General features: G+C 41.9%; 4 protein-coding genes across 6 annotated transcripts; 2 read left to right on the top strand and 2 right to left on the bottom strand.

Moving 5' to 3' along the window:
* The first annotated feature begins 15,385 nt into the window (after window positions 1-15,385).
* On the top strand, window positions 15,386-29,066 carry CSRNP1 (cysteine and serine rich nuclear protein 1). Of its 2 annotated transcripts, none has more exons than XM_067291981.1 (5): window positions 15,386-15,415; window positions 23,388-23,586; window positions 25,907-26,166; window positions 26,628-26,924; window positions 28,030-29,066. In XM_067291981.1, the coding sequence occupies exons 2-5, from the start codon at window positions 23,412-23,414 to the stop codon at window positions 29,044-29,046; spliced, it is 1,749 nt and encodes a 582-aa protein (XP_067148082.1). In that variant the 5' UTR covers window positions 15,386-15,415; window positions 23,388-23,411; the 3' UTR covers window positions 29,047-29,066. The 2 variants fall into 2 exon arrangements, with proteins under 2 accessions (XP_067148082.1, XP_013805120.2); XM_013949666.2 differs by lacking the exon at window positions 15,386-15,415 and adding an exon at window positions 22,460-22,677.
* A 28,520-nt stretch (window positions 29,067-57,586) lies between these two features.
* Window positions 57,587-95,873, bottom strand: TTC21A (tetratricopeptide repeat domain 21A). Its single transcript, XM_013949643.2, is given in 30 exon segments — window positions 57,587-57,664; window positions 57,743-57,810; window positions 58,871-58,991; window positions 59,658-59,882; window positions 61,104-61,299; window positions 65,246-65,407; window positions 67,176-67,326; window positions 67,802-67,883; window positions 68,518-68,628; window positions 69,457-69,645; window positions 71,276-71,379; window positions 71,493-71,495; window positions 71,708-71,846; window positions 74,764-74,874; window positions 75,070-75,142; window positions 76,585-76,823; window positions 78,330-78,542; window positions 79,400-79,557; window positions 80,105-80,234; window positions 80,507-80,707; window positions 81,513-81,610; window positions 83,498-83,693; window positions 84,316-84,414; window positions 84,797-84,881; window positions 86,350-86,507; window positions 87,073-87,195; window positions 90,718-90,884; window positions 91,892-92,005; window positions 94,805-94,970; window positions 95,847-95,873. Coding segments are annotated over 30 exon segments (3,987 nt in total).
* A 353-nt stretch (window positions 95,874-96,226) lies between these two features.
* On the top strand, window positions 96,227-107,057 carry GORASP1 (golgi reassembly stacking protein 1). Its single transcript, XM_067291980.1, has 9 exons — window positions 96,227-96,363; window positions 99,936-100,016; window positions 101,104-101,307; window positions 101,411-101,497; window positions 101,855-101,985; window positions 102,547-102,691; window positions 103,342-103,486; window positions 103,870-104,019; window positions 104,744-107,057. The coding sequence occupies exons 1-9, from the start codon at window positions 96,301-96,303 to the stop codon at window positions 105,019-105,021; spliced, it is 1,284 nt and encodes a 427-aa protein (XP_067148081.1). The 5' UTR covers window positions 96,227-96,300; the 3' UTR covers window positions 105,022-107,057.
* Window positions 107,058-111,241: 4,184 nt separating this feature from the next.
* WDR48 (WD repeat domain 48) lies at window positions 111,242-139,619 on the bottom strand. Of its 2 annotated transcripts, none has more exons than XM_067291978.1 (19): window positions 139,568-139,619; window positions 131,205-131,345; window positions 130,070-130,148; window positions 129,699-129,781; window positions 129,453-129,582; window positions 125,821-125,909; window positions 124,773-124,874; window positions 124,158-124,382; window positions 122,691-122,765; window positions 122,232-122,334; window positions 121,808-121,905; window positions 121,061-121,168; window positions 120,587-120,683; window positions 119,935-120,030; window positions 117,689-117,794; window positions 116,038-116,125; window positions 115,387-115,463; window positions 114,346-114,538; window positions 111,242-113,237 (listed from the first exon to the last, which is right to left on the bottom strand). In XM_067291978.1, the coding sequence occupies exons 1-19, from the start codon at window positions 139,613-139,615 to the stop codon at window positions 113,142-113,144; spliced, it is 2,034 nt and encodes a 677-aa protein (XP_067148079.1). In that variant the 5' UTR covers window positions 139,616-139,619; the 3' UTR covers window positions 111,242-113,141. The 2 variants fall into 2 exon arrangements, with proteins under 2 accessions (XP_067148079.1, XP_067148080.1); XM_067291979.1 differs by lacking the exon at window positions 139,568-139,619 and adding an exon at window positions 133,063-133,242.
* Window positions 139,620-144,179: the final 4,560 nt, after the last annotated feature.

Raw genomic sequence — 144,179 nt, 5'->3', positions numbered from 1 at the left:
AAAACAATACAATGAAAATAAATCTGGAGTAGTTCTGTAGTGTCCTCTAGTCTATTACGAATCATCAATTAATGACATACTTAACCACATTAATGTTTTATTTAGTCCTGATCAGACTTGCTTGTGTGCTTAACTTTACACTTTAGCATATTTTTATACTTATTTATATATATATGTATATATTTAAATATACTTTAGTATATTGTTTTATGTGAACCAGGTATATATGAACTTCCCATAGAGCTCAGATACTTTTATCTCCTAATGCTCTAACAGTTACTTTGTCACAAGCAAGAGAAGAACTTGATCACTGGATTTTTTAATTAATTAGTTTGTCAAGCTTACTTTAAAAAGGAGAAACTTGAGACTAAGTTTGCCTGTCAAGCAAAAATACTATGGCTAGATAGACTTTCCAAAGCATGAAATTCAAGAGGAGTTAGGTTTCCTTTTGTGCCTTTGAAGAGCTCTCCTTCACATCCAAGAGCTTCGTCTTGGCTAACACGCTCTAGGCACTTACCCCCAGTCAGTCCCAGGACATTTTGCTCTGATTCTAGGAAGCACTATGACCAAAGGAAAACAGAGGCCTCACATGCTGCCACAAAGACACACGCCAACCCCATGGTAGTTACAGTGTGTCTAAGGTTCACTACCTTTTTCACATATGTAAAGACTCAGTCGCAAAAATGCTTTTGGCTGCACACTGAAATTCAGATCACAACATGATGGCTCTGATGTATTTCTCCACATGTGTTGCTGAACCTTGACAGACTATGGCTGTACAGGGCAATGTGGATCTGCGGGCCATCCATCTTCAAGATGCCGTGTGCTGTTAGCTGGTGAAAATAGGTGCCGCTCCATTAAAATCACTTCTGTTAAGCTAGCTTACATTAGCTGAGGATCTGGCGTGGCATTGGTCACCTTCAAAATTCAACTGAGGAACCACAAGGAGACTGATAAACACTCAGAAGGGGTATGCTGGAGTGACTGGCATTCATAAGCACGACAGGGATGAACACAGTGTCCTTTCAGGCTGGGCCATGATGGGAGGGTGTTCACAAAACCAGCTTTAGTTCAGCATGTCAGTCTGCCTAAGCTTCCTTTGTGGTCAGCGGAGAAAGAAGTTCTTCCAGAACGCAATTCAGAGCGGATCAGTGCATCTTCTCCTCCAGATCCATTGACTAGCAAGGGACCCTCCGCAGCACTTTCTGAAAAGCCTCACAGTTCTCCAGCCTGCTGGGCTCAGAGGTAGGTAGAGGCATTAAGAGTGGCTTTTCTGGACTCGTCATCAGGCCCCAAGCAAGCTGTGACTATGGCCTGCTGTGTCATCCATTAGGTAAGCAGGATCTGGAGGGGCTGCATGTGACGTCCATGTAAAGCGTCATACTTCCTCATTCTCAGCATTAATTCCAACAGAGCTGCTTTGCTTTGAAACAAAAGGGAAATTCTCCATATGATTAGGCCACTGCAGGCCAAAGAAGGAAAGAGAAACCTCTTGTAATGTAAAGCCAGATTCAAAGGATTTCAGCTGATTGGAAGAAAACTTCAATTCACTAGTAAGAAGAGCTTTATCAAACGAGTGACTGATTGCGGGTAAGGGATGGAAGCACACTCACGTGAAAGCATTATGTCAGAGTTTGGCAAGCACCTTCTAAGGGACCTACAGATATCCTTCTCCTTTCTTTGTTTTAGGTTCTTCATCTTACAGTGGGGAGGACTTCAGTCTGTCTTTGTAGTCTCAACAAGCTTTGCCTTGAGGATGGGTCTGAAACCCTTCTATTGTCCTTCTGAGAGGACGTCCCCACCATGAACCCTCTTTATACAGTGAATACTGAAGTGTTAAAAACAGTCTGCGCCTACATGATGACTCCAGATTCTCATCACGTATCATGTCCTCTCTGACATGTTTCCATTAAGGCTTCTTCTCCCTTGTGCCGTGTCCTTTGCCCTTACAGAAATTCAAGTGCAGAATCAAGCCTTGGAGTGTAGGAGCCAGGTTTCACCATCTTGCTTAAATGAAATCACCTTTCCCTCTTCAAAGAATCCAGCTAGTTTCAGTGAAGCAATGTGAGGTCCAAGATACACCAACAAGCTGGACCTTCCAGGGCGTCCTCAGAATTTTAAGGACTTGGGGGCACGCTTCATGTCCCAAGGACTTTCTAGCCAGGACAGAGAGAAAGGAGGAAGGGAGACAAAGTGCAGCAAAGGCACTTCATTCAGGGAATATTGATGTCTAATGCATATTTTATTATTCCCGCTTTGCAGAACTCTCACAGGATTTCCTGGAAAAAAAATGTGCAGCACACAAATATCCTGGACTTGTCAGACTTCTGCAAATGTGCTATATGGATGGGCTGCTCACACAGAACGGATGTGTCTGGAGAAGGCTGAAATCCCAGGCAAATGTCTGACATCTTAAACTCCGCATGGCCGTGATCTCCACGCAGAGGCACAAGGCCTGTCTGAGGAAACTTGGATAGACATTAACCTTCCTCATTTTGCTTTTTTTTTTCCCCCTTACCTTGAGGTTTTATAGGGAAACAAGACTTTGCAGAAGACATTGGTTTTAAAGAAAGATTTTTAGGTGGGAAAGGGAGTTTGAGATGCTTAAGGCTCTAGGCCTCAGGAGCCATGTCTGAACTGATATTTGGGTAAATATGACACTTATCATTTAGCTCCCCATTTAACCATTTTCCCTTTAACATGCCATTTGTCATTTAAGGGTTATCTTTGGCTCCAGATTTCTTGGCAGTCCACGTTGGCTTAGCAAACTAAGCAAGGCCAGGTTGCCCCAGACTATTTTCTGGTCCTGAGGACGAGCACCACAACACAGCTCCTCTCCGTGTCGTTATCCCTCCTTCCCCCCTTCCAGAAACCCCATCCAGAGTGTCCTTGTCTGCATGGCCACATGCACTGGCCCATAAAATGCCCTGAACCATGCCTGGACACTGTCTGGGAGAGGCCAAAAATCTTGCCAGGGAATGTGTTAACTTCTGGGTGATCACGGGCGAGTGTTTGATCCTGTGCCCTGGTTCTGGTTAGCTAGCACAGATAGGAGTGTTCAGACCACCTACTACAGAGCCTAATTCAAGCGTTGCCATCACCTCCCTCCATGAGCTCGACAAGGAACCAGAAACCAGTCTGCCAGCCTGGGGTATCAGACAGCCTCTTTGATGTCTGCAACTCAGATGCTCCAGTGACTATATCCGTAGGCAGCCTAAATGGGACCTGAGTTCAGCTGAGATGTGGCTGAGCTCTCCTGATAAGCCGTGTCTGGAGTCGGGAAGCATTATGGTCCTGTTTATACATGGCGGAGATCACACAGGCAAAGCCAACCTACGCATTTCTCAGGTGCTCTACCGTCTCCTGCCCCAGCAATCCTTGTGCTGCATGAGATGGGCTCAGTCCTGCTTTGCAGATTAATCTGGGGTTGCATATCAGTGATTTTTTCCCTGCCAAGACAATGGAAATATTCTGCTTTGGGGCTCAGCCTACTATTTCTTCATAATCTAGTGAGGATATTTATTAGCATGCCACCACTGCCTCTATTGTATTTTGGAGGGAGGAGATGGATGTTGTGTTTGAATTTTCAGTTAAACATGAAGAACCAACATGAAAAGCTCCAGACTTTTCATCTTTGATGCCAGAGGAGCATGGAGGGGTGTTTTTCAGAGCCAGGCTGGCTAGGGAGCCTTGTGAATATGTGAAGCTATTTCATTCCTCACCCAAGCAACTTTCAGATATTAAAGAGAACTTCTTTACCAGATCTAAAACTACTTTTTCCATCTGACCTCTACTTCTAAAGAAAATTTCACCCTTTCTTTTTTAGTTTTCAAGTTCCATCTTCTTAAGGACTCCACTCAGTGGGACATTCAATGCAGAAATAGCTTGCACAGTTTCTAACATGGTAATATTATATGTAACGTTTTAGAAGCCTTCTTTTCATCTTTTTTTAATGACAAAATAGAGGATCAATCACAGTTGTGGAGTCTGATTGCCCATCTCTCATGTGGTACTGGCAATTTTGGTTATTCCTGTGCTTTTCTTTTTTTTTTTTTTTACATTTCCCAGGATCTTGGGTACTTTCTTTTTATGTTTTATTGGTGATATTTTTACCCTTCTGGTGGTGGAGGAAAGCTCCCTAACCTAGCAGAGAGTGATCAGCAGACTCAAAAACCAGGAGGCAGAAAAAAGAACCTCTGGTTGATTGTTATCCTTGCAAGTCTTGTGATTCTTAAGCCAATCTTTTGCTTTCAGAAGGACCTAAAAGGCTGGGATTGGACAAAACCATAAGTGGATGCTACCTTCAGCAAAGAAGACATAATATATAAAATAACGCTGTCTGGAAGGAGAGGAAGCTGAGTTCCTGCAGAGGGGTGATCTGCTTCCCAACTCTCCCAGCCACACCACACCGAGAAAAGGCACAGGATAATTTTCAGTTCTGGCTCATTACAGACTTGATGTTATCTCCTTTGTAAGTTACTAAACCCATTTTGTTCATTTTGCAACACATCAGTTTTATGGCTGAGGCTGAAGTATTTACTTGTCCTTGGGGTTTGCAGTTGTTGAGATACAGGATGTAAAAGCTTGCATGTAAAATGTGGCTAAACTCTGCTATCCATTCAACAGAGAGTCAATAGTTCAGGAGTTAATTCATGAGAAGAAGGGAGTAAAAACACACCAAGGTCAGGATCTCATGACCCACAGTCTGCCTATTACACTATCTGAAAGACCTTGTAATAGATAGGTATGTGGCTTGGAAAATACATAATATTGTGGTTAAGCAAGGCATTTCACAAGTTCTGTAACATCACACTACTGGCAAACTTTCTCAAGTGCATATTATATTCAGATCAGCGTTCTTTGTGGGATGGCAAATGTTAGAGCGATGAAGGTTTTAAATCTCCTGACACACAAATTGATATGCCAAAGAATATTTACAAGCTGGTGAATGTCCCATAAACTCCCGCCAAAGATTTTTCTTGTCGGACACCAAAGGAGATGTGCTGATTTACACCAAAGCTCAGGCACTTTACTTACCATCTCCCAACAGTCAGTGAATGCCAAGCTCAGGTAAGTCCCTTTTGGTTACCCACTTGGTATTCCTCCCTGCAGTGCCGTGAGATTCGTGTAGTTTTGGGATTAACAGCCAGTTTCCTAGTTTTCTGTCAGTTCATTGCGTCCTGGACAAGCGGGTGTGATACAGACAGGATTCAGGTGTCCAGCTCCCCAACCTCAGGGTGCAGGAGGCCTGTCCTGAAGGAAAACCTTGTAATTTCTAGGCATTCCCAGCCTCAGAGAAAAGGCTGCAAAAGGTCACCACCTGTATAGCGCAACACAGACCTCATGAGGCACAGGAGCAAACCTGAGCTCACTGGCCCTGCTCCAGGCCATGGGATGGGTGCTGGAAGGGACTGGACAAGGGTCTTCCCCGCAGGAGGGGCTGAAGCACCTCTGAGGACCTGCTGTTCTGCAGTGAGGACAGTGGGATTGGTCTTTGAAGGATCTAGCAATGGTTTCCAAGGGGTTGGTGGTCACGCAGTCAGATGCTCTCTCCAACCTCTGCACCGAAGCCATTCTTCAAACTGGACCAGGGAGGTGACCTAGCTTGAAAATGAGGGAAAGGGAAATGGGGTAAAACCACTTACTTTCCATTCCTCATGGGGAAAACAGGACTGTTTATACTTCCCTGCAGACCTGTCCGCTTTGTTTATAGCATCGGATGGTTTTGAGAGAGCCGGGCTCCTGCCGTGTGCGCGTGCGCAGCTCCGAGCGCTGCAGGCTTCGCTCAGGACCCGGAGGCATTACTGGGGTATTAGCTCAGGGGCATGTTTGCGCCCTGACCCTCAGGGCAGCCTTTGCCCAGGGAGGGTCCCTTCTCCCTTCGCTTCAAGGATTTTCTTGCAATGACTCGAAAAATGAGGGCCAGGAGGAGGGAGGGAGGGAGAAAGCATTAATGGAACAAATGCTCCAAACTCGCTTCCAAAAACATTTCCATCTTCCGTCAGCATAGCAGCTGCAGCATGTCCAATGCTGTGTTCGGAGTAATGGTCACCAGCTGCAAGGAACTGTTTTTTATTGACCGGAGCGTTTCCGCGGGGCTGCAATAGACACCAAACACCTCCGCTTCCAAGTTTCGCAGGTGCCCGGAGCTGGCTGCGTCTCCGGTCAGCAGCTCTGCCGAGGAGCTCCTGCGGCCAAGCGTCCCCCGGCCCCTCTGCTCCCCGCGCTGCCCTCCAGCCTCCTACCGGCAGCACTTTCGTTTGGGGCAGCAGGGGCGGTGCTCAGCTCTGCTTGCGGGCCTGAAGCCCAGTGTGTGCCAATCCTAAAGCCATGCTAATTAAAAGACATTTAAAGAGGTCATATCAAAGATAAGGCGTGCGGCAGGAGTAATTAAAACATAATAAAAACTACAGCTTTTATTTAAGGAAGTTCTTTGGAAGAGGGGGGCTGGATATGATATTTCTGAGTGCTCTATTATAAGCCCTGAGTTATGAATAAATCCATATTTTAACATCTGGGATTCATAACATCTTGCTGACAGTCAAATCTCATAAAAGATGTGGTGAATTCTACAGATGTGGGAAACCTCATTCAATGAGCTGCATAACAAAGGAAATCAAGGGTTTTTTTCATTATTTCTGGTTAACTCGGTCTCTCTCCGGCAACTGGCAAAAGGAGCCGGTGACAGTGGGCATGCAGGGTCGGCCGTGCTGAAATGCCTCGGATGTTCCCCTCGGCGTCATTACCTTAAAGACAGGGGCGAAACAAGCCATCGGCACGCCAGGGGTTGCCCCGGAGTAGAGGGTTTCGGTCCCTCCCTGACGCTCGCGGCGGCAGTACGTTCATGCAGCGAAAAGCAGTTCCCGCCTGGAGAAGCTTAAAAATAGAGGGGGACGAGGAAAGCACTGCCTGGGGGAGCAAGACGAAGTGAGGTTAAGGGATGCGCCTAAGCTTTGCATGAACACCTCTTAAATCCCAGATCGGGGTTTCAGCATGATAAGAGAGAGGGAAGGAGGGGGACGAAGAGCAAGGGCATCAGCCCGTCTCCCTGCTCTCCCAAATTCTCACGGGCCTCCAGCACCCCTCTAGTGGGCACCCACCTAACTGAGTCCCTGCTAACCGGTTCCAATTAGCTGTTTTACTTCCCCAAGGAAGGCAGGGAGAAGGAGACGGCACTGAAGTAGCAAAACCTTACCAACAGCCACCGTATTATCCACAAACTAGACCCGACACTTGTGCTGTCACGGGTGTTGCAGCAGACGGGAATCTACTTTCAATTGGGCAAAACCAAGAAAAGCAAACAGTGTATTATGGTCGCCTTTAATTGGGGCTTATATAAAGTTGGAGCAGTGAAGCCTGTGTTTAATGCGTTTGTGGCGGTTGGGATGTTTTCTCCCCAAATAGCTTACCATTGATTTTCTTCTTAACGGGCGCTGCCATCCTGACAGGCCCTCTCGCTCGCTGTGTTCGGACTAAGAGGTTGTAATCTTCCCATCGGCGACAGCTGAGTCCTTCAGCCGTGGGCACGGTTATGTTTTTGTTAAAAGAGGATTATGACCTATTAATCAATAAAGATGAAGTGGGCGAGAAGAGCTGTAACGAGGCCATGGTTATCACGCTGCAGAAACGGGCAGATGGGACAGGCACGAAATAAGGAAGCATCTCCAGAGCGTCATCCTTAGTGCTAGGTTTCCTGGGACCGAAAGAAAAAGGAGGTGTGAAAAAAGGTAATAAAAAGAGTCACTGTGGATATCTGAAGGCTCGGTGCGCTGTTTTGCTGGGGTCCACGGGGCCCGAGCACTTCGCCGTTTGGCTCAGAACTGGCTTCCATTAGCGCTAATCCCAGCCGTTTCCTCCGGGCTGGCGAGTCTCCGGGGCCAAACCTCCCGCATCACGAAATTACAGCACTTAGGTGCAAATGCAAATGTCAGTGCAGGTAGCCGGGAGCCGGGCTCGGAGGATCAGAGAGCTGGGCCAGTCTCATTCGCCTACGCGGAGGGATGAGAAGGGCCAGAGAAGTCTGAGTTGATCAGGGCACAAATTGCACAAGTGCCCCTAAATCTCTTAAAATGGACTGATTCGGGCGCACACAGAGGAGAGGAGGTGAAACACTGTCCTTCAGGTCCCTCCATCACCAGATCTCAAAGTCCTTTACCGCAGAGGCCAGAATTATCTGTATTTGACAGCGGCGGAAACTGAGGCACACGAGGGTGGTGGGATTTCCTTGTGAGGCTGTGGGAAATCAGAGCCAGGGCTGGATGACAGAAAATGGTTTCCCGAGTTTAGCGAGTCCAGCCCAGCTGGCTGCACGGCATGACTGATGCTCCATGGCTGGCAGGCCTCGAGAGCAGAGCTGAAGCGCTGGAGCTATGAATTTCCCAACTTTCAAATATTTGGATAGTCTATAAATATAATTTTAAGCTCCTAATTCCCCTCTGTCACATGGTGTCAACTTCTTTTTTTTTTCTTTCTTTTTTGGTTTAGAGCTTCCTTCTTTGTAAAGGTTTTGCTAAACCAGCCTCAGCTATGACATCTTCTGAGAATTTCACTTAACAATGTTTTGAAGCATTCGTGCTGGTTTTGGCAACTCTGCCAGTGGAAATATCTCCCGCAGCAAGCACAACTTTAAACCTTGAATGTGCTTTTTCTTTCTTTCTTTTCTTTTTTTGTTTAATTTCTCCTGTAGTTGCACTTGGAGCGGAATCCTCCCCTGAATTCCTGGACAGCTGTCCCAGAGGAAAAGGCAGCTCCATGATGGCTAAAGATGGTTTGAAGGCCCGGGAACAGCCCATCTGGAGAGAGGGTAGGCTTTTGCCGTGGCCATGCCCTAGCAGTCCCCATGGCTGGTGAAGAGGAGGAGAAGGAGGAGGAGGAGGAGGATGGGTTCAGGGTCTCCTGCTGTGTGCCTGGGGCTTTGAACGTGTTGCAGTAGCTGCATCGTGGGCTGGGAAAGCAACAGGCAAGGGAGAAGCAACAATGAAGGTCCCCAGCTGGCGATGGGAGCGGACACTGCTGGGAATGGAAGACCAGACCACACGATATGCCCACAGGCATTTTTTTCTCTGTGTACCAGCGTTGCCTCCTGCTTGCCATCATCTCTCCAGAAATGAATGTCCTTGTCTCCTCCACTCTCTTCTTTATGGTTGCACTGAAGGAGGAACATCATCTCCCGAACCCAAACAAGGCAGAAGTGGGAGAATCCTAGTCCCTGAAGTCACATTTCACGTCCAACAGCCTTTGTGTCCCCAAAACAAGCAAACAAGCAAGGCGGCCCTCAGCTATCCCTGACGGACTGCTGCCAGATGTCTTCCTCCTCATGACCTCCACACGTGTGGATAGCAGCAGCTCAGCACTCAAGGTGGCCTTGATGAAGCTGGGATGTCCTTTGCAAATACTTGTCCCTCAATGACATGTCCCTGACCTAACAACCCCCAAAACATGCATTAAGAGTCTCTTCCTAAGGACAGGGACCAGGGTAATGATGTTAGAGGCTATTTCAAACCAAAATGGTCCCTGGCTTCCTCCGCCTGCCACAAGCCCCCCATGAAACCACATCGAAATGTCCCTACGGCAGAAAGCCTCCAAAAGGGAAGGCGCGTGAGATTTTATGGCTCTATTGATATTATTTGAAGCAAATGCAAACACACTCAGGTTTATAATAAGAGGGTGTAATAGATAGTAAGTGCAAATGACTCATTCACTGAGCTTTTCCAGGATTAGGCAGCAGCAGCAGAAGGGCAACGGCTGTGTAAAACGGACTTTGAAAAAATAATCTTCTAATACGATTTTAATAAACCTGTTAGTAAATTACAACGCTTGACTTCAAGAGCTATTTCTCCCCGGCAGTGTTTTTCTGCGGAGTTAAAGCCGGGATGCTCTCCGGGTGCACGACACCACCTCGACCGTGCCGTGGGCAGCGCAGGGCCGGGAAGGGATCCCTCAGGATGAACTGAAAATCACACCTGCAGGGAGAGGTTCAGCCCCCCAAAAATGTGCTTTAGGCCTCGTGCAACATTTCATTGTGGATTAAGCTCAACCACCTTTTTTTTTCATACAGCTCCCGTTGTCTTTTTCTACCTGTTGTCCTGAGTAGATTGATTTCAAAATGAAAATAAAGGCCCTTTTTTGAAACAAAAGGCCTCTTCTTTTCATTGCCCCTCCGAACGTTACGTAGAAATGTTGGCTTCCCAAAGCCTTGCTCTAATTCCGGTGCCTGGACATGCACGTGCACACGGCCGATACAGGGGAACCGCCACGTTTTAGGTACTTCCCTTGGGAGCCTGTCTCCTAGCGTCAAGTCATTACATGATAATCTTGCCTTTCACTTGATGGAGAAAAATTGATTTTTGCAGGTGAGGAGGAAAGCTTGTGCATGCAAATGTTTAGGAGCTCAAAACCCAGCATGCAAAGCAGGAGGACCTGGGTTTATTGCCCTTTTCGACTCCTCTCTTTCTGGCTCCCCTGACGTCCACGGGTCGCCCAGTCGACGCGGGACCGGTTCTTGCCTTGTTCCCCTCCCGCACAACATGAACCACCTAAGAGGGCTCTGGCTTTTGGCCAGCCGCGGCTCGGTTCGGGATGCAAAGCTGGCTCGGCTTTCTGCCTGCCCATCCGCGCTCGGAGCAGCCGGCCGGCGCCTGGGGTTGCTAGCACTGAGCTCCTGCTGGGGAATTAAGCACGCAATACCGCACCCAAACGTCTCACCCGGCATCCCGAGGTGCGCCGAGAACAGCTCAGAGTTAAAACCCAGCTGCAAATGGGGGCCACCAGCCACCGCTTTAGCTCTCGGTGATGCAGGAGCAGTGCTTTTTGCTGGGAGACTTGCTACGAATTCCTTCAATCAGGTTAAAATATATATATATATGTGCATATATATACATATACATATACATATATATTTTATATATATATATATATATATATATATATATACACCCAGTGGCCGGGAAAAAGCCCCTGCGGGTGATAAAGAGGCTTTTGTGGCACTTCCATTTGCAAACTCTCACTTCTGCCGTCCTCCCGCTTCGCGGTGCCCGAGCCTCGCGCCATTATTTTTACAAGAAACGCTTTCAGACAAATAAGTCCGGGGAGGCTCGTAACTTCTCTGACCTCATGGCGATGCTATTGATAGGCAGCAGCACACCTTGGGAGAATTAAAGCGCATAAAGCAAGAACGGGGGGTGGTGTCCTCCCAGGATAGAGCCAACGGTGCTGCCTGGCTCCCCGCCACCGCCACCAATTCCAAGCCCGGAGCAGGACATGATTTTTAGTGGGGCAAAATTACCATTTTCCAACAACGCCGGGAACAGAGGAGCCGGGCAGTAGCTGCTGTTGGCTCTGCGGCCCCGTTGGGAACTGGGGATGGTGACGTCTTTGCTGCACCCCGGGTGTTTACAGATGGTTTATGGTCCTCCATCAGCACCAGCGATCCGTCGGGTTCACCGAGGACCCCGGTGCCTCACTCGTATCCGGCCGTCTGGATGATGCCGTTTCCCTGTCGTACTTATTTTCCTTGCCGCTAACCATCGCCGGCAAGCGGTTAGGTTACGTGGCACTTTCACGGCTCCCACGTCATGCCTGCGTTTTAAATTAACACTTATCTGCTCAGGCTGACCATTTTTTGCATGTTTTGGGGGGGGAGAGGGGGGAGTCGAACAATCATATCAGCCAACAGGTCACATTTCCATCTCGCTCCAACCGCGGGGCTGCAGTTACAGGTAGGAGCGCACAGTTTTACGTTGTCCCTGTATCTATATATCTATATATCTATATCTATATCTAGCTAGCTAGCTATATGAGAGATTCAGCATAGCATAACGTATTAAGAAAGGGCTGCACTGTCCCAGTACAGAGCCATCGCTCCCAGTTTAGGTGGACAGCCCAGAGCGCGGCTGAAAGCTTTGCTTTGTCACTTTTATGCCCATCTTTTTGGGGAAAAAAATCCAACTGAAAGCCCTTTTTCACCTCGCGCTTCAGCCGCACGGGGTGGGAAGGAGTCCTGGCACCAGGATGGACAGCCCGCAGGCAGCCGCACTTTATTCCGCTTATGCAACACGCTATAAAAGCTAAATATTCGTTTTTATCTGCAAGGGGACACGTCGGGGCCAGCCGGTGGTGGTGCTGGACATGCGATTGCTCAAGCTGGGCTGGTTCAGTTGTGGGTGTTTTTTCTCCCCCTGGTCCCCTATCTCCGTTCGCAGACCAGTTGCGCTGCCATCCAGGAGCACATCCGTGCTCCAGCCCGAGGCAGCTGCAAAGCCCGTTCTCAAACCATGCCCAGGACTGATAAAAAACTGATAAAACTCCATATATCTGAGCCCAGGTTCTTCAGATTCATCGCTCGCGAAGCACCTGGAGGCTTTTCACGCTGGGGGAAGCCACTTTCTCGCTGCGGGGCAGGCAGGAGATGGCAGCGCGCGGCTCTCGCAGAGCCCGGCCAGCAAAGCCAGCTCCGGGCTGCCACTGCCGCTAGGTTAAACAGAAACCGAATTTTGCTTCTTTTTTTTTTTCTTCTCTCTGAAATTCATTGGTTGGAGGAAGGAGGTGCAGAGTCGCAACAGCAGCAAGCTGCACATTGAGTCAAACTGAAAAACTTCACGCGACCTACGCAGGAAAAATGCCTTGTATTGTGCGCGGGTTATTTATCCTCGGGGGTGAAGCTTTTACTTCTTTCGGCGTGCAGTTTTCTAAAGGAAAAGCGCTGCTTCGAAAAGAAAAGCCCGAAAGTTGTGTTTCGAAACCCCCTTCTTGCACACAGACGCGTAGACGCATCTGGGGTCAGAACTGTTCATCCAAAGTGCTGGAATCGCTCAAGGATTTTTGCCTTGCAGGGGGCTCATCTCACTGTCGCTTTGCTTTTGGTAGAGCAAATGAACGCAAGGGCGAAAACATCCTGATTTTCTGGGATATCCCTTTCCCCCGCCCCGCACCTTGGATTTCACGCCAAACTCGGCTCCGTGACGGCGAGAAACGAAACCCATCACGAAGACGTTGGCTTGTTATACAGCTCCGGGAAGCTCCCTGGGTCCCCGCCGGGTTTTGGGGGGCGTTTGGGGCCGCGGAGCCAGCCGGGGCGCAGCCTCAGAGCGGGAGGAAGCGCGGAGCCAGGGCGCAAGCCGAAGGCGGCAGCCCCCGACCCCGGCCCAGGGGAGGAAAACCTCATGCCCGCGACGCCTTCCTGTTCGGAAACATTAATCACGGCCGCGTCCAAACATGGTCAAGGCGACCGCGGGAAAACGGCTCCGTTTGGCAGCTGGAAGCCGCCGCGTCCAGGAAAAGGCCCCCGCGCCTCCGAGCGCGGATGCGCCTGCCGTCGCGGCCCTGCCTGTGACCATGCATATCACCCACACGCGGCTTTTGCATCTTCGACGGAGGCGCGTTCGGCCGTGACGCCGGGGCTGCTCCAGCTGGGCTCTGTCCGGACCTGATGCTAATAGCTCTGATTTAAAGAGCAGCCCCGAGAGCAGCCTTAAATACGGTGAGCTTCGTAACCCAGGCGCCTCCGATCGCACCTAGCACTAAGAAGAGGGGAATTGCCAGCAATTCCCCTTACTCAGGCAATTTTTCGCCAGTCCTAAAGCCAGGATAAAAATCTGCTGCCCTCCAAAAGCCGCCCCCCTCTCCCGGTTTGCAATTTCTTTTTACAAGTGGAGCAATCCCTTGCAGTTGCTTGCACGGAGGAAACTCCCACATAATGCACCTCCAGCACAAAAGATAATAATAAAATAAAATAAAATAAAATAAAATAAATAAAATAAAATAAAATAAAACGGCCTTTTCCTAAAAAAGGGCAACCTCCCCTCCTCTCGCTATTAGCCACTCAACTGCGAAACCCCAACAAGTTACGGAGCCTTGCCGTAATTCGGCATGACCACGGCCCTCATCTGCGGAGGTTCAGCCCAGGGTTGCTTTAGCTCAGGATTGCACAAAGGGAATATGATGGTGCGTGGGGGGGGGGGGGTTGGGGGGGGGGTCTGTGTGCGCCACCGGGACACCGGTGCCCGCGGCGCTCTCGGTCGCTGGCACGTCGTCGCGGCCAGGTGTCCTTCATTAAAACTGTCTTCCTGCCCCTGTCACGGGGCCGCTCGTCCACCCCCACTGCCCTCCCGGGGGGGGGGGGTCATACCGTCCCCCGGCTTCACCGGGCATCGTTCTGACACCTGACGATCCAGTTCGCTTTTTAATTTCGCCCTCAAAGCCTCCAGCCCTTGCCCAGCACGAAATCACGGGGCCGACGGCTCTGGCAGGGGGGGCAAATCGAAACGCTTGCTTATGGAGCTCAAATCCCTTTTGGGCACACAGACCGCTTCTGGGGACCAAAACCCCTTTTGGGGGCCAGACCCCTTTTGAGGACCCAGATTTCTTTTGGGGGCTGACCTTTAATTGTGGAGCCCAACCCCCTTTTGGGGACCCAGACCCCTTTTGGGGAACCCAGGTGCCTTTTGGGGGCCAAGACCTGCTTCTGGGGTCCAATCCCCTTTTGGGGACCCAGATCCCTTTTGGGGAATCCAGATACCTGTTGGGGACCCAACCTCCTTTTGGGGAACCCGGACCCCCTTTTGGGGACCTAGACCCCTTTTGGGGGCCAACACCTGCTTATGAGGGCCAATCCCCTTTTGGGGACCCAAACCCCTTTTGGGGACCCAGACCTCTTATGCAGAACCCAGTCCCTTCTTTCAGAGTCCGAACCTCTTATAGGGACCGAACCCGCTTTTGGGGGACCCAGACCCCTTTCGGTGACCCAAACCCCTTTTGATGACCCAATCCCCTTTGGGGGGCCCAACCCACTTTGGGGAACCCAGACCCTCCTTTTGGGGACCCAAACCTCTTATAGGGACCCAACCCGCTTTGGGGAACCCAGACCCTCCTTTTGGGGACCGCAACCTCTTATAGGGACCCAACGCGCTTTGGGGGGACCCAGACCCCTTCTGGGGCCCCATCCTCCTATGGGGGCCCATCCCCCTTTGAGGTCCCCCCCCTTGTGTCCTTCCCCCCCCCCCGACACCCGGGGGCCCAGGCCCGCCGCCGCCCCCGCGGGGGTGCCGGGCGGGGGGGGGGGGGAGCAGGGGGGCAGCGGTCCGCGCCCCCCGCCGAGGCCGCCGCCGCCGCCGCCCGGGAGGCGCCCGCCGCCCGCCGCCCCCCGCGCCCGCCCCGACTCGCGGCCGCCCGCCGGCCGGGGGGGCAGGAAGCCGGGCGGGCAGGCCGGGCCGCGCCGTCTCCGCGCCCTGTCACCGCCTGCGTCAGAGCCCAGGAGTTTTCCACTGACGAAAAAGGGCAGCGCAGCGCGGCGCGGCGCAGCCCCGGCAGCGGCAGCGGCAGCAGCGGGAGGCGCCGCGCCAGGCTCCGCCGCCGCCGCCGCCGCCGCCGCCACCGCGCCGAGCCGCGCCGAGCCGCGCCGAGCCGCGCCGAGCCGCAGGTAGGGCTGCGCGGGCGGGGGGCTGCGCCGCGGGGCGCGGGCGGCACCGCCGTCGGGGGGTCCGGCGCGGCGCCGGGCTCGGTGCCCCTCGGTCCGGGGTCCCCGGCTCGGTGCCCCGCCGTTGGGGAGGGGGTCCACATCGGTGCCCTTCGGTCGGGGGGTTCGGCTCGGTGCTCCTCGGTTGGGGGGTTCGGCTCGGCCCCGCCATCCGGGGGTCCGGTTCGATGCCTCGGCGTTGTGGGGGTCCGGGTCGGTGCCCGGCGCGGTGCCCCTCGGTCGGGGGTGTCCCCGGCTCGGTGCCGGGTTCGGTGTCCCGCCGTCGGGGTGCCGGCTCGGTGCCCCTCGGTGGGGGGCGCCCGCTCGGTTCCCCTCGGTCGGGAGTACCCGGCTCGGTGCCCCTCGGTCGGAGGGTCCGGCTCGGTGCCCCTCGGTCGGGGATGCCCAGCTCGGTGCCGGGCTCGGTACCCCTCGGTGGGGGGCGCCCGCTCGGTGCCCCTGGGTCGGAGGGTCCGGCTCGGTGCCCCTCGGTCGGGAGTACCCGGCTCGGTGCCCCTCGGTCGGGGATGCCCAGCTCGGTGCCGGGCTCGGTACCCCTCGGTGGGGGGCGCCCCCTCGGTGCCCCTGGGTCGGAGGGTCCGGCTCGGTGCCCCTCGGTCGGGAGTACCCGGCTCGGTGCCCCTCGGTCGGGGATGCCCAGCTCGGTGCCGGGCTCGGTACCCCTCGGTGGGGGGCGCCCCCTCGGTGCCCCTGGGTCGGAGGGTCCGGCTCGGTGCCCCTCGGTCGGGAGTACCCGGCTCGGTGCCCCTGGATGGGGGGCGCCGGGCTCGATGCCCCTCGGTGGGGAGTACCCGGCTCGGTGCCCCTGGGTCGGAGGGTCCGGCTCGGTGCCCCGCGGTGGGGGGCGCCCGCTCGATGCCCCTCGGTGGGGAGTACCCGATTCGGTACCCCTCGGTCGGCGGGTCCGGCTCGGTGCCCCTCGATGGAGGACGCCCGGCTCGGTGCCCCTGGGCCGCCGGGTCCGGCTCGGTGCCGGGCTCGGTGCCGCGCCGTCGGGGCCCGGGCGGGCGCGCCGCAGCGGCGCCGTCTGGCCGGGCCGCTCCTGCGCGCGGCCGCCCGCGGGGAGCGGGGAGCGGGGAGCGGGGAGCGCGGCGGGGCCGGGGGCGGCGGCGGCGGCGCCGGGCGCGGGGCGGGAGCGGAGGAGACGGCAGGGCCCCGACGGGGCCGCGCCGCCCCCGGCGCTGCCGCCCGCGGCGACCCCGCGGCGCTGCCGAGCCGCGGCCGCCGGGTGGCCCCGGGCAGCGGGGAGCTGGAAACGCTGCGCTATATATGTCTATGTGTATATATACATATATAAATATATATATATATGTATGTGTGTGTGTTTATATGTATAATTTTTTTTTTAGGAGTTGCACTCAATTTTCCCCGTGTCAGTTAAGCCAGGAGCCTGCTCCATCTTTAAGGCTGCGGTTCCAATTTTCTGATGTTGAAAGAACCGCGGGGGGAGGAAGGGGGGGGGGCGGGGGAAGGCGGCTTGACGGCGCTCTCTTCCCCAAATTTGCCGGCTGGGGATGTTTTCCCGTCGCTACAGCAACACCTACCGGCGCGGCCCGGCGGCTCCAACAGCCTCCCCGCTCCCGGGCCGGCCCCCGGCTTCTTGTGCTCCCCGAAATAAAGAATTTGGACTTTAGTTTGCACCTGAGAAAATATCCAATAAAGTTTCCTCAATGTGTATTTTTTGCCCCCCCCCAAGTGTCTGTCACCTAGGAGTTACATAATCGTGGTTTAGGAAGAGGCTGACACATGCGACAGCCCTTTTCTGAAGCAGTCCCGGCTTACTAACGCGCCTAATTACAAAGCATCGGTGGGCTGGAGAGAAAACGCTCATAGCCATTTGCAAACCTAAAAGTCTAGTCATCTGTCACAGCAAATTATCAAGTCATCAGCAAGAGGGGTTTTTTTTGTTTTTTTTGTTTTTTTTTTCTTTCCACGAGAGTTTTTTTGCTAAAAGCTTTACAGATGAGGCCTGTCAAGGTGCGGAGGTTTATTTTCGGGACAGCGCGTTTGTTCTCCGCTCGGAGAGACTCTGCAGCTCCTGGCAAGCCTTTAATAATTTAGCGCAGGAAATGTGTGCGTATATATAGCAGGCAAGGTAATGCACAGTGTGTACCTACAGGAGGACAAATATGGAAACCTGGTGTGAATTATTCATAAGGTGTAATCAAATAGAGGATTTTCCTAGACAAAGCACACTTTGCTGTTTTCATATTTATTACAGTACAATCTGGGCTGAGTGTATTTGAACCTCATTTCATTTGGGCCATGCCAGATAACCTTTAATGCATTTGCTAATGTTTCTTATTTACCTTTTGAGTTGCCAGCAAGAAATAATGGCCTGACAGAAAATATAAAAGCCTTTTTTGTTGTTGTTTTTTGTTTTTTTTTTTTCCTCTGGGCTTTTGAAAATCATTAGATCAAGCAAGCACTTCTTACGTTCTTCCCGGGGAAGGTATTTTGCTTGTTCAGGCTCTGGCATAAGAATAAACTTGTGGTACTACGAACTGATTCATGCTGCTATTCTGTGGCACCGAGTAGTTTGGGTTTTACTGTTGCATAGTAGGCAGAGTCTATTTTTAACCAGAGGAAGGTTATGAAACCTTAGACCCAGCTGAGTGACAACGATCTGGTTTGAGCTGGAAAGCACGGCTCCCGCGCCTGGGAAGACCGGCGGGCAGAGGGGCCATCTCCCGCTCCCTGCCTCGGAGGGGCTCGCCGGCCCGCCGAAATCGGCCCCGGCGCTCGCCGCTCCGCAATTGGGAAGTGTCGGAGCGGAGACCGCGACAGCGGCACGAGGGAAACCGCTTAAGTAAATATGCAAAGAATTAAAATGGTTAAATGAATGAGCAATGAATCAGGGCTGATAGCAGGCTGATTACTGAGTAACCCAGAGGCGTCGCTGGAGTCACCGCCGGGGTTTAGACGTCAGGTATGTCAGGGAGCTAAAGGAAAAGCTCAGCTCCACGCCGGCTTTTAGTAACACTCACCCCAAGGTCATCCGACCCGCCGTGAGCGGTGGCGTAGGGACGAACGCCCAGCGCCTCGCCGGGGAAGAGGGCAGAAATTCCCCCCCAGTGACTCCAGCGTGGCTCCGTGAGCAGATCCGGAGTCATACCTGACCGACACACGAGGTGGTGGTTTTCCAACTCATATTGACTCCGGCTAGACCTGCACAGCCACCGCGGCTCTGGGGCAGGGAGCTGGGCGCGCTCTGACTCACGGCTCGGCGGGATGCTTCGCCCACTTCCAGCGCCGGATCGTGACTCGTGCTGGGCCGGGAAGAGTCCGCCTCGACTTCCAGGGCTCCTTGGCCGGATGCCCATAAAGTCAGGAGATGGGCTCAAAAAGTGAAAAATGGACAACTTTAGTCCATTGCACTCTTTCATCCTTTTTTTTTTAACCCTGTTGCTTTGCAGAGGGGAATTGGCTTTAAACTCTTCCTGCCCAGATTCGGGATGCTTTCGTGCTTTGGGATGCTCCACAGGCAGAAAACCACCAGTGTGAAGTGTCCTCACTCATAGAAGTCCTCCTGCAATGCTGGAGGAGCTGGTCTGGGGACCTGGGCTGCTAGCAAATGCTGAAGCTGCAAGCGCCAGCCTGGCTCGGAGATGCTTCATTTGCCTCGCTTGCCTTGTCGCACCCTGCAAAGTGTGTATAAAGCCCCAAAATATAACTCAGAGACTTCTTATCCACATACTCGTGCACAAAACCATAATGTCTCTTTGTGCAGTTTGTTATAAATAGACCGACTGGACGCTGATACTGGTTTTGGTTGCCTTCCTCTCTGCTTGGCTACACAAATGCCAAACCGTCTTAAATCTAAATGACTCGAAATATTTACAGCTGATATGTCGTCCAAGAGCAGGATAGTTAAAACATTAATTCCTTGCATTCCAGTGTATTAGGGCTTTACCCTGCAACTTGCCGAGCGCCAGAAATAGGACTTAGCAGCTTCAGTTCCCTTCCCCCCAACTAGACAGCCACCTCCACCCACTCCCCCCCCAACCTTAATGCTCAAAAAAAAAAAAAAAAAAAGGAGGGAGAGAGAGAAAAAGGAAGGAATGCACATCTGGGCTAAATATTTGTTAGAAAGTATTCCCAGGATAGTGGGAGTTCTGGTGCCAGAGAGGAATTCCTGCGGGTTTGATCCATTGCATTATGTACTTGTTCCAAAAGCTGTTTTCAGTAAAATAGATGAGTAAGAAGTCTTAGCCAAGAACAGAATGTCTTTTTTGGCAACTAAAAGGAAGATAGGATTATTTTATTTCAGGTTATGTAAAAAAAAAAAAAAGGAGGAGAGAAGGTGGTAAAATCCTCCTGCACTCCGTGGTGCTTGGAGAGATTTGCAACTGCAAGCACAGGAGATCTTTTCTTTTTCTTCATGCTGCTGTGCACATTCTTGTGACTTCTATGTAAGTGCATGGCTATAAATGTGGATTTGCGATTAAGACTTGTGGAATTACTGCAATTAAAATATCCTCCCTGCGTCTGAATTGGCCTCTGAGGCTTGTTGGCTGAGCGTCCAGCAGTTTCGGCGACATTGGTTTCAAGGCGGTGCTCGAGTCGCTGGCGTGAATTCTGCTCCCAAGGGCTGGGGTCAGGAGGGGAAAGCATTGGCTTTGCCTTGACAATCCTGTAGGACTTTTTGGGGGGAGATGGATGTAAGCAGACACTGATGGGTGCAGCCCTACCGTATCTATATGGTGCATATTTCATGAGAAGGATCTAAAAACTTGACCTGGAAAATGTTCCAGCCTAAAATCAGGAAACAGGAAGAGGGGGAAGGCATTATGGGAGAACGTGAATGCGTTTTGGTTGGCGGGCCACAGGTTCTCCAGAAGCTTTCCCCCATTAATGGAGAATCGTGTTTGCATGACACCTACCTTGTGTTGACAAAACAACAGGTATTTTGAATACTACAGCGTGCCAAAGGCTTTTTTTCTATGTATTTGGCTTATTCCTAGAGATGGGAGAGATGTGTGCACCTTCCTTCTTTCTTCTGTTAAACACGCCTAATCAAGGATGATCATTTTTTATGGGGAAAAAAAACTTGCACTATCTAAAACGTAGCTTCCTTGGCTCTGGCATTGTGTTTGTGTTAGTCTGGGTAGTTTACTTGAGACAATACTTGTTTTTTCTGCTGTGTGGTTTTGGGGGGAGGCTGTGCAGCTCATGCTAAGTGACGGATGCTATTGTGTTAGCATCTCGTGGTCATGCAGACCAGTTAAACCATGTAAAAACGGGTGCCATCCTTTATGCTGCTGCTCCCTCTGCCCTGGGTGTTTCTAACCCCAGGCTGTGGGTTGGAAAGGTCTTGATGCTCCCCAGCGGGGGCAGCTGCCTCTCCCTCCTCCCAGCCAGATACCTCCCTGGAGGCAGGACTTGGGGCTGTGCTGAGCAAGGAGGGAATCGGGTGTCTGTGCTTGGGGAGAGGCAATCCCTTGAGGGGAGGATCTGGCCCTTGGATGGACGGTGCGTGGGAGGTGGTTGTGGCCCACAGCACCATAGGCGGCCCATGAGCAGAAATTGTAAGGGTAGTAAGTCTTAGGAAGCAGCCATTCGCGCTGGTGTGGAAGGGGGAAGAGAGGGTCCTGCAGCCAGTGAGCTTGGCCAGACCAGCGTTATTTCCCTGGGACTTATCTTCATTTTAGCTGTGCGACCTTGACTGCTCTACCACCCTCCTGCATCTCCTGGCAAGCTTGGATGTGGTCAAAATTATACCCGCGCCCATTTGTGTTTTGGCTTTTGCTACTTTTTGCGAATTCTTCGGCACAAGGGCGCTCGTCTTTGCCGTTCGCCGTCTGTCCTGCTTGCGCGGGGACTTCTCAGAGGGCTTCTTTCTCCCTCTGGTGGCTCTGAGGTGGCATCCGTGGCCGGTGATGGATCTGGAGGCTGGGACTTCACGAGGAGCCACTGCTGGCCAGGAAGGCTGGAGGAGCAGAGAGGCGTTGTTCTGCCACTTGCCATTTCTTGCAAAGTTTTTGGCTGCTCCTCGTCTTCGGCTGTGGAAGTGGGAGAACCAGGCTGAGAAATCCTCCAGCCTCCGCTGGGGCTCGTTCCAAGCCCTTGCCGCAGGTGACACGTTTGGAGGGTTTCTGCGCTCCCCTTCGTTCCTTAGAGCAAGTGGGTGCCTTACACAGAAAGAAAAAAAAGAGATTTGAGGTTTCTCGTCACAGCTTGGTTTGCATTTTGCCTTGCACGGGCCAAGGCAGCGAAGGGGTTAATCCAGGTGTCAGGTAGGACACACGGCAGGCAGCGGAGGGGCTGATGGACGCCGGCCAAATCCACCTTCTCCCCATCTGTTTTGGAGCCAGCCCAAGCAAACCAACTGGCGGCGAAACCACCTGCAGCTCCAGGTCCATGGAGAGGGACAAGGCGGCTCCGCGGTGGCCCGGCCCAGCCCCGGGAGCAGAGCGCCGCCGTGCCGGGCCCTCTCGGCACATGCTGCGGCAAATGATTAACTTCTTGCAACCGCAGAACTGATTCCATCCGGCAATTTTTAACCTTTTAGGGGCTCGCTGTTTCCCGGGAAGCTGCTTGTGAACATGATTAATGGGCGCTTACGGCAGGCTTTGGAGGCACCAAGCGCACTTCTGTAGCACCAGGTATCACTGTGCAAGCTACTGAGATATTTAAAATCCCGTCGCTAGCAGGTTTTGAAGTCGGGGGGGTTCATGTTGTCTGCTGGTAGCTGTCAGCAGGGTGGTTGTTTTGGAGACCTGAATGCACGGGCAAGGCATGCAGAAGAGCGGGCGAGAAAGCGAGACATTTCTGCTTACAACGGACAAATTCGGCCCCCTGGGAGTGTTTGCAGTTGGCCCGGCAGCACTTGTAGTGGCCTGGCCGAAGGGTGTTGAGGCCGGTTGCCGACCGCCTCCGAGGCACCCTCCGACACAGTGCCAGTTTCAGGGATCCCTTTGGCTTTGTGCAATATTTCCGGTTTGCTTTACATCCCGGGCTGGCCGGTGGCATCCGTGCTGCCTTTGCTCCCAAGACGGGTTTTGCTTTGGACCAGATGATCTCCAGCGGTCCCTTCCAACCTCAACCATTCTGTGATGCTGTGCTTTCCCCACCCTCGGCGGTGCTTTCGGGCCGCCGTCGCGGTGCGCCAGCCTTCGGGGCCGCTGCTCATCCGAGCATCAGGTGGCCGAGATCGCTCGCGGAGGAAGAGGAGCGGCGGTGGCCGGTGCGTTAGGAAAGCAAAGGTTAAAACACCCAACAAAGTTTCTCTTTTTTGTTTTTTTTTCTTGCTTGAGCTGATGGAAAAGCAGGAAGGAGATTTAGAAACGGATACCAGCGCCGACCTACTTTGTTTTTAATTAGCTACGTTGTTTTTAATTGCTACTACGCTTGATACATAACCCAGCCTAAACAAGAACAGCTTATTGAATGGGGGACTGGCTATGAAAGGCACCGGGAGGAGAAGGGCCGTTCTTCACAGCTGATATATTTGTATTTCAGTGCTTCATTTAATAAGTCTGTTTCCCCAGGGGGCTATAGCAAGTAAATCTTGCCAACAGATTGTTCTCCGCAAACGGGCTTATTTTTGCAATTAGCAAGACGTTAAAGCTGTAACTGCGCCGAAAGTGAGCTGGGTGAGGAGTTAGCATAAAAGAATTAGTAAGCAAAGTGTGATACTTACAGTTTGATAACATTTGCGTTGATTGAGTTCGTTTCTGGGCGGCGCATCGTACGCGATGGTTTGGTTTTCGGCGAGAAAAATGGGAAATTTGGCAGGCGTCCGCGGAGACCCTTAGTACGGTCCACTTGTGCGGGGGGCACCTGGTGGGAATTGCCCCCAGGGTTGAGCCAGGTTGACTTGGTGCCTTGCCGGGGGTTACCACCATTGTGACTCGTCCCCGGGAATTGTCATCATTTCCCTCGCTTAATTTTGCCTTTCTCCCTTGTTTTTCAGGTATATGAAAGACACGGCGCCACCATGAGCGGGGTATTGAAAAGGAAGTACGAAGAGCTGGGAGATGATGGCACCTACTGCTCCTCCTCCTCCTGCTCCCCGCTGTCCTCCTCCTCGGCTTCCTCCGGCTGGGAATCAGACGAGGAGAGCTCCCGCGGAGACACCAAGCCCAGCTCGGCCTTAACGCCCAATTTCACCCGTGAGTAGCTCATGTCACCAGTGGCAACGAGCCTCCAGGGTCCCCGGGGTCAGACAGCGTGTTTCTGTACCCCTTGGAGCACACCTTCACGGGTGGAAGTGGCCATGACACCCACTTCATGTCATTAAGCCCAACGATTTATGTTGTTTTTTACATCAGCTGGCGTTTTCAGGGTAGTCTTCCTCAGCCTTCCTCCCAATATTTGTTATTCGTTGATAACTTTTTTGCAGAAGTCCGAATTTCCAAAACAGAAACCTGTAGGACCTGAGCCTGCAGAGCTGGACAGGTGTCTTGAAGCCAATACTGTGGGTCCCTCCCCAAATCCCTCAACTCACTGTCAAGCTGTTAAATGGACAACTCTTAAACAGACAGGCCAGGCCCATAATGTTAGTTTTTTAAAATGATTAACCAGTAGCTTAATTGCCATTTCAGAGCCCGTTTCCTGAGTAAGCTGGATGCTCTGCCAGGGACCGTGACACATTTGACATTGCCTCCGCTGCTCGTACAGCTAAACGCTACTTTGTTTTCTCGGCAAAATCAGTTTGGAGAGCTTTTTAGGAAAACACGCCGGAGACAAGGTTGTAAAAAATCCTTATCAGCCAGGCAAAGGACGAAAAAAACAATAGGGGACCATCTTCAGTGAGGAGGAATAGTCCATCCTAGTAAATCATGCTGAACACCCACTGTACGTAGCAGTCAAGGTCCACTTAGCAGACATACACAAACACGCAGTGGTCTGAAAAGGCTTTAGAAGTCTTGTAATAATAAAGAGTCTCATTCTTGCTCGTCTTCTTAGGTTTTGGGACAAAACAATGAACTTTTTGTATTCCCTGGCTCAACTGGAGAAGGGTCAGGAATGGAAAAACAATTTGGAGGGGGGAGGGAGGGAGAAGCGAATGCCGAAGTGTAACAGCTCTGTCGATAAGGGATCGCGGCGGTTAACTCGCCTTTCGACAGAGAGCTAACGTAGCAGATCGAACGGAGGGCACTACGAACACGCGAGGCGCGGCGCGGCGATAGCATCAAAGCGAGCGCAGAGCCCGGTTCAAAACCCTCCGCGAGGCAGCAGAAGCCGCTGACGCAGCTGGCGAGGCGCTTTTCTGCAGGTGAAACCGGAACGCCGCGTTTCGGCGAGCGAGGCCGGCCAAGCGCGGGCGCACCTCGCCGCCCCGGCCACGCTTCCCCCGCCTGCGGGCCCGCCAAGCCCCCGGCGTTCGGGGCAGTCGTTCGGGTTCGGGCTCTGCAGCTCTGGCGCCGGCTCCCGCCTCCGCCGCCCCCCCGGACCGCGCTGGGGCGTCACCGAGCCCTTTCGAGTATTTATTTATTTTTTTCCGTATGCTCCATGGTGGCAACTGAGACGTCCGTGTCTCCTCCCGTGAGGGATTAGCAGCGGACGGGACCCAAAACCCCCCAACGCTGTAAATTTGTGCTTGGCTTTTGTTCCTGCCGTGCTCATATTGCAGAAAAAGCAGTTCTGTAACCCAATATGAGCGCGATCGGCGTTCCCCTTTTTGCGGCCAGGGATGTCCGTGGAAACTCGCTGGCTCTCAGGTTGCCCCTGCTGATTCATCCGCCTCCATCTGTCGCGTTTGCGCTAGCAAATGTGCAGGGCCAGGTAACCCTGGAGAGACCCTGCTTTAAATGGGCTGTAGCGTGTTTCAGCAGTTGCAGATGAACCAGAGTCCTGTTTTGCCTTGTTTACCCCGGGATCACCTGCGCGGAGATTAACGTCTTTGCAGCTGCTCTCAAACGAGCCTCTTGAGAATAAACTATAGATTCCTAGTTCCTCCCAGAGGATGGCGAAAGGAAGTACCAGCAAAACAGCCATTTCGGCTCTTTCGTGCTCGGCTACGCGAGCCCGAACCACGCCGCCGCCACAGTGTCCGCGCTCGGGCATCCTGGGAGTGGACCTCGCTGTCCCAAACGCGGGACGGCGGCAGCTTGCTGGCAGGGCACCCCAGTATGAAGCAAGACCGGCCCGTAGGATGTTGTGTTGCTTGTTTGTTATGCTCTGCTGCACTTGAAGAATAAGCAAATCTGTGTTTCCTGGAGGAGATCATGCGGGAAGGAGAAGCAGCAGCAGCTTCTTAGGGTGAAGCTGCTCAGCAGTTCTGCAGCATCAGGGCTTGGCTTAGTTTCTCTCCATCCATTTTCCCTCTTTGAAGACTTAGATCCTAAAGCACAAGGAGCTGATGCCAGGACCTTACCCTGCCGCGTCGCTCTTGAGAGAGTAATCGCAAGTCTTGTCTTTACGTAATATTTACAGCCCCCCGTTTGCGAGCGTGGCCCTCCTGACTTTGTGTGCTTTTCCCATTTTTAGCCACGTCTATCCTGAAGAAATCCAAGCGACTAAAGAAGAACAATGTGGAGTTTGACCGGGTCACTGTGTTTTACTTCCCGCGCTGCCAGGGGTTCACGAGCGTGCCTAGTCGCGGGGGCTGCACCCTGGGGATGGTGAGCAAGCACAGCTCCTCCAGGCAGTTCACGCTAGCAGAGTTCTCGAAGGAGCAGGAGAACGTCCGTCGGGAGAAACTCGAAGAGAAATTAAAAGAAGAGAAGTTGGAAGCACTGAAATGGAAAGTGAGTAAGAGCGCGTGAATATTCATAGTTAATAGTCACTTTTTATTTGGGGCCTCTCTGGGACCTCAGGGTGTAAGTCCTTGACCTTGCTTTGATCTCCAAAAAACACAGACTCCAGCGTGGGATTTTCAGCTCAGTTCTCCACCCTTGGAAGGTGGCAAAAAGATGCTGAATTCCATGTGTTGGTTATCTGTCAGGTCTTTAGGTGAGACCTTAAGGAGAGGCCTGTGTCCTCTGTGGCCTTTGGGCTCTCTGGGAAAAGTCAGGTTTGTCCTGGGGGCCGTGACCCAGATGTTGATCCCAGAGGCTGCCACCACTGGAGCAGATCTTCCCTTTCTAGTTTCTCCCGAGCCTGGGTGTTGGTGGCTACTGATTTGGTCCCTTTTCCATGATTTTCCCGGCCGCGCGGAGCTCGGTGGTCACAGCGGGTCCCTAACGCTCTGCCCATGCTTTGCTCCCAGCTGACCATGAACGGCACGAAGGAGTCGGAAGAGGCCAACCAGCTCACCATCGAAGACATCTCTGACGACGACATCGACGTGAGCAACGTGGACCTGGAAGATGGCTTCTTCCTCCAGCCCTACCCAGCCAAGAAGAGGCGGGCGCTGCTCAAAGCCATGGGGGTGAAGAAGATCGACAAGGAGGAGAAGCGGGAGCTGCACAACATCCGCCTGTCGCGGGAAGACTGCGGCTGCGACTGCCAGGAGTTCTGCGATCCGGAGACCTGCAGCTGCAGCTTGGCGGGCATCAAGTGTCAGGTGGGGCACATCGCCGCGGCTCCCGGGCAGCGCGCCACCGCGCGTCCCGCCTGGCAAAGAGGGAAAGGGGAGGGCACGGGATGGGAGACCCGAGCGGGAGCGAAACGTGAGACCGCACGCAGCGAGCGGGTGCGTGGGCAGCAGGGCCAGAGGGGAAAGCCGAGGCTCCAGCTGGCTCTGGGGTATTAAAAGCAGTGGTTTGGGGCAAGAACGGAGTTAAGCCACCCTGCAAAACACATTCGTTCTAACCAGCGAGAAAACCTTCCAGAGACACCATCCATGTCACATGGGAGCATCAGCCGAGCGTCAGCCCATAGCTAGCTGTAGAGACCACCTGCAAACGAAGCCGGTGGAGTAATTCCTATATTTTCGTTTAGGGATTTTATTCTTTTTTTCCCCCCCCCTCTCTGATGGATGTGTGCTCGGCTGTGTTTCGGGAGGCATATTTCATATTTTGGGGGCCACTTAAGCACTAGGTGCTGTGGTCAGCCGATTGGTCTTGTGCAGGGAGGGTGTGCGCAAACCGGTGCTCTGTGCGTGTGTCACAGCCCCCCTCTAGTGGCTGGTCATAATTCGGATATGACGGTACCACAGATGCCAGCTAGACAATTTGTCCTCCCTCTCAGAGAGGGACAAAAGCTCACGGTATGCACATATATTAAATAGCGTGATGCATATATATTAAACCTCGTATTTGCCCACTGTTTTCCACATATATTTCCTTTTTAAGGGTTAATGCTTTGCATTTCTTTTTACCTGTTAACTTTCTTTCAAGTACACAGTCTTAAGCTCAGCTGAAATTCATCTTTTTTTAATGACAACCCTCCAAAAGAGCAGAGTGCCTTTTTTCTATTCTTTTTTTTTAATCTTTCTTTTAAATCTCTTAGCTGTTTTTTTGCACTGCGAAGGTGGTTTCTTAGAGGCAGTGAATAAAGGGCGGTTTCAGTTTTACTAAGCCGTGCTTCCCATGATTTCGTGTCGTGGTTTCCTTGCTGCTTGCAGTGGCTCTCGCAGTGTCTTGGCAAAGAGGGGACGGGGGTAGGACACTGTCAGGCGTGAGTTGGTCCCATCAGTCTAACCCCGCGTTTGCTTGTTCCCGCGGCAGATGGATCACACGTCGTTCCCTTGCGGTTGCACCAAGGACGGCTGCGGAAACACCGAAGGGCGAATCGAGTTCAACCAGGCCCGCGTGCAGACCCACTTCATCCACACCATTATGAAACTGGAGCTGGAGAAGAAGCAGCAGAGCAGCGAGAAAACGGCCGAAGGCGCCGAGTCCTCCTTCCGGGAGAGGCTCCACCAGTTCGGGTGTTCGGTAGGGAAGACCGTTTTCGAGGAAAGAGCGGTGCCCCTGACGCCGGCCTTCCAGTTCAACATGGACCTAGAGACCATCGGGGAGAACAGCTGCAGCAGCGACATGACGGACTCCTCCATCTCCTCCAGCCCCAGCGAGGACCTGGAGGAGCCCTACGAGAACGGCCCCTCCGACAAGTCCCAGTCGGACGTCGACGACGACGGCCTGGCGAGGATCCTCCACTTCAACGACTCCGACGTCGAAGAAAACAGCAATAACTGCCAGGACAACTTGAGTTGCTTCCACCCCGCGGATTTCTTCAGCGCCGGCATCGAAGAGCAGTGCGGCCCCGGCACAGAAAAGGCCAGCACGGGGGGGACGGGCTCCGGGCATCTGTCCCACCTCTCCGAGTGCCTGGACGAGAACGCCAACCAGGACGCGAGCTGTTTTCTGGACGAGGCCGCCCACGCGCACTGCGATGGGCTTTCTTGCTGCGCTTCGTCCTCGGCGGAGCAGTGCTCCAAGAGCTACACGGATCTCAGCCTTTCCTCTGACTCCTTGGATTTCTTTCAGTCCTTCTCAGACTATAACTTGGGACCTCTTTATAACTCCTTAAAGGAATACGAAAACCTCGATAACTTCTCAGCGTTACAGTTTCAGTTGCCTAATTTCCCTGGCTTCCCACAAGCTGGAGATCAGGGCTGCTGTTTCTTGGAGTCTCTCATCGGGTTGTCTGAATCTGTCCCAGAAACCCCGGCCCCTTTCACAGACAATCAACTTTTGGAAGATGCCATTAAGTCATCGCTAATGGAAACGGTGAAAGTTTAGGTGCGCCTCTGGGGGGAGGGAGGGAGGGAGGGAGGGAGGGCAGGAAAGCAAGACAGCTTTGGAGCCCCGAAACTAAAACTGAAGAACAGTCGAGCGGACAAACTTTCACCGAGAGGAAAACGTGCTACGAGAAAAGAACTTTCTAAGCAAACGAACTATTTTTGGTCTTTGTAGAACATGGACGTTTTGACATACTGCAGCTACAATCAGTTCTCTTGCTGTTTGTGCAAAATTTATAAACTTTCATGGTGGGGTGGGCGGGGAGAGGGGAAAAGACTTTCAAGTATGAATTTCCTTGTGTTTTGTATGGAAAGACCTGTTGAGAAATGCTCCTTGTTAACATTGCCAGTCGTACACACAGCCCCTTCGAGAAACTTTTCAGTGTTGCAGAAACTTTTTAAGACACCTTTTGAAGCTGTATTTATTGTGAGAAAATCATGATTTGCATAAGAGTTAGCCCAACGTGCTCTTATGTTTAAATCCAACAAGGTTTACAGAAGAGATCCGTACACTATATGCATAATCACTCTTCATCTATTTATTGTGAATTCCAGAATTTTAAATAGCCACCGAAGCTTGAACTAGCATGAAACCTTATTTAAATTGGTAATACCTCAGATGTATTATGTGTACAATCATATCTTTTGCATAATATATCTGTATTTATTTATTTTTTACCTGTAGTACATGAATAGCACTGTGGTTTATCAATGACCTGGAAGGGCAATAAGGTCTTTAGCAGCACACATCCTAAAGACAACACTGTTTTCCGAGCCTGAAAGGTGTTGACTTTATCTGACGCCTGTCGGGTCTTCACTTAACATTTCTGAAAGAGCCTAACACGAGCGGGTGGGAGGGGAGGGAGAGGGGGAAACGTGCATAACAGCATCCTTTGGTAGCTAACAGTCCTTTAATAGACATGGTAACAGGAAGGTGTGCGATATCCGTAATTCTGCTGTGGAAAGCAAACGAGCAAAACCCTAAACTATTCAAGGAATAATATGAACTAACTGTATTTAAACAAACAAACAAAAAAAAAGGAAACCCTTTTCATAAATTATTTTGTATTTTATTTAATTTCCTAAGGATTTGGCCATGAGATCGTTAACGATCGGTTATGGTGCCTGAATGTGCAGAGGAACCGTGAGCAGCGGGAGGTGGAAGGACCTTCCCAGCCCGCGGGACTCCGGGAGAGCAAAGCCAACGGCAGCGACGCTGTGCTCGCGCTCTGGATCTAAGTCAGAAAGGTCCAGGATATAAGAGCTCGCAAACCTAGTGGGCCAGGTTGTTTTGTAGGTAAATCGAGTAGGAAAGATGGAAATGAAGGTTATTGGGTTATTTATTGTTCCAGTACGGTTTTAGAGGGAAGGAAACGGAGCACCTAAAAAGAAAGCTGAAAATTGTGAAGGCTTTTTTTAAAAAGAACAAAAAAGAGAGAAATCATAGCATTTAAGAAAGGTATTAGAGGCCTTCTTGGGCTTGTGTTGTTTAAATGAGTCCGAGAACATGACACTATTTGGCCATTACGTATAATCGGACATAAAATCTGTATGTCGGTGATACACTAAGTGCCTACACCAGCAGCACGAGCGCGTCGGTCCGGTTTGCATCTCCGGATATCGCGCCAGAAATCTGCCAGCTTTCGCTTCAGTTTTCCAAGGTGAAATATTTGGCGGTGCCTGAGCCGAGCGACAGCCGGGGAGGGGCGAGGGGCGCGCGTCGCCCCCGCGGCACCCGAAACGCCCAGGGCACGGGGCGACAAGGGACGGGAGCGTGGGCTCGACGATCTTTCCTGTGGCCGGACGGCAGAGACGATTGCGCTGTTCGGTACCTGCTAGTCGACAGATGATCGTTGCAGGCTAATTGGCGCCAAGACGCCCTTCGCCACCCTGCCAGCAATTTAGGAAATTTTGGCGTACGAATATAGCGAAGACTGTTTCTGTTTGTTTTGTTTTTTTTTTTTTTTTAATTATTATTATTATTTAATTGTACATCTTCTCTTGCATTGAGCCGGTCAACTTTTTAAGACGGATACGTATGGAAACGAAGCGGGGCTGCTGCGGTGGTGCCGGCGAGCGCCGACCCTCGCGGGAACCAGCCCCGCGCTCGCCATCGCCCCGCGGGACCGACCCCGCGCGGCGGGAGGGCAGCTGTAGGAATACTACTGGCAGATGGAGGATTTCCTGGATAAATATATATATATACTAATATATATATATATATATATATAATTTTTTTTTTTTCTCTCGAGACTGAAAATCCCCTTCGGTTATCTTCTAGGTGGTAGTTTCTATCCTTCAGACTGCATCAAAAATACTGACAGTTAAGAGTCTGGTACCGTTCTGTATTTATTGGCACTAATATATTTGATAACATTCCTAAGTTTCTCTGCATACATATATTTATATATATAAAATATATACATATATTTTATATATATATATATACACACACACTTTTTTCTAATGAATGATGGGGATAGACTCCTGCCTTTGTGGACTTTTTTTTTCTATAATTTATTCTTTTTTTTGTGTTGGTGCCAAAAAAAAGATTTTTTTTCTTTTTTTTTTCAAGGCACTGAATTGTAAATATATAATTTTTTTTTTCTTCTCAGTATCTGTGTAAAAAGTTGCCTGTTAAACAGTTTAAAGACTGGGTATTTATTGACACAATCTGTAATTATCTAATGTATTGATTGAAACGCTTTGGTTTCAACATAGCTTTATTTTAGCTTTCTTTGTGTATATATTGTGATTATGTTGCTTAAAGGTACAAGTAAAAAAAAAAATGCTTTATTTTTACCTTATCCATTTTCATTTGTTTAAAGAAAGCATATTTGTCTGCAGCTGCTGTCTCTCATTTCATCAAAGCAATATGAAGAAATTTCCATTACACTTTCAATAAAAGAATTTTGTTTGGATACGGGACTGCCTTTGCCTCCTTCCTGGCTATTTCAGCACAGGCGTTTGCTAATAGTTATTCTTCACTCTAGCTCAAAAACTTGCCGGACCGTTGGCGTGGAAGTTACGATGGGTGTTGTAGGTGTTTTGAGCGAGTCCGGCTCAGGGAGGCCGGCGCTGGGCTCTGCGAGGCTGGCAGAGCCGGTAGGTGGCTCGGTGGCAGGTGTCACCCCCTCAAAGGGCCAAACCTGCATGGTGCCTGGCGGTGGGAGCCCAGGGCGGTCGGTGACCCTCCGTGCTCATCACCTCGCCGACATCGACACCCAAAAAAAGCACAGGGAACGCTATAGGGTCCAAAAGCCCTTGCAAGTGGCAGGGAAGAAGATCTTGGAGATGCCCACAAGTCCTTCTGGCGTCCTTCCAGGGGGGGTGTCTCCTAGCCAAGGGCTGACCACCGCCTCGGTGAGCCCTGGCACCAGGCTGGGAGAGCAGAGGTGCAGGGCGCACGGCTCGGAGACCCTGGCAAGCAGTGTCCTGGCCCCGTGATACGCAGGGAGGGGACCCTGCGCCCACTCGGCTCGTGCCGGGCTGTGGAGTGGTCTGGCCCAGGGGATGGTGAAGATAGGTTTGAGCTGGGAGAACCCTTCCTCTGAGCTGTCGCTCTGCCTGAGCCTTGCCTCCAAAAAACAAGTGCTCAGCAAAGTGTCGGGAGAGCACCTTGGCAAGGAAACATGCTGCAGCCATATCAAAGCCCAGCGAAGTCCTGACCCTGCGGGCTAGGTTGTCTGTCCGTACTCTTCATCGCTGGCCAAAAGGTCACCAAGACCCAGCATGAGCTGGCAAGACCCTGAAGACATTTCCTGTGCCTACAAAGCCTGGCTGGAGCCTTCTTGAAGTCCTAAGAAAAACAGTTTAATTGCCTGTGGAGGCCAGCACCATGAAGCGGTCCTTTTTCTTTTCTTTTTTTTTTTTAAGCAGTCTTGAATGGATTTATGTGTCCCCTTGGCCCGGAGAAATATCAAAGCGGAGCCTTCAGCCTGTCCCGATTCCGGCTTCACCTAACGAGGGAGGCTCTGGGACCTGCTTCCTCCGTATTTCATGCAGACAAGAGGGCAGCTTCTTGAAAGCAGTCCAGTTGCTGTAATTAATTCTGGGTGGCCAGGCCTGGAGAACAAGCGTTCCTGCTAACAAAGCTTTTTATGTAGTAACTTCCTGGCGCCTTCTGACAACTCGCAAAAACGGGGCGTTCAGGCCCCCGCAGACTGATGGTGCAAAGCAACCGCGGGGCGGCCCGTCGATGTCGGGGGGAAGGAAAGCACGTTCGTCCTCTCGCATGCGTCCCGGGACAGATGCTCATCCGGAGGGCAACACGCAACGGCCTCCCCCCACCGCCCTGCCTTGCAAACCCACCACCTGCGGCGTGCGTGAAATCAGCCCGTCGCCCCGGAACGTCTGCAGAAGCCCAGGTCGCGGGATGAAATTTTGCATTGGATGCCCCCCTGGTTTGTAACGCGGTGGCAGGTTAGCCGTGCTGGGGTTGCGGCATCCACAAGGCCGGGGCAGAGGGTGGCAGGAGACGCCGGCGCTCGAGTTTGTCAGTTGTGCTCTGCGACGCGTGGCCGCCCAAGGGAAAAAGAGCGCTGCAGAAAAAAATGAGTGAATGCAAATCAGAGAAGTTCATGCAGAATGCAAGCTATTTTCAGAAATACCGGTCTTTTACAGGCTTGATATTGGTGTTTAAACCCCTCAAAACCTAGTCTGGATGGGAAGGAAAAGAAAAACTCTATTGCAGAGGTGTTTTCCACTGCCATGAAAGTGATGCTAATGCATGAAAATAATACACATGCCCTTGTGTTGAACAGGTAACCTTTTAGTTCAGCAGCAGCTCTGCAGTCTTGATTAATAAAAAAAAAGGATTTTACTGCTTTTTAATCCTGCAAAGAGCCCATTTGTGTAGGGGTGGACCAATCCTTTCCTTTCATGATCAGGAAAACTGTTGGCTAAGTGTTTATGGCTGTACCTTTGCTCCAAGTCAGCCAGTTTCTGTGCTGTGACATGGTGCCACCAGGTCTTGTGCTGGTGAGACACAGGTTACCCACTGGTCCCAGGCCTGGGACCAGGCAGGAAAAGATCTTTGGGGTGATTTGGTTAATAAATTTGGGAGAAGGCTGTTGTGCGCATATTGCTTGGCAGAGCAAGGCCTTCGTCCTGAACGGCATCTCCTGCAGCTGTCTGTTAGGACACCCGTGGCGCTGGCCTTTCAGCTGTGCCACTGCAATTTTCCCAGTGCAGCTACTTGCAGTGGACCATGACAATTGTTCTTTGAAAGTTGCTTCCTGCTCCATCAGTGTCAGTCCGTGCTGAGAAGAAGAAATCAAAAGGGGTATTCAGTCCCTCTTTGGCCTCCTTCTGAAATAGCCTTGGGACTTAGCGGTAGCAGTGACTTTTTTTTTTTCTTTATAGAGGTAGAAATCAGTGCATAGGGACTGTGGTCTGGCTGCACTGTTTCCAGAGCTTGCTTGGCAAGACTGCAATGTCCAGAAGGCTTTTGGGGTGGTGGACGCATTGTGGAGCAGACCTTATTTCCTGGGATGAGTGATCCCTGAAATTGGCTTGGGCTTGCTGCACATTTCTAGCGACCAGGTCTTGTGACCTATCTGCTCAAGGCTGAGCACCCCTGGGAGACACTGCGTACTCATATTTCTCCATGGCTTCCTCAGGAACTGATCACCAGGCTGGGTGGGGGTCCTTAATCCAAGGCTGGTTGTGAATAAAGCAAGCCTAGCTCGCTTTGTGGCCATTTGTGTGGACACATCCGTCCTTGGGAGCGTCTGTAGCAAACATGCTGGCTTACAAACACTCCCTATCGCCCAAAGAACCACTGTCTATGAGCAGTAATGCAAGCAAGCCAGGCATCTCCATCTGGATGGCAACAAAGCGTGTACAACTGGACAGAGCACAGATTTACAGAGAAGATGAACTGCTCCCTTGAGTCCTTTGACTCTAAAGGAAGCCCAGGGTGAACAGCTCAGACATAGTCAATCTCACTAGTGTCAAATGTACTCAAATGCACCACTCAGATGAATCCTACCCCCTCAATATCTTCCCAAGGTCACACGGGATGTTCGTGGTGCAGCTTAGCATCAGCTTTGTCCCGTCACTCAGCCTTAGCCCTCTTCTGCCTCTCTTGGCTACCCACGTGGCATGGAAGTCAGCCCAAACCAACGCACCCTGCCAGGCAGATGGGTTCAGGCTGAGCTGAAACAGTGTTGGAAAATGTTGTTTCAGAATCTGTTAACAATAACTGTCCGCTGCTATCTGAGGGTTCGTCTCCACGGTCGACCGCCTAGAGCACTTCTTGTGTAAGAAGCTGCTCGACAATAGTTATTGCAGAACAGCCCCAGTTAAAGACACTCTGTTCTGGAATAACCATCCCTTCTATTCCAGGATGAATAGCGTGTTTCCAACGCGGAGTTGTTTTTTTCATAGTAAGTGTTACCTTGGGGAGGTATTCTGGCCAGCGGGGTCAGGGAGCCGAGGTGCCAGGTGTTTCTCAGCTCCTCGGACCTGACCTGACCTCCGGGTAGGTGTTCATGGACCAAAAATAATGAGAGCGGTGGTGGTGGTGGCATCCCATGAAGCTCCCCGTCTTAGCCAGAACTGGCGGCCTGAACTGAGAAGCTCCTGAGCCCCGAACAGCACTTTCTGCTCTTAGGGGAACTGGGAGAAAGGAGAGCGCGCGCAAGCCGGAGAGCTGCACGTGTCGCCGAACACGCAGTTTAACCCTTTCCTGGACAAGCTGTGTAAGCATTTCTTTGCTTTCGTAACCATAGGAACGAGCTATATTTGCTGATAGCGTTGCCCTGGCGAAACGCTGGCCGAATCCCAGCAGCGCTCTAAGCACGCCCGACCTTCTGTCGTAAGGATCGTTAAAGATCTTTTATTTCTAAGGACGTCCTGGGAAGCAACCCACTAACCACTAGCAGATGTGCCTTTTACCCAGCTGCTGTTCTCCAGATACGTCCCGAGGAAGAAAAGCCACGTGCTGGAGTTCGCCTCACCCTGCAGCAGGTTACAGGCACATTGCAACTGTGCCGGGATCTGCCGTGAGAAACCAGGAGCTCCTGCTGGCAAAAAGAAATGGGAATGCCACCAGCCAAGAGCAATATCAGCTCATTTCTTTGGCTGCTCCGCATCTGCCATGTGACAAGAGGTTAAAATTGCTGTTACAGTCCCCAGGTGTGTGCTGCTGCCGCCGAGGGAGATCTCCACTCCCGCAGTGGAGGCGATGGCATGATTTTAAAGCGACTTTTGCATTGCCTTGGTCTGCAGCTGCGTGGAGCAAAGGTCCACTCTCCAGCAGCTGGGGATGGGGGCCAGGCAGCAAAAAGATTCATTTGGGGACTGTCGGTGGTTTCAGCTTACTACGCCCGTCCTCCTTTCCCACGCACGCACAGGTCGTGGGCCGTCTCTCTGCTGCTTGGGGCATTTCAGGCAAGAAGGCTGAATAAAAATATCTTCAATATGCAGATGACTGTCGGGTCCAGAAATGAGGGTTTCTAGAGACCACCTGGGTCGAAGCCAGTTCCCCGCGCTGCCGGGCGATCGCAGAGGAGCCGTTAGGAGCGATCATGGGAACCCTTATGCCTCGCATGCCCAGTGAGAGCAAGGGCTACAAGTCACTTCTTGCTACTGCACCCAAGGTCTGGAAGAAGGTAGCACAAAAGAAAAATCACAGCTATCATGTGCCACAGGGACACAGCAGCGTAAATTCACCGGGTCCTGGCAACAGCGGGGAAATTATAGGCGGATGCAAGCCAGCCCCACGTTGCAAAGGAAAGCTAAATAAATCCCAGAATTAGCGCAGCCCTCAGCCTCCAATCTGGAAATGGCTTTCACCAAAGATGCGGGAGCAGGAGACAGCCACCAGGCACCTGGGTCTGACTACAGTGCAGGACTAAGCCCTTGAACACAAAGGAAATTCAGAATTTGCACTCAGCAAGGCAACAACTGCTTTTCAGCTAGACTCTTCCTGCTGAAAAGCACAAACTTCAATCCTGCACCATCCAAATGTGCTCTTTGGAACAGAAACCTAACCTAGGAATTGCACTCCTATCTTCATGGGTTTGCAGTGTGCAGCAGAGGCATAAATCATAACCGCTGGGTATTGAATTGGAAGCAAAGGAAATTCACCCAAGAATCCCATCGTCTCGTTTTCCAGTGGCAATACATTTTTGTAGGCTGTGATCTGCTCCCAGAGCAGAGAAACCCAATTAATTGAATAAACTATTTCTAACAAATTATTTGCTGGGCTGTAAAAGCAGCAATAATTAACAAACAACAGCAAAAAAAAAGCTCTTTAATGCCTATTATGTAATGCGCTGTGAAGACTGCATGCGTTTCCCCCGCACAGAAGGATCTGTTTAGTCATCTTTCTAATTTATTGGCTCTATGCATATAATTTCCTGTTATGTTAATTGTACTCCAATTGAGAGAAGAATAGACCCCATTGTATTGATTCAGCAGCCGCAGGAGCCGCCGGTCGTAGGTTTTTCATCCCAGAGGGGCGTGCGGGAAAGGCACGAAGAAGTAGCATCCCTCCGCTACCGGCTCCCCTCTCCGGGGGCCACGAGGGTCGGCCGGCCGGCCGGCCGCAGGCAGCACGGGCAGCCGCGGTGCTGCCTCCCCTTCGCCTCGGCGTCTTCGCGGGCCGCAGCAGGCAGCGGGAGCTGGCAGCCGCGGAGCAAAGCAGCCTTCATAATAGCCTCTTTGTGCCAAGAGGAGTTTATGTTTGATTTGAATAGTATGCAAGAGAAGCCCTGGAGGAGTTTCCCTCGGTGATTCAGTATCGTGTCTCTGCAAGGCTGTAACTTTAAAGTGACAGACGCTTCGCCTCTGCACGGCAGAATTTCAGCGGGGCCGCAGAGCTATCTAATTTTATTTTTCATGTTATTCTTGCTGCCCCGGAAAGGAAACAACATTTTCGTTGAAGTCCTCCTGCTTTTTTATCCCAGCCGAAGCAGCCTGCAAGCGCTTGCCTCTCGCTGTCAATTAGAAGCTGCTGCAAACCCTGCCAAGCCATTAATGCTGGATCCCATTTTACATATTCATTGGACCAGATCCTGATCTAAGGCAGCCCTGGCAGAGAGGAGCCACTCTGGGAATCAGGCGAAACTCTTTCTGATTTGATTTACTCCTTGCCAAAGCAGGGCTGAGGCCAGATGATTTTTGGCACATCCCAAGACAGACGTGCGCAAACCCAGCGACGCACGCGCATCCAATTTATGCATCATTCGACAGCGGGAGGTGTTGCTCCTTCCCATTGCCTGGGGTCGGCGATGGGGTGTTAAATGGATGCGATTCTACCTGTCACCTGCAGACAGAAGGGGCTGAGCTTTGCTCGTGGTATTTGCTCCTTCGTCGTGCTGCTCCGTTCTCGTTTGTATGCTCCCTGCCTCGCTCTTCCTTGCTCAGGGCTTTTATCACTCTCTTGCTCTTCTTTTTTTTCTGCATGCAGCCATCATGTAGGCCTTGCTTTTAGCATTCAGAGGCACGGAATTACTCATCTCCCTGTTTTGATTCATATTTTGATTGTGCCAGTGTCTAAAACAAGAGTTGAACCGTGCATTTAGCCAACAGACTAGAAAGCATTTCTCTTCTGGGTCGCAGAGCAGCGTTCAAAAAAGGGGTGAGTCATTTTATGACCGACAACAAGCGGAGACGGGCCATGACGCAAAGTTGGAGCATGGGGCATTTGCACCGCCAGGTTTGGCTCAAGAACACGACCCGCCATGGACAAAGTGCCAGCAAGCTGTGAACCACCACATCTCCCACAGCTTGAGGTCGTGCTGGTTCGAAACACAGGATGTGGTTCAGCCCCGATTCAATGTACCTAGATTGGCTGGCAGCGGATGTTTCTCATGTGTCCCCATCCCTAGGTCTCTCTTTGCTGGCTGGAGGAACCCTGCCAGCCCCCAATCCAGGGCTGGTGATTTCTTTTGTACCAGAGCCAAGGCACATTTTAGCTGGTAGGAAAATGCAATTGTGCTTGTACAGCCCTGGAACCACGCAGGGAATGAGACACTTTGAGACTTTTCTCTGCAGGAACAGCTATAAAATACTGGGTGCAGTGGACTTTACCTTCAGCGGGGAAAAGCAACCCCGGCAGCTCCAGAGCAAGGTCCCTGGGTGAGGGCAGGGGGGTTTGCCCAGCACTGGCAGCAGCAAGAGGGCTCTGCCAGCTGGTTGTGCAGCCAGCTGGGGAATTTCTGCCCTTGCAAACACCCAGGGAACAAGCCCGAGCAGAGGCAGGTGTGTGCAGTGCGTGACCCGAAGGGCCAGCTCCCAGCACGTGGCGGACTTGTGTTTGCTCTGAAGGAAGGCGGGTTTAAAAAAAATACCGAGGTGCTTTTCTCACTGATAAAAGAAAGAGGGAGATTAACACCACACGGCTGAGCAACGTGACACTGGGTGGATGCAAGGAGTCTCCAGGCCTGCTACAAAGGCAATAAAAAGCATCTTCTTTGGTGTCTCCACTAGGTTGCTACAGCTCCACCAACTTCAAAACCTCTGTCACTGTAACAGGCACCAGCCCTCTCTCCGTAATTTCTGCACTCCTTCTTCTAGGCACATGCGTTTTCCCTTCAGTGCAGCTTGTGCAGAAAAGTTTGCAGGAACTGAGATTTAACTCAGACCCAGTGATTAGCTTGAATGTCCTATAAAAAGTGCACGGCAGAATTTGCAATTATTGACACATTCTTGTGGAACTTTATTCTGTCAACGCTATGGGATGGGAAGGAAAAAAAAAACATTCAGCAGTTAGTTCTTATCCTTTTGATTACTGATGTTCAGTGTTCCAGCATCACAGAAATCCTGCTCGCACCGGCAGGTTCAGCAATGACAGGATAAGCCCCCATAAACATCCTCGCTGCCCAAATCAAGCAAAATTAGGCATCTAATTAAGAACAGTTTAATTTCTTTAGCATGTGTAGGGCCCTCTATTGTTCTCTGTCTATGGAGAAACTATGAGTACTCAGCATCTTGGGAAATGGGTGTTGCTAAATGTAGATTTAGTGAACAAATGTAAGTATTCTGGCTTCAGTGCTTGCTCTCCAGAAGATTGTGACAACTCTTGTTCTGCCAGAGCACTGGCTAAAGCGAGAATTCAGATAAGCCATTAATACAGAGAACTAAACTTTGTCCTTCACAGCTGTGACTATTAGGAGGTTTTAATTCAGATTAATACATACATTTTCATCAGATTATTTTGTACCTCTGAAACTCCTGCTAAGTGAATAGCAGCATTGCCACCTACTGGGCAGCAGTTAACAAAGTTCAGTTGGACAGCTGCCTCCTTTTGCCATTTTCTCTGCTGTCCAAATTGCTCTTGGGCAACTTTTGTGATTTGTCCACCTCCATGGAACCAAAGAAACCCTGTTTCTTACTGAGTTACTGTATCTAAAAACCTACAATAAGGCTTAAATGGAGGAGAAACATCTGAGCTGGCTCCTGGTGACCCTGCTCAGACTTGGAGGATGTACCATGATATCCCTTGGCACTGGAGCCACACTTGCATGCCTGGCCTGGTATATGTGCCCACAGCTGGGAGGAACCTACACCCACAAGGTAAATGCTCAAAACCCTGCTCTGCTAACCATGGAGGCACCCACATTTTGCCCAGAGAAGCTGGGCAAGGTACCAAAACGCCTGTGGCGGGACATGCCCTGACTCCCTGTGTTTCGACAGTGCTTAGGGGACTAAGTCATCTACAAGGCTTGCTTGCTCTGGGGGTTGTTCACCTCAGCTCAGGCACTCCGAAAGGCTCACTGCAGGCCCCTTCCTCCCTCCGCTGACTATACGTGGAAATGGGAAATGCAGGTGCCTAATTTTAGGTGCTCTGAATCACTCTGAGGTTGGATGTCTCCAGCAGCCACCTTTAAGCCAGTCCAAAAATTGCTCTACAGGCACAGCCTTACCAGCCCCACAAAAGTGATGGGTTAGCAGCTCTGCCACATCCAGCTGGCAATGCGACTGCCAGCAAGGACCCAGTAGGTTCAGCATCAGCCTGGAAGCAGCTTGTGTGTCTTCATATCACATCAGGGCAACATGAAACCTGCCATGTCAGAGCTGAAGGGGAATACCTGGGACCAACAGAGCTGAAATGTTTTAGCATGACTGTGGAGGCCACAGAGACTTTCAAGACAACCCAGATGGTGAGGATCTGACTCATCTGCACTGCAGCCAGCTCTGGTCCCCCAGCTGGCCTGGGGACCTGATTCCCCGGGGACTGAACTGGCCACGTGCCAGGAGCTAAAATGTTACAAGAGAAACCTGCTGCGATGATGAATAATATAGGAAGGCCTCCCTCAAAAGTAAACCTGCTCCACCAAGATGTGCTGCACTGGAAACTATTATCTATTACAATTCCATGGAAATAAATACTTGGATACTACTTTGGAGTAAATAGAGATGAGAACTTAATGGTCCTTAAGTGCTTTTCATATTCAAAGCATCCCAAAGTGCTTTCCGGTAATTAAGGCTGAATAGCTGTCAGGAGACAATGAAGCCCATTGTATTCATACTTCCAAATACCCATCATTTTTGCCTGCAAGTAAGTGAGCAAGGGAACAGTTGGGTGAAATAGTCATACAAATTTGACTAGAGATTTGGGGGCTACATCTGATAAAGGATAACAGCCCCAGAGAAGGATTTGGACAGGAAGGAGATGTTCATAACCAAAACATCTCTGCATTTGTAGCATGATTGAGGGTCCCTGTCCGAGTGTACCTCTGTGTGACCTAACAGCTCCCCAGACCGCTGGAGGAGGGGGAGGGATTCTGTTGCATTTTGAGCTGGTTGAGATGCTCGAGGGTACCTGAGACAGCCCCATGGGGCTAGCAGAGATTACATGGGACCTCAGGAGACTTGCACCCCTTTGAAGCAGCAGTGGGATGGGGTGGGATATCCTCAAGTGTACCAAATGGCACTAGACACCTGTGTTTGATCCCTGCATCTCCAGAGCTATTTCACAACACTCGACAGTGTTACCTCCCCCAAAGAGCTCAATGGGTACATAGCCAGTTCTGCACCTCACAGGAGCACCCTACACCTGGTGGTACCAGGCCCAGGAGATGGTCTTCTGTAGCTATGATTGTCTCCTTTTTCTGCTCCACATAAGGACATGGGGAGCACAGGCTTTCCAAAATCTAGTTGGATCCCTGTTTTAGCTCCATCCTCACCACCCAGCTTTGGAGAAAAGGGTGAGAACACTGTACGTGAACATTATATTACTGTGCCCAGCAGTGTTGTCCCAATACTATTGGATATGATATCGCTGTGACACCTTCACACAGTAAAACTGGAGGGGAACCTGAGTGGCATTTTCCATAGACTTCCTGAGGTGTGCTCATGGGATTACAGCTTTGCCTGTTAATGCTGAGCAACAAGACTCTTTGATACAGAGGTAAGTCAAGCATAGAAGAAGAACATGCACTTTGTATGCATGCTGCCAGGCACATTATCAAAGAGTTCCTCTTATCCTATGCAATAAATCACAGCTGAGCAGCACAAGCTGTTCCTGTCATAGAAACCCGGAAAGAAAAGCTCCTCTTTGTACTGGTGACTTGATAATGACCCTGAATTAGAGCTTTATGTCTCCTAACACCTGATTCTCTGCTACTGATGGTACAACGTGACATTTCTCCTCCTAGCTGTTCCAGGGACAGGTTCAGGTCTTACTCACATGGAGGTAGGGTTTATAGGAGCAACTTCTAGCCCATCTTTCAGAGCAGCTTGTGATAACTGTTTTCCAGCACCCACTGGCCAGGGCTGCTGCTTGGAGAACAGTGGCAGTCGTGCAGCTGTGGGAGGCTTGGCATGGGTAATCGTTCCTTCATGCTCATGACAGCTCTCGTAGGAAGATGGTTTTAGAATTCTAAGTGCTCTGGGTGCACTGGTCAGACCCCCAGCTCTGACCTTCTGCATGCTCATTTGTTTCTCATGTAGGTCTCTCTGCAGGTGACCTAGACAGGCCTGGGAAGCACCCATCTGTCAGGCTTTGGATAATCTCAGCAGGGGCAGGCAGCAGTCCTATCCGCTGTGACAGGATACAAGAGGGAGCCCTGACACAGCGTAGAGGAAGACTACCTGCTTTCTTACTGCCTGGACTGCATAACACAGGCTGCTACTGTCACTCTTTCTGCCCTCCTACTGATGGAGGGTACAAAATGCATTTGCAATAAAGCCTTCCCTTACTGGAAATCCTGGGATTGTAAGAGGTCTTTTCTTGCCAAAGGCAAAAAGAAAGATAGCTATTGTGCTAGGCTTTTTTCTGCAGTTTTGGCCAGCACCTGAACAGCAACGGTGTGGGAGACCAGGTCAGACATCTGCTGATTTGGGTGGACTGACCTCAACTTCTCAATGCACGGTTCAGTCTCCATTGCAGGGAGAGCCCTTCACAGGGGTCATGTCAGGGAGCAGGCAGGCAGGCTGGAACCACGGCACAGCTGTGATATTTTGGGCTGTGTCTTTTTTAGCCACTTAAGTGCTGCCAGGGAACGTCTCTGGGCACTGGAAGTTGGTCATCTGTAGGGCTAAATTGCTAACGTGGTCCCTGGAGCGTTTTTAGCCCAGCCAACAGCACCTTCCAAGGCAGTTCCCGAGCCTGCTTAGCACAGGCCAGAGACCTTTCCAGCAGGCAGTCTGCATGAAGCCAGCCTGTTTTGCAGGCTGAGCAAGTTTGAATGTGTGGATGCAGACTGCTCTGTGCAAGCTGGCCACAGTGCCAGAGAATGAGCCTGGCTTCATCAGTTTATCACAGTACATACATAACATATCTCCAAAACTGCAGTCCAGAAAACCCCTTCTAAGGCCATCTAAGATTGGTGACATCTGAGCTCCATGCTGCAGGTAAGCACATCTCCACAGCACCGTGTGCATGGCCCATTTAAGGTATAGCCCTATCCTCAGTGTTTCCTGTGACTTCCCGAGCGAGGCTGATGAGAGTTTTGGACCCCATGTGAAATCCCCAGATCTCCCCATGGCCCATTCACAGAGCAGTTAGACCTCACTCCAGGCATCAGGCACCTCAAAAAACAGGCACTTTTCAGCATATGAGTAATTTTTGGAATTGATCTCATTCTCAGAAGCCTTTGATCTCTGTCTTTTTAATTTATTTTGAAATTCAAAGCAAAATGTTTAAATATCATCAGTTCAAGGATCTCAGATGTCAGTGTGCTTATATCACTTGCCTCCTAAGTGAGCTTTTAAGAGATATTACTCCATCACTGAGTGATTCAAACAAATCTAGACTCTTTTGGGAGAACTTAAATATGTGAACATGATACTGCAGCAGAATCACACATGCTACCTTAAAAGGAGCAAGAACTATTCAGTAATATTAAAAGTCAGGAAAGTTGAGATGTGTTCCTTCTTCCTTGCCAGAAGAGAAGTTGCTAAACTACTGGGTATATATGACGCATTGTCAAGTGTAGTCCAATATAGTAAAGAGCTAAAAATAAAGCTGGTACTCTAGGCCTCTTACAAGCCTTGTAGAAAGTCTCTGCTGGTTTCATTTTCGTTTGCGCTTGCTGCAGTAAGCAGGATTTATCTGTTTGCGAATCAGACCTCTTGATAATGGTATCTAAAAGCAGCTCCCATTTGCTTATCTGTCTGTCTGAAGGCAAACATAAAGTACAGAGTGCAAGGCTGTATACCTGCCATTTCATCATTTCCAGCCCACAAAACTTTCAGAGTTGGCGAGAGCCGCAGTGCGTATTTCCCTGGTTTGCCGATGCCCTCTAGCGGCTTTTGACACGCAGACAGGTGCACTCGCAGGCACAGAGAGGATTTCGTAAAAATCCTGTCATGCCCTTGGGGTGTGCATTTTAAGACAGATGGAAGCACAGAGACATGAACGGATTGAAGTGAAAAAGAGCTAAATTAAAACCCTTCAATCTTAAATACTTAATCTCCTATACAGCAGAAGGGGGAGAGGGAAGGTTGTGGGATTCCCCGTATACTCCTAGAAGATGGTATCATAGTTCACCAATAGGCAAATATTACATTATTGTGCAAGTACAAAAAGAAAAGCACCCTCCAGAAATGCCATCTCCTATGCATTTATTCTTAGGAAAAAAATAAAAAAAAATCCTACACAGCATGAATTTAAGAATAATTTTAAAAGATTGTGCTTTTGACTGCTTCAGTTACCCGATACAGCTGACGCAACAGAGGCCCTTTGTATGCCTGCACCTGGCCTTATGGCCACACAGGTAGGAATTAGCCCCTGTATGTGCAGCACTATAATAAAGCTTTTGATTAGGAATAAAAAGAAAAACAAGTTCTGCAAGCAGAACATCTGCTGGCTGCCATGTAGACTGATGTTAGCGTCACCACTCATTTCTTCCTATCTACCTGCAAACATACAGCCAACCTTCTTTACCGCTTATGGGTTATCACTAAGGAACCTCTCTGGGAGAAAACCTGTCATGGTCATTTTACGCAGTGTGTGTTTGTAGGTGGTGTCAGAATGACAGCCCTGAAGAGCTGTGCTCACCACCTGCTCAGGCACGTGGGGACTCTGCAGCCCAGCCCCAGGGAAAGGACGTGTTCATCGGCCTCTCTGCAGAAAAATGACCTCCAGCGCTGGATGTGTGAGACCTGCAACGTACCTAGGGCACATCCAAAGCCACACACAGCTACCGTCACAAGAAAGACCCCAGAGAAGCATGGAGGACTCAGTAGTTGGCATCCCTTGGCCTTGTGCCACTGTGAGGCATCATGGGCAGGCAGACCTGAGTCTTGGGACCTGAAGGCTGGGCAGGCTGCTTGTACACACACATCTCGGTACTTCTCAGTTGCTGGTAATGAGGGTGTGAGTGTGGGTGAACTTGGTTTTAAGACAAAATCACTCTCCTCAGTTATAAGGTCTCACATTGAGCTTTGTTGCATTGTTGGCACAATGTTGCAACATTTCCTACAGTGTACAAAAGATACCAAAACATGTTTTCCTGCTGTGGCTGGCATGTTAGGTGCTGGATCTCCTGCTCAGCATAGACATGGCTTCCCCAGCTCACCCAGTACTTAACCTCTCTGCAGGCAGAAGGCTCACAGGGACCACATTTGCTGAAAACTAGACTAAGGCTGAATTCAGTTCAATTTAACTCACAAGGATAACACTGGATTCTCCTTTCCTGTTGACTGGATCTGAACTGGTGCCTAAGGAGTCTCCTGATCCCAGGCCAGGCAGAAACATCCTGTGCTGCATCTACCTTGTACTTGACTCCAACTCAGCAAAGGGAAATACTCCATGCTGCTGGTATTTTGAGTTAATCTCTATTAAAACACAGTAACAGGAGGTTGAAGCCACTGGTTGAAGTCACCAATACTTTATTATAATTTTAGTCAAACCTTGCTATTAATAACCCCAAAAGTTGTAGAAAGGATGAGAGGAGACTTATTTAACAGACATACTTTGTTCTAACTCTTCTTCTTGTGTTTATGCACAAGCTGATCCTTCTCTAGTAGCCGCCGTTACTCGTCATAGTCTAGAAAACAAGAGGTGAATTCAGTACAGAACCAGAATAACTCGTGTCTCCATCTTGCACCAGTGCACTGAAGAAGGGTCTGTTCTCAGCTGGGCCAGGGCACTGTTCCACTTACTGTTCCCACCTGGAAATGTTCATGGACCACAGCACTTCAGCCGCACCTGCCCTGCAGGTCAGGGGAAGCCAGACACCAGTAGCATGCAGCTGACTCCAGTAGCTACAGACTAGCAAGGGGCTCTCCCACATCAGGGATTCTCAACAGAGTTGATCCAGCAGTTGCTGCTGGGCAGACTGACACCCTGCAAGCAAGCAGGGATGACAGTATGACTGCAACTTGCATTTCCCGTTTGCAGCCTGAAAACCACAGGACATTATCTCAGTTACTCAAAGGCAGACCAGGGACCACTTTGAAGTTTTCCTCCTGATGAGTAAATAACTTTGAATTGTGCTATTGAAATGTACTCCCTTCCAACTGTTTCTGTCGGCCACTGAAGCGCGAAGGCTGCTTTTCATGCTTTAAAAGTCAGTCCCACTGTATCCATTTGCGGGAGGTGAAGACACACTGTCAGGGCAGCTATCTTATGGATATCTTATATCTTATATCTTATATCTTATATCTTATATCTTATGCCTCTCTCTTCCTTGCTGTGATTTAGAACGCCTCTCCTCAAATTTCTTTCAACGGCCGCTCAGTAGGCAGCATGTGTTACAGCAGCAGTCACACAAAAGCGCTACCCTGCGCCTAGGAAACAGCTGCTGCTTGTGCCAGGCTCTGCTTCTGGGAGCAAAGACCTCTTTGGTCGTTCCCAAATGTGAGGCCAAGATTGCATAGTGCCACACTGTAGGACTTGCATTTGTAGATACGTTTTATATTTGGCACATCTCCCATTCAGGCCACATCATACGCAGGACAGATAATTCCTTCAGTGTTTTCCTGTAGTATTTTTTGTCTGGTGAATGAAAATGATCATTTTTTGGACACAGAGCCCAACTTCTGCCTGTCTTGAATTTTTATGTGGTCTCCAGCAGAGCATTTCAGTTCTAAGGCAAAAACTCCTTACAATTGTTTGAATGCACCAAAAGTAACATCACATATCCTGATTTTAGGCCTCCCCAGATCTCCTAGTTCAGTTCCTAATGCTTTCATAAGCAAACGGATCCAATTTCTTGCTAGTGGCACGCCTTAGCTCATGGGAAATAACCAGGTTACCTCCAATGCACCAGTGTGTAAGGAACTTACATTGTAGATCCAGTCTGTATAAGCCGACACACGTGTGAAGACTGTAGGCTTCCTATAAGTGTTACAGTAGGGAACTATCCCAAAACTGACAATCCCATGGACTTGCCAGCGACCATCTTTGTAACAGCTCAGAGGGCCTCCAGAATCTCCCTGCATCAGAGGAAGGAGAGCAACATATTAAGCCAAATTATCTGAGCAATTTAGGAATGACTGGATAGATTAGGGAGCACTGATTAGTTAATAGCTGTTCAGAACATGAGCCTAAATTTGTGCTGTGTATTTTGCAAAGGGCTGACTGTTCCCCAGCAACATGGGAGTAGAGACTGAACAGCACCTCACAAAATATTGCAAAGAGCAGATCCACTATGTAGTATCTCAACCTACATGCACATACACGCACATTCGCACACATACATACAAATACTGACCCCAGAAGGGGCTGTAACTGTAATTTTCCCACCACTATCACCACTGGAAATATAGTGACTTCAAGCAACTACTTCAGGGCACATTGCATCACATGACAGTTCTTCCCATGAAGATCTACCTGTACAGCATCTCTCACAAAAATTCAGTGCGCTCTCCAGCTATAAGGAACCAAGTGGGAGGGAAACGCTGATCCCCTTGCACTTAGCAAACAAGTACATTCCAAGGGTCTCAGGAAGTAGAGCCAGCAGAGAGCAAGCAACATGAGTTAAAATACATGTGAAGATAAAGGTTCTTGCTGTGGCTTATAATCCAGTTAGCAACTAGGTTCTGTCATAATACAGTGAAAAATATAGTAAACATTTATGTATTTATAACTATAGATTTATACTATATACCATAATATAATATGTATTATTTCCATATGTTTATATATTGTATTCACATACTTAAAACAAATATGTTATATGTTTGTTGCTTATATTTAAGCATGGCTGCTCAGTTAACTACACAGAAAGAGCAGCTAGTGAGGAGCAAAAAGCTGAAGAGCAGGGCTAAAGTGCAGGGGCGAACGTCTCCTTATGCTGGCTGCCCTGCCTCGTTGGTGGAAAATGGCAGTAACACTGAAAGAGCGGCAGGACTTCCTACAGCCTCATCCTTTGAATGAGGGCAGAGGAGATGATTGCCAAAGTCTCAACCATGAGGTCCCCAGAATCTGATCAATGGAACATGATGCTGGAAGAAAGGGCAAATCTTCCTCCCAAAATCAGTGGGACGAGATACTGAGATCTTGGAGAGTTCTTCTCTGCTGGCTCCTTTGTGGGGGGATGAAGGAATCTGGAGCAGTCTGATTTAGATTATATTTAGACAAAAGCAGTGAAAGGGCCAGAATCTGCACATGAAGGCTACTGTAGGATGAACAAATGGCAAAACCAGTTCCCAGCTGAAGGCACAGCAAGGTCAAATAGGAAAGAAAGAGGGAGAGAGAAAGGCTTAAAAATCCTCTAATAGTAACGGATCTTATGCTGCATCCGGATGTCACACCATTCCCACCTGCACAGATCATAGTAACTTTTGCCTCACTTCCCCACCAGTCTGGCTGAGAACAGATTGCATGGTCGACTACGGGCAGCATCACTTCTTGCAGTGTGGCAGGGGCATGGCCATCGACTAGCAGAGAAAGAATGATATTTTATTTTTTAAAATACCTTACCTGCATGGCTGGTCCCACTAAAATCAGGAGGGCCACTGGCTGGGTAAAGCACTGTTTACTGTGACCACACCAAGACAGGGGCCATTCTTATGTGTACAATGAAATCTTAACAGGAAGAGGTTTCCCTGGCAGAGGTGCCAAGACAATTTGTGGCCAGATTTCTAGCAGTCAGTCTTTGCATTTCATAAAGTGTTTGCTCATATCAACAGACTTCACATGCAAAAGGTTGTATTTTGTCTGGGATCTTGCTCCTTCTTTCTAGAATAAGGAACACTGCTTTCCCCCCACCCTCCACATACTTACCACTATCCAGCCCCCATCCAGTAATATAACAGGGATAGTTATTAGGCAAAATGTCTCCTTCAGATGGAAGCAATCCTATAGCAACAAATCCATTGTCGTAGGCAGAAGAAGAGAGGTGCAGCAAGGCAATGTCATTGCTGAAATAGGATACAGGTAAAAAAGTGTTTACTGAAAATCCTGGATTAAGCATAAATCAAATCTGACATGCTCACTCCCATTTCCTCACTTACATGGGTATTTAGCCAATGGTTCTCCCCACACCTCTTTTTACCAATTACTGCAGCCTTGGGAAGAAGTGGGAGGGTTTAAATGGAAGTTCCTACCCTTTTGGAGGCATCCAAACTCTTGAGTGAGTTTCAGGGGATCCTGGATGGACAGACATGCCTCTGAGGGGGGATTTAAGATAGTCTCTTGGCATTTGCCTGTTAATTTCCCCTCATTAGATGCAAACTGACTGGTGTGACTTCTCGCAAGCCCCTGAATTTGCTCTATGTTCTGGATCCCACTATGAGGCCTTTCCTGATCTCTGTTCTGGGAAAGGCCAAGTGCCCCGAAGTTAGACAAAAGAGCAATGAGGTTATCCATGTAGACACTGTGTAACACCTCTAAGGGAGGAGGACATTCAGGAAATCGCTACTGCGTTATCTTCTACCGCTTCTCACAAATCCATTCCCGACCTCATTGAGAACTGGACTGAATATACACATAACAGTAGAATTGGGTGCTAAGTACCACTCAGCCCTATGACAATAATCAAAACAATTTACCCATTTGCAATATAAGAGGGATTCCAGCCATCGTGAATGAAGACTCTATCCACATCAATATAATACTCAGTGCCATCAACCTCAAAAAGATTGTGTTCACCCAGAGCCACTCGATATGTTGCTCCTAATGGCCTAAAAATGAACAACAAAATAATTAATGTAAAGACCAGTCCCCATTTGTAGTTTTGCACTATAATTCCTGCACCACTGAGGTCTTCCACCAATATAATCATTTCTAAAGCATCTTCCACCAGAGAATTTTCAATGAGCTTCAACTTAATGATCTCATGAATTAGGAAACTACTGTTTGCAGTTTGCTGGCGAAGAAACTGAAGGTGCAATATCAGCTAACTACACTGCTCAGATCATTCTTAAACAAGAATGTTCATCTTGCATCTCTACATATGTCTAAAACAGTGTGAAGGATGAGCTGCTTACACTTCATTGTAAGTACGTTCAGTAAAGGCGTAAGCAATTAAAAATGAGTGTTTGCTTATTGGTGTTACATGTATTGTTTATGAGGTGTGTATTAGACATGCTGCAGAGCAAACTATAGAACACGGCCTATGATCATCAATCAGTTTGATTTTCACTTCCAGAAAATCCACAATTAAACATAAAATCATGGTTGAAGTTAACAGAGTTTTCCAGTTCCCTAGATTAAGTGCGTGGTAAGTTGGGAGATGTCCAGCTGTGCAAGAAATGGGCACACCTGGAGAGCTGTGAGGGTGAGAATGGTCCAGCACCCATCTGCAGAGAGAATGAGGAACAGAACAAGAATTTCAACTTTTTATTCTACTCACATGCTGAGGCAATGGGCTGCAGTCATGACCCAGTTACTGGTGATAAGGGTTCCACCACAGATGTGATTATAATATTCAGGGTAATTTGCATAGGCAATCTGAAGTGATACCTGTATCAAATGACAAAATATTTTACACTCAAGCCACGCTTCTTCAGAAATTGTGTGTGTTACTTTGGTCAGTGGACTAGCTCTCTTAAAAGAAGGAGCTGTTAAATAGCTCCCTTATAAGAAGACTGAAAAAGAGACAATGTAGCTTGAAACAACCGTACACAGTATTCTCTGTCCAGTCATCTACTGGCTTTCTCCAAACTGAGGTGGCAAGGAATATGGTAGCCTTCAAGGACTTACATAAATGAAGAAACAATTTTTTTTTCAGTCCAAGTGCATGGGACATTACAACTTTTCCTGCACTTTTCCGATACCACTGAAGATTATTGGTGGCACCCGAGTATGAAAAAAGTTAGCCATCTCTGTACATATTTTAAATAAAAAAGACACATCTTTTTATGCATAAGCAGTGCATATCCCTATTTTCTTTTGCAAAGGTTTATCCACACTACCTCAGAAGATATTTTTTCAGCAGTGTTCATCATCTTCAATAGTAGCTAGGTTTGCTCTTTGCTGTATTAAGATTCCTGTAGGTAATTTAAGTATGCCCACAAAGGGTTATGAATTGGCTTAACAAAACTGATTTCAAAACAGTGGAACATTTTTGTGTAGTCGAGGCCAGGCATGCCACACTCTTTTACTGCAAGTAAACCTGCTCACCGGTTAATTGGAAAGGAAGGTTATTAACGTAGAGATTTGCTTTGAAAATTACTTTATAAAATTGTCATTAGGAGTATTCACTCCCTTTGCTTTCTGTTAGCTTGCATGTTAAATTGCTTGGTTAATAATTATTTCTTCTGTGATCTCTGGGATTAATTCAAGCCAGAATCAGAAAATGAAGCAGGCATTCTTCTGGTTTACAAATCCCAGTGGATGCACCTGGTTAGAAAAAAGAACCTAACTCTTAACTCATGTTAGTTAATACATGTCTGTGCTAAGTTCTCACAGCAAGCTGAGGTTTTAACACACATTGGCTGGAGAAGGTAAATTAGAGAAGTGAGAGCTTTCCCTCCTCCATCTAGCACATGTAAAACTACAGTTTACCTTGTGTGGACTAGGATTTTCACCTGTACTTGGTGCTGAGAGGTAAAAACACATTTTCCAAGTACAGACAAAGTATAAGAGAAAACAGAAGTGCTGAAACTCAGTCACCCACTCTGCGGACAGGACAGAAATCCAGAATAAAATCTGCTCATGATTCCATGGCAGCAGATTGTTCATAGAGCTAGCAGAATTTAAACCATACATTCTTTTCCCTACCCCACAGCCCCTCCGCCCCCCAAGCAAACAAAAAGAGGAACAAACAAATCAAGAAGTGGCACAAGTGTATTTCTGGAGTTAGCAGGAATGACCTCTGTGACAAATAAGAGCTATTAGGAAGGTACCATTTTAAATGTAACTGTTGCATTGGTAACAATCATTCATTAAGAAAAAAAATCTGTCATCAGAAACTGCACCCAAGTCCAAGCAAAGCTGCATTTTACTGTTTACTGTTAGGTGGCACGGGCCACCTGTTTTTGTAAATTTTCAGCGCTGAAACCACCTCAGGTAAAGTTACTTGAGCTAGAGGATGCTGTTCATTTGTGAATGTTGGCTTCAGTTTCTTATTCATGTCCTGGGCTGACATGAAACTTTAGATGAAGCGGTAACTTCACATTGACTGGACACAGAGCAAATTCAGCTATATCAAACATTCCAACTTTTTAAATTTGCTGTCATTTTCTCACTGCTTTTTTCTAAGTATAAAACTTAAAACCAGCATTACCTGCCATTTCCAGCTGTTTGGCTGAGCCTCGTGGCCTCCAATTACTCGCCCCAGCAGCACATCTTTGAGAAGGGCATAGCCTGGGGGACTTCCAGAAATTGCCCCTAACCACAAAGAAAAACGAATGCAGTTTGTCATGTGGATTCCTAATGAATGTCAGTCATCTGAGGTTTACTGTCAGTGACAGATCTGTGCTGCATGAGACAGCTAGCTAAGCAGGATCAACAATTTTCCTTGTGAGAGAAGAAGTGTTGGTTAAACATGCTGACCCCAAGAGTTCTCATCTGTTTTTCTGATAATTTTTTCCAGGTCAAAATGGAGACTGTAAAAATTGGAGGGATATCACTGCACTGTGTAATCCTCTTTCAACTGCACCTCTCTAAAACACACAAGTAGGTAAACATGAACCAAAGAAAACAGCCATTTTGTAACGTCTCTGTAGCACATTGTGAAACCGTGATTGCTCTCCGTACTGGTGGCTGTCTTTATTCAACTTTATTCAACTATAAACAGATGTCAAGACTTCCTCATATAAAGTTAAATTTACTTCTATTTCCAGTGGTCCCTACAATCCTACTGTGGTTGACAACAGAGGTAGTGCATGTTCCTATTAGCCTAAATCCCCTCTTTCAGAGTGTAGGTTTCCCTTGACTGAGAGAACTACCAGATCTTTCCCATGGAGATCTTGTTCACTGAAGAGAACGCCAAAAAACCTTTTCAGTCATAAAAATTGTTTCACCATTAGGTTTTTTGCTGGCATACTAATGCTGTTCTGAGGCCTGTTTTTTCATACTCCTAACCAACAGAAAGATGCCAGGTTGTTCAGTGTTTAAGCATAGAGCAAGGCAATGACTGAAGCATGGTTTCTTGCAGCACAGCAGCACACTAATACTCTTCCCACCTTCTTAAAAATCCTTTGCCAGACAACATTCATATGAAAGGCAAAACCTAAATTCTGTTTTCCTTCTTTTCCTCTTAGCTCTTGCAGATGATTTATGCTGAAGTACGTATTGTAGATGCATCATCTGATTTTCTCACTGAAAACATGTCTGTGTGCCGAGAAGTATTTCTTGTACAGGACATGTACAGACAGATTTGGAAGAGACCGTCATCCATCCCATCTCAACTAAAAAGATGCTTAGAAGCAAAGTACAATTGACAATTGTGGAGAAAAAACAGATATGCTCTAATCTCCACCACTTATTCAGAGGTTGAGAGGTTCACCCTTTCCCAGCTCAAATACTCTAATTACAACTTACCCAGGCAACTGAGAAGGATGAGGTATTGAAGCATTTTTAACAAAATGGTAGAATTTTTCCACAGAGATCATTTTTATACTAACACATCTGATAAGAAGCTCTAAATTTGTTATTAAAATAATGTATCTATATTTAGAACTCACTAAATTGATCAGAAATGTTCTACACATGGGAAAAACGGGGGTGTAGTAACCTGTTAAAGGTACAATCCAAGGTTGCATAAACACCTCCACACTGCATAGTTCCCACAGTACCCTGAAGCAGAGAAAAAAAGATAAATCTGGAGTACTGACAGATCAAGTTAAAAACAAAACAATATAAGCCCAGGCTCAACAAGCCAAACCTTCAGACTAATAGTCGTTGATGTATATTTTGTAGTCCCTCCTTAGAAATTATTTGTCAAGTCTACCTCTCCGCTGCTCCATGTAACATGAACTGATCTTTGTCATCTAGGTGGCAAAAGAACTGCAATCAGGGAGAAACACAACAGTTGAGGGTGGTCCAACCTCGGCTGGACATGCCAATCCCTGTTTTAGGATACTGTACTGCTGCCTTTTCTCCTGCCTTCTCCCTGCTGAATGTGTTTTCCTCTGCCTGCCCCAGTATGCAGGACCTCGGTGGCAGGAGAGGAGGAGGTAGGGAGCTGGGCTGTTGCCAGGGGGGAAAAAAGGGAATGCTACAGCTGGCAAGACCTGGGCTATGAGAAACAGGAAAGGTCTCAGAAACAGCAGCCCAGATGTGGAAGGCAGTGGTAAATACAGGAGGAAAGAGCATTGTTTCTTCAAGCAGCAGCCTTGCGTATGTGAAAGAGACAGGCCAGATGAAAGTACAGTATCTGGCTAGATCAGGCCTGCAGGTTGCCAGCCGGACCACACAACAGTATATAGGAAAAGACAGTCAGCAGGTAAGAGACATATCATGCAATTATTGCCAGGGCCCAGATCCCATCTTTGATAGTGGCCCTGACATAGCACCTCAGAAGAAAATCAAGAACTCTTCATACTTGGATAACCCAGTTCTAGGGGAAGTATATTGATTTGTTTGTTTGTTTTTTAAATACCCATTAACCATAATCCCCATAATCATTCCATAGTGTGCAAAAGGATTTATATCCCTTTAATGATTTAACCCAAGGTAAAGTGTGGTTATTTTCAGAGTGAAAGTGTTATTTTCAGAGAAGGGAAAATTATCTGTCTAAAGTTATTACCAAAGAGGGATTTCCCGATTTTATTGACTGGCAGGACTATTCATACCTGATTTTATAAAACACATTGTTTTTCTATTTCTCCTTCAGAAATCAGGGAAATCTCAGAACAGCCCTTCTTATAAGATTTTAACTGAAGAAAATATCTCACACACTTTTATGTGTGAGCAGAGAGATCTTGCAAAATCATCCAGTCTCATATTAGATATGCCTTGGAGCCACCTCAGTTACATTCAGCTGGACATTTTCCTGACGTTCAGAATAAAGATAAACCACTCTAAGCAGTTGCTGGCATGTGTAAGGCATCAGTCTGGAAACATAGCAGAAGCAAAGGTTCTTCAGTTAAATGCAAAATAGGGCCCTTCTTTCCGCATCTAACAAAGAAGAAGACAAGAAAACTGGACACACAGACCATCAACAGGTGGGCAGTAAAGCTGGCCTTCAACTTGATCAGCAGGCAGGGACCAGTTTCAAACCTTAGAAACAGCTGGCCTAACCCTAGGCACAGTGCAGATCTTCATTTTCCCTCTTGGCCAACTTTACCCTACTTTCTACTGATGAGTCTCTTTTAAAAAGTAGATCCAGGGTTTACTGAGCACCCTCCTATTGAACTCAGCAGACTTTGGGCTAAACATAATCAAGTAAATATGGAAAAATTAACAAGTTCATCCATCTAAGTGTGCTAATGGGATCCAGTGTCCACAGAATGCATACGGTCAGACTAGGCGTCTTCTCCATATCATGCCACTAGTTCTCTTCAACAGATTATTTTACTAGAATCCATAAAAAGTTCTGTGTGTTATTTCAGCACAAGACCTTCTTTAAGTCACTGAACACTTTTTTCCCTTACATCATAGACCATTTTTAGCTTCCAGTTAGTTTTGGCTAGGAGGTCAGAAAGTGGCCTCCTAGCCAAACAGTCTCTTCACTCACTTTCACTACATTCATCATTCTTGTTAGACCTGGCAAGCTCATAGTTTCTATTGCTAATTTGTTATTCCAAAGACTTTGTGTGTTCCCTATATCCAATTTTAGTGAAAAACATTGTCTGTTTATTCTCCTTTTGAACATCATGCCATTTAGCTTGAATAACCATTTGTCCATAATCTGTGCTCTATAGCAATGCAAATGGTATCATCCTCATTTTGCAGCTGAGTGGCTTTGATGTTGGGCTATGTTGTAATGCCCAAAGGAGAAATAAATTACTCTGAAGATGATGAACTACAGCTGTTTTCAGTATTCCTCTATTTTAGGCATTGTTGTACTGTAGAGCTCTTGAGGGACTGTCTGTGTCTTGCTCTGTGCTGTTTGTGTAGGCTTTGTGAAAGAGGTGAACCTACAGGACGTATGTGACTGGAGAGAGGGCAGCTTGAGCATTGGGAGCAGGAATCTGTTCCACGTACAAGCACTTGTCAGGGTGAAAAACCTTGAATTTATGAATTATAAATTTAACTGTAGGGGAAGGAAATAAAAAAAAACAAAACATGGAGACTGGTGTTAATGGCAATGAGGCTGATTAATTACTAGTATTATACCAGTACCTTGGAGATCCAATTAAGAAATTTGGCTTGAGACGTCTAATCATACATTTGCCATGCAACATGCCACATCTCACCTACTGCTAAATCTCAGAGGCACATAACTCACTAGGTGTGGTGAATTCTGTTTCAGAACATGTATAAAACTGTCCCAGTTTGAGTATCTCAAGCCTTCTCCAACCATGATCCAGACAGTAGGTATTCCTCTGCCTATCTTCATAGAGGGGCTGTGGGTAGACATACTAAAAGGGCACATCACTGACAAAATCAGTCTCCTCATAAAGTGGTGACAAACACTAAAAATAGCACGGATTGATAGTGCAATAAATGAGTAGAAATGGGGGACCTAAGTTCGACTAGATTTCCAACAAGTCTAAAATACTTTATATTTACTTAACATATGTTTTTATTTCTAGTGTTTACTGACACATCTAATGGCTAAACATTTTTTATTAAAATCTTATTTTTAGGGTCTGATCGCTGCTTGCGCCTTTTCTAAAATCTCTTCTTGAATCTTTGGATAACCTGGACAGAGCTTCAAAACCTAGTTAAAAAAAAGACAGTTAATAATTTAAACACTATTTGTCTCATGATGTAATTAAAAGTTTTGTAAATGACTTACATCATGACAAACTTCTATTGCCTCCACATAACTCTTATTTTTTAGGTAATTGAAAGCAAGTTTGAAACCTTCAAGAGATACAGAAACAATAATGTTTTACCACCTGTAATACATTCTTAAGGTTAATCTGAGATTAAGCAGCACTTCAGACCAATAATCACAACAAATTTAGAGTTAAAATAGGATATAGCAGAAAATATTAAGGTAATGAACATGTAATCCATGGTACAATTTTTTTTTCTAAATGGACATTTTAATTGGATTAATGTGTATGTTGTGTTAAGAACCCCCCCCAAACGAGAACTTAAAGGAAAAAAAATCTGATAGTTTATAAGGTTTTATGCACCTTGGATCCAAATCCAGTTTGCTAGTAAGGTGCCAAACACGTGGTGGGATCACAGTGTCCACAGAAGTATGCAAAGCAGTGTAAAATCCAGATTTTAGGCATTAGGAAATGAGAGAGAACACATTCGCAGCCATTGCAGTCAAGGAAAAGAAGCTTAATTGTTCTCTCACAGTGCTTTTATGAGACCAAATGCTAACACAGCTCACTGGGACTGCAGACTACTGTTTTCGTATACATTGTATTTTGAGAGTAAACCAATACATAATGACCAATGAATTGAGAGAAGAGCAACAATGTCTGTTACCCTATTTCTAATTTTATTTTCAGCAGTCCAGGACTAATAATAGGCTTCAAAACCAAGATTCAGTTCCAAAACACTGCATTCAGCCTTTCAATTTATAAATAACTATTTTCCCCAATTTGTCAATACCCCCTTCTCTGCCTAGGACTCTTTCCCAATCTGTACATAACCATTCTAGCCCTTTACAAACATTCATTTTTCATAACAATTTTGTTTAGCTGTTAAACTCTTAGCAGGGCTTTTTCATGTAAATTGACCACTCTGGACTAAATGCTGTCCTTTGTTACAATTTTTTATCAAAACTGACTTCATTCTAGTTGCATGGGCATGACACAAACATTTATTATAGTTTTTAGGATTGGCAAAATAAAGTTACAAGGCATTTATCTGACCCAAATCTTTCAGACTCATGCTTTCAAGAGAAAAAATATTTAATAATCCTTGATCTGAACTGAAGATACAGAATATTTTCTTAACTCACCAACAGCAGGATTTGCTTTGTTACTATATTTCCAAGCAAATTCATAATTTTTTGCAGCATCTATAGATGCCTGTCCTTTCTCCATGATAAAGCCCAAGTATTCATAAGCTTTTGAACAAGACTGAAAACAGCAATGAATTAACATACATTAATATACCAAAATATATTCATTTCAAATTATAATTCAATGTACAATTTACTGAATATGTATGCTTAGCCTATCTTCCATATCATAGTGAATATAAATCACCCTTACCATTGCAAAATTGGCGGTCTAAATTATACTTTGTATTTCAAGATAAACTAAATAATAAACAATAATATGATCTCCTGTTATTTACAACCTTTTTCTTGATTGCGTAGCCTGACATTTTACTTTTTAGAGCACAGGAGATACTAAGAACACATACTAAAATGCGCAAGGACTATTGGACATTCCTGTTTGCACATTTTAAAACAGCACAACCTTTAAAAATATGAAAGAGAAGATCACAAAGTTAATTTTGTATTTTTTGTATATTTCCCCCCTGAAATAAGTTGTGACTCATGAAATAAAAGATTGTAAAATCCTGGCACAAATCATCATATCAATCACAATTACTTTCTCCTACTGCCTAATTTTATCCTTAAACATCAGCCACTCCTTTAAGCTTGCACTTTGAGGGTTTATTTTAAATGGCCAGTAATGAAAAAACCATAATATCCAAGCCCTGTGTTATGTTCAGATACCTAAAGGGTCATAATATTTTTCTAATATTCAGGGATTCCCTTTATCTTTTTCTCTCACCTTATTGTATTGTAAGCAGCGTTTCAGTTGCTCAGTTGCACGATCGTATTTTCCACTTTTACAGTATATATCAGACAATAATATCCAACTTTTTTCTAACTCTTCAGCATCTGACAAAGTCCAGTTTACTTTTGCTAATCGTTTTAGTTGAATTCTGGCCTTGGGAGTCTGTTTAAGCATCATATGGGCTTGGGCCACTGTCAAAATAATTTGAACACTTTCCTTCTGAGAAAATATAAATCACACAAGTTACAGCATTCTCCTTTCATATGTTAGTGACTGTATCATATCTTGTACTGTCATATTACAAAAATGAATAACATTGCAAAAGGATAAAGAAAAACCAAAAAGGTCATTATCAGATTGTGAAATAAACCTCTTTCTTTATTTCCATAACACCCAATATAGCTTAAAAAGAACACTGAATATATAACACCACTTGTATCTTTATCTTGCAACTAGATTCATATAGACAGGTTCTTAGGATCTCATAATATGAAGGAATTTACACGTGAATGCTGTATATGAGATCGAGATATTACTGACAAACAGGCAGTGGATAGAATATAATGGATCAAAATTTGTTATAATTAAAACACCTTTAAAAGTTTTTAGGTTTTTCTTAGCCTTGAGCACAGAAGATATGAAAGGAAAACCATTGCCTGTTTTAGAAGCCTTGAAAGCAAAGACAAAATTTCAATGACAAAATCTTTTACAACTGGGTGCTGCCAATGTGATAGCATGTTTCCTAAGTGCAGTATGAAGAATTTGCACTATTCAATTTTTAATTACCCAAAACACTGCTAACCAAATCAAGGTCAAAGGGCTCTTACAACTTTTAAGTAGCCAAACATGTTACATGCTTTAGAACGTTTAATGATTAATTTTAAGCATTCATATTGTTATATAAAAGCCCTTAAATATACTGAGGTATGCATGGGTAAGCATGTAAATAAATACTTCTCTGGATCAGGACCAGACCACTCAGCTAGTAAGGACAGTTTACTGAAATTTTCATAACTCTCAAGACTTATGGGTGTGTTTTTCTACATGCAAATAAACTGTAGCCTTTAGAAAATTTAGTCTATCAAGTTTTATAAATACTGTTAATCCTGACACCACTGAAATCAATGGAAAAACAGTGTTAATGACATCAGAATCTCACCCAATGTGTTTACAAGAAAAGTTCACTTTGACCTTAAATAAAGAGGAAAAAATACAAGATAAAAGCTACATCCATAGTCTACATCCATTTTTCTTTAGACATTTTTAACAAGGAAAAAGCAGCAAACATATTCATATAGAAGTCCTTTAATATGCATTTTAATTTAATTTCAAAGCTTTTAGTTTTTCGTGAAAAAAATCAGCTAGAAAAACAATGCATGAGTCAATACGCATTTCATAATAAGAAGGAATGTGTATAAAAAGATCTGAAGAATCTCTTACCTCATTTTGGGCCATTTCTACAAATACACTGAGAGCTTTTTCTACATTATTTTTGTCTTTAGTAGCCATTAAACAGTAATTTCGTAACGTCTTTAGCTGATTTTGGCCCTCTTGTGAACAAGGACAAAACTCCATTAATAATTTTTCTGCTGTTCTTATGACATGTTGTGCAGCTTCCTGCTTGTCATCTAAATTACTGTTAATATTAAATTCTGCATGATATTTCAATATTTATCAAATAGTAACTAACATAAAGCAATACGCACCTCCATCTTTAAATTCTAACTATCCCATATGTAAGAGTGGTTATGCATTTGTTTTTTTAAATATATTATAAATGACACTTTTGTCTGGATCAGAAATGAATTAGCTTAAACTGCCACTATTTGTATGCCTGTTCTATAGTTAAATTCATCCTACTCCAGGTCTTGCAAGGATGGTATTTTTCAGAAGTGCTACATTTTCCTTTATTTTTTAAAAAGAAAATGGCAAATAATTAAAAAAAAAGGAAGATATAAATATTCTTTCTACATATAGGTATGTTGTCAATTTGTACATTCATGCTGTGGACATACATATATTCAGGCACTCAAGACTGACAAATTTTTATCTCAGTAGAATGCACAGCAGGCACACATAAGGCTCCCCCCTATATTTTCCCTCATTTCTTCTCTCTCGTATCATTCATGTTGGTATAAGAAAGGCATATGCTCTACGATATCTGTTTCTCTCAACCACAGAATGTCTGGAAAAGTATTTATGGCCTCAAAGCAAGAGATGTATAAGTGTACATACAAAAATGTATCTCACAGAATAAAATAACCAACCTCAGGAAACTTAATACAGACAGTAGAAAAAGATTGAGAGTCCCTCCATCTGTGGATGCAGAGCAGACATGGAGGCTAAGTGTCCATGACTGATCTGATGGAGATGCCAATGTAATGTAGCTTCAGTTAACTGTGCTCGCATGGCCTGGTATTTTAGCCAAACTGATAAAAGTATATGATATGACAGCAGTTGCAAATCTTGCACACTCGGATGTATAGTGGAGCTCTTCTTACTAAGTATCAGAATTTTGATTCCTGAGGGCCAGCAGGTGTGCTCTCATGCAGAGAGACAACCAATACACTGCAAAATAGGGACAGCAGAGACAGTGACAGTGAAAATCTGACCAGAATTGAGTACAAGATGATCTATAAAGAAGGACAGGGTTCATAGACTGTCATGTGACCCAGGATACTCTAAAGACAGAATTTCCTTGGCTGGACTGGGATCAGCACAATCAGTACTAGCAAATATTGCTTGTCAGAGCCCTGAGTGCACCAGTAATCTCTTTGCTGTAATCTCTTCCCTACTCCCCCCACCAATGTTCAGCTGCCTCTGTCCAGGGTCAGCACTGATATAGTGCAGCTGTAACTTTGGATCAGACTTCTGCAAAAACAACCAAGTTGTGAGAAAGAGCTGTGTGAGACAGAACTGTGAGAAGCCTCATCTGGGGCCTTTGTCCTTTGGGCCTGCTGCTCAGGTCCTTGCTCTTGCTCCTTGCCTGAACTATGTTGTAGGTATGGCTGAGTCCAGTCTTGTAGCCTGCTGATTCTGACCCTGCCTTGCTGATTGGACTTCCTGGCTTGATCTTGGATCTGCCTCATCACTACAAACTTGTCTGGTAACCAGGGGGCTTCTGTTTGACCACAAAATTTAAGCTCTCAAATCACTGGGATGAACCTTCCAACTAGGCAAAGAGGAAACTATAATTATTAACTTGGGCAGCAAAGACAATTTGAAAGGCATTCTGATACATCACTTCTCCATGTTTGCCATTGATAAAGAAAATCCCAGACTTGTTACAGAAGTGACATCTTCACGTTGATCAAGTGATCAGGAGAGTATACTGACCAACTACATGCCCTGCATCTTCAATATCACTTAAGTACATATAGCTGTAAAGCCCAGAATGACAAAGTGAACAGTCATATGAGACATGGGGTACAGATGAAGGTGTCTTTGGAGCCCCAACATAATTTAAATCAAACTTATGAAAGGCCAGCCCAACTAGAAGCTAAAATTCCAGATGTTGAGTTGGCTCAAAGGGAATGTTTCTATGCTTATCTTGAGACCCAAAGCTCCTTCTACACCAATGAACTAAACTGCACCAGAGCACAGGGCTTGGCACTTTCCTTCTGTTGTTTATACTGTGAAATTGTTAACACAGTCTCTGGTATGGTTTTGCCCCATGTCAGCTACCACAGTCCCACACAATTCCTCAGCACAGTTTAGAGTATAGTATGGCCCTGGAACAAGTCAAATAGACAGTGTGGATGTACACACTCTGTTTCAGAGTGAGAAAGTTTAACCATAGGGATGCGAGCAGTGTTGTGCCAGTTGGACTCAGGAACAAAGAATGGGTCCCACTCATTGTATTTACTAGTACAGATGCAGTTTGAAGGCTAACAGAGTGATTTTTTTTGTCATCTGAAACTCTGTCCAGATGTCTCCTTTGTAAGTCTGCTGCTGACATAAAATTAAGAGTTATTCTTTTTGCCCTCAAGCATGTGAAAAGTTGTATCACCTTTTTGAAAACTGGATGCTGCAGAGAAATTGAGTAGCAGAACTCTCTAATGGATGGATAGTGTTCTGATCTAAACAAAGATAATGCTGATGAGATGACCTGATTGAGAAAAGAAAATATTAAGCCAGTCCTCCTATTATGGTGACAGGATTACCAGTGAAAAACTAGTATGAGTTTCTGAAGAAATGTGTTCAATGTGCCCTGAGAAACTCAAGAAAATGGACTGTAGGACAACAGAGGCTCAAACTGAACTGTGTAACTTCAGGATATGATGCTAAGTACCTACTTGTCTGGAGTAACAAACCTGGTGTTTTTTTGCCGAACATGCGTCAATGCACAAAGATGGAAATAGGAAAGAGAAGATGACTTTCATATCTTGAAAAAGATCTCAAATGCTTGTTTTGGTGCTAAGGACTATGCCAAAGTCCTCAAGCACAAAGCACAGTGCTACTGTCAGTACTGCCATCCCCTAACAGGTTCCTGCTGTTCTTGAAGAGCTTGGGATGTTTGAAGGCAACAGAGCATCACGAGCCTTAAAGGAGCTGAGACAATGGTGGTACAGTGTTCTCTCTCTGGTGAATAGTGGGATAATCTGCTGAAAGTGGTGAATCATTTAAGTCTTTTGCAGAGTGTAAGAACTTAATTTAGGACTAGGACTCTACAAAAGGGTAGTGAACTTGACAATTAAATGAAAATGCACAGGAAAACCTGAAGACAGCAGCCAGCAGCAACTTACGGACACTCCCACAGTATCCAGCAAAGCTTAGAGCTGTGTAAGAAACAGCTGACCCTCTTTCAAAAGCGCATCAAAATCCTGACAAAAGTTGTGCAGTAGCACTTCACAAGCTTCACCAGTTGATCAGCTGGAGGCTGGACTAGATGACCTCTTGAGGTCCCTTCCAGCCTGTATTATCCTATGAACTATCTTGATTGAGTATTCATAAACAAAATGCTGTCATTCTCTACATGCAGAAGTACAGGATTTGATACCAGCAAATCATTGCTCAGTAGTATATTCCTAAACCAAACAGGAGAAGACCCTTAGAGTAAAAAAATTGTTTCCATGGGTTACAAACAGTCTGTCAGAGAAGTTGTAGTCATGTGGTACATAAAGAGTCAAAATCCAAGAAGAGGACTGTATAATTTTAGAACATGAACCACTATTGTTCTGTTAGGTAGAGACTAGACGATGCAGTTCAAAAACCAAATGAAGAACGGATAGGTTCAATTCACTTGCCAGTTAAGATGATGAATACAGAGCATGAACCATTGCCTTTATACCAGCATAACAGCACGTGGAGTCTTGGCTATATATGCTACATTTCTTGCTGAGGCAAAAATAATGCAGTCTCAGGTATCTGGGTAGAAGTGCAACACTGTGAGAGTATTTATCAATAAGTATCAGAAAAGACTTCCCTATTTTCTGTTAGTCATAACACTATGCCTAATCTTGCTTTAGGCGGAGAGGAAAAATGCCTAGACCTTAACATTAATGCTCAACATATCAAATTAATTTTATAAAGCTAACTCATGACTTTTCTCTTTTATTAACTGTTAACAAAAGTGCTTTTACCTTTCTTCTTCATCAAGACTTTCAAACACTTCTCCTCCCATTACCTCATTATCAGGATTTAAGCAAATCTGAATCATATTGGTGACAGCTTTCTGGCCCCAGTCACTGTCTTTTCTAGCTTTGTTAAAATATTTCAGAGCTTGATTGGATTGTCCCATGTGCCTGTTTGAACAGAAGAGAGGGCAATCAATCGCATTAATACAAAGTTCCCCTATTTGCCTACATAAAGTACTAAGGCAAAGGAAATTTTTCAGTAAAAGATGATTTTGAAATATTTGCAGTAAGTATACATCTGTACACAAGATAAGTAAACACAATAAGTGTATGAACTTCTTTAGATAGATTTTACCTTATTTTGTAATGTACTGATGGATGTACAGCTGTTCTCATACATATGATGGCCTTTCATTTATAGTCTCAGTTTTTACAGTTTTACAGATTATATGTTTGCCCATTCTGATGTGTGTATCAATGCAAAATCAAACAGTTAAGGAAGAGAAAATCAGGCTCCAACTATGTCAACCCTATTAAGGAAGGAGCAAGGTGTCCTCGGAGGTGAATGTGTTTGTTCACTCTTCTAGTACCACACGTCTTGCATTGAATCATGACTGCTTAAGTACCTAGCTTTGCTTACATGCTCAAAGAGCGCTTCTTCACCCAATCCAAGTATTTTTGTTTAAGTGCTAATTGAATTTAAACACCATCAAGGTTATATGCTGTTGGAAACCTGCCTCTTCGAATCCCTCTCTGGAACACAGGTGCTTACATTTCTCCAAACTTCTGTCTTAAATATCAAAGTTGATGATCTTAATCTGACCCCAAAACACTAGCAAAACCAAGAGCTTTACTAAATACATAATGCTTCCTTTGTGAGATAATGAACAAGAAAATAGATTGGTTATGCCAGATGTTAACTGTGTAGTTTAACACAATTCACAGAAATACCTGTACTAGAGTGATTATGACAAATAAAACAGTAAAGAAGAGTATTCATAAAGAGCACTATTTCCTTTAACAACTGCAATCTAGAAGGAACTACTTAGAACAGCTGGAAAGGACCATTTATAATTAGAGTAGCACACAGCATTAGGGGATGTGCTCTCCGGCTATGGCTACTTACATAGCTCACAACTGATGAGCTGGGCAGGTTCCAGCAGCTATGCCAAGGGTGATGTTACATATATAGTTGAGCTGATCCAACAGCTTGTTGCTACAAAAAAGTGACTTCGCATCACTCCATTCCTGGCAACAAAGTCCTGACCTGCTTTGAGTTAACTCTAGAACTTTTCTTCTCACATGGTAAAATGATTTGATTCACTAACCCAGAGGAAATTTATTTATATTTATATTTTTGCTGGCTTATTTCTCTGTCATTTTAGAAGGCTGAATCAGTAGATCAGATGCTTTTCAGAGCCTGAGCAAAGAAGAGAGTGAGAGCATGTGGCAAGAAGTAAGCACTCATTTGATTTCTTTTACTGATTACATTATAGAAAAATATCTTGGGTGGAGCCCTAGCACATAGACATAATTTAGGGCAGCATTTCTCCTAATTTTTTGAGATGGAAGACTATTTCCAATCCAACCTCAAGGCTCTTGTACTATGCATTTGAAATTGAGATATTCAAATCAACATACTTCTCTTCCAATTGGAGCCCCATACTTCACTACATTCATATGGCTTTCCCCATCTTCATGCTCCAGTATTTTCCTCTCCTTCCAAAAGAGGCCTTGAATGTATTAAGAAATTTGTTTGTACCAGCTCTAACTTACAAGCAAATCTGAAAACACTAGTTTCATTTTTGTGCACATGAAGCAATAACTTGCATCAGTTAACAAACTGAAGCTTAAAGCCATCACATGAACTACACAGAGATTCTGCAGCACTGTTCTGAAAATCTAACATTTACAAATATTACTTTGCATGCTTTACCAGCAGTAGAGTCCTTTGCAGTAGTTATACCCAGGTTCCAAAAATAATCGAGTGGATTGCTTCTTCACCGTTTTAAAGAAAAATGTAGTTTTGTCAAGGTTACCAGTTCTTCTTAGCAAATCAACTAATCTTTCCAGGACCAAAAAGTTATCTAAAAATTATAAAGTAATAAAGTACATTTAATCTCTATATTACAATAACTCAGATTCCTCCAAATCTTGTTAAATTTAAATACTGATTGAAACTATGGAGAATTTTTTTGTTATTGTTCTGGAGGCCATCATTAGTGAAATACAGCAATACTGCTTCATTGGCTTGGAAGAGACTAAGGGTTTTAAAAGAAAAAATGGCAGAGACACATAGATACAAAAGAGAATTCAGATGTTACTGTTTTCAGCTTCCTAGAGTATGAAGCTCTTTCAGAAAGCTTCAGAACGATCCATATTTTTACATATGGCACTAGAGAAAATCATGAGAATATAGACTTTTACTCAGAAGGGGACTTATAATATTGTAGATTAAATTTATAAAATAGAGGTTTTACATTTTCATGAGCTAGCTTTTTAAAAATTAGAGTGGAAATCTGAACAAACAGACAAATGCCAAACTTAATTAATGTTATATACCTGGTGATTTTTCCAAAACATTCTGGTAAAGACTTACTGCTTGTTCATACTTCTGTTTTCTGAAACAGACATCTGCCATCATCTAACAAAGAAGAAAAATATTGCAGAAAAGGCATCTAGTTAAATTTGTAATTATAGAAACAGAAATGCAAAACTATTTTACCTTTCTGTAAAACAGAAAAGCCAAAAACATGTAAAAATAAAAGGCAGATGCACAAATAAGACCCCCTGCATATGAACTGTCATTAAACAATATTCCAAATGTATTTATTTTAAATATTATCAGAACACATAATAAAAGAAGTAACAATTACCATACTGAAAAGCACATGGAACATTTCCATTTTTTAGGAAGAGAGAGGTCCAAACCCATCATTAGGTATCACATTCTAATGAATGGATCAACATCATCGCTTTGGCATACAATTACCAACAAAAAGCAAACATTTCTTCACCACTCATAAGTATATACAGAGTTAATATTTTTTTCTGTCCTACATACACTATATTTTGGGGATATAGACCTCTGATTTTCATCATTCAATCACCTCCCTCCTTTTCTATGACTTTTTCTGGAAAAAATTTAGTGAAGCCAACCTATCATGCCAGCAATTTCATAATTATTACTTTTATGTAAAAATAATATGCTCGTGTGTAGACTGAGAAAACAGTTACTGCATCTTGACCATTAATGATTAAATAATATCAGTTCATACCATGGTTGTAATTTCATTGCTCTTGTCATCTTGAAGAAGCAGGGCACACTGATACTCACATGAATCAAGATCTTCTTCTTCCAAATAAAGATGAGCCAATTTCAGTATTATCTGAGAAAATAAGAATTAAAAAGTGAAGTATTTTGATAATAATTTTAACTAGTATCAGGACCCTCTTTCTTTCTATTGAATTCTATTGTAAAAGATAGATACAGAGTATATCAAATATTTCTAATGCAATTCCAATCTAACTTTATAGTTACTTCAAAGATAGATTCCCCCATTAGAATATCTAGCTCAGGATCCAAGTAATTATGAAAATTCAGTAAAAGAGACTCTTTACTGATTTTTCTTGAGTAGCATTAACTATCTGAAGTGATAAGGCTAGGATTATTTCTATTAGGAATAAACAAGTAGAGGAAATGTGGAAGAAATTGAATACAAACAAGCAGAAGATGGCCATTCTTTGAAAATCAGTGTAATCAGTTTTTCCAAATCAATATTCTATGGGATTTAAAAACTAGCTTTTACTGCTAGTAGGAAAACATACTTCAGGATTTTCCTTTGTTTTAAGTATGACCTGGTGTTTACATTTGTAATATGTAAACACTCTTCTGATGATTTATCATATTATGCATGTGTTTTTAAACATTTTTCAATTTTACACATTCTATTGGTTGATTAAATAAGTAGAAAAATGGCTAACATGAATGTATTTCCTTTTTGTGTTCATGTTTCTTTTTGACTGTTATTTCATTCAAATGTCAGAAATATGGTTTAATAATTCATCCATGATAATTCCTTGGTTTTGAAAGGTCAGTAAATATTTCCTTTTTACATTTTTTTAAGGACACTGCACTAACATAACAGTTTTTCTTACTTAACATGTATAAAAATACTATTAATTAGATGTTGATTCACACTTAAAAGAATGCTTACTTTACTATCTGCTGGAGTATAGGTTAATGCATTTTTATAGCTTTTAGCAGCTTTTACATAGTTCTTCTGACTCAGGTAGTGCTCAGCAAACTGGATATTAATCAGTGCTGCCATCTGCTTCTGAGAAGGGACTGATTCAGGCTGTTCCAGGGGGATACGTTTCAGTATTCTCTGTTGCAATTCAAAAGCCTGTAGAAATGAAGAACAGAGTAAGAGAGATTTATGAAAATAAAGTAATAATTTCAGAACTTTTTGACAGTTTTTCAGAGCAGTCCTATGTATGTTCAGACAGTTCAGACAGTTGTGTTTGTGTATGGTTTGGACATCCACCTGAAGAGTGGACACCTGCCTTTATATTACCTTTTCTTGTTTTGAAACAGAGAATTGAATTCAACTCTCCTACCACCAGATTAACACCAGACTACTGGTATTACAGGATAAATCTCTTTCAGTCACTCCCCACTGAAGCTGTTCCATTTTGCATAAATATTAACTAGAGTAGGGATACAAACCTGACTTGTGCTTTGTGGGGAGTGCACGATCACTGGACTACAGTGCCAATCTCTCTTTTTTTCTTCCAAGCATGTTTCATATTTACATAAAAGTGCATATACCAGGCTAACTCTTTCTCCCTGTGGTCCTCCATGAGAAAGAGATGATCTGGCTTACATGCCTAATTTCAAATAAGGGTGCATGACTTAGAATCACAGTTAAAGAGAGATACCTAACTACCACTGAGATACAATGGCTTTTCCTAGTAGGTAGTTTAGATCGCTCTCCTCATCTCCTTGCACAACTCTTTCTCCTAAGTTCACTTCAATCAACTCTTCTGTTAGAATGATTAACTTCCAACCCTATAAGTGGGGAGACATACGGGGGTAAATGTGGCTATGAATTCTACTGCTGCAGTGACTAAGTACTGATGTTAGCCCTGCTTTTTAGTTACCAAGGGATAATTCTCAATATATAGAATTTATCCCTTTTCAGTATGGCACCCCAAGGCATATGGACTTTAAAATGGTGTCTAGGATGGTGTTGTCCCTGTGGGTAGGTGAGCACAGATTCACAAATATCATTCTACTATGAAATGAAATAAATAATCTTCAAAGAAAGCTACTGCATAAATTCTCCTTAGTTTTAGGGACCCAAATCCTGAAGGCAACAGACACTCAAGGCATTCTCTGTCAAACAGTTCAAAATCTTTTAAAAATAATAAATGTACATAAGCATCCTAAACAAAATTTACAAAGGGATACATATGAAGAAATAACATTTATAAATATGGATAAATAAATAAAAATATATACTTTTATATAAATGTATGTAACTGGGGAAATATTGGGACAAATTCTTTGCTTGTGTAACTTCAGTAAAAATAATAATCATCAGAAAAAATTTTCTATTACTCTATTTTTTAAAAGTAAAGAGAGTCAAAAAGAATGAGTTCTACTTGCTGGCACCTGTGATATCAACATTAGAGTTGTTTGTCTATCTCAGATGAAAGAGAGAGAGAGTGCCTCAGCACAAATTACTACATGAAGCAAGGCTGAAAAAAAGAAGCTAAAAATGTGCTCCAAATTTACAGTGATCTATATTCACTGAGGTGCACTGTGAATTTTTAGAGCTACAAAACGATGGCTTGATTTTCAAAACCATATACCTAGTTAAAATAACAGAAGTTGAAGATGCCAACAACTCTGAAAAAAAAACCCTTGCAACTCAGAAGCTATTGATACTGAAATTATTGGGAAAGCTATTCAAGACCATATAGATAAAGATATCCAAGACCACAGAGATCATACACCACCTTAGCAATTACCTGATTCAAAGTTGTAATAACTTCTTCTTTTTTAATGTTTTCATAAACCTTTGCAAGTAAAATCAGGCTCCTGACATCTTTTATCATAGAAGTCAAGTCATTAACTGCAAGAATAAAACTGACAGTGTAACATAATTTCTATCTCTTTATCATATTTACCAACCACCGGTAAAAATAATTGATGTTTGAGGATAATGAAATATTTTTATTATTCCACTCCCTTGTGAAAAAAAGCAATGATGGACTTTGTAGAGACCAGTCCTGCAAACAATGTAAATATTTACTGAAATACTGTGAATGCATATAACCTATAATAATAATTTGTGAATAAATTAATGTATTGCATTGTAAATGGTTCAAGACTAATTGTAAATCATTCAAGACTTCAATATTATACATAGCAAGCTTTGCAGAAATGATGAATAGTAGTACCAAAGTCATGGTTGAGAGCTGTATTCAGAACTCTTTCTGCCTTTTTAAACTTCTTAAGTTTGAGGAGGAGTTCAGCAAGGTCATGGCACAAGAAATCTTGTTCATTCATCTTTAGAGCTACTTTATAATAATTAATAGCCTATAAAATGAAAAAGTTTCAAAAGGTGATCCTAAGTGTGGAATTATGCTAAGTCACAATGAAACATTAATGAAACATTAGTTTGTGATTTCCGGCATCAAAAAAGTTACTTACTATTAATCACAGTACTTCAAAATATTTTGTATATATGTCCAGTCATATTGTACTTAGTCATTTAATGCTAAATAAAATTCTATCCCAGTGGTGTCCAAAGAGGCATTCCCTACTATGATTTTCTTTCTGCTTTTCCATGTATTCTTACAGCAGAAACTACCTGACACCATTCTCTCTTCTCTCTCAATTGCAGAATCATGATGTAGATGATCAGCAAATTTCACAAGTCAAGGACCATTCCCTGAAACCAGGAAAGGCATGGAGAAGCCTGTCTCCACAACATCAAACACTCTCAGCCTCACACACAGGTGTGCAAAGCACCTTCAGGGATTGGTCTTTGGTCTCCTATCATGTCTGGAAACTGTATAGTAGAATGCCACTTTGTGTGGGGCCACGGACCATTGTAACAATTTCATAGGACAGATGACAGAATTCCAGTCCTGAGGCCTAGCAGGGTTAATTTATTACATAATTTTGAAGGACAGGAAAAGTAGGGCAGAAAAAAAAAAAAAAATCTGCATGTTGTCTTTTATTTTGAGCAAAATTGTTAAAATCAAGACTAACTAGAGGAAGTCACCAGTTTGCTGGTCTGTGGAACTGGGAATGAGCACCAGTAAAAAAGTACAATATTTTTTGTTTGCATCTGAGGCAAAGAGATTTCCCTTACAACATCCTCACACCGTAAAGATCTCCCTCAGGACACTACACTGAATTTTCTGCCACCAAAGCAGACCTTTGTAGTAACAGATCTTTGAAAGAAGATGAGATGGAGGTTTGTAAGGAAGTACAAAACATGAATTTGATGAAATAATCTCTCTAGGTTAGTTTCCAAGACCCAAATCCAATGTGATCTGTAATCATGGTCATAGTACTGAGCATGACTGGAAAAACAGAGCAGCAAAGGAGGTTGCAGGTATTAAAGAAGTAATACCTGACTTTCCAATTACAATGACGGCACTGACATGAGTCAGAATCCTGAACTAGTAGAGATCCTGTGGCAGGAGAATACGTATCTTTTCTTCTGCCGTTCTGGCTGGTCCTGAGACTGAACTGACATGCAGGTTGATACCTCTGCAGATAAAAAGGAACAGAACTATCATTTCCTCCTGGTGAATGACAGAAGTGGTCCTGAAATGATTTGCAGGAGGAATATCCCTCAACCCCAGTGTAAACTACAGAAAAAAAAGTAACAGCCAAGAAGTTGCAAGAGGCACATTCATTGATAGCCAGTGCAGTTACCTAGCAGTGAGTTGTGACAGAAAAATGACAAAAAGTTCCCAGCCATACTCCTTATGACAGAGACAGAGAGAAGTAAATTAGGGCCTTGTCAGACAGAGAATGGTCAGGATATCCAGAACCAGTGTGAAGTGCGCAAGTCACCAAGTATTGCATTCGAATGGAGTTAACAGAGGAACTGCCAGTTCCCACACATCCTCAGCAGTGAACACGGAAATGGTGCAAATTGTTGTGCTGGTATCAAGGGATCACTCAGCACTGAGAATAGAGAAGTTGGACAAATCTATGTCAGTGCCAGTGGAGCAAGCAAACTCAACTAAAAACCCAATGGCTATACTTAAATTTTAAGCTAACTAGTTCCAGGGTACAGCCTCAGGCCCTGTCCCACAATGATCCACCCTGTAAAACTGTTAGTACAGTTACTGGAACACTTTTGGCCCATGCAAACAAATGTCCTCCTAAGTAATTCCTGAGCATGGTTTGGGGGCTAGCACAGAATAGAGACCATTCCCAATAGGCAGCTTGGATGCAGCCTTCCTATTTCTGAGAATAAGAAGAGATTAGACTTGTGGATTTGAACAACGTGGCACTGTGTTAGTCAACCAAATGGTCAAAATGGGCTCTGGCCTATATTATTTACTAATGCAGAGGTAGGCAGAGACGTTAGCAAAGACTGAAAAATTTTGTACTATTTTTCATTGACTCTCCTATGACTATTGCTCGGAAAGTCTGCTTAATTCACTCTCAAGCCTCCATAGTATCTGTAATAGGCTAGGAGATCTTGGCACAGCTGCGACAGAAAAAAGTGAGGACTAAGAACATCTTCTCATGCTTGATTTTCTAAGGAGGTATGCCCTATGACAATCATAATGGTTGGATCTGAACATTTTCTCCGGTCCAAAGTTAGGGTGGTGCATTCTGAGTAATCGGGCCAAATCCTGATGCCCTCAATATCTAGGATGTGAAGATGATACCATTACCTTAGGATTGGGATTCCCTCATCATATTGGCGTGAAATGAAAACGAGTACTTGCCTACTATATGCTTCTTTCCCAGATAATATAAGCACACTGAGTGAGAACAGATTTACAGCATTTGCTTTTCTTAGGTAGTATGTGACCACGCCTTTTCTTTTCAGAGAAGTTTTTGGAGAAAATCCTAACATATGGAGACCAGGAATACAGCAACACTGGGACAAATTAAACTTCAAAAGACTGAAGAAAATGAAGAGTGTGCAGGCATAGGTTTACCTCACAGGGAGAGGGTCTCTGACTATAAAGCAACATATCTTCCAAGAAAGTTTAGAAGAAATAAGGTGACTCCAGGCATGCTCTGTCCTAATATATAAAAGCAGGAAGAGGCAGGTGAAACATGGATGTATCTTGTAGAGATTACACTGGTGAAACATTCACTGGTCACAATGGCAAGGATATACCTACAGGGTGAATTTATACATAGATAGTCTTTCAAAGGTGTAATTCATTATTACACCTTCTTTGCACTTAGGTTAAATTAAATCACTCAAGGAATATCAGAAAAACAAAACAGAAATCTTGATGTCTAAGACCTTGCTGTATTGATGAGTTTTCACATATGCATGTCCAATTTTTCTGACCAGCACTGAGTCCAAAGAATTCTTTTTCTGGGCTTCTTCATATATTTTCACAGCTTCCTCTGGCTAAGAGTAAGTGACAGAAACAAGGGTTAGTCCCATGATTAATTTTGGAATTTAAATAGATTTTACCAACAATTCTGTTACTTTTTTTTTCAAATTATATAATGCCTATATTTTACTATGATTATCATTGAATCCAGATCAGTTGTGAAATGCTAGTTTAAATACAGTGTAATTACTGAATACATTTGGACTAACCTGTTGAATATTCATGAAAGCATCTCCCAAGAGGAGACTAGTATGAGGACCTGGAAATTTTTCATGCATTTCACTAAAAAAGAATTAAGAAGAACACTTTGAATCATGAAAGAACAATTAAATGTTACAATAAAACATATGAAAAGTATTTTTAGAACTTCATGTACTCTCTTGGAAATGAAGTAATTTCTGTCAATACAATAAAGAGTAATAATCTCAGCAGATATAAATCCGGGTAGCCCCACTTACTCCAGCTCACTCCAATCCATAACATTTAAAGTCTGAATGAGCTCATGCTGCAATAAATGGCATGTCTTACACCTGGGGTAGGAAGCTGGACATACTAGCATGACTGCAGAATATGCCTATCGTTTAGAAGAACAGAAGCCACAGATTTTTGAATAATGCTTGTATTTTAATCATTCTTGGGGCCAGTTAGGCCACTGCTGTACAAGATGCTCTACAAATACATAGCAAGTGGCATCTCTTTGCTGAAAGAACCGATGGTCTAAGAGGCCAAAGGAATGAAAAAAAACCTAAACAGCTCAGGAGACTACCAGAAGTAAAAAACACAAGTAGCGGGGTGTAGACAGTTTATGACTGATCAGAAATAATGAATAATGTTTCCCAATTGCTTACCTATATAAGTAACAGGAAGATGTGAGGTAGTGCAAAATATAGCAGAGAAAAAACAGAAAAGGTTGTATGTCAGAAATATGCTACCTTATTTGAGGAAGAGCTAAATATAGAATAATTTATATAACTGTATTTATTGGTGTGAAATCAGAAATCAAATGCCAACTTTTAGTTCCAAATATACAGGAAAAATAATATTTATAATATTACTTAGTGTATTACTCTAAAACTTAGCACTTGTGTGGATAATTATTTCATAAAAATTACTGAGGCAGTTAAAAGTTAGGCAGATGCTTGTCTAATTTATCATTCATTTTACTGTTGGTGTAGAATACTGAGATAATCTATCTGTTTCTAAAGAACTTTACTAAATTGCTTAAATTTCCATTCATTTTATTTAACATAGAAATGATTTTACATTACGTATAGAAAAAGGCCAAACAGGCTGGAAAGAAAACCAGAACTGTGAACCAAGAAATCTCCGCTCTGTTTAAATCTCTGCTACAAATTTTTCTATGATTTGAGCACATCACTTATTTTAGAATTATTTATCACAATTATTAATATTTTATTTAAATAAAACTTCTAAATATTGTACCTTCCCTTCTTATCCTGAGTACAATACTGCTAACTTTATCAGCAACACTACTGAAAGGACTGTTTATAGGGTAAGTTACTCTGTTTTAAAAAAGAATATTAGCATTTCTTTTTCCTTTCTCAAGGAAAAAAAACAAACTTATTATATTAACAAATCATTGAAGTTGATGCTGCTTATAAAATAGATGTCTCTGACATTTTAGAACTGTTAGGAAAAAAATTCCTCTGACCAGTGGTTGAAAATTAAAACAGTTCAGTTGCATGGATTTTAAACAATATTACCAATAACATGCAATGTATAGTTTCTTATCCTTTCGCATATGAAGATATATCTGAGCCATCTTTTCTTTAGCTTCAATGTAATATGGTTGGGTTGGTGCGACATGTCTCAGCATGCTGAGCGCTGTTTCCACTTCTCCTTTATGGACAGCCAAATCTGCATTAGCAATAGTAATGCGGATTTCCTCTGAAGTTCCACTAAATTCATTAGTAGCATCCTGCATGATCTTAGTGGCTTCATGCTAGAATAGTACAAAAAATAAAGTAAATTAAAAACCATTTTAATGAAAGGAATTTGGTGGAAAGTATAGCTGTATTTTAAGCAAATGGGCTTGATTAAATATTTTTAGGTAACATGAAATTGCATGTTAAACTAAAGCCTTAACAAATTAAACAAGTTGTGTGATTTTGCTTTTCACTCATATCTGTGTTTTTGTTATCTATTTATTGATCTATTATCCTATGTATTTATTGTGTTTACCTCTTGTCTTTTATAAGCTAGAAGGTCCTTGAGACATGTTCTAACTTTTGGGTTTTGTTTCTACATAAAGCAAGGGGGACTCAGTCCCCCTTATTAGCGCATACAACTGCATTTCAGTCAGGCTTGAATCTGGAGTTCCAACCCCTTCTTTGGAAAACACTGTTCTGCAGCTTGACAATAGGCAGTATAATTTCTGGCAATTGAAATAAGTCAGCATTTGAAGATGTGTGTTTCATTACTGATATAAAAAAGAATCATTACAAAATGTAGATTTTATTTCAGCTATTTTCTAACAATGTATTTGTGATTTAATCTATTGTTAATTTATATAAGGAATATTTTATCCTGTATATCCACGATACACATTTCAAAACTTTTCTATCTACTCTGAATAACATGAATTAGTCATTTCAATGTTTTAACTTGAGCTGAGCAATTTTGATAAATCATTTAGTCAGTGAAAAATACAGTTTTAAGGCAGCTAAGTCATTTAAAAATTTGATAATTAATTTCAACTGGCAAAAACAGTTTTGAGTTCTATTACTGACATCTGAAAAAGGTGGGAAATTCTACCATTCTTGTACACTAAAAACTAAATAGAAAAAAATTATAAGAGGAGAAAATGGGCATGAAAAGCAAGTGAAATACATTAAACACAATGAAGAAAGTTAAATTGGAGCAAGATATGAAAAATGTATCAAAAAAAAGAATTGCATAAGGAGACAGAAAAAAACACTGCAGATTGTTGATACAATGATTGAAAAAAATAGATAAAAACAAATCATTAATCTTTCTCCAGTGATTATATTTCTGGACTAAAAAAAGTTTGGAAAATACACTTCTATTAGGATTGATCATACTTTTTTTTTCCCCACTGATATCAAGTGTTAACATACATAATTCAATGATTATCGCATCATAGGTGGAAATCAGAATGCTACTAAAGGAGTTTTGGAATAATTTTCATTGTATTGCTAAGAAACAGGATCACAGTCATTGCTTGATGAGAAGCTGCTATGGGTGAATTGTCAAAAACTTTCAAATTAGGAGTACTATCTCTGATGTATGAATTTCACAACATCCTAATAACCTTAAAAGAGTTTACATAGTAAAAATCATTCTTGTTATTTTTTATCAAATTTTATTTTAGTTTTTCTTAGTTAATTTAATCACTGGAGAAGTCTTTAACAAATTTGTGTCTCAATTTTAAAGTTTTTTAATCAAGCTTTCTTTACTAAAAGAACTAGTTGCATATTCAATTTCTCACCAGTTCTCCTTTCAGTTGAAGAGCTTCTGCAAGTTCTAAGTAAATGGATGCCCATTCACTGGTTGTTGATCTGGTGCCACAGACTCTTTTACTATCACCTTGCTTCACATGTGAACTGACAATCTCCTTCAAAATTTTTATAGCTTCTGGATAGTTTCCTGCTTTATTCAGTGCTCTAGCCTTGATGTAGTAATACAGTGGATAATCACGAATCTAGTGAAAGTAGCAAACATACATTGGATAGTAAAGATAGAAATTCAGTTACTTTAATACCAAAACATCATTCATGAATTTACTCCAAGTCTCCTCTCAGCATATAAATAACATTTACTATGGAATCACTGAAGTACACAGGAACTCCTTGGATATGAAAGCCTAAAACAGACATAGACAAACTTCTAACTCATGAATATTCCTCTGAAAATAAAACTAAAAGAAGTGTTCCAGTACTGTAATTGTTGGAAACTTACTATTAGAGTGGCTTCAGTTTCTAAGAAAAAAAACAACTCAAAACATGAAACTGGCATCCCTATATACCTCTGGAACAGCATTCATCTCATCTAAAGATATCTGTCTAAAAAGCAGACTTCTAGCGTGGCCCAAGTTCTATGTAAACTGAGTGGAGAATGACAAACACTTTACAAGGTACCTAAAGCACCTACAACTAAACTGATGCCTAAAACAAGTGGGATGGATCTTCCTCAGATAGTGTTTATCTCTCTTCACTGATTAATGAGAAAACCTAAACTATACATTTAAACTAGACATATTTTAGTGACTTAAATTAGGCAAGATGAATCTCACTTCTGTTGCTGTGACACTGCACTCTCACAAAAAAAATCACTTCCTCAGACACATTCAGAAGTAAACAAATGGGTATACAGATATATTAATACTAGAGCTGGCACTAGCTTATCTGCATTTTTTTCTTCTGATACATGCATGTTATTTGAAGACAGTGTCATGTACATAGCTCTGGTACAATGTACAACAGATTAATGTGTAAAAAACACTACATATTGAATCATGAACAAATATTTTCAGCATTAAGATTCTGTAATCACTCTCACCTGAAAATGATGACTAACCCCCAGCTCCAGTGAATGGGAACATTCTTTTAAGTTTCCTTGAGACAGATAGATCTGGGCCATTAAAAGGTGCACATCTGCTGATGTAGGGTCCAGCTCTATGCAGTGCTGCAATATACCTTGCGCATTTTCTAATTCTCCTGAAAAGGAACTGACTGTTAATTTAGCCATAAGCTGCTTCTCTTTATAGAGCAAACCGAGCATTTGTGTAATGTAATCTCAAATACGTGTTGTGCTACTGTACCTGATATGTGAAAAGCCATCACTTTTAACTAACAAAGTATAAAATCATCCTAAGAATAATTAAAATATAATAATGTGATAGAACACTTTCCAACTCCAATCTCATCAAGTTATTTATTTATAGTAATGATGTTTAGTGACTAAGAGAGAAGCACAGATGATTTCTACTGCGACATCTTGACATTCTTGAAATCTGTCTCGTGTCACATTGCTGTCATTGTACTTATTTTAAAATATTTACCATTTAATTGTTTTGGGCTTTGGTTACATACATTTAGAAATTAACTAAATCAATAGAGAAAAAACACAGAGAATACAAGGTGTTTTTTTAAGAAGAACATGAAATCAGTCTCAAAGATTATTAATTTAATTCAAAATTTTAGAAAGCAATTAATCCTGACAATTTTTTTCCTCTTTGGATGTGAAAATATGGTCTTGGCTTACCTGATAAATATTTCAGTTGTGCCACTAAATAAAGTGGTTCCAACATCCCAGGAGCAGCTTTAACCACTGGATACAAAACTAGGGCTACTTGTTTAAAAAGAGGGGAAATGATCTGATCGGGTGACATAGGCTGTGAAAGATTAGAAATAAGATTTTTTTCATTACATTACCACACATTTTCACAACTTTACTGCATGACATGCAATTCAAATTCAAAAGCAGTATCTGCTTCAAGTGGAATCTAATTTTCCTTCTTCACATACAGTTTTTATTAGTACAGATAAAATTTATGGAAATATTGGAGGTGATAGACTAGTTCTAGACTGTCTAGTTCTAACAACATGAATATATATAAACTGGCAATAAATTTACATCAAATGTTTCATTTAAAATATTCCTCACTAGTCTGGGACAAAAGACTAAATATTCTTTCACAACGTTGATCAGGAACACAGGATTTAGTTTTTCATAATATTCCATGCTCAGAGGAAGGCCCTTCAGAGAAGAAGAATGAAGTTCTGCCGCTTCGTTCAATAGAGTGGTGACAAGCTTTTCATTTTTTCTTTTTCTTGAAGCAATAACTGCCTGAAGATAGATCAGAATCTGTAAGAGAAAAATATATGAGCTGATAAATCAGTGTTTACCTTAATGAACAAATAAATATTCTGCTTTAGAAAAACAGCAAATGGCTTTAATAGATTTCACAGCAAATATGGATCATATGAAGACAGCATTTGAACAATTCTATTTTGTTTAAACAATAGCTCTCACCTCTCATCTATTTATTGTACATTTACTGCACATTTTATTGTGCATATCTTATATCACCCTTCACTTCATATTGTTACGTGCTCTTATTTAAGGTAAGTATAATGGGAATGTAAGACATAACTAAATCAGGAATCAAGCATCTGCTTAAGTGCTTAGGTAGAACAATGGCTTGAATACTCAGTATTTTCACTGTCAATACGATTCCATTTAAAATCATTCAGCACTTGCTTCAAGAAACTGCAGTGCTCTTGCCAAACACTATTTTTTCATGTCATAAAATGTTTTTATGTTTCATGAGCTACACTGAGTGGTAGCTGATTTTCTACTGAAGAAAGAATCCAAATCAGGCAATTTTGAGAGCATCCTGAAAGATTCGCCAATTCTTCCCTTCAGGGAGACAAACTACAGAGAGAAAAAGGAGAGGGAGAACACTGAGAAGTTTTATTCTGCAGATTAGATTTAACACATTTTTTGTTTTGGGTACAGAGACCGTCATTGAAAGTTTTCAGTTCGTGCTCAGTTTGTACAAACTGAGCAAAATTTTCCTGTACATTTTTAATGTGTGTAGTGCACCTACTGCATGTATAGAAAAGAGAATAAAAAAGAGCTTATGTTTGTATATGTTTGTATATCTCACTGGAGATTTTCCACTAGACTGATGAACTTCTTTGAGGAATTCCAGTTGGTGCTCTGCTTCTTCTAGCTTCCCTTCGAGCACCTGGCACCAAATAATGCCTACAATAAAAAGAAAGGTAGCCCATGTCAAGTGCTCAGAAATACAGTAAAAAGAGCATTTAATCAATACTTATTTTGCACAGCTTGTGATCCTTTAGTATGGTTCCTTTACATGGATCATGTTCTCAGTATACACTGCTATCTGAAAGAAAATCAAGGAATGTGTCTATTGGACAATACATATACCCAATATGTCTTTAAATCCCTCAGTTGTCAGCCTCAAAACAGAGAAACCTCAATGCCTGCTTATTTCTTTTCCCTGGTATAGACTCACAATAGTAAACAACACTGCCTTTGTGAAAGAAAATTGGTCATGCGATTCGCACAGATCAAACATCTTAAGTAAACATAGTCCTTCAAGTGAACTAGCTAATTTATCCAACTTAAAATAAATCCTAATATAATCTGATACTCATTTTGAAAATTTCTATGTTTAAACAGATTGGTCTCCAGCACTTTCAGTGAGAAATATAAACCATCTCAGTCATTGTGAAATATTTCTATCTTGAAGAGAGATTTCTGCAAATACATAAAAAATGGAGACCACTTGTGGAAAAGATGAATCCTGTAGAGAAAGAACATTGGTAAACATTACTATAATGTTTATTAATGTTCTCTGCAAGTTGTCTCATGCGAAGTCTAAAATTTCTTTGGACAGAAATACGGCATTAGGATGCAAAATTATTTTATCCATATGAAAAGTGACATTTTCAGCAATAACTAGATTGCACAGATTCTGCAAAACATAAGTGAGGGCTGCCAAGAATGTCATCAGAAAATAAAATACAAGACAACAAAAGTTCAAACAGAAGTTCCATCCAAAAAACTGGAAAACTACATTAAAGTACAAGATGAGAAAATGCCTTGACAAATGCGAACACTTGTGCTACTAGCCCTGTTTAAAAAAAGTCACTCTAAGATGGGAGAGGAGGAACAGAAAATGGTTAACCATGTGCAAGAAGTTAAAAGGCACTCAAAAGTAACTCTGAGTGTTTCAAAGATACCAAATAGCCCATCTAGAGGTATACATTTTTTACAGCTGAAGCTCCCAAACTCTGTTTACCCAAGCATCACTAAAGAAAGAACTACATTGTACAAAACAGTACTGACAGCAGCAGCAGGAGCAACCGCTACTAGCTCTGGGACAGGTTTGTATATGCCACAAGGCCAACACTCTTCCAGTTCTTCATTCCCTTCCCTGTAATGGTGAAGGTGACAGCGACAGCAGGTCTCGCACTTTTGCAGTGAGGCAGGCATTGTCTCAGGAGAAGATATTCGGCTGTTCAAAGCAGACACATCCTCACTGCTTCTGGGGGAAAAAAATGGCAACTTTCTTTTTTTTTTTTTTTTTTTTGAATAACACTTGAAAGTAGTTTGAATACCAATAATAGAAAATGTTTAAACATTCTGGAACTCTGTTTCACAGACAAAAATAATAAGCAGCTCATACCTAAGAAATGCTTTAATTTTTTTAATACATATAATCTTGCTGATTGCTTTACTGTACCATAGAGTAGAGGTTTCAAAAATGTGATTCACATGCCATTTAGTAGAAATAAGTTCTTCAGTTTCCAATTCTATTGTCTTGATGATATTAGGCTCCCCGTTGCTTTTTTAGGGCACCCAGAAATCCCTTTTGTGGCATTCAAGGAGTATAAAACAGTTTTGAGTCCAGGCCAATATAAAAAAAAGAAAGATTACTGTCTCAACCTAGATGTATTCATCTAGTAATGTCTCTAAGTTTGAATTAGTGGAGAATCCTGTGTATTAGAATATTATTTGTTTTCAGTTGCATCCACAATATATTAGCACTTTTCAAACAAAGAGAGAGCTTCAGTTCCAAAGAGCTTAAAACAACCACACTTTGGTGGGGGGAAAGAAAACTACCTGTCATTGCATCAATGCTACTTCCATCTATCTCCATGGCTCTTCTATACCATACAGAAGCATCTTTCCACTTCTCCTGAAGAATTAGTTGATATCCCAGCTCATTAGCAAAACATGCATCTGGTGATGCCAGCTCAGTATATGAACACTCAATAAATCCATATATTTGCTGCAAGATTTGCTGATTCTTTCCACACTAAAAACAAAGTTCATAATACGAGGTCTACTGAAAAGTGGATGGAAAAAATCAAGTAATACACAAAAATGAAGTTTCACAGAAAATGCTAAATTTAAAACAAAGAATGTAAACACATATGTAAACATAGTCAAATTAGAATTTGTTAAAAATTTAAAAATCAAGTAAAAACATAACACCTCTAAAATCAGTGAGAATATTACTATTGACTTCAATAGTGCAATCACTTTTTTCTTGAAAACACACAATGAATAGCCAAATAAACCAGACAACCTTTCTAAGCATTTATTTCAATATGAAGGGTAAAATCAACTTAAGTCATAAAATCTAGAGTAATCAAACTCTAACTATTGGTAGGAAATAAATAAAAATGCTCTTTTACTGTTGTATGAATGGCATAAATTATGTTATGACTGAAAATGATACAGACCAGAAAATAACTGTCATTTAATACTAATAACTTTGTCTTAGAGGCAGGTATTTCAGTCATAGAAGACTGAAATTTCTTTGCCAATACATATGCACCTACTACCATTTGAGATGTCTTAGTGTTTTGCCTCTGTGTCTGTTTAGACAGATGAATCATACCCCAAACTAAGTTTTCATACAAAAATATACTTACCAACCTACTAACTACCCGTGCTTTTTGAAGATGAATTTCTGCATTGTGAGGTTCCTTAGTCTTCAGAGAATGAATAAAATCTCTAATTTGAAGTGAAGCCTGAAGAAGAAATTTTAAGACGATACTTGCATCAGAGTTATGGGAATACTTGAGATACTATTATTCCTACCTATGATTTCTATTGATACCTTTTCTATTTTACATATAGAGTACAATTTTTGATTACTGAAATGAAGTGAACAGTTTTGTGCTGGCAATTATATAGGGAATGGCAAGATGTTCCTTCAGCCAGTTACAAGACAAGGTGCATAAGCCTTTTATAACTTTTGTTCAGCAGCTCAGGGCTCCATAGTAAAACAAACAATGTAAGTAGTAATGTTCACAGTAATGAATAAGTCTCTTCAATGTTCATCACAATTCCAATATCATGCATAGTTTAACTATATGGTTAAAATATGGCAAAATGTTCAGTAATACTTACAGAATCCAACTTGCCAAACCCTGAAAGGTAATTTACAGTAAGGGTCTGATGTCCATCTATATCGGCCCCATCTTTACCTAGGATTCTAAGAAAACAGTTAGATGTTAGTGACAAGTTTTATATAACCAAAGAGAGTACACTGCCTATAAATTTAGTATAGTTCTGTGTTTTTCTAAGTTTTCCTTTGCGAATTTCAGGAGAAATTATAGTGGTATTGCTTGAGCATGTAGGGATGGAGTTATGAAAGCCAAAGCTCAGCTGAAGTTGAAACTAGAGGGATATGAAGAGCAGTAAGGGCTATTATAAGTACATTGGCAGCAAAGGGAAGAAATTGCCTTCTATGATGAGATGACTGGCTGTGGGGATAAGAGGAGAGCAGTGGATGTTATATATCTTGACTGTAGCAAGGCCTTTGACACAGTCTCCCACAGAATCCTTATAGTCAGATTGGTGAGACAAGGACTGGATATCTAGACAATAAGGTGGACAGGAGGACTGTTGGGTGGTGATCAGTGGTGAAAAGTCCAACTTGTGGCCAGTTACTAGTGGCATGCCTTGGGTCGATACTGTTCAATATCTTTAACAGTGACCTAGATAATGGGATAGAGCGTACTCTCACTAAATTTGTGGATGATACCAAATTAGTGGGAACGGTGATATGCTGGAGGAGAAGATTGCTCGTCAGGGAGACCTAGACAGGCTGGAAAAGTGAATTTTCAGAAAGCTCAGTAAGTTCAACAAAGGCAAATGCAAAGTCCTGCATCTGTGATGGAATAACTCCAAGCAACTTTACAGGCTGAGGGACGACTGGCTAGAAAGCAGTTTTGCAGAAAAGGATCTGGGAGTCCTGGTCAACAAATTGAATGCGAGTCAGCAGTGAGCCCTTACAGCAAAGGAAGTCTACCACTTACAGGGCAGCTAGAGTGTAGCCAGCAGGTCAAGGGAAGTAACTTTCCCCCTCTATTTGGCAGTTGTTAGACCACATCCCTGGAGTACTGCATCCAGTTTTGGGCTCCCCAGTACAGGAAAGACATACTAGCCCTTTGCTGTACTCATTGCAGTAAGATGATTAGGTGGCTGGAACACATGACACATGAAGAGAGGCTGGAAGAGTTGGGTTTGTTCAATTTAGAAAAGATTAAGGGAAGACCTTTTTGCTGTCTACAAGTACCTAAGAGAACCGAATTCTTTTCAGAGATGCATAGTGGAAAAAGGAAAGATAATGGGCACAGTTTGGAACATCAGAAATTCTGACTTGGTGTAAGGGAAAAAACTATCTACCATGAGGGTAGTCAAACACTGGAGCAGAGGTCAGAGAGGTTCTGAAATCTCCATCCTTGGAGATATTCAAATCTCAAGTGGAAAAAGGCCTGAGTAACCTGCTGTAGCTGGATGTGCTTTGAGCAGGAGGTTGGACTGCATGACTTTTGGAGGTCCCTTCCAACCTACATAACTCTATAAATAAGAGTAGAATACATCTCTAGAAATAAAAGTAACAGTTCAAAAGAATTATGTAACATGATTAAAAGAAAGCGATATTTCTGTTAAGTCACCTTTCAGCAGTTTCTAAAGTTTGTTCCCAGTCTTGCTGAGCCAAAAATAGTCTCATTTTGAGAATGAGTGCTGGTATGAAATCACTGAACGTGACTATTATTTGATTAACAGCTTCCAGAGCAGCTGAATAATTTTCTTGCATCATAAAATATCTTGCCTGTAGAAGAAACAGAAATCATCTCATTAAACTGCCAAATTAGTTATTTTAATCAATGCACCAATAAGGAATTACTAAACTGCAAGCTCATTATCATCTGCTTTGTTATTTGAACTGGCAAAGAGTTGGTGCGGAATAATGTTAAATGCTAGGCTTTTGAATTTTCCACAAACAAAGAATATCATAATGACTAAAGCCCAGGTAGATGACAGAGGCCCTTGTGGCTTACCTCATCGGTCCACTTTCATGGTTGGGGCAAGGAAAGCAGAAATTTGTAATCAGTAGAATTTGGATCCTGCTTATTAGGCACTTACTTTGTTTTTAGATATTTATTTATTTAGATACATAGATATTATTTATATACATATACACATATACATACATACATATATATATATTCATTACAAATCTAGTCTTATACCCCTAAAGAACAGAAAAGAACTCTGTAATGCTATGAGTTGTCACCTGGGGAGGAAGATTCTCTGCTCCATCAGTCACATATGAAATGCCACAACTATGAATTAAAAAGTAGAAAAAAAATGAAATCACACAAAAATAGCTCTACCTTTCCCATAATCCCAAATATGTCACTAGTGTCTTGTATCCCTTCATGAAGGTATTTAAAAGATTTCTCAACAGCATTCTGTTTGCTGGATGTGAAATATATCCATCCTTTAAGCACAAGACCCTGGAATGGAAAAAAAGATCAGATGAATTTGATTAACAGGCATCACAACATATGCTAAAATACCTTGCCTCAAATACTTTTTGTTTATATAATTATATCATAATTTCTCTTCCAAAATCTAAGTATCTTTGACTTTTGATTAAAAAGCATAAAATACACAAAAATAAAGAGCACCTGCTGCCATCTATACCAATACCTAACACAGCCTAATAATAAAATATTTCCTGAGAGGTTTTTCTTGACACAAATGTATTTTTGTCACTAAGGAACTCCATAAGTTCTCAGCCAAATGATTTTAGTCAAACATTTGAAGTGCAACTTAAACTTCCTTTGGTATGTCACCTGGATTCTAAGAAAAGACTAAAACATTTCCAAACAACATTATAGCAAATATTTGAAGGAAGTTAGTCATTGCATTTATTCTTTGTTATTTGTAGAATCAATATAAGACAGAATGTTCAAAGCATAAAACTTTGTACAATGACCGAAGTACATATCCTACCTAAAGTATGTAGTACAAAGTCATACTTACTAATGGCATGAAGGAGACGACTATTGCAGACACTGAAGTTCTAGTGCACAGATTATCATTTAAAATGTTACTTATAGATATATCTACTATATTAACTAAAAATAATGAACAACAACTAGAAGTTCTTATGGATATTTTTAACTTCAGATGTTCACTTTTAAAAACAATTTAGTGCACTTGTTTATGCCATTTTTAGTATCTTGTATTGTAAAGCAAATATATACCAGTTGATTATTATAACAATTGTTTATTAATAAAATATTAATATAATTCATAGCATTTCTGACATCATAATAAATGTGTCACATACAAGACATTTATAGATTTTTATCCCCACTTAGCAGCTGTGATGGAATTCAACTCACTAATTAAGATAGCTAAAATTAGGTTAGCACCTGTTAAGTAGTTGTCTAAGCTTCCATTACAATGAAAAAGATCTAGTCAATACAGTCAATGGAGCCTAAAGAGTTTATCAGCTCACACTAAAGTATAAACCTTTATTTTGTCAGCAGAATAGCTTTTCAGACTCTTTGGGGAGTGATTCAGTTGCTTAAATATGGGCTTCTATTGCTGTTTAAAACGCCTCAGAAGATCTGACACATCCTCACTGGACTGGCAGTCTGACACAGGGCCTATAGGAGACCCATTCTCTTCTGAAGCATCAGCTAGAGGCCAGGAAGGAGAGCACATCTGGAAGGGCACTGAACACCTCTTCATGGGCAACTGAATCAAGCTTTTAGACACCTTGCTCACACAGACACCTGAATGTTGATACAGATTATAAATAAATAAATAAATAAATATGCATTTAGATTAACTCAATTCCAGCCTTTTAAATTTTGACTGAATACACTACTATTCTAACACAGGAAAACATTGCACAGAATTTCCTTTTACATTTGCAGTACTTCTGACATATTTTTTTGCAAAATCATTTATCCAATATTTTCAAAAAATGCCAACTTTCTGTGAAGCTTTGAGGTAACTTAACCCAAACTCCCTTCAAGTGACTCCAATTAACTAATGACTGCATTATTGCTTGACTGCTATCAAAGTAGTTAGCTTGTAGGGCTACTTAATTAAGCAGCATAGCTTAAATGATGGAATATTTCCAAGAGTTCTGTTTGTATGGGAAACACCTTAGCCTTAGCAGCTTAAGAAGGTTTTACCTCTTTATCTTATTTTTGAATAATGCACAATTCACTTCCGTAATCTGTCCTTGATAATGATTAGATTCTGTTCTCAGTCATTTAGACCAAAACATTATTGCATTGCTTAGGGTCTACTTCTTTGATCATCTTAAAACTTATTATACAAATATTTTGTACTGAGAATGACCAAAGAATTAATCTTCCACAAATATTTTTCATTGTTCTTCATTTTCTAATCCTCTTTCACAGAATTTCCTCTCAATGGTAAGTTTGCTTGTGAGGCTTACTGAGTCCAGATGGTAAACATTTGAAAATGTCTACTCCTTTGAAATGTTACTTTCAGAATTTCTGATGAGTTCTACAGTCTACAGTTCTGAAATAAGTCAAAGACCGTCATGCACACTGCATAACTCTTCTGACATACTGAAAAATTACTTGCACGATGAGGGTGAGAAATCCTTAATTATAAGAACTACACACTAGAAGTGCCTGTTTTTCTCCACTGACTAAAAAAAGGAACCTAGCATGACTAACTCAGCTGCCGCTGTGTATACTTTTATCTACATATCTGAATGTTTTTAGAATGGCTGGCACTCATTCCACCTATCAACTTTCATATACATAGAAACCTGTAGAAAAGACTAATAATGTAAGCAAGTTGCAACTGCTAAGCATACAAAGAGCTTTGAAAAACAAGCATTTAATTTTTATACTGCTGTACAGAATCTGTAGCAGCTACATACAATATTGTTTTAGTTCCGATACCATGAACAATAAATGACATTTGTTTCAAAACTCAATTTCTGCAGAAGTGAAGATCTCATACAGATACAACTGTGTGAAAATTACGTAAAACTATATTGTTTCAAATGGCTTAACTTCTTATAACAATTAGAGTATATTTCTAATGACCTGCAAATTGACATGTTTTTAACCTATCATCATCAATTAGCTGTTTTTTAATCACATCCTCATGTTACTATAAGCAGAAAATCCTTTTTTGACAAAGTGTTTTGGAGAACACTAAAAATATAACTCTTGGCCATTTACTGACAATAATACAACCCTATTTTCAATGTCTAGCACACAATTGGAAAAAATCAGATAAAAAAGTATGATTTCAAAAACTATTTACTTAGAAACTTTTCAAGGATTTTCAACCACCAATTATGGAGTAGCTACCTTGTACATCAATGTGCAGGTAGGTAATCTTTGTATAATGTCACAAATGTGATCAGACAGTCCATTCCAGTATTTTCAGAAAGTCTTTTAAATGTAGACTATTTCCTGTATAATACAATCCATGAGGGAAGAAGAATCATGGAAAGATACACAGAAAGAAAAGCCTTGCAACTTCTTAAACTCCCCATACCTTTTTCTCATTAGGTCGGGCTTTGCATTTCAGCGGAGCAGTCTGTAAAACCTGTTCAGAAAGCTTTTTAATTCCAAATTCCTTGCCTCTAGCATATAATTACATCAAAGTAACTCCAACATTACAACCAAATATAAGCAGATATGATGAAACAGTTTTACCACCTGACCTCTATTGTTGCATTTGCTTTTAACAGAAAACATATAAGCCACTTTTTTTTTTCCACAGGAAAAAAAATTAAACATTCCTCCTCACCAATCGACTGGTGAGGAAAGACCAATATCCATTAAAAAGAAATCAATGGATTTTCCCAGATTTTATAGTAAACAGAACATATAATCTAGGTATATATAAATTTGCATATTTACATTTTACTGTATTTGACTAAAAGTCTGATGATCTCATTTTACTTTTTAAATCGTGAGAAATTCTGTCTTCCTATGGGTGAAATACTTTGTATACACTACCTCTCTAGATCCAGAAGATATTTTCAGCATTCTGTCAATGTATTCAAGTGCTTTATCATTTTTACCTATTAACCACAAAAACATTCCTGCATAATATAATTCATTAGTTCTTCCATTCTTCCTTGTTTCCTTCAATTTGTTTTTCAACTCTAAAATAGCTTCCACATCTAAAAACAAATAATCAAACAAAAAAAAAAGTGTTAAATGTGTTAAATATTAAACAAGAATGGTAAAAACAGTCAAATTAAACAAGTCTCCTAATCCTTGGAACACTTGCACATGTAGGTAACACTGCAGACTGATCAATTTTGATTTCAGTAGTGCTAACAATGCTACTGGTATTTGCCAAATTGGAAAGTAGATTAGTAAGCTTTTCTCCTTTAGAAGTTGTATCTTTTAAAACAGAATTATTTTTGCACAAAGGCATACCGAAAATTAATACACAATTCTCCACTGATATAGAATGTAAATCTCCCATCATCTTGTATGGGACTTCAGCTCAGTCCTAACTGCTGCTGAACAGTGGGTCACACTAGTTTGCGCTGGAACTGCTCTGCCTTTCAGGATTTTTCCATACCTAAAATTTATCACCTCTAATACAAGACAACAGTTACTGCTACTAGCTAGTTTTCTTCTAGTGTCTGAAATAATCTTGTGCTGATGTTCTGGAAACACCCACACAGCTGGTCAAAATAAATCTTTAGCATAGTGCAGAGTCTATCTCAGATAGCTACATGAAAAAAAAAATTGATTTCTCTTTGTGATTTGATTTCTTTTCATGAGAATTTCATAATAGGATCACTATGAACTATCTTATGCAATGCCTGTTGTTTTATAACTTATTAGTCTCTTAGTTCCCTAAAGTCCTTAAATATAAATCTCTTAGTGCCTTAAAAGTTGGCAAATTGAATATGTAAGCATTGTGTTCAGCGTTCAATAAACGTGAACTGAGTTATTTTCTAAAGAAAAAAAAATATGCTGCAAAAGAGTGGTCCAGGGCAATAACTTACAACATACCCACATTTATAAAATTAACTCTATATTTCTTTCGTTCTACAAGTCTTAATTTAATCTGAATAAGTGGATGAAACACTGGACTAACGCATCGTTAAGTTCCTGACTGTTGAAGTCTGTGACAAATAATACCTAAAAGCACGGAAAAAAAGCACCTTACCTATATTTTTACACCTCTTGTGTGCATAAATGAGTGCCAAAAGACAGCACAATGACACATCGGAATGTTTTTTTCTAACATTTTCTAACTGCAGGATAGCATCTTGTATGTGACCTGCAAAGACATTGCAGATGTTTTGTTGATTCAGATGTTATTAGCAACTCCTTAAAAAAAAAAAAAAAGTTATGTGTACAGATGAACTCCCAAGGCACAGCCTAACCAGGCAGTTTATTTCACTTGGATGCTGTAAGGCACAAGCTATTATCTCCGTACATGCATGTTTCCATGAGAGCTCAGTAAACTACACGGAGTTGTAAACGATACGGAGTACTCGAGGAATAACAAGCTATGAGCACCAAAATAAGAACTGCTGTGCGGGGTCAGACCAAAGATACACCTAGCTCACCCTGTCGGCAACAGCAGCTCTGAGCAAGTGCTTTGTGAAGACTAAGACTGAGAGAAAGTATAAATGATACTTCCCTCATATTCTCCCAGCCTTCAGCTAGTTTCAGCTCAGATTTGTTTTTGATTTCTGTGTATTTAGCGGCCCACCCTAAATTCTTCTTCAATGAACTTGTCAAATCTCTCCTTGGGTCAACACTAACTCTTAGCTTGACAGCTTCCTGTGGCAGGGAATTGCAGAGCTCAATTACTTGTTACATGAAGAATCATCCTTTGCTTATTTTGAACCTGGGTCCTTGTAGTTTTATCCAATGCTCCCCCTTGCTCTTAAATTGAAAGAAAGCAAATACTCAATTCCTGACTACTCTCTCCATGCCACTAATGGTTTTATAGCACATCCTCTCTTGAACTGTTTCTTTTCCAAATGAAAAAATAAACTTTTTTACTTAATCATTCCATATATGGTAACTAGTGATACCTTTATTCATTCTTGATTCCCTTTTTCAGTCTGTCCCATTTCTACTATTTATATTTTTGAAAAGAGGAGGACAAGATGTGGAAAAACTATGAGTTTATAGAGTAATTTAACAAAGTTCTCTGCATGTATTGGTCTTCATTCTTTTCCTGACAGTTCTTAATACTGGCTTTGCGTTTTTGGTTATTACTGATTTCTGAACTGATACTTTCTAAACCCAACATCTCACTTCAGACTGTTGATGAACAGCTCAGAGCCCAACATTTCATATGTGGAATTAGTCAGGATTTTTCCCCATATGTGTCATCTTATGTATATCTACACTTAATTTTATCTGTGGTTTTATTGCCCACTTTATCTTCTAAGATCCTTCTGCAATTCTTCAACTGTTCCTTATTTTTACTATTTGGAATAACTGCATATCATCAGCACAACTTGTCATCTCACTGCTTACCCCTTTTCCACATTGTTTAGAGTATGATGAAAAGCAGGGCCTAACCATATTCTTGCAGAAGTCCATGGATGAGCTCTTTCCAAAAACTGATAAATTACTTCTGTTTCTTATCTTTTAATTACTTACCTAAAGACCTTCCTTTTCTCATTCTATGGCTGCTTAGTTTCTTTAAAAGCCTTTGATGAAGGACTTTTGGAAATCTAAGCAACCAGGATCACTCCTTTCTGTATGTTTGTTAAATCCTTTAGGAACTCCTAGATCTGTGAGACAGGACATCCCTTTATAAAAAACATGTTGATTCTTCCCAAGAATAAAAATACTTGCTGTGGTATCCTCTGAAACTATCATCCATTACAGTTTCTATTACTTTGTTAACAGAGGCTTGCAAGCCTCCCCTCCAGACCTCTACTACAATCCTTTTTAATAAAATAGGGTATTTGCTACTTTCTAGTCCCCTGGGGCCAGTGAGCAAGAAGTTAAATATAACTGTTAGTAGGTGTGCTATTTCATTCCTGAGTTCCTCTAAAATGATTGAGTAAATACCATCTAATTATTTTCATCTTTACCATCTAATTTATCTTCCTTATTTTTCATTTTGTCTGTTCCACAGTATCTTTGACCTTCATCTCAGTTTAAGACAGGTCCTCTGATGAGCCCCATACAAAGAAGTGTTTGGGCATGAGAACTTTCTCACTACCTTTCACAATGACCACAAATGCAAATAATTCCTGTAGCCTTTTTTGCTATGGTCGTACATTTCCTAGGCATTTCTTTTAAAATGTGACCAGACTCTCTTCTCTGGCATCTACTTTCGTTATGTTTGAAGTAAGATTTACTATTTCTATTATTTGTAGAAATACAGTTACAAGCCAGTGAACACTACAGGTCTTCACTGGTCCATCTGTTATAAAAGATGCTCTGAAGAACTTCCAAGTAATTTAAGAAAAGCCGTAATTATGTGACTAGGTTCCCAAATATATGTAGCAGGAAACACAGAAAAACATTTAACACTGTTTTTTCTGAACACTTCCATGCACTTCTGCCCTCCTACCGTATGCTCAATGAAAATGATGTACAGATCTGCAATCCCATCTTAGAGATAACACTGGAAAAAGTTATTTAAAAAGGCTCTTGAAATTCTCATCTTTCTTTGGAGAAAGGTCAGCCAGCGTGTATGGTTTTCAGACATAAATAACTGTTGAAACAATAGGGAATTTAAGAGTTTCACTTGGAAGCAACAGCATAGGACAGAGAAAGCTTTTTTTCCTCTTTTGTCTTTGCGCATCACCCTTGAACCACAAAAATTACCTGGATGAAACCACATTTCCTTCTTTGAAAAAATCACATCTCAGAAGCTAAAGCAGTAACTACCAATTAGTTTTACTAAAATGGATGCTTTTATCTCTTTAACTATGTTAATATAATAATACTTCAAAGTATTATTACTATTCCAAAATCTTCCAGAGCTTTTCCAACAAAGAATAAAAGGCAGAAGCAGAAGAATTCATCTTAAGGAAAACAAAGGGTAGAACACATATGAAATCTGAGGTGAATGTAAATATCACTGCTTCTTAATAATTACCTAAACACAAGGTTCCATATGCCTTGAAAAACAGCAACACTGGATCATTGATTTGCTTCTTGAGCTCTAAAGCTGCAAATTGTCTCAGCTGGTGGAAATATTTTTCTTGAGCATAATATATAATACATGCCTAGATGGAGGAACAGAGGAGAAACACTTTCTCTTTCTAAAATGTGCTAAATATATATTGCTAAAAAGAATAACCTTGTTCTGTAATACACTAAAGGCTGTTAGAATGAGAACAGGAGTCAACTATTTTTTTCAGAGATTTGTTGAGAGCATACATTGAAGAAATCAATTAGATTTACAAAAGAAAGGTGTTTTTTTCTTGCCAAAACTGAAAAATGATTTAAGACTCTAGAAGCAAAGTGTAATTCACCTGCACCTTTACTACTAGCTGCCCAATCCAGGGATTAAGCATCCCGATTTTGATTTGAAATGGAAGCAGCTTCGGACTTTTCAAGTGATAATAACTGAGAAAGCAGGTTCCTAGCGCTCCCCCTTGAAAACCTTTGCAGGATTCAGAAACTAGAAACAGTAGTAGCCCAAATCCGGCGGCGTGGAGCTGGTGGAAGGTCGACTGTGCTAGCACGGGGACTTTTAAGATTACACCTTACACACCCGACTAGGATCACGGCGCTCACATAACAAAGTTCAGAGCTGCTTCATTTAAAATGAGCGGAGAGCGAGGGACCACCCAGCTGCCTCCCAAAATGCAGGGACAGCCCTGAGAAGCAGACGCAGGAGCTCAGGGAGCCTCTCCTCTCCGTACTTGATCCGAATCTCCCGGCCTTCCTTCCCCTCGGGGTTGGGTCAGGGCAGAGCGAGGCGGCAGCTGGACTCTCCCGCCCTCTGAGGAGGAAGGGGGAGCCCCAGCCCTCCTCGGGCCTTTCACAGACCCTCCGAGGTTCAGCCAAGTCCCGACAAGACTCAGAGGCCCCCTCACTCCCCTGCCTCTCCCCAGAAGCAGCGTCTGTCAGTCCTTCCCCTGCGCTCTCACGGCCCTCCCCGCAGCCGCTCGGCGGCCTCCCGCCCTCTGTACCAGGGGCTGGGAGGCGGGGGCGGCCATGGCGGCAGCTCCGAGGTCGAGGTGGGGAAGAGAGGAGATGCCCCAGGGCTCCCGCGCCTCCCCGCGGACCGCTGGGCGCCCCGGCGGCTCGCGCCCCGCCCGCGCGTCCCAGGCAACGGCTCGCGCCTGCCCCGCCCCCACCCCCGTCGCTAAGGGCCCCCCCGCGTCACGCGCCCGCGCAGGCTGGCGGCCCGCCAGGGAGCCGGGCGGCGCGCCCATCTCGCTGCTCTGTGTGCCTCGGCGGGCGCGTCGCTCGGTGCTCGCTTGCTCAGGCCTGCGGCGGCGGCGGCGGCGGCGGGGGGAGGAGCGGGTGGGGGGATGCTGGTTGCCGCCTGAGCCGCTGTCCCGTGCGGACCCGTTCGGTCTAGGCCGGTCCGGTCCGGTCGGGTCGCGTCCCGCCGCGCCTCCCGGCGCCGCGCAGGCGGGCATGGGGCTGGGCTCGAGCTCCGAGGTCCCCGACGGCGGCGCCGAGGGCTTCCACGTTCACGGGGTGAGGCGGCTGCGGCCAGACCCGCGGCGCGGGGGCTTCGCCGGGCCCCGGGCGGGGAGGGAGCGCGAGGGGCGGGCGGCGCTGAGGGGAGCGAGGCGGCGGCGGGGCCGGGGGTGGCCCGGCGGGGCCGAGCGGGCGGGTCGGGTTCCTCTTTCCCGCGGCGGCTCGGGCAGGCCGAGCCCCCCGCCCGGTGCGAGGCAGGGCGCTCGGCTCGGGGCCCGCGGGCCTGCCCGCCCCCGCCGCGGGCTCCGTGGCCCCGCTCCCGGCCCGCACCTGTTCGCTCCCGCCGGGGAGCTGCCACGATGGCAGGGGAGGAGCGGCCATGCCGCCCACTCCCGGGAGGCTGCCGGGTACCGCCCGGCGCGGCCTCACTCCCCTCCCGTCCCCGCGGCCGGCGGCGTTCATCGGGCTCGGGCCCTTGGCCCGCTCCAGCCGGTGTTTTCCAGAGGGGCTGTTTCTCACAAACGTTGCATGTAGAGACAAACTTACTATAATCTCATCTCTCTGGCATGTTGTCTGCACATACGTTGGTTTAAACGTGTGACTTGGGATTTAAAAGATAGGCAGGGGTATTGCTGATAAGTTATAGCTATTGCATACATTATCTTGTCATTTATTTGGTTGTTTTCTTTTCTGAACAAGAGTAGGAATGTTGTTGCCACGTGCTGCCTTCCAATCCATTGGCAGTTCATATTTCTTAACATCACAAAATCACAGAATCACAAAATAGCTGGGGTTGGAAGATGATCTTCAGAGGTCATCTGGTCTAACCCCATTTCCTCAAGTAGGTTGCCCAGGACCATGTCCAGGCAGGTTTTGAATGTCTCTGAGGATGGAGACTCCACAACCTCTCTGAGCAACCTGTTCCAGTGGTCAGTGCCCTCTCACAGTGAAAAGGCATTTTCTTATGGAAATGAAATATGCTGTATTTCAATTTGTGCTTTTTGCCTTCTGTCGCTGGGCACCACTGAAAAGAGTCAGGCTCCATCCTCTTGACACCTTCCCTTTTGATACTTGTATACATTGATAAGATCCCCTATCAGTCTTCTCTTCTGCAGTCTAAACAGGCCCAGCTCTCTCAGCCTTTCCTCAAAAGAGAGATGCTCCAGTCCCCTAATCATCTTTGTAGCCCTTTGCTGGACTTGCTCCAGTAGCTCCATGTCTCTCTTGTACTGGGGAGCCCAGAATTGGACGCAGTACTCCAGATGTGGCCTCACCAGGGCTGAGTAGAGGGGGAGGATCACCTCCCTCGACCTGTTGGCAACACTCTTCCTGATGCACCCCAGGATACCATTGGCCTTCTTGGCCACAAGGGCACATTGCTGGCTTATGGTCAACTTGTTGTCCACCAGCGCTCCCAGGTCCTTCTCCACAGAGCTGCTTTCCAGCAGGTCAACCCCCAACCTGTACTGGTGCATGGGGTTATTCCTTCCCTGTGTTGAATTTCATGAGGTTCCTCTCTGCCCATCCCTCCAGCCTGTTGAGGTCCCTCTGAACGGCAGAGCAGGCCTCTTGCGTATCAGCTGCCACTCGCAGTTCTGTATCATCGGCAAACTTGCTGAGGGTGCCCTCATCCCATCGTCCAGCTCATTAATGAAGAGGTAAAACAGTATTGGCTCCCTCAGGGGGCATCACTACTGACTGGCCTCCAACTGGACTTCATGCCGCTGATCACAACCCTCTGAGCAGGTCAGCCAGTTTTCAATCCACCTCATTCACTGCTTATCGAGCCTGTACTTCATCAGCTTGTCTATGAGGGTGCTATGGCAGACAGTGTCAAAAAGCTTACTAAAGTCAACAACATCCGGTGCTCTCCCCTCATCCAGTCATGTGTGTTAAGGGTCCTCTCAAGCCAGTTGTGTTTAGGGTCCCAGTATCCTTATGTAATCTGCTTCATCTATCCCCTCAACTGAGTTATTCAATCAGGAAAATCCGTAGGTCATGAAACACTTCCTTTTTTTATGTTAAGTGTAACATACTGCTTAGCTGTCTGTATTGGAAGGTGATTGAAGATTTTCACGACCACAGCGTGCAGGAAATGAAGTCAGTTTTTTCTCCAGGGAGTGCGTACAACAGCACTTTCAATACAGTGTCATTCTGACACCAAGTACTGCAGTTCTTTGTTGCTGACAACTTCATATGGAAATCTGCATGGCCTTTACACACCTGCTGAACAAATCTTCTGAGCTCCATAAACTATTGCTGCACAATAATTTTTATTCATTTCTTTTTGTGTACATTTTAATCCTTGAGCTTGTGTTCCATGATAGTTTCATTGTAAGGCTTCTTACACTTGATTTAGAACAGGAACAGTTCTTTATACCTAAACGTTTTACCTTTAGGTTGAGTCAGCACAAACTGGCTGCTTGCCATTGATACAATTTAGGACTGTGGTGAAAGTTACTGATTTCTACTCAAATTGTGGTAAACAGTGGTCTGTCTTGACTATTTAATAATAAAGCATGTATTTCTGCTTCATAAACTTCTGCTAATATTTTATTATTTTTTATTTTTAAACTTACATAGACAGTTTGTCAGGAAAAGCTCTAATATAGATGCGGCTTTACTTATTTAAAGAAGAAAGGATTATAATGATATTTTACCTTGTTACCAAACTGCTTTAAAGTATGTATAGCTCTGAGGGAATGGTGGACTTTGCTAGCCATGATCGTCTTAGTTTGGAGGCTGTCCAGGTTGTAGCTTAGTATTTAGAGTGTGGGATGGCTTTCAGGCCTCAAGTATGTTATAGGTTATGGGCTGTATTGCCGAATTTGCAAAAAAGTAGTAGCAAAGTCACAACCGATGCAAATTTTTAGCGTGTTTGCAATGGCTCTGTTAATATTATGTTGCTTTGTTAGCATACTTCTAAATGGATACACTCTCATATACCCTCTATATATCAAGTTTTGCATAATTTTTATATTAATATTTTTTTCCCCCAGTGTGAACTACATTTTAATAGGTATTCTCTGTATTTCTGTATTGTGTCTGTGTGGTGATAACTTGTTTGTATTGAAATGGAGACATTGTGACTCTTATGTGAAACTTTTCTTAAAAACTTTTGTAAGTTATGGCAAGCTCTTATTTTTGGCCAGTACTTGTAGATATCCATGTGTTTGTAGCGTACCCGCTTTGGTGTTCCTATTCTAAGGTGCTGTGGAATGTGGTAATCTGTGCTTATGGAAAAACTGGATGGCTGTCATATAACCGGGGATTCTTAATGTGCTCAAGCAATTAGTAGAGTGTAAGAAAATCCTGAACTAACTCTTTGAAAACTAAGCTCTTCTCCAAAGTGCTCAGTGTTTAATAATTCCATGCTGTGCACTCTGCATCACAATGTGTCTTGTACAGTAGTTCACAAACTGTCTTCTGCAGCTTAATTTGGACACTTGTTGTTAGTAACACTATAAAAATAAAATCACAATGCTGGACCACTTCCCAAGATCTCTTATTTGATATCGCATCTCTAGTTCAATTCAAAAGTAGATGTTGAATTAAGTGTAAAGATTAATACTGTCACTTAATGTAACCACAGATTAATGTTCAGTAAAAATAAAATGTACACTTTGCAGGTTCAAGAAAACTCTCCAGCTCAACAAGGAGGATTGGAACCTTTCTTTGATTTCATTATTGCAATAGGACACACTAGGCTTGTAAGTCTCAAATGATTTTTTTTCTTCTGAATAAAATACAGTATTGTACTGATGAAAGGTGGAAGAGAAAGCTGTTGCAGTAGAGAAAGCTTGTCATATTGGACATCACATATGGTGTTAAAAATATAATATAAAATTTAGTGATGTTTAAAATACTCTCTGATTGTCTGGATTCATATCCGAGGAAAAGACTTACCTATCGCTAGTCACCCTGACTTCCTAGCAGACTAATATCATGAATGTTATGTTAACTTACTTATGCATACTTTCCGCCACAAGGCGAATATTGAAATGGTGAGTCAGCGGTAAGAGCTCAAAATTTGTTTAAACAAACTTGTTTCAACACTTGATTAAAACAAACAAAAAAAATCATTAACAAGGGGAAAGGTGCCACGTGGCATTGTCTGTTTAAGCTTTAAGACCAGGAACATAGTTCCTGCATGGTGAGTTATGAAAGAAGAGAACTGAGTAAATTTCAACATACTCTTTGTTTAAAAGGGTCTCAGTTTTGACTATATGTCTCATCCTAGTTACATACCAGCTGAATTCTTTAGTTTTGCCTTGCTTTTATTAGTGTGCATGTCTCTCTGGAAATGATCATTGTAGTGGCAGATTCCAGTGGAGGATTAGTCAGTCTAGGCTAATACCTTACAGAAATAATGATAGTTCTCTAAAGTGTTCCCAAATATTCTGTCTTTTCACAGTCAGATTGCAGTGACTCTAAGTGATTATTGAGTAAGGAAAAGAATTAGAGGCATGAAATAAAATGTTGCTGCTTATTGTTACTACTACATAGTTGAGGTCTAATATTGCTGATGTTATTTAATAGTAATTATAAAGAGTGGGAGAATATGTGCTGAAAGTGAGTAAGAGAGATTAGTAATATAAAAGGACACGAGCTAACACTACTGACTTTTTTTTTTTTTTTTTTTTAACAAAAAGTTGAACTGTTGGGACTGTAGAAGGCAGAACCTAAACTTTTGACTGTCATTGGTTCTTAGTTCAGCCTCTTCCAGGCTTAAAATCTTTGTGTTACAGGTGCAACTAGAAATAATGTTAACAATATACCTCTTTCTGTGCTCTATAGAATAAAGAAAACAATATGCTGAAAGATCTGCTGAAGGCAAATGCTGAAAAACCAGTGAAGCTGGAGGTGTATAATATCAAAACAATGAAAATAAGAGAGGTGGAGGTGATCCCCAGTAACATGTGGGGAGGGCAAGGTCTTCTTGGTGCCAGCGTGAGGTTCTGCAGTTTCCAGGGAGCCAATGAACATGTGTGGCATGTTTTGGTGAGACAGAATTCTTTGCTTGTCCAGCAAATTGCTAAGAACAGAATGTAAATTGCTATTTCAAAACTTCTCCAAGATGTTAACATATATCGTTCTTTCACAGGATGTTGAACCTGCGTCTCCTGCAGCTCTAGCTGGTCTGCAGCCATACACTGACTACATTGTTGGATCTGATCAGATTCTTCAGGAGGTAGGGGGTGTGTTCCTCTAAGTAGTGATGTTCTTCATACCTGCCAAGGGTACACTGTATTTTATTTTTTTTAATGTGATTGTGCACACAGCAAGTGTATGTGGATAGTCTCTTTTGGGAGGTTGATATTTATGGTAGACACTTTATGACAGAGGTAAACGTTACTTTTTTTTAATTTGTCAATAAAATAAGTTGCTCTTAAAGATCAAACTACACTAGTGATTTTTGATCTGTCTTTGGGTTTTAGCATTGATCACTTAATCTCATTTTGAAGTAAATAAAAATTAAATTTTGTTCCAGCCCCTTGCCTTACAGATTTGAGTTGAATAACTCTTACTTTTTTTTTTTTCTCCTTAGTCAGAGGATTTCTTTTCACTGATTGAATCCCATGAGGGGAAGCCGCTGAAGTTGATGGTTTATAACACTGAAGCAGACTCCATTCGAGAGGTAGTTGTGACTCCCAATGGAGCTTGGGGTGGAGAAGGAAGGTACTGATCTGCGGTCAGTCGCTGACTGATGACAGGTTATACACTCACTGTAAATGAGCTCCTGTTAAGAGTATTGTCACTGATCTTAGCTTTTTGTTTTCAAGTTAAGCCTTGTTTTCCTACATTTGTCGCATAAAACTGTTCTTTCAATAAAAAAAGGTGGCTGAGAATTATGAAGACATGTTCTGGATCTAATTCTGTTTGAGTTGAAACCAATGGCAAAACATATGTTGACTTTCCTGGTAACAGATTTACTAGCTATATTCTCACAGTCAAGCATTCCAATAGAGCAAGAACAAAATCCAAACCAAGTCAGAGTGTATATTTTGTAAAGGTCATTGGAAATAAATCAACTGAAAGCTGAGCTAGGTATACCTAAGTGTCAACTGCAGTGCTCCTTAAGTATCATAACGGAAATGGTTCTTGCAGATAGCTTTTTCTTACTATAGATTAAGTACTCTAAAATTCTATTATCCTTTGTTTTAAAGAGTCAAAATTGAAAACACTTACAGCTTTGATCAGAATACCTTTTTCAAGACTTGTTCTACTTTGTTTCCACAGTTTAGGATGTGGTATTGGATATGGCTATTTGCACAGAATTCCAACACAGTCTATAATACCAAAGAAAAAGCCAGAAAGCAAACCACCTTCACCCTTACCATCAGAAGCCAGAACTCCTGTACCATCTACTAATGGTTACACAGAGGTATGTAAGAAAACTTTCTTTCTGGCAAGTCCTCTGGAGTTGTATCCAAATTTTATACTTGTTAGAACATTCATAATACAATATATTTGAGTACAACATACAATTTTGCTTGAATGAAATTGAGTTAGGTGAAGGGCAAGTGAGAACTGATATTGCTGAGCAGCTGACAGGAAGGATAGCATGAGAGATTCCTTTTTTGCTCAGCTGTGCCCTTTATTTCCTCAAACTTGCAAGTGGTATTCTTTCATATTCTTCATTGTATTTGGGTGCAATTAGAGATATTCCAGTTACTTTTTCATCTGGGCGAGCTGAAATAAATTTTTGCCAAATACTTCTTGTTCTAAAGACCTGCATACTACAGCTGTATCAATGAATGAGAACCACGTTAGAAGAATCCCCTTCTTGCTAGGAAGTAAAATACATGTACAAGGATTTAGTATGGACTTTTCTAAGAACATACAGGCTTTGAAAGGGTACATTGGGGTCTGTCCTAATCAGTGACTTGAGTATCAGTTCCGGCATCACAGATTATCTCTGAATTGGTATACTTGGAGACTGAGGTGGAATGCGTTCGTAGGAAGGTCTTCTTCAGATGAAGCTTTTAGTATAAAAAAATTACTTTGATTTTCCTTCTTATTGTGTTACTCCAGACTCCATTATTGGCACCTGCTTCTCAGAGTGAAAACTCTGAAATAGTTATGAGCTTGGATCAGTCCACAGATCGAGAAATGAGCGGCTATTCACCAGAAAGCTCACTTTCTCCTCCTCCCCCTGTCCAGAGAGTTATGGATCCAGGTATGTGTGTGGTGTTCTTTTGTTGTTGTTTATTCCCCCTCTCCCCCCAGCAATTTCTTAGAGGACATCTAAGTAAACTAATAGAGTCTTAAACAAGTTTGAGACTTAAACACAGAACTATGAGCCTTGATGTTTCCATTGTGATTTTTGACTACAGTGGATTTCAGAGCTATAGAATTTTCATGCTGTGCACCTGATGAAGGTTAATGAAATCTGTGAAAGTCTTTCCACTGACTTCAGCAGATTTTTTTAGGTTATTATTTTATTTGCGTTTGGTGGGGAGGGGACTTCACTGTCTTCTGTTTGGATATAACACATCCTGTTGAATCTAGAATTTTGTACTGTATCTAAAGCAGTATTGCGATGTTCACTTTCTCCTTCAGGATTTCTAGACATGTCTGGCATTTCATTTCCTGAACTCACTGACTTAACAAAAGTGTCTGACATGTCTGCCGCCTTCAACATGCCAGCAGCAGACACTTTAGGAAGCACTGAAAAGTTAATGTCTAACAGCGAAGCTACTCCTTATTTTGGTAAGTGTATTCAACATTGCCACACCTCTGACCTGATCTCTAGAATGGTATCAATTAATGCCCAATCAAGTGTCATGCTTTTTGGAAATAAGCCAATGTTAAGAAACTTTCCTTTTAGCTGAAACATCAGAAAGGGGATTTGGCTAAAATGAGGTGGAAGAAATAATAGAATTCAGTTGTAGAAACAGGCAAAAACTGATAGGCATTTTTATATGGTTGTGGTATGTCGCTTTTATTCTTTAACTGAAAATATTGATGATCCAAATTAAACTGAGCTTAAAAGTATATATTTCTAAAATCAATGGCAATTTTTGTACTACAGGCTTGTTTTCACATTTGAAAAAGTGAAAACAAAATTGCAGTGTGTGAAAAGTGCAACTTTTCTATTTAGAAAGAAAATTCTTTCACCTTATGGATTCTGTTTCCTTTGAGAAGGGAGGCAGAAGGGTAAGAATTGTAACACTAAAGAAAACATCTGTAGCATAAGAACGATATAGACCAAATAGTTCATGGTCTCCTAAAATTTACTGTACCTCCAGAAATTCTGCATTTTGGGAGAACTGAGGTAACGCAGCTTATGTATTTCATCAGGAAGCGATGAGAGTTGTGGATCTGTGTTATGTGTCTAAGAGGTATTTCATTCAAGCTGAGGTTCTAGAAATACGGAAGCCAGAGCACTGTCCATCAGCAGGCTTTAATTTTTACAAACTATTTCTGTTTCCAGAGAATCCCACAGCCTTGGACCCTGAAGACTTAACCATGTATCCTGAAGGTTCAGTTAAGCAGCCTGAGTTGGACCAGCTAATACCTTCAATTTCATCTTTACCTTCTCTTGCTCTTCCTAATGAAATTTCTTCAAAAACAACACTAGGAACTGATCCGAACAACCAAGAAACAAAACTGCTCCTGAACAGTGCTGAGAGCTTGTTATCCACTACTCCATTAAAACCTGATGATGAAAAAGCATGTGAACAGAAAGAGGAAGCTGCACAAGATCAGTGAAAAGGACGCTGCTTTTGTTGCCAGACTGCCAATATGCTGTAATGCTACAGCTTGGAATATTTTTCTGATCTTGAGAGAACTACAGCCATTCTATTTTGTTAGTGTAGACAATATTATAAAAATATGTAAATTCATATGAAATACCTATCCTATTATCTTCTCCCATCATGGTTTGATTTGTGTTCAGACTTTGTTTGAATACTGTTCAAAATCAACGAATTATTCAGTTCTCTTAAAAGGAGAAATTAATGCAAAAACTATTTGGACACGGGTAAAGTTTGAACTTCTTGGATTAAAGTTTGGCTTACAGTTGCTCTTCAATATATTTTATGAAGGCATTCTGCCTGAATAGTGACCTTTAATGGTGACTTTCCCAGTATGTTTGATAGCATTTAAAAAGTTATTTTACAGCTTTGACTTGCTGGGAAAATTTGCTAATGGTTTGCCTCAGTTTGATGGATCTTGCGACTTTTAAAGCTCTCCCTGCTCCAAAATACCTTTATTCGTATTTATTACTCTGCAAACTTGTTTTTCTTGCTTTAGCCTTTCCTTTTGCTATAACAGTTATTCACATCTCTTCTAAAACTATTTTTGCAGGAAAGGAGGTAGTTTAAGTTTTGAAATTGCAACATATAGAGAGGACAAAATGGAGTGGGTGTGTTCTGTTACTCACTTTAGCTCTTCAGTGGATTATATGATAGTCTCACAGCTTAAAAAAATCAAGGGAAGAATGCTGGTGGTTGTTTGAAAATTAAGTTTATTAAAGTAAAGATGATTCAAGTCAATTCCATGTGAATTTAGGGTGATTAACCTTATAAACGGAGTTGAGCATGTCTTGATTTCTCTAGTAACAGAGGAATAGCTTTTATGGTTATGCTTTTCTATATCCCCAATTAGTATTTTTATAAAAATCATTACGTTTAAGGCACTGGAATGGAACTCACTGTGCAACACATCTATTGCTTCTTGGAGCTTTATTTTTTGTTTGCATTTGTCTTGAAATATTTTCCACCATTTGAACCTTTGTGTTACATGATTAGTAAGAAACATGTAACAATTTAAGAAACCTGAAGGTTTTTATACCCCTCAGGGCAGCAATTTATCATGGAATTTTAAACTGGTCGGGAATAACTTCACTATAGCTGATAGTTACTATGATCCTCTGCAGACTAAGAGAATCAGGTGCAATATTAGACATGTTTTAAGCTATAAGTTTGTAGGTTTATTTGGCACAATACAGTGTCAAATTCCCTCCTCTTCCCCTCACCCCTAATGCTTTTCTGCATCGAGCCTGATGAAGATTAGTGAACAGAATGACTGACTAGGCTAAAATATTGTAACAGCATGGGATGGGGAGTCTAGGTCACACAGACTTGCATGTGACAGCTCAGCTTCAGCAGAATGGTGTAGATGAAGCCATGAAACAAGGGACAGGTCTTCAGATGATATACTGTTGAATAAAAACTTTTCCTAAGATTTCTTAATCACTGCACTAGTCTTAACAGTGCGGTTAAGACTAGTGCAGTCTTAACACATAGCACACAGTAGCTTAGAAAAGAATGGCCAAAATATTTTCTTCCTCCTTAAAAGAATGAAGTAAGCACTAAATACAGGTGTTAATTATTCAGGAATTAAGAGAAGTCTAGTCTGCTAAATGGTCTGTAATAGCTACCTTTTTTTTTTTTTTCCTCCCCTACACTGCTAAAATAAATTTCGTCTTCTTCCCTTCCTCTAATGGACAGCTACATGTGCAAATAGCCAAAAATTAAGAATAAAGAATATGTAATTTAAGCTATCAGTAAGTTTTTGTTCAGTCTTGGAGCCTGATGACTGAAAACAACTAAGTGTTCTATGTTTTCTGTTTGCTCAGGACAGTTCCCTAGTACTCCACCTTTGTCAACACTATGTTTTTTAAGCTTGTGGCAGCTTACTTAAGTGATGCTGTACCCTAAGTACCCTTTAGAAATTTCAAAGCAGGAAATGTCCAAGTTCACATTTCAAATGTCACAGTAATAAAGAGCTTAACATTTATGGTACTCTCTGTCTAGCCTACTTTATGGCAATTGGTTCTTGTTGGGGGAAAAAATTGGTTCTCATAATGTCCAAAGAAAAATCTGTTTAATATGCGAATTTAGAGAACTGTATAGACCTTTAACCTCTAGCAATAGAATGCTGTATTCATGTAACATATGGCTGTACGACTTAAATGCTAAAAGAGTTAAGGTTTTTAACATCCTAATCAAATTCCTTATCTCTGACAAGTTGGAGAGTACCTTTTGAGATGGATGAAGCTGTACTACTTGGCACCACCTTAGAGCTTTAAGAGCTAAACTGAAATAAGGTGGAGAAGGGGAAAGCATTCCTTTACTGTGCAGTGCAGAAATGACAGAGCTGCTTATAAATTCTTCAGTTTCAGAATAAATAAAAAATAAGATTGCCAACAGCTCCTGTGAGTGGAAGGTACCAAGTCTTATGCTACAGAAAAATGGATTCACTTGTCCTGTTGGTGTGTCTGCTGCACTTCCTTCCTCCCATTGCTGCAAATACAGCAGGAGCACCATCCTGTCAGATGCAGACTGTATGCTGTAGACTAAGCTGGAGTATTTGTGATTATCTCATTCCTTAATTTGAGGAAATTCAGGAAGGGAATGATCAGAGGAAAGTCCAATACCAGCTGATACAGCTGGAAGAAGAGAAATATACCTCATAAGGCCTGTGAGGACAGGCCAGTTTGGAAATTAAAAAAAAAATAGTATTTTGTGCTGATCTGAGATAAACAGAATGACTAATTTTTAAGAAATACACTGCAATCAGGTGTAGTCCCAAACAGCTACTGCTTCCAAATACCTAGGAGGGGTTGTGTAGCATCCTGTTCGCTTAGGTAAACTTTGGGAGCACCTATTAAACCTGATGGTGATCTTCCTTTTGCAAACCCTGGAAGGATTATCTCAGCAGCAGCACGGTGATGGCAAAAAAGACAAAGGGACGATGTGGCCTGCGAATGTCCTACACTAATTTTACAGTGTGGAGGCAGCGCATGTCGAGTTAGACATTGCTTTGCAGCTCAGTAGGGCCACACAATATGATAATCTCTGTTAACATCAATGGCCAAGCCTGAGGACTGAATGTGGCAGATGATAAGAATCCCAGAGTGGCTCCCAGGTGCTCAAGCATTACAGCTGTGACCAGGCAAAACTCATGTCTTCATCTCCACTGAGACATGTCTCTGCTAAGCCTAATGAGTCAGAGCACCGGGGTGATGATGTGGTGCTCAGAGAGGCTGTGGAGCCTCTATCCCTGGAGATACTCTGAATTCTACTGGACATAGGTCTAAGCAACTTGATCTAACTTTGCCCCAAGCAGGACTAATGTCAGAGGCCTAGATCAAGTCGTCCCTTCCAAAACAAATCACTTAATTCTAATATGTACAGAACTAGGTGTAGGAGTGCAACCTTTCACCGACCAGTGGTCAGGGTTGGCATAAAAAGCAACTGCCCCATCTCAGAGGGGTAGCATGGTAACTTTGGGCAGCATAACCCTATACGAGGAATGATCCTAGCCCCCCCCCCCCCAAAAAAAAAAACAAACAAAAAAACATGCTATGGAATAAGTGTCCTGGAGATAAACATGCAAACTTTTTATAACCAACAGTATTGGATGCTAAGCTAATTCCATCATGAATGAAGATGTTTAGTTTCTTTAAGGTGAACAGCTCCTGGAAAGAGTTGTTGAAATACTAAATTCAAGCAGAGGTGACTTTTCTCTCCTTCTCGAACTTTCACAGCAGGCTTGCCCACTTACTAAAATCTGCATCCATCTGCTGACAGACTCGACTAATCTATGTTTAGAAGCTGCTAACCCAAGGTGCCATACTTGACTGAATGCCTCTTTGCTGTAACTGATAACGCTACAGTGGGAGAGGCTGCAACAATGAGCAGAGATCAAGACACACACGTGCGCACTGATGGGTTTGAATTATGCACTTTAGCTACTTGGAGTTCAGAATTTAATCTTTCTTAGTAAGGAAGATCTCATACCTTTAAAAGCATGATTCACATAGCACTAAGGACTACAGCACTAACTCGGGAAGTGTGAGACCTTGGCCAGGCACGCACCCTCTGTGCTTCTGCCCTCCAGCCTCATGAATTCAGCAGAAATGGAAAGCCTCACAGGGGCAAGTCTTTAATATAGAATTCCCCTCACAGCTCTTACCCCTCTCCACCTCCCCCTTCCTGGGCAAATGTTTTCTCTTCCAAGCAATAGCTCAAAATGAAAGACCTAGCTACCACTGCCGCCGGCTGCTCTTAAATGAAAGCAACTATTATTTACTCATCACATTTTATTTGACTGTGCTAATCTGGCACTTCCTGGGTATTGCCACTAATTCCTATACATACTCCCTCCTTGCTTTTGCCTTAAGCAAGTACTAATTTGCCTTGCTTCTGCTGCAACAGAAATTTCAAAGCAACTGTTTGGGTTAGGTTCCATTTCTAAACTATGTCAAGTAATATCTAGTCCCACAAAATAGACAGCTGGAACAGTGTCAAAATATCCTTGGAGACAGATTGGGCATTCCCAGGTCCAGTCACTAATGAGTACCTCTGATGTCAGCATGATGCCTGTACAAAGTGACTTTCTTCAATTTGTGTCTAAAAAGGAGGCAATAGCTTACAGGAAAGACCTCACCCCACATTGAAGAAAACTATTTTAGTCAATCACTTTCTTAGTAGTTAAGTTTGCATGTGCTTTTAACAGTTCTGTTACCTATTAGCTACCTGGGTGGTAACTCCATCTGGCTCTGTTCAGGAACCATCAGTGCACCTAGAGGTATAGATCCTGTGCTTAAAGATTGATTATAATTGTCAAGTTCAAGAAACTCTTGGGTAGAAGGTCTGAACCAAGTGGAACCTTTGTGAAAGAAAAATTAGTACCTAGGCATAATGTTGCACTGGCCGAAGAGCAGCGTAACCAGACTCATGACATAAGGGCAGGCCTATGCCTTCACCTTTGGTTAACACATCCTCTCTCCTTCCCAGGCATTTCCCATTCACTTTGGCAAACTGGCCTCTGCAGCTTCCCTCTCCCCCTTGAGTTAGCAACCGTCAGACCAACTTGATGAAGAGACTCTCACATTTCAGCTTTCTTATTTGAAACATGTGAAGGTTTTTCTTTGAGCAGTTCTCCAGTACTTTTCTTAAAATTGGCTGAGCAGTTTAATGTCAGTCCCCTCATTACCCATCCCACAGAATATGAACAATCAAACTAATAAATCCCAAGTCACTTTTTTGCCAGTGCTGGCAATGAGGTAGAACCACATTATCATCTCTTGCCCAGGGCTTGTTTCGAGTAATTTCTTAGCACTTCTAATAGTTAATTGCTAAATCCTTCAAGTACTTCTTCCCTTCCTAAAGTGATACTAGCACTTCAGCTATAACTGCTGAATCTAGCTCTTCTGTTTTCAGTGTTAACCCTAAGAGAAAGTCACCTGTTATTGGAAAATTAAATGTTTTTCTGAGTACGGATTATGCCACTAAACAGATTTACAAGTCCTTTTCAATATGAACTTGTAAATTAAGGAAACCTCTGCAAATCAATGGCCTCTCCTCCGATTCTGACAGACAGGAACTCTACTTTTAGTAATAATGCTCCAATGAGCTGTGATTGTATCTGGGAACACGTCTGGTCACTGAATCTCAGCACAAAGCTGCCTCCTCTTCGGAGAGCAGCCCTGTTGACAGTCCCCACAGCAGAGGCTTTGGGTGTTCTGTTTTCAGGATCATTTCCAGCATCACATAACCCAATCTTGGTTTCCCACTTGTCTCTTACAGTGCTAAACTTTCACATCCAGAAGACTCGGTGTCAGCATGGCTTGAGTCACCAGTTACTTACAGCAGGAGACTACTTTCCGATGTAGTACGTTGGCACAATGTATTTTTGTAGTACAGAAGGAAGCACTGCCTATGCAAACAGCTTTACTTGAGTACATTCTCCTCCTCAACAGGACCTCAAAGCTTGCATTTGAAGACCTGCATGCCCACCAAATTCTTACATTCAACCATATTACAAGATCTTCATCAGGGGAATTTGAAGGCACTGCAATTACTTGAGCCATTCCATTATTTGAGCCACCTTTGTAGTGCTTTGTAGTACAACCATTTAGTGGGATTGGTCCAATTTCTAAATTTGCATAAGTGATCCAATAGACAAAACAACTTTAAAATATTTTAACTAAAGCCTTTTATTCTATACAACTGTGAAACAGATCATTTACCCTTCTGGCATTGCAGACTCTTCTGTCAATCTTTCCTGAAACTGCAATTTTGGGATGGTTAGAAAAAAGAAAAGTTAAGACCTTGGCCGATTTCAGACAAAATAACTGGGAGCAATTACAATGTATACAAAGAGATAGCAAGACAACCGGGGGGGAAAGAAAAAAGTGTCTATTAGAACAAAGCATAGACCCTTGCTATTAATAAATACAAGTCAGGACAATTTATCAATAGAAATTACAATTCTGTTCAACAATTTAATTCACAAATATCACTAAAAATGTGCCATTATAGCACAATTGTGTCAAACTGAGTATACACAGAAATGGGGTTTAAAAACTGAAACTGACTCTTCCAAAAGATGGGAAAAAGACATGCTAGCTTAATTCTGAACCATATTTTCTTGTTTAAGCAATGAGTTTGTTTCGCTAGGTTAAGAGTGCAGAAGGTAATGATTTGAATATTTTTCAAATAAAATACAATGAAAAATATTTTACTTTGTTTGACCAATACAATCCCAGTCATATAATCTATTGGGACTTTCTTTAGGCCTCAACCTAAATCTTGATAGCAAGATACAGGAAGGGCAAGAGCATATGTCTCCTGAAGAAACTCGAATAATATACTGCCCTTTGAAGGCACTTGTGCTTCTGCTTCAGACAAGAGTCATTTTTACACAATTTCTTTATGAGGATTTGTATTTTTCTTCTGGATACAAATGGTTTTCTGGGACAGTCCCACATTTTCTCACCAAAAGTTGAAATGTCTTTACCCCCTCCCCCCAATAAGTTAAACTCTATAAAAGACTACTATGAGTCTATGACAGCCATCGATTTTTAGAAATAACAGTGAAAAGAAGATCTGCATACATCTATAACAAAAAACCCTGCATATAAAACTTTGGAAAAAAAGGAATATGTATTTTTATATCATGGATATGAAATCTGCTGTGGAGTTTTTAAAGTTCAACATTAAACATATGAAGTTATTTTCAGAATAGTCTGAAGTTTTAACAAAATGTCACATAAGTTTAGAGCACAGTTACCAGAAATTCTGACTAGCGTGTCTTTAGAACAACTAGGACACAGTGCAGGAAGTAGTTATGTGTATTTTTAAAAAATTTCTTAAGTTGCTGCAAAGCATGTTTACTTTATTATGATGCACAGCATCACTGGACTGACCCTGCTACAACATTTATCTAGTGTTCTTATTCTGCATGTCAATAGCTCTCTAAAGCAACATTTGAGTTGCGGTACTAAAACAAGTCTATTGTTAACCCTTCACTTACAATTAAATGGGCCAGTTCTTTCAAGTATGCAATAGCTGTTTCTGTTGTGTTTTTTCCAAATTTCTTTAAGTGGCAGAAATGTTTGAGTAACCTGTGAAAAACCACTGTAGGTACTTTATGAATGGAATGTACTAAAAATACCTTGCGTGCAGTTCTGAATTATGTTGTGAACACAGCAACTAATATGGCCAAAACTGTTTCATATCAAGCGTGAGCAGATGAGGATATAATGTTCTGGAAAAACAAAAGCCAAAAGGAGGAAGCAAAAGTCTGCACTGGATTATCATCCATTCTCTGTACACCTCACACAACACGAACCACTCGGGGACTTCCCATCTCATTGGCTGAGACTAGGACAGACTTTAGTTTAAGTCATATAGATTTTTTTTTCCTCTATATTACAGATCTATTAGTCACTTCAATTAAATGTATACTTTCCGTCCATACTGAGTCATTAGAAGTCTCATCTACCTTAGGGGTTCAGTGGGCTTCTATAGTACTACTCTTGGAACCAGTACAGTATGGTCAAGTAAATGAGTAACCATTTGAGTCCACCACTCCCTTCACGTTGATTTCTGGCGATAATGAAGCGTCAGATCACCACCACTCTTCCAAATGAAGTGCTTTACAGTTCGAAGGTCCATATTCGGATCTAAAACCTGAACAGTAAGAATTCACCTTTTATTCTACAAGTCTGCTGGATTGTCAGAAATTCAAAGATAAAACACCTTGGCTGTGCAAGACACTTCTATAGTGAATTGGCATCCAAGACAAACGATACAAAGGCTCAGATTTTTCAATTAGCAAGTAAATCTGTAGGTAAATAACATTACTGAAAGGTCTTATTAATGTAACATACAACTTCATATAACAACCATCCCCTCAATATTTAACCTTCACACAAGCAACTGTCATACTGAGAAGAACACTTCCAAACAAATCACAAGGCTTTTTTATTCAGCTCTGCTTTATGTGTCTCAGTGCTCATCATGCCTCACATACTTCCAGAAATGTATGCTACAAATAACTTTTCAAAATAGGTGTTGTAGCTTCCGTTAGAATCATCACCAGGAAAATGTTGTAAGTCTGTTCCAGAAACAGCTAAGTTTGGTGTAACTTTGCGCACCTGTGCAGCTGCATGTCTTGAGTTTGTTATTACACTTACTATACAATCCCTGGTTTTGGAAAAATTCTAAACTTTGCTGAAAATGTAGAATTAGAAACATGCAAAAAATGCTAGAAATGTTCTAAAAATAAACAACTTGCTCAGCTATTTAATCTGAGTTGTACTGCAGAGAATTATGATGATGGCTTATTTCATGAGTATTCTGATTGAGAAGAGGTTTAGAAGACATACAAGAGCCCAAATAGGAGGACTCATTTGTTCAGTATAAAATTTGAAGCGTTATTCTAAAAATACTCCACTGAACATAATTAGAGAACTGTAATATCAGACTAAGAGCTACTTAATAAAATTCCATAGAAGTTCTTAAGTCCATATGTTGTGTCAGTATAAGTAAATAATCCTAGAAAGGCTACTTCTCAGAACCAGTGAAATAGGCAAACTGTATAAATTCTTTGATCCAGCTATCTGCAACTGTGTGAACTTGTGCTGGCAGTCAGTTAATATGAGGTCAAAACACTCCCTTAGTTTCAAAGGGAAGAGTTTATCTATAGCATATTTCAAGATCAGTATTCAGAAATTCACAACTGATTCATCATTAAACACTGTTTTTGTTCAGAGGCTAGAACACTTGAGTAACTTACCTGATCCTGGCACAGAAGTTCAATCTTCTCTTCTGCTAACACAGCAATATCTTCCTCTTTTTCTTGTTCTCCTGCTTTTTCATTATTGGAAGAGCTAGTTGTCTGAGACTCATTATCCAAGTTTATGATTTTCTCATAAACATGTTCCATCACTTTTCTCACCTGAAGCATATCACTTGCTGACAGTCGATCTCTATATAAAATAAGCAAAGGTTGCCAGAAAAAACAGAGCAGCCAGATTTCTTATCTTCACAATACCCTATACGTAGCAAACCACACAAATATAAAAGATAACTTGTTATTAAATTTATTATATTATAAGGAGCTTATCGGGATCATCCAAAATACTGCATGACATAACAGCTACTGATCTGAAAATTTACACAGAGAAAGGGGACTCAAAGTGATAAGTTATTTTAAAAACAAACTTTCAATTAAGAGTACTGTACACAACCCTCATTCTTTCACTAGAAAAGGGATTACTGAGAACTAGACATTCATGAAAAATACCCGGAATTGTTGCAGATAAACGGTAGGTATATTGTCCACAAGACTGACTTCATATCTGAGGACTTGTATTGATTTCTGACCTATGCAGCCCACAGTTGCAGCTAAGGTGATGGGCAGACTACCTTGCATTCCCTACTGTGAGGTTTCATACCGTTTCCTTGGCAAAAGCCATTACTGATCACTGTTAGAAACAGAAAACATGACCGAGTGTAAAATGGTGGGTCTGAAGAGTTTAGCAATCTATACATTCTTTTGTTTTCTGATGAAATACCATAAGCATCGGATACTAAGTCAAACTTCAGTATTTAGTTCTTAGCACAAATGTAAGCAACTGTCTATTAAAACAGAAAGGCTCTTAGAGTTTTTCCAAATATTCTGATATAATCCAGTATTTCAGAGTGTTGCTGCTTAATAACTTGAAACTTTGTTCTATGAATTCATCAAGCACAATGCGATTCTCTTTGGCAAACTGGTTTTTTGAGCTTGCTATTCTCTTATTGCAAATTTGAGAGTCAAATATGCATTACTTACTTTTTTAGAGTTTTTGCCCCTGAAGATGAATGAGGTTGGAGGTAGAAGGGAATCTTATTGAATTTGGGCATATTTTTCTAGAAGGAAACAAATTTAAAAAGTGATAAATTTAGAGTGAACTGTTATCACTTCCTATTTCCTCCAGCTGTGTGTGAAGTATATTCAGTTCCTAATTACCAAAACCAAGAGAGATTTTCAGTCAACAGAACTCCCATAAACAACTTCCAAGTTAGTCATACTCCTGAGACGCTCCAATCTAGAAGATGCACATATTATATCTAGCCTTTTTATATAGATTATAGTTAATTTCAAAGGAATTTAGGAGGTATCAAGAGACTACAGCTATAGGAAGAGTACTCTGTTACCTGGCTCCACACTTTAAAAGAATACAGACTGTACACATTACTTTGAATTCCTTCTCTAATAATTTTTGTCAAAAGAAAGCAAATAAAAAGCTTAACTGGCCATACTAAAAATAATGAGATGCTCAAGGAATCTGAAATACCGTCCTCAAGAGCAATTATTTTAAAGTACAATATATGAAGGCACAGAGTAAAGATTTAAAGTGTCATTTCAGATTGAGTGTAGTTAAATAATTTGTAGTTCACCTAAAAAGAGAAAAGCAAAGCAAAAGCTATATACGTGACTTACATCCACAGTGATGTCAATTACCCATTGTGGCACGGTTTCGTTTAGAAGCATAGATTCAGTTTCACCACCTGAATCCCGACATAATAACCTAAGACACACAGAAATAAGTTTTGTGAATGAGAGAGTTAAGCGCGAGGCAACCAGTAACTGTTACGTATAATACAAAAAAAAAAAAAAAAAAATCAGGAAGGGATCTGCCCTTTTAACAGACAGGGAGCTTGAACCTGATTAGCCGACCCTTTAGGAGATCAAACATATTAGTGATCAGATATTTCCTATAAAGACCAGGAAAAGTAGTTGCAAGAGGGCAGATCCCTAAAGCAAAAAGGAGGAGAAGCATCTCGGATGACTGTAAGTTACAGCACAGAGAGGAAAAAAACTACTTTGCTCATGGTTTACAGAAGTTGTGTGATGAAGTAAAAAAACTATTTGGAGAACAGGACAGGCAACTGGCATATGGCAGTTCTTTTCTGCTTAGGAAAAAAAAATCGGCTTTGCCTGGAAAGCATCTGCTAACATCTCATCAAATGAAAATGAAAAGACTAAAACTAATTTTAAGAAATGTGCACATAAAATGGTGAACACAGCCACACGCGTGTGTTTCAGGATTCCATATTAAATTGCTTTTAAATTCAAGCTCATTTTGGTTTTAGAAATGCTAATCAAGTATTTTACTGGAGACTTCGCAAGCCAGTTTTTAGGTCCAATGTGTGTGGCTGGCTGCCTAAAACAATGCCTTATACAGCTTGTTCTTAAGAAAACACTGAAAAGACCTAAGGTCTGCCAGCACAGAACGGACGCAAAGATTAAGCCCCAGCTACAATGTAAATACATTGATAACTGCAGAGAAAGTTCAGTTTTCAAAGCTGAAAAAAGTAAGTTTATTTTACTGATCAACTCCTGGATTGAAAGATGCAGAGTTTTGGAGCCTATGCTGGCTGGGAAACAAAAACGTAAACCAAACTGGAATCCCCATGCAAGTTTAAAATCCACTACATTAATAAATATGAAATGCTTTGTAGTATCTGAAAACTTGGTATTTGTTTTGCAGTGCTATTAAACTTTCTATGATATATCATATACCAAAGTCATGCTTTTCAAAGTAAAAAAAACACAAAAAAACCCCAAGGATAATCAGTATTTACACATTACAGTACATGTTACATTACAGTATTGAACCTCTGCTCCTACTTGCCAGAGCAGATAACCCTGGAGACCCACAGGCCACCAAGTATAATTCTGGGAGCAGGAACCAACTCCCTAGAGAGCAGGATCCTCTTTGTCCGAGTCATTAACGCTCAAAGACCAATGCAACAGACCCATAGTAAAAGTCCTATCAGAATCGGAAGTGGTATAATTTCATCCTAAAACAATGTTCAATCGAATGGTTTGCAGAAAGACGGCAACCAAGAAGGGCTCAGAGCTATAACGCCATGTAACAAAGAACTATTGCACAACCCTTAACGTTGTAAAACTCCGCAGCTTGTTGATGTTCAAACCCATACACTTATTTAGACAAAGGAAGAATGTCATTAACAGCTGCCAATTTTGTCTGCCAAGGGTGTGTCTTAATACTTTGATAACATTTCTTTCAACTTGCACAAAGAAGCGATTGCTTGGCCACTTAATTTACGCTTTTATGTTTTTATACCTGAACAAAGTGCGTCCTCCAGCCTCACCAAAAATAACTGGTGTATGTGGTGGCACTTGAAAGTATCCATTTCCTTTTTGTACTCTGTTCTCCTGCTCACCATTCACTGTTGAAAAAATATACACAACAGTAAGACTGCGCTAGGCCTTAAAATTTGATGTATATATAGACTAAAAAAAGTGTCTCTTCCACCTAGAGCTAATGAACTGAATAATTAAAACAAAAATTAAGCTTAGTATAAATAAGAAACCCCACATTTCCAACACATAGCAAAAGGAACTACAGAATAATGAATTCAGTACAGCTTTGTGGGAGATCTATTTCAAAGTCTTTAAGAAAAGGGAAGTAGAGATCATGAGCCAGTAACCGATTACTAGTTTTCTGCAGTTTAAGAGAATTACGAGAATCTGTGAAACAGAACAATACATGTATTGGAAATCAACTAAAAAGATTCTTCACTTTTTCTTTCCTCTTCTACACTGACAGTTCAGAACTCTGAAGGGCACTGCATAAAGCATCAGCTTTGCCCTTCTACCTGGATTTGCCAGATATCAGAACAGTAAACTAGTAAACCTTAGCCTCACACTTCCTTGAAGTTACTGCACTCTAAATTCAATATATTTGTAGCTAGTTCTAGCAGTATTGTCTTTAAGCACTGAATAACCAGATTCCACGTAAGATGCAAAAGATATAATTAAAAAAAAATAAAAGCCTTATTTATGCACCTGGTGAAGAGCACAGGACTTCTAGTCAGTCAGATATTTTGAAATACAAGATAGACACAGTTAGATGTCTTGCTTCCACTCAGCAAAGACCACCTCAGTTACGTTGCATCATCTAATTACTGAATTTGAACATTACGTTGAATTCAGGTAACACGATAAATTTAAATGGCATAGGCTCACGAGATGAATAATTCTTTAGTTGTCTTATCAGCAATAGATATAGTTAAAGAAAGGTCAGAAAAATCATATCAAGCAAAGAGCTCAAAAAGGAAAATCTAAGTCCATATTAGAAGGGGCAAATATGAAGCTGAAAATAGAGCAAGGGTAAATCCTATGGCTTGACAAATTTCCTCATAACGGTTCAACCAACATCTCATTGAAGCAAACAAACAAACAAGTGGATATTAAGTTCCCATCTCTTTTCACAATGTCCAAGAAATGCACTTTTTCTTCTTAAGCCGCTGGCCAGTGTCAGCTTCTTAATCTTTGCACTTTAAAAGCAAAATGAAGATTCTGATTCCGTTATTCACATTCTGAACGTTCCCCTAATCCATGATTATTCACACAAATTGGTAGCGTAGCATCAGTGTTCCAACAACGCAAAACTCTGCCCGTTAACACTTCTCTCATATTGTTTGGCTCTCAAGCTGTAGTCTTCTAATACATGTAAGTATGAGCATCAGCAAATTTGTCCAGAGAAGCCTGCAAAGTGCCATAACCCTATCCGGAGATCACTTTTGAAGGAAGAAAGGACTCTTGGCACAATCCTTGCCACAAAATGCCAAGATATTGCTGAACTTACAGTTCTGTTAATTGCATTATATGTAGAAAGCAGTAATTGCCACTCAAAGACAAGAATTTTCAGTCAACTCTGACCTGGGTTGAATTCATTTCAAAATAATCCAAGCTTCTGAGCTCTTTCGTTCTGTCAAATTTAGCCACTATCTTGCATTTTACACAACTGTGCTCTTTACCTAAGGCCTGATTAGACTTAGCATTATTACCTTAGAACACCACTATTTAAGATGGTTTTGTATAGACCTACTCCATGCATTATTTTAATATCCATTGAATATAATTATTTCCAATAAATTTTTATTTTTTATGGTTCATAATGCCTACAAGCAAATCAGAATTATGTCAAGAAAGTACTGACCAATGTCAAATAAATGAATTATTGCTCTTTGCTGTCATAATCTAGACTGTCTTTTCAGAGTCAAGCTTAATTTTGCCAGAAATTGTTTTTCATCAAGGCATAGAATTTCTGAAACTTCAGAATCATTCACCTATTTTCTTATGGAATAAAGTTCTTAATATTTTTGCTGGCATTTTTAGAAGGAAAAAGCTACTCAGCACATTTTAGTGCAAAGCAAACTTAAAAAATACTATAAAACATTAAAAACTATAGTACGCACTGAGACAGTTATAAAAAAGCATGTCCAGCTAGCTCTGTTCAAGAAGAAACAGATATATAAAAACATATGAACAAATCCTAAAACAGGAAAATACTAAAATACTAACCATGATTTATTTCGTTTTCTTCTTCATCCATTGGATTGATATGTGTTCTAGGCCAATACTCTAGAAGCGCTTGTAGTAGAAGCCCTCCAAGGTTTACTATGGAGACATTGTTACGCAAAACTATAGTTACATAAAAATCACAGGCACTGTAACATCCTACATTTCAATTCACAGCTAAAAACTTTCCATAAAGTCTGAGTAGTTCCATCCCCATAATGAACTGTTTATGGGCACAGACATTTGTGTATCACAAACTCAAAACTGCACACTACAATCTTTCAGTAAAAGCTAATTTTTCAAAAAGACTAAACTAAATTTTCAAAAATCATTACTCTAGAATCACTCATGATCTATAACATTCTTTAGATTAGGTAATAGTTCCAAGTTGAGGAATATTACTTTTTCCTTTTTGCTTCTTGAAGGTCAAAAGTCAAGTTAAACAGAAAACCTGAACACGATTGAAATATTTCAGAAAAAAAATTTTTGATTGGAGAATTCTCTGCAGAATTTAGTCCCAAGAAAATAATCCTCAAAGCCCAAGCAACTACTGACATATCTAACAATGGAATATTTTGTAACATAAATACTGGAATTTAGTCTGTGTATTTTTTTTTTTTGTCTCAATAAAACATTAATATTAGTTAAAACCTACATTTTGGATCAGAACCGTCTGGACTGCTAAATCCAGCATCCTTTGCTGAAACCCAAGCTGCAAAGCAGTCACTTTCATCCAAAGTAATTGTCAGCATCTGTTGGAAAAAGACCACCAGAAAGAAGAATGAAACACTTGTTTTGTATTAAACGACTCTATAATTTTACTTCGTGTACGCAGAAGAAACACTAAGCTAGAAATACAAAACAAAATTTCTTCACAAATGATAGTGTGCTTCATTTGCCAAATTACATTAATTCATAATTGGTATTGGTGGATTTAAACCACAACAAAAAAAATTCTGTAATGATGATACAGATTATTAAGAATGGAGAATTCGCTTACTTGCTGATCAAAAGGAATCAAACACATCAGGTAAACTATGACCGTTCTTCTAAACTTGTAACATATTAAGACCTTTGTGAACAAACAGTCATCAAAATTAGAACAACAGATTTAGGAGTTGTGTCTCACCCCAGTTTTTAAGTCTACTGAGAACCAGTTTGGCACATACACCATTTTAAATCTCTTCTTAATTTCCTCTTCAAAATCTACTTTCCCAAGGTCTTCAACTTTACATGCCTGTACATCAAAAGAAACACAGAAGTTTTTCAGTTCCAGGTAAAGCAAGATGAAGAAAAACTGCAACAATCAGGGACCAGACAGCAAGTCTCTCCCTTCCCACATGAAGGAGTGATTTTGCTAGGTTTCCTTCTGGTCCTACGTTCCTACCTACTACTTAGCCAACTAACAGGAGAAGTGGTAAGTTCAATCTCCTAGCATACTCCACAGACTACTAGTCATTGCACACTTTTGGGATATGTGGGTTCCTCAGCAGACTTAGGGCCTGGAACACAGGTTTCTCTTTTGCAGGCTAAACTTTTTATGTTATTATATTTAGCATTGGGCAGAGGTGGCCAATGGCCTCTACTGGCCTCTTCAAAATAAAGTTAGATCATAACAGACACAATTAAATTAGGTGACTATTTACAGGAGAGGATTCAAGGGTCTGAATTTCAGGTGAATAAAGATATTAAGATGCAGAAAAGCTCAGAAATACCCCTCCCCTTTAAGAAAACAAAGTTTGCATTACGTTTTGGGACAGCAAGATGATTTACTTTCTACTGTAGGAATCTTTAACACTAAGAAATATCAAAAAACACAAGTACAAAGTAATTAATTATCCAGCAGTAGATGTTTAATCCAAAATTATATACTTACCTTCAAGACATCCCAGTATGCCACATTATTATTTGTGTCTTTGGTTAGTATGTGTCTCTTGTCATTAAGAATGTGGCACTGAATAATACTAGCACCCCCTAGCAAACAAACAAAAATTAAGGTCACTAGAGTGATTATTTATTTATATATTTTCATTAAACCTTTTAATGAAATACATTAAATGAAAAGATATAATACTACGCATGTGTGATTACTCTTTTGTTTCACTATAAGACTTGAATATCACAAGGATTTAAATATTATTTTTATTATACCTAACACTAGGTAAATGATAATTACATTGTCTTCCTGTCTGTTGAAATCAGAGTATGAAGTATCAACAGGCCTGAGACAGTCTTAAAAATCTGCTATTTCTGCTAATGATAACATAGTGTATAAGATGCTCTGCAAAGCAGCTGTTTACCTTTTATAACTTGGTCAGGCTGTGTACATAGGGGCGGTATAGGATTGGTACAGTCATTATCATAGTCCCCAGATGCTCTAAAATTATGAATTCCCTTCAAAGTCTAAAGAAAGAAACAAAATTTTGGCACATTCATAACAATCTATAAATTTTGCTTTTATCTACGAGTAATAACTGCCAGTTCATGCTGCTGTTCAGATGTTTAGCTGCCCAGTACTGGATAAGATCATTTATTTCTAGAAGCAGCATAAATAGATAGCAAAGGAAGTAATGTAAAGCTTAAAGTCTTTTGGCCAATTTCAATATTAGCAGATTTTAATGATTTTTAAGTAAAGCTTATATACATCTTAGCGAGTCAGAGTCCAGTTGCAAGCAACAGCCCAAGAGTTCCCAAACCAAGACAGCAAATATCTCATGACCACTTAACTGAATTCACAGAACGTAAAATGTATCACTTACCCATTTATTCACAGAGGATTTAGTCGTTGCAACCCAAAGTGCTGGAGGAGGATCAGCTGATCTATCAAGTTCCATCTAAATAATTAAGACAGATGCTTTCAGACATGCTTAGCTTAATTTTGCTCTGTCCAATTAATATTTGCTCTGGGTAGGCCTGCTGCCATACTTGATGCACTCTAGAAGCAACACTACTTTCAGTTTACTGAAGGTTTATTAAAGAAATATAAAATTTAAATGAAAAAAATAGCTAAGTTGCACTTTTTAAAACTTTGGAGAAATTGTTTAAGTATTCAACAAAAATTCTTGGCATGAGCAAAAAGTAGGTGCAGCATGTGTAAATACCAAGTATTTACTTAAAGTTGTTCCTATCGTGATGCAATCGTGTACAATGGACAATTTAAGTAGCACAATATTTTATAAACTACCTTGCACTTCAGTACTTCGAATGTTTAAAAAGAGAATGTAGAAAATTCAGGATTAATAAAAAAGCAGAACTTCATACGTTTGTCTCTGCTGTTAAGTTTTTCGGACAACAACGAACCACTGTAACTAAGATCTTAGAGACACTTCCTGACCTATGTGCAGCAAAATATTTTAACAGTCATATGCCTATATACTGCTTCTAAGATGCATTTTTTTTCCTAAAGCTTTGGCAATGATGGTTTAGTTTACTGAAAGTGAACAAGGGTCTGGGGAAACAACTTTTCATGTTTGAAGTATATTAAGTTTCTGTAATATTTTAATTTTGATAGTTTAGATAGCAGCCAGGCATTTATGTTCTTCAGACTGTTACGTTTCACCTGTGACTTAGGAAATAAAGCCAATATATTGGAGATGTGTCTTAGTGAACACTTGTTTTTTATACACATTCTTACATCATCTTATACCCGAAGCTACTATTTCATTAGACAACACGCAATATATTACATGTTTTACTAAATTCATTGTCCATACTAGCGTTTTAAAGACTTTTTAGCGTAGAAAATTACAAGGTATTACTCATATGCATATTAAATATATTATTTCAAATATAGCCTGAAATTAATCCATGAGATTTCAAACCGCTGGAAAAAAACAAGCCCAGCACGTGCATCAGAAGACACAGTTAAGGTTATCTACCAAGCCTTATAGTTAGTGATTTAATTCTAAATCTTTTGCCACAGGTTTTCATCAAACTATTTTCTTTAGAGAAACTTGTTGGCTTTATAACAAGAACAATGCTAGGAACATTTAAAAATCTACATTTTTTTCATGAAATCTGGAATTCCAACATGATTTTCTGATTCTACTGACAAATAGAAATTGCTACATATTCTGGAAAACCTGTAATGCTAAAAAGGATTTCTAATTCAGACGGCCGGTCTTATAAAATCAAGTCATTTTAGTTACAGTCTTGTATTTTAAGAGTTACTACAAAGTTTTATGAGTGACCAAACTTTCAGCAATCATTTAAGCAAAATCAATTACCTTAAGAACTGGTGCCTTTTCTTCACAGATAAGCACACGGATATCGGGATTTCGTAAATCTGTACAATAAATCTTCCTGTCTCTTCCTCCTGAATAAACATGAGTGAAGGCTTCATTGACCTGCAGAGCCCAAACACCTTCATCGTGGACTCTATACGTGGCTATACATCTCTGTTGCCCAAGAGACCACAGGCGGATAGTCCCATCAGAACTGCCTGAAAGACACTGAGCAACAACCGTTGTATTTAAATCAAGTGAGTATTTAGATATTTTTAAATCATTTTTTGATAGAGAGCTTCCATAACTGTTCTGGTAACATTTTTCCATTAACACTATGCTAAACTGAGTGACAGTTAACAATTTCAGTCACAATTTCCAGATGTTTTATGTCAACCCCCCGCTTCAAAAAAAAAGCAAGCCCCGCACAACACCCAGATGTACCATGTTAAATCAGAGTTTGCACTCACTAGTCTCCCTCCATTAATCATTCAATATCTGTAAGATTCTTGTTAAGCTATTTTCTGCCATCTGTGACATTAAATATCTATTACATTGAAGGAGACTAATGAGATTTGAGTTCTGTAAAATGCCCTTGTCTCAAATAAAACCACGTACCTGTGTGCCATCTCTGTTCAACAACAAAGCTTTTACATTGTCCGTGTGCCCTTTCAGTTTCATTAGTTTTGCACAAGTTCTTGGATCCCACACCCTTAGAACCTAGGCAAGTAAACATTGGATGACTGCATTAATATGGTTCTTTCCACAGATGGACACATTGCTACTACAGAAAAATAAGCTTTTCCAGGTAGAGCGACCCTTATTCCAACACACACACAAACACACACACACCCCCTACCAAAAAACGTATTTCATTAGAACAAGATGAACATGACTAGATCTTACGCATCTCTAAAAATCAGATGGGATTTTTTTTCCCCTTGTCATTTCATTTCTTTTGGCTTTTTCCATCTTATTCTTAAAAATTAAAGAATGGAAGTGATTGGAAACATGACAATGATGTGGGGAAAAAAAAAACAAAATAGATTCTGAAAATCCTCTCAAATGCTTGACTGGCGTATCCTGTTTTTATTTCTATATTGATTTGGAGTTGGAAATAAAATACTCTCAAGGTGAAATTAGGAAAAAACAAAAACAAACAAAAAAAACTCTTGGGAGGGTCTTTCACCTTCCTCTACAACAAAAAGCACAGGCTCTCTCTTGAGAACATCTCAGCTTCTTTAGGTTACTTCATTTCCCACCACTGCAGGGGCCTCATGGATTGCTGGCACCTTTCCTTTTGTACCTATGGCATATGCTTCAGTTTTTATAATCAGCTGAATAATCTATCCCCCAAATCAGAGATTCTACAGTGAAATATAATGATCTCTGATAGAGAGAGGGTTAAACTAGATGACAGGATTGTCTCTTCTGAGTATTAAAGCTGTATGGATAATTTATGTATTTTTATACTGAGGCAGATATTTGTAACATCCTTTCTACCTCTCCTTTAAAAAATCCCAAACCAAAACCGCAATGTATATCCTCATTATTTAAAACAAAACAGCTGCTGCAGATCTGAAATCAAAAATGAATAAAATTGTTTCTTTTCTTTACATTAAACTTTGAACTGAAGTGGAATGAGCCTCACCACGTTTTTGCTTACCTTTTCAGTGGACCCTGACACAATTACTGTTCCCATTTGATTCATTGCAAGGCTGTAGATAGAGTCTTTGTTCCCACTCAGGGAAGAAGCTATTTCAAAATAAAATTAACATTTTCATTTTTAGTGCTACCATTTGATAATATTTATTCATTCACTCAAAAATGTTACCTTTTTCAGACCAAAATGCAGGGTTTAATACCCTGTGATAATCATACATGAAAAGAACCCTTACCCAGTACACAGAGGGTTTTTTTGTTGTTTTTTTTGTTGTTTTTTTTTTAAAAAAAGGCTATTCCTAGCATATTGCTAGAAGACCCCATCTCGATTCTTCCTCTACAGCTCTATAAAAGCAAAGCAACTTCTCAGACTTATGGTCATTACAATCACGGTGCCATTTTGGCACCAGAGTTCAGTGCCAGGATCATCAAGGTACTCTTGCTCTTCTCAGCCTCTTCATCTGAGAATGGTATTTGTAAGTGAAATTATAATACATAGGATTTGTGTTTAAGCACAGAAAAATTTCCAGACCAAGCAACTACATAAATCTATTAAAGACTGTTCTCTTAGTTCAGTGGAGACGTGGTAGTAAAGCTGTCCTGTAGCATTGAAACATATGTTACCCGGGCACAGATGCTACCTTTGCATTTCAAAAAAAACCAAATGGCAACTGCTTAGCAACTACCAGTAAAGGACTGAACGGATCAGAGTTCAGGAATTCCGTACCATCTAACCTAATTTTGGACAAATTAAAGTACTAATCCCACAGCTGGGAAAAGCATCCTCATAGCAGATGAGCATCATCTATCCAGAGAGCATCATCATAGACTGCAAGCCTCAGAAAGACTCAAAACCATAGCATAGGTACGGCAAACAGGGTGAGAACAGCACCAAATTATAGTGCCAGCAAAAATATGCAATGTATTTCCATGCGATACCCAAATCATTGTATTAAGTTTCTACCATGTTATTCCCAACCCAATACCTTAAACATTTTGTCAAAGTGAAAGAATTACAAATGTTAACTTCAGGGTTCTCCTGATCACTAGCTACAGTTATCCAAATGTAACCTTTCCAATAGAATTTATTATTTATAGACAAAAATACAGTGATAGTCTTCCACCGGCCCTGAGAGACTAGCTGAAGCTAAAAAGCAGTACTGAAAACCCTTGAAGGTTAGCACCCTGTCCAACAACCATAATAACTTATAAAAGGCTTTCCCTTCCACCTATACAGCATTATCCCGGGGCAAGATATCAGGAACGAGAGAGAGAATCATAATTTTTTTTGCTCTGAAGTGCTCAGAAGCAAAATGCATGCCAGAACAAAAAGCTCTACTTCCTCCTCTTCTGGAAAGGGCTACTCCTCAAAACGAAAGTCTCTCCATTTAATTTAAACTACGGCGAAGCAAACTGCCACACACCTTTTAAGAACAGGCTTCCTTATAATGTTGGCTTGTGTGTATCACCGCCTTATAATCAGGGAAGAAATTAGAGCATGCAACCGTCTTCATTTGCACTCTGAGGAAACGAAAGCTGTTTGAAAGGACTGCGGAAGAACAGCTCCTTTACGACATATACCACACTCTTCCTAACAGAAACACTGTTACTTATGAGCACTTGGGCTTAAAAAGAAAGAAAAACACCCCTCCACCACCTTTATGCATTCCTGTTCTAACTCTAGAAATGAAAATTTATTTCTGTCATCTCAGAAGTAATGCCTCTGCTTCCTCTTGATCTTGGCTCAAAGCAGGCATCAGCTCCCCAGTGCTCCCAGCCTCACAATTATGATTCGTTTGAATCATTCTGGTACTATAGCACCACTGCAATGTCTAAGAAACCAATTTTATCCGCAGCCTTGCTCCTCTATAAGCCAGCCAATAAATTCCTCCTTCAAACACAAGAGAGCATAATTTATATTATAAATATAATTTATATTCCCATAAAGTTTGGTAATAAATTACTTCTATGATAACAAACTTCTGGGGAATAATAGGTAAATCTACTTAGATATGTGCAGTCAAGTGCCGGCCCACCCATAGTCCAAAACAGCTCAGCACAAGCCATCTCTCTTCTGAACGCTACACAGACGTGTCAGCATGAGGCTATGCCTGAGTTTACAAGTCCTGCAAACAGAACATATGCAAAACTGACCATTCTGCCCATACGGATGCACCTCCAGTTTTAAAAACTATCAACCTCCCACAAATTAACACTCCTTTCAGAAGCAGACAAAACAGTAATTCCAGAAAAAGTGCCAAAACAATTATACACCTGCATCTTCTTTACAGAGTCACCGATTCCTGAAATCTCTTACTATCATCTGTTGTGCTATTTCCATTCTAAATGGGATCTTTCAAAACAGAGCCCCACAAACCCATTCAAGCAGCCAGGAGCCATAAGATAACTTAACACAAAACTCGCATAATTCCATCAAATTTTTGTTCTGCAATTTTCTTGGTGTCATTCCTAACCTATGAATGAGGATGCAGGTAATCTTACAGCACATTTAGAGAATTTAAGCGAGTGTGGCAACATGGTATGGTCTTTCTTAATTCATACAGCTGAGACACTACTACTGTTCAAACATTTATCAAATGTTATAAGTGTTTATAAGTTTTCATATAAACATTTATAAAATAGCAAAGACCAGTCATTTTCAATGATATTTTTTCCAGACCAGATCCAGGCACCAAAACAGACCATGGTCAGACTAGATCGCTTTCAACAAAACGTATCCTGCAATACCCAATACAAAACAGGATGCAGAACACCCAGATTTGTGTTATTCACTCAAGCAGTTAAATCTAACTGAACTTGAAGATTGGTGTCGTACTTCCCAGATGAGGGGTCTAACCAGTGTTCTCCCAACTGCTCTAAGAAAGGGATGTTGGAATTGCTCTCTGGGGAAAGATCTCATAAGTAACTCTCATGCCTTTATTTATTGGGATAGAGAAGCAGGACATATCACGTCTTAAAAGATTACGATGATGAAATAGAAGATTAATTCTGATACGAAGGGTCTACTGACAGTTTCCCCTCGCTGTCTAATATCTAAATAGTGCATTAGACCTCTAGTACATTATCCCTACGTGTAATTAGTGCTCAGTGTTACTTCAGCACCCTGCGCACCAGCATCCTTTTGTATCTAAATTTATCTAGTAACTTTAGCCTTCTGACAGATACAATTGATAGTTATTAAATTCTGCTTCAGGAGTTGTACTGTGTTCATTGCAGTGTCTATGTAATTACACAAAATACAAATTATGACATACAGAAATCACATAGACAAATATCGTAAGAAAAAATGACTATAATATATTAGCTGAGGAGCGAAAGGCTTCTAAAGCTAAAGCGCTATTTAGTTTTGATGAATACCACCTCGTTATATTTGAGGAGGTAATGTTCAAAGAGACCTGTCCTCTATTCTAAACTTCATGACTGTTTGCTGCTCTAGATTTTCAGCTATTACATAATGCAACAAATGGAGTTAGTACATATTAAAAAAAAAGTAACATTTCTTGTGCATTTTGTTAGGTAGACACAGAAACCAGTATCTATAGTCTTTAACAGATCTCACGGATTACGCTACTCAATAAAATACATTGCATTTGCTTCCCCTCCCTAGGTACCTACTTGTAACGGTGTTATTTGAGGCAGTCAGTGCTGTTAGAGTATTTACATCCCAGAGGAAAATCTGTCTGTCCAGCCCAGCAGACGCTACCAGTTCTTTATCTTTTGCATATGCTAAGGCTTTCACATAATCCTGTAATAAAGTAAGTATAACAACATGAACCAACGATATTATCCATTTGAAGTCTACAGCTTGATTTTTAAGATTGTCAATGATAAAATACCATATTTACAGAAAACGTTTTTCACCTTATGTGTCCTTAGTGTTGACATGCAAAATCCCTTATGTGCATTCCAGACTTTAACAGTAGTATCTGAAGAAGCAGATATCACTGCATTGGAAAGAATAAAGAACAAACATCAATGGATGAGGCACTACTTTAGAGCACGTTCTTCTTATTCTTAATTTTCTTTTCAAAAGATTAAATAAATGATATATACATTTTAATTTTCATTAAAACACTTGCTTACATTTACCATATTTACAATATGCATCATATAAATGAATTTTACACACTAAGAAGAGATGGAAAAAGGTATTCAAATGGTTAAAGTAGCAGATAATATACTTTTACACACAATTTCTGAATGCTGTAATTTTTGAACATTTAAGTACTTACATGTTTTACCATTGCAGCAGAGCACAATATCATTTACCCAATCTGTGTGATGTTCCATAGATGCTATATAAGGGTCTTGCTGAAAATGAAGGAAAAAGTTTATAAGGTCTCTTCATAAATGGAAAAGATTATTACGATTATCAGATCCGGTTGTAACATTTTCTTCAGCCTTCAGATGGATCAAAAGTTGCCTAGTGCAGAGTTGCCTGAAGTCACTATTCTAGCATTTTTTGTGAGATAACTATACAGAGACATCAGAGACTAGTCTTCAGTGGAATTCCTATATATTTTAAACTTTGAGTGTCCATTTCAAATATAATTTCACCCTAAAGTGTTTGGGTTTGTATCACCAAAAAAAAAAAAATAAAATAAAATTACCTTAAACAACAGGGATTGCCAAGCTAATGTTATTCTGCACTTACAGGAGCAGACTCTGTTCCTCTGCAGAGGACCAGAACAACCAAAACACAAACAAGGATCTCTGAGCCATGAACTTTATGAAGCCTTATCTCCTTCCATCCCTATCTTCCACAGGGACGTCCTGGTGTCCAGCAACGTGCTCAAGTTCATATTACAAAACATTTGTTCAGTGGGGCTACTAATTTAGTTCTCTCTCCTCAACATGACAAAGTGTTATAATAAACTTCCTTTAGTTAGAGAATTAAACACAATGGTGAAAGTAAGTGGGACCAGCAGAGAATCTGATCAATGTTTCCTTTTTTCCTTTAAAGTAAAGATGGCAATAAAAGAGAGAAGAAGACTGAAGACCCTTCCAGGATACCAGAATATACAAATTATTCACTGACCAAAATTAAAAATCCATCAAAATGCATATGCATAACTAACACAACATGGTCCTAGTGACTGGTATTTATGTCTCACTGGAGACCACAACATAATATATTTAATTTTGTTTTCTCTCTGCTGTGACGAGTTCTTTGGAATATAGGCCCAAATGCAAGTCTGTAATCCCAAACATTTTTGTTACAATATGAATAATATCAAAATGATTTCCCTACTGCTAATGACTGGCAGTTGTTAAATAACTTAATGTCAGGTATAGAAATTGTTAAGCAGCTTACTAGCACAATAACTTGAAAAACAAATTAGACTGAGGAATCCTCTCTTAGCTTACCTTGTGCTGATTGACACTCCATATTCTTATAATAGAGTCTCGGCCTGCTGTGAAGAGTCTATTTAACGCTGGATCCAGCTGAAGTGCATTTACTCCATTTCGGTTATACTTCTCCACCTCATCTCTAATCACATAGGAGACCTAAAATACATTTACACAAATCTGATTATGGTATTAAGATATTGACTTGGCCGTAAGATGCTACCATCTAATTTCATTTTTGTGAGGTTCTCGGGTAGAAAATACTAAGAGCTTTACAAACATTAAATTAGTCTATCAGTTTGAGAGTTATCACCAATCTCAGTTGTTGGGCTTTTTTCCTGAAAAATGGAGAAGACCCCTTGATAAGATGTTAGTAGTGCTAGAAAGAGAGCCCAAAGGATTAGATAATCATTACAACTCAAGCCTAGACACAGAAAGTCCTTAGCTCAATTCCCTGCTCTGCACAGATATTCTGGGTGATCCTGCATCTCACTTCTTAAATTCGTTTCTTAGTTACTAAAACTGGCATGACAGTATTTTCCAGCCTCATAAAGGATAGGATAAGCCACTAAGGATTACCAAGCATTGAGTAACTGTAGGTATATGAAATAGAGAGTTAGAAGTTGCATCACTATTATCATTATGATACTTTAAGAAGAGCAGTATTTTGAAACAATCTTTTTTTGAATTATCTACTTTCTAACATAACAAGGAGCACAAATATTTACTGCTTTTTGAAATACAGAAATTCTTTATTTACTTCTGTACTTGACAGGACTCTGTGTAGTTCATTTAATTGTTCTGTTCATAAACACTACATGGAGATTTAATGGGAGAAGGAGACAGGCTACAAGGGCTACAGCACTCTGCATAAGTGATGTCCAGTAAACACCATTACAAGGCACCGCGGTCTTCAGAGCTACCCCGTTCGTACTGAGCTGCATCTCTCCTGATCACTTACACTGGGTTTATGCATTACTATGAGGAAATCCCTCAAGATTAATGAAAAGGAAGGAAACTGGCAGCTAAGCTCGCTCTTTCCCAGATTCTGTAAAATATAATCACAACAACAGGGTAAAATTTTAGGCTTGATATAATGCAATCTGACAACAGCAGGAACCATTTGGATACAAAAGTACCAGTGTTTTCAAAACTCTTTTAAGGAGTGGTCTCGGGCCAGAGATCTGAAAGCAATTTTTCAATCCAGTAATTGCATTCTAGCAGTACCAAGAAAATGTTTTCCAGATCAGATCTCAGTTATGCAAAACAGAAAACCCAACAAACTGAACAAAATTTCCTGCGGTCCTTATCACTGAAGAGGCATTTTAGGGAATCTCTGATCCTACACCACAAGAATCGACAGGTCCATTTGGCGAATGAGGGGAACACCTCCACTGAATTATCTCCTCCCTCTGCAGCACAGTAAGAAAACTGATGCTTCGAGAAACCGTATAGCCGGTCCTATTCTCTCTGTTTTAGAAACCGCCGCAACAGCTAGAGCAACACTGGAGGACCAAAATTAGAGCCACCTGAATCTTTCTGTCCTAACGCTCCCTATTACCATTCCACAGCTCCATTTATTACAATTTCCAGCAATACCTTTGTCACGATGCCTTTAAAGCTCTTCTTGCTTATATTTAGTCTGTGGTAGCCGCTCATAATCCTTGCAGAGCCTCAGCTCTTCCTCCCAACTTCAGATTGTGTCCCGATTTCCAGTACTCTCAGGCTCTCTCACCCATTCCAGACTCACCCATAGTATTCTTGCTATCCATGCTCAAGTCCCCACCCACACAAAGCTTCAGGAGAAGTTATAAGATGACAGTCTGACATGCATAATAGTGTCTTAATATTAAAATTCAAATGAATCAAGCCTTACAGTTTCTGATAAACAAATGGAGATGGAGGGAAACATGGGATCTGCCTGTACTTAAATAAACTGTTTTTTGTAATGTTGACAGCAAGATTTGCGTGCAGCTTCTCATACGACTTGATCAAGTTGTGTCTGCATTTAGAAGACTCAGACAGACTGCTTCAGTGGAAGAATGTTAGAAGCAAAGACAAGGTCTAACACAATGATACAAAACACAAGTCAAAAGGATGGCTTTAAAATTCATACTGCTTTTCAATACTTTCATAGAACAGGGAAAATTGAGACTCAGATATTTCTATGTTAATCTTTCTTAAAATGCAACAGATGAAATAATTTCTCCCTAAACTGCATATAGTTCTTATTTAACACTGATTAACCGATAGCAAAAAAACCCTCATACAGATAAGATGTAGTAAAACAATGGTTTTCACTTCTGGCTATAAAGGAGTTTGCATAATGATTAAATTGCCATCTGGAAGATCTTGAAATGGTGGGTGCTGGTGCAACCAGGTGCTCTGCTCGCACTGGTCAAAGATAAGTGATTAGGGAAAAACTGAAAACTGACAACCATTTTCAACCATGAACAGCACTGAAATATTCAATAGGACAAGAATCTAGATTTTCATAGAAAACAGTTTCATCACAGGACTTGACATCTGACTCTTTTTAATCACAACATCTGAAAATTATTAATTTCCTTTTTATAAGAATTAGGGTGAAGCTAGATACAACACCACAGACTCATGTTTTGTAACAGTATTTACTGAAAACTGACAGTAAAAAGCTTGAATAAGCTAAGCAAAATAACAGTGACCAAGAACACAGCTAAAAGATGTCAAAAATGACATTTAAGTCAGGTCTTCACTATAAAATATGTGCCACAGTCACTGTATTTGGAGATCTTTTTAACTTTGCTAGAGTTTAAAACAAAAAACTTTGTCAATATGATTTTGATTCCCCATGTTAAATAAGACAAGTATCAATAAAAACTTTTTTATATAACAATAATTATATCCATACCAACCTTTAGCCAGGAGAGAAATTACAGGATAAAATACACACTCTAAATTCATTTTGCTAAACCAGCAAATGCAGATTTGACCTAGGTTCCTTTTAATAACTTCCACGTGTGGATTTGGTCAAACACCTTTTTGGAAAGTATTGTTTATATTTTAAGAGAATAAATTGAGCCAACAAGAGCAACTATTTTGTTTCAGGGTTAATGAGTCTGTAGTGGATTTAAGAGCTAAACCTAGAGTTCACTACCAGTTCAGGATGAAATATAATATCATCCTCCTTCCCTGTGAGGAATTTGACAAAGTAACCCTGCAACAACAAGTGAATTGAAGAGATTAAAATTTTATTTTTTACTGTTCAGTTTTTTGTGTAAACACCCAACAGCTTTGATAGAAAAAAATAAGGGCAAGAAAACAAGGAAAGCTTGACACTTGCAAAATTACCCAGCGGCCACTGCTACTGTTCACCAAATTTAACCAATAATTCTGGTCTCTCCTAAAGCTTACAATTCTATAACTTACAAAGCTTTATTTTCCATTCACAGAATGAATTGCATATCTTTCCTGATATGCACTTTTAAATTTAAGATATAGGAGTAGAAAGAAAAACAAATCCGTACAGTATAAAGAACAGGTAACAACAGTTTTCTGCATCTCACAAGAAGCAACTGTGTCAACCAGTTTTAAATGACAAAAATGATACTAATGCAAATTAGGTAAGCGTTCCATTTAATTCTTCCTTTATTTCTAATATTAAACAATTATCTTCACTAAAAGTCCTTGGAAGCACAAAGGGGAGAAAATTAAGATGACAGAAAATGGTTTTGCATTCAGTAAGTTTATTGGATACCACACCATCATTTCAGATGAATACTGCTTCTATTTTTAGGGCAGTTAGATAAGGAAAGAGTTTTCAGCACGATGAACCACTTTTCATGAACACAATGCGAACAGAAAATGGTAAGTATGGCACAAATACTGACTCTCCAACTCCCACTGGAGCCTAATGACATCTTATTAGTTGTCAGTTGCCTCTGTGGGAAATATAACGAATTTCTTTTTTCATCCAAACTGTGTTAAATGGTCTACACTTGCAAGCCATAAAGATCCATTCAGACTGAAATAAATAATTGTTATATAAACTTTTAGAAGCAGAGGTGTAATGCCAGATGTATCCGGACCTGTATTCAAATACATTAATTATATATTAACATGCCACCGAGGGACAAAATAAGGCTTGTGTGAAATCTGTGAAATGGTGTTTGAAATGCCCATCGTAACACAGAGAACTTAAAACAGATCGATAAGAACAACGGCAACTTAGCTTACATCCTTGATTTAACGGCCTGAAGGTTGTGTAAGACGGGGGGACAGCAGGCAAGTTGACAAAAATGAAAAGTTCCCTAAGATAAACAGAGGAAGGTTGCTGATAATCCACATATGATTCTCCATTATACCATTATTTGGGAGGAAAAAAGGCCTGAAAGTCATTGTTTTAAAAAAAAAATTGGAGCGACATTGAGTACATAAATATAACAACTGTTAGTAAATATAATAATTACACAAATAAATACAAAAAAGCATATATGTGTATTTGTATACACACATACAAAAGTGTTTGAAGGCACATGCTTTTTATATGCTTCATTTATATGCTTTTATATGTGCATTTATATATGTTATATATAGATTATGCATAATGCATATATATGCATTTACATATATATTATATATACATATGCCTATATAAATACACACGCATCTACGTAAATAACATAAATGAAACAGGTTTTCAGCTGAGGACAAACCGTGCGATGAACTTCAGCTCTCAGCCACGTCATACAGGCTTTTAACACTCCGGATGAGGCGCCGCATTACAGGTGGAGAGGACCACGAAGGGCAGCAGGAGGCTCTGCCTCTAAGCACAAACCGGCGCACGCTGCAAACAGGGGAGACTAAGCGCACATTACTACCCTGTTCATTGGGTTGGTCCACAAGCAGTTTCAAGCCACAAAGGTCCGAGTGGGGCAAGGTTTGTGGGTGATGAAACATTTTAACAGCGACCAAGGCCGCCTACTTTTATACTGCAGTAGCTTTTACAAACTCCCATAATGAATAAGAATCGTTCACAACGCTGCACAAACATTACAAAGTGATGACTCTCATTATAAAGAATTTATGGGGTTCAGTACGCTGAATGGATCCAGACTAATCATTTTAATGACTATTTTGGAGCACCAGAGCTAAAGCTACAGTCAACAGATACACTGCAGCATACAAAGTCAAGTGAAGTTCTTGCAGGACCTATGATGTTTCTCCTTTATGGACAAGTATATCAGCTGATCTGAAATTTTGCTACCCTGTTACATTACATCTATTACAGACCTTGTCCTAATGGAAGGGCAGAATCTCCATTTCTCAAATCTACTTTAAAAATACCAGCACACCATCACAGCGGACCATAAGGTGAACAGCCAAGATCTGACAGTGTGCATTCCTTGTTCATAAGTAGAGAAAATTTTCATAGGCACAAGTGTTACTAAAGACAATTAAAAAAACAATTTGCATTTCTCAAAATCACTGGAAGGATTCCATAACATTTGGCATCAATTACATTAAAAAAAGAGAGAAGAAAAAAAAAATCAAGAAAAAGAAATCTATTTCTTTAGCATCTTTGTATGGCAGATGATACACTTTAGAATAAGCTTTTAACTAAGGATATGCCTATATTTGAATTTTTATCAGGAGTTCCAGACCCTAGAATAAAAGTAACAGAAGGTATGAAGAAATTCATCCTATTCTTTTACAATGAGTCAACTGACTTCCTATTCTTTTGAGTCTGTATTACATAATTAAAAATCTAATATATTATGGCATTTAATACATGTAAAATCTAGCATGCTTTTAATACATGCTACTATTAAAGAAAATCAGTAGCTGAAATATTTTCTAAATGTAAGGGGATGTTTTTGTTTCACCAGTTTCCAGTTGCTGTCATGATACAGTATTAGTGCAGAAATATGATAGAAACTCAGTGCAAAAACATTTTCTTATTCTGTACAGGATATTTTAGTGCATGACAAAAAGTACTTAAAATTGATTCAATAAATTCATAATTGAGATAATGATCCAAGTCACTAACAGTGAAATTCACCCCTTATGCCAAAGGAGTTGGGGCAGGGGAATTACACAGACCAGGCAGCAGGTTTGGAAGAGCAGTTACAATGCAACCTCTCAAATACAGCTACTTTAAGCCACTTGCTGAAAAGTGGCTTCATCTTGACTTAATTCACAGTAACATATCTGAGAGTTATAGCACATGGCCAACTCTTTCTCACCACATAGTTCCTACTACCCCCACACCTCTACGCCCCCATTCTTTCCCCAGCTCAGGCAGCCTTACTATCTCACCCTTCACATATGCATAGTTAAGCTTAAGAAATGCAAACAGCCTTCAACCAGACATTTTAAATGTCTGATTTAAATGTAAATAATTACATTTCTTACCTTTATTTATGCAGGGAATTTATTTTGAGACCTAAAATGTTAATTATAATAAAGTCCTCCTACACATACAGTTATATACACAGAAATGCCCTAAACTGACTATTTTGAAGTGTTCTGCTTACCAATAAGATGGATGCATCTAAGATAATAATAGTTCAGATTTCAATAAACTTGAACCAGCTCTCATGTGAGGTTAAGAATCAAGTTCCTCCATGCCCAAGAGGCATTCTTCTGAAAGCCTTTTTCCCTAGCCTCATAGGTTCTGGAGAAAACTCTCTCTCTCTCTTTTTTCTGTTTTTTTTTTTTTTTTTTTTTTTTAAATAAGAAAAGTTTCTAATAAGCTTGATGTAGCAGCACCCTAAATGCTCAGCCACCGGAAAGAAAAAGAAATTGTTAGTGGTTATAACTTTGCTGAGGCTGATGGATATAACAGCCACTTAGGATTCCATTACACGAACAAAATCCTGTATCTAACCAAGTAGCTGAAATAATAACAGTGCAAGAAAATACACAGCTTTTACTCAAGGCTTGATATATATGCTTGTAGAGAAAAAAGACCTATGCTTGTCGTGTAACCAAATCTAGAATATGGGCTGAGGGACAGATTAGCGGAGCAGTACGTGGATGAGTGAAAAACAGAATGTAGCACAATGAGAGGAAGGATACATCATAAACCAGCACAAAAACACCAGTAAATACAAGTTTTTGAGCTAAGTACTGTTTGGAAAAGGCATGTAGTAGTAAACAAAAACTATGTCCCCTTTGATGTATGTTGCTGTCAGGGAAATAATACTTCATAAAGAAATAGGACTACATCAAAGAAATACCTAGTTATCATAAAAATCCCCTTCTTATGAGAACGACCTGCAAGAACTTGTATATGAGACAGGCAATGAAGTCAATAAAGGGACATTATATTTCAGATACTTTGTATTTTAGAGACTATCAGAGGATTTTTTTGGAAGGGCAAGAGAATTCTTTATTTAACACAGTACAGGCCAAGTGCTTACCCTAACTGTGAAAAAACACTAAACGCCATAGAGAATAGTACATTTCCTCTGGGCAGCAAAATACAAAAGATGGGTTCAAAAACTGAACCCACCTTTGGAAGGATCCTGGCACTATTTCAGAATTAATCAACATTTCTTTCGGTCACAATGGCTAGATACAGTTGAGACATGAACTTGCCACTAGAGGTAGGCAGCTTTACACACTGATAAAACATTCAATCTTTGCTGAAAGTTGTAAAAATATTTAAAGTGCTGGTAGCATGGGGGGAAAAATGTTAAGGATCATAATAAAATCATTTTAATCACTTTTACTGTTAAAAACAGTCTTTGCTTTTTATAGGTATTTTACTAATCCCAATCTTGAACAAGGTTATTCAGTATACTCGTATCTACGTGGACACATGCCCTACGAGCCACACCACAAGGTCTGATCATGTCTCAGGTGCATTAAGAAAGTTTACACCCACGGGACTGACTTGGCCACGGTCTTCTTTTAAGAAACGTTTAGCGGGAGCTGGAAAGGGAAGAGGGGTGGGGTGCCTCAGCTCTGCCGCCTCAGGGCCGGGGAGCCTGACCCCGCTCAGCCGCCAGCAGCACTTCTGCCCGCCCCTCCACGGACGTTAGCGACCGCGGGACGCTCCAGTCGGGTGGGGGCGCGGGGGTGGTCTCCTCATGGGTGTTGGGAAAAGGAAGGAGCCGGCTGCATTGCCATGGAAACCCCCAATTCCCTCCCCACCACGGCAGCCAGGGCACAGCCCCCGCGGGCCGGGCCGGGCCGGGCCGGGCCCGCGTCCTCCGCGCTCCGGCCCCTCCCTGACCCCGCCGGCCCCCGCCCCCGCCCACTGACCCTCCCCTCCCCACCCCGCGCCGCGCCGCGCCTTGTCCCGCCGCCGCCCAGGCCGGAGCGGAACGGAGCGGAGCCGCGCCGCGTCCCCGCCGCCGCCCGCAGCCCCCGGCCCGGCGGGGCCGCGCCCTCACCTGCACTTTCCGCCGCCCCGCCGTGTTCTGCCGATGATGTGCCGCCATCTTGCATGTTGACACTCTGATGTCATTTCCGAGGAGGGCAAGCCGCGCCGGAAGTCCCGCCCCTTTCCCGCCCTATGCCCGCGCAGCCCGGGCCGAGGCGTTGCTAGGGGAGCTGCGGGGGGCGGGGCCTGAAGGGGGCGGGGCTCCGCCCAGGGGCCGCGCGGGCCCGGCGCTGCCGCCGGCGGCTCCGCCATGTTGGCTGCGGCCGCTGCCTCTTCCCCCGTGCGCCTTCCTCCCCGGGCTGTGCCTCGCGGGGCAGATGCTCAAGGGGGATCGTGCCCGAGCCTCTGTGCGAGGCTGCGTTGTCGCAGCCGCCTCAGGTGTTACAAAAAGAGTACCGCGCTCATAGAAAAACCCCTCCCGCCCTCCCCCGGGAGCTCGAGGCGGCGGCAGTGTTTTGTCTAACGGGAAAGAGGCCCTGAAAACGGGAGCGCGCTCCTCAGCGGTGCCTCCTTATGTCCCCTTGTCCTGAAAGCATCCTTCCCTTTCCGTGCGGCCAGCGGGTGCCGGTCCAAACCGTGTCCTGCCGTCTGCGCGGGGCCAGGGAGAAGGCAGCTCCTGCGCGGCCCGGCCCGGCCGCTTTGTGTTTTCGGCGGACATCCCGCCCTGGCCCCGAGGAGCTTTCATCACCCGGGTGGCGCCTCTGTAAAGTTGCGTGGGGGACTGTCTAGGTAGAAGGCAGTTTTGTGGTACCAATTGCTTCATTAATGGCAGGACTGCAAAACAGTGAAGATGGTTAGAAGAAGAGCTTGGTGGGATGAGCAGATAATAGTTAATTAGTGGAAAAAAAAATTTTGACTAGGAGAGGAAAAAAGGGATGAGGGAAAAAAAGATGTTGGTTCATATTCTCATGCTTGTTCGATGCTGGTTGCAGCCATAAGCGAAAGATTCAATAGCTACTTCACTTCTGCTAATAAACATATAAACTTTGTTTATTTTGATATAGATTACATTTTCTAGCATTTCTGAGTGCACCATGTTCTCATCACAGCTGCAGGTGGAGGGTATGGTTCTTAAAGGGGATCTTCCTTGACCAAAGCCCACCCTTAACTCCAGCATTTCTACTATTTTGTCCTATTACAGTAGTAATATGATTCGAGGCACTTCATAGACAAGTACGAAGCAGTTTTATTGTGTTTAATTTATTTCATTTTTTCTAAGATAAAATTAAAGCTTTTTTTGAGAAGAGCTCAGTTATGTATTGGCTTCAGGCCAGTGGTAATTATCAAAGAATCTCAGATGCTGTCATGCACAGAATTTTATCAGATTCTGGGCTGGAGAAGAACGAGGCAGTGTGAAGTCTTCTACTTAAGTAAATAAGCAAAGTGCCTCACTAGATTTCAGTATGCATTAGTCCATTAAAATGTTGAAGAGTTCACAGCACAACAGTTCTGTGCATATTTTAATGTCATTTCTTATTATCTTTTAAAGATACTGAAATGTTTGCATTTATGATTTTTGTGACATTCTTTGATAAACTGAAATAATAATTCCATTCATAAATCTTAATTATCATTTCATAATCCTTAATCACCAATGGGTTATTCATTTGATAAAGTTAATCTTCTTCATGTTGTGTCTTCAAGGGCAGTGTGCATTTTTTGTATGTTTGGTTTAAAGTTGAATTTACTTATGGACTGAGGACCTTTGTTTCTTTACATTATTAGGTGATTTTTAAACTTTTTCCTTTTTGCATGTCAAAGAACTGGCTATTCATGGGTAGTCACTGCTGTTAATATGTATAAAATACAGTGCTTCTTAATTCTTTCAGATCAACAATTCATTAACTTGAAATAGAAAAAAATACATAGCGAGCCCTTTATATCAAACAGTTGTTGAAGATCGTCTAGTCCAAGGACTATCATATTTGCTTCGTGTTTGCTGAAGGCTGCTAAAGATATTAGTTATGATAAGTTTCTAAGATTTGTGTATGTTTGGCAAGCCTAAACTAACCCAGAGCCCTTAAGTTCTAAGGGTAAGATAATGCAAAAAATATGGTAAGTAATATTTTCTTTGTTATGCAGTAAAACCTTCAGCATCTCATCACGTTTGTCTCATTTTAGGAAAGTGATAAGATGATCTAATTTATAATGTTATCTCTTTGCTTTTCTTTGTGAGACTCTACATTCACTTGCTTAACTGTGACAAAATTAACTCTTCCATATGCCAGCTTCCATTTTGGGTTCCTCCTTTGGGTGTTGAGTGAGGTTTTTGATATTAGGGAGAGAGAAGGAACATATATGAGTTCAGAGGTGACTTTTCAATTTCCATGAAATTCATCTTTGGCTAAATTGTGAGCTTCTGAAAACATCAGTGTGAGCAAAAGGAGGTTGAGCCAAAAAGGAAGTGGGGAGAATTGAACAGGGTTAAGGAGTTAAGCCAGAAGGTTGAGACAAGTAAAAAGTAGGATGGAAGTGTCAGGAATAGAAATGCTTATTGGGTAAATAATCACTGTAATAAGTAAGAATATAAAGGTAATATTTCCTCTGTAGTAGTAGACTCAAGAATGCAATAGCATTTCCCTGCTTCTTCTGTCTGCTGTTTCAGTCCCACTTTGTGAGGTTTGACATTCACAGGTTTCCAAAAAATGTTAAAAGGATTCGGAAATACACTGTAAGAATGATTTGAGGCCTGAGAAGTATGACTGATGATGAAAAGTCCAGATGGATTTTTTCTACAGAAGAAGAGAGAAAACATGATAGCCTTTTTCAAATAAATAAAAAGAAATATGGAATAAACTCTCCTTCATGTCCATGATGAATGAGACAAGAAGTAATGGGCTGAAATTGCGGATCAGGAAATTCAGATGAGACACCAGAAAAACCTTTTTGGCAGTAAGGATAGTGAAGCACTAGAGTATGTTGCATATGGAGGTTTTGGAATCACCATCTGTTGTATCAAATAGCTCCAGGAATTACATCAGCATAGTTGATGCTGCCTTGGGCTAGAGCATGAACTAGATGCCTTTAGGAGATCCCTTCCAACCTCATTTTTTGTATAGTTAGGCATCCACAAGTGGAAACGGGTTTTCATAAAGGAAGGCCTCTTTAATCCACCAGGAAAAACCTTAACAGGTTCCATAGCTGGGAGATGAGCTAGATAAATTCAAGACAGGCAGAAGATGCATGTTTTAAGACTAGCTAATCACTGAAAAAAATCCCCAAGGGACATGATAGAGTCTACATAGCTTGAAGCCAGAAGTATTGTAGCCAATATATAATTTAGGGATATGACTCAGATGTGACTGTTTGAAATTACTGCATTTAGTCAGTATTTTATGGGATGTGAAGCCTGGTGATCTTAAGTCCTATTTAATTTTATTGCGTGGCTGAATTTTCCTGCGATTTTATATTCTACACTTCTCCATAAGCAAGATATTTATTCAAGTTATATAATCCACTATTTTTTGAATCCTTCATGTCAAAAATCTGTTGTAAAAGTCACAAAAGTATGCTTACACAGCCTATACAATAGTTACAAGCTTTACTGTGGTTCTCTGAAAGTGGTGAGCTTAAAACTGTGCCTCTTGCTGTTGGATTAAGCTCTGAAAAGCTGCAGAATATCATCTGAAATAAAGTTGTAGTTTTAGAAAACAGTCTGGCAAATACACCAAATTTCTATATTATGCTTGTTGCAGTGTGGTTGATGTTTAGAATGAGTGAATATCTGTAGAAGTTTAATGAAAAATACTGCAAATCAGTTTACACTCACTCTCTTTTTGCCTGCTGGATGAGGTGTTAGGTTCTTCAGTAGCGTGGAGGAGTGAGAGGGACTTACCTGAGTCACTAAGGCAGCTGGTGGGTTTGGGCATGTATCACAACTAGACCATGTATGAGCAAAGGGCTCTGTAGGTATATAGCAAAACATTGACTGCTCATTCATTTTTAATGACTGCCACCTGATGTGAGTAGAAAATGTGGAACTGGGATGATGGCAACTGAAAACAAAGAAAAAACTAAGTTTTTAAGTTGTTTTGATAAATCAGATGCCCTAGCTAGCTAGACAGGAGGGACGGACAGAATTGAAACTGGGAGGCTTTGGAGAATAATTATTTCAGCATAAATTTTGATTTGAGTTTTTTTTTTCGCATTTATCTGAGAACAAAATACTGTATTCCAGTTCATTGGCATATATGGCTCGTTTGGATTTTTTTTAATTTGTAAAGCTGTTTGGTATTGCAAAAAATTTATCAGTTGCATCCCTGCCAAAAAGGTGAGGTTGAGACTTTAATCTTACAGGGAGCTGCAGTAAGAAATATATTTGAAATTAAATGACCCAGTCTTTGCTAGGGCTGTGGTAGCTGCCACTTCATAATCATGTTTGGAGCCATATAATAAAAGGTGACACTTCATGAAGAAACTATGTAAAAAACAGTGCATCAGAAAGGTTGGAAATCTCTCATAGATGCTAATAGTAATGTTTTTCATTCTTATAGCATCTTACTTTTGAGGAATATAAAATATTTCAAACCTACTAATATGTATATTTTTTTTCAGAATGCCAAGAAGAAATAGATGGAATAACTGTCTTTAGGCACTGAGCTAATTTTCAGCCTTATTCAGTG

This window comes from Apteryx mantelli, chromosome 2 (assembly GCF_036417845.1).
Source record: "Apteryx mantelli isolate bAptMan1 chromosome 2, bAptMan1.hap1, whole genome shotgun sequence".
NCBI lineage: Eukaryota > Metazoa > Chordata > Aves > Apterygiformes > Apterygidae > Apteryx > Apteryx mantelli.
This window is presented reverse-complemented; position numbering and strand designations above follow the sequence as displayed.

What these genes read in the sequence shown, in the direction of transcription:
- CSRNP1 (XM_013949666.2), top strand. Translation starts at nt 22,528, where the DNA reads ATGCTGTGCTTTCCCCACCCTCGGCGGTGCTTTCGGGCCGCCGTCGCG. An exon ending in GGTGCGTTAGGAAAGCAAAG is followed by an intron (nt 22,678 to 23,387) that starts GTTAAAACACCC and finishes CTTGTTTTTCAG; the next exon opens with GTATATGAAAGACACGGCGC. An exon ending in TGGAAGCACTGAAATGGAAA is followed by an intron (nt 26,167 to 26,627) that starts GTGAGTAAGAGC and finishes CTTTGCTCCCAG; the next exon opens with CTGACCATGAACGGCACGAA.
- GORASP1 (XM_067291980.1), top strand. Translation starts at nt 96,301, where the DNA reads ATGGGGCTGGGCTCGAGCTCCGAGGTCCCCGACGGCGGCGCCGAGGGC. An exon ending in CCAGAGAGTTATGGATCCAG is followed by an intron (nt 103,487 to 103,869) that starts GTATGTGTGTGG and finishes TTTCTCCTTCAG; the next exon opens with GATTTCTAGACATGTCTGGC. An exon ending in CGAAGCTACTCCTTATTTTG is followed by an intron (nt 104,020 to 104,743) that starts GTAAGTGTATTC and finishes TTCTGTTTCCAG; the next exon opens with AGAATCCCACAGCCTTGGAC.
- WDR48 (XM_067291978.1), bottom strand. Translation starts at nt 139,615, where the DNA reads ATGGCGGCACATCATCGGCAGAACACGGCGGGGCGGCGGAAAGTGCAG. An exon ending in TGTCAGGGTCCACTGAAAAG is followed by an intron (nt 124,875 to 125,820) that starts GTAAGCAAAAAC and finishes TTACTTGCCTAG; the next exon opens with GTTCTAAGGGTGTGGGATCC. An exon ending in GCCTGACCAAGTTATAAAAG is followed by an intron (nt 121,906 to 122,231) that starts GTAAACAGCTGC and finishes TTTGTTTGCTAG; the next exon opens with GGGGTGCTAGTATTATTCAG.